The sequence below is a fragment of the Jaculus jaculus genome, chromosome 8 (assembly GCF_020740685.1).
Source record: "Jaculus jaculus isolate mJacJac1 chromosome 8, mJacJac1.mat.Y.cur, whole genome shotgun sequence".
Classification (NCBI taxonomy): Eukaryota; Metazoa; Chordata; class Mammalia; order Rodentia; family Dipodidae; genus Jaculus; species Jaculus jaculus.
Window position 1 is genome coordinate 12,800,220 of NC_059109.1, and position 130,867 is coordinate 12,931,086.

Consider the following 130,867-nt stretch of genomic DNA (forward strand, 5'->3'; position numbering starts at 1 on the left):
CACTTCATTTACCCCCTCCCTAAAGAAGGCTTCTGGGAGGAAGGGAAGGAAAGAGAGAGAGAGGGAGATAGTGTTGTCTGACACATTTGCATTCCGGCCTCCAGATTTACTTACCGCTCACAAGTACACTAACCCTTCCCCGAGTGTCTTGGATTTAAAGCAGCAGAGTCCATGGGCCTGTCTGGGGGGTCCCCCAACTGGTCTCAGTCTGGGAGCTGGGGGAGAGCGGATCCCTGAGCTGTCGCCCCTTCATCCCAACCCTAAGTGGCATTCTGATCTTCCCAGGTCCCCAGAGGCTTCCTCCACAGTCCTCCAAGGCCAGTGTGCACGTGCGCTCCCCAACCCCGCCCCCGGCCCGCGGGGGCCCTCCTCCGGCCCACGGCCCCTCCCACGAGCCCGCTCGCGCCTCCCCCCCCCCCCGCGAACGCTCCACGGCCCCGAGCGGCCAACGGGGCGGCACGGGCGCGCGATCGCCTTGGTGGGCCCCCGAGTGCCAGGCGGCGGAGACCGGGCAGCTCCGGCCCGGCGCGGGTGGCACTCTCCCGCCACGTGGCTCTGGCTCCCGCCCGGAGGTGAGGAGGTCCGGAGGTGGGGGCGGGGGGCGGGGGGCAGTGGCCCGCGGGCCTGGGAACTTCCGCCCCGCCCCCACCCCGCCCCCCCCACGGCCGGATGCCCGCGCGGGGCCGCAGCAGGTGCGCCGGGGGCGGGGCGAGCGGGGCGGGGGCGGGGCCTGCGCGGTTCTCACGCTGCTGCGGGCCGCGGGGGGCGGGGCCTGGGGGCGGGCCCGGGGAGGGGGCGGGGCGCGGGAATTGTTGGGATAAGGTTTATCAGTCCAAATTGTTATTTGTTTTTTTTTTATTTTTGGTTTTTCAAGCTAAAGTCTCACTCTAGTTCAGACTGACCTGGAATTCACTACGGAGTCTCAGGGTGGCCTCGAACTCACGGCGATCCTCCTACCTCTGACTCCTTGAGTGCTGGGATCAAAGGCGTGCGCCGCCACGCCCTGCGGACTTTATTCTTTTATTTGTTTATTTTTAATTTGCGAGGAGAGAGAGAGAGAGAGAGAGAGAGAAAAGGGGCCGACCAGAGCCTCTTGCTATTGCAAACCAGCTCCACATACATGTGCCATTCTGTGCATCTGGCTTTTAACATGTGTACTGGGGAATTGAACCCCCGTGCCTTCCCACTCAGAGACTTGCAGAGGGTAAAACAGGTATCTGAGACTTTAGGCTAGAGGGCCAGGCCCACGCTTACAGAACAGAGTTAATTCTTCCTGAACGTGACCTGGTGTACACACTGCTTACACTACCTTCAATTTTTATTTATTTATTTATTTTGTTTTTTCGAGGTAGGGTCTCATTCTGACTTAGGCTGACCTGGAATTCACTATGAAGTCTCAGGGTGGCCTTGAACTCATGGCGATCCTCCTACCTCTGCCTTCCGAGTCCAAGTGGTGGGATTAGAGGCCTGTGCTTTACTTGAGAAAGAGACAGTGAGGCACACCAAGGCCTCCTGTCGCTGAAAACAAACGCCAGATGCACATACCACTTTGTGCATCTGGCTTTATGTAGGTACTAGGGAATTGAACCTGGACCATCAAGTTTTGCAAGCAAGCACCTTTAACCACTGACTCATCTCTCCACCCCCAAATTACTCCTCCTCCTCCTTATTTTTATTTTTATTTATTTATGTTTTTTATTTTTGGTTTTTCTTGGTAAGGTCTCACTCTAGCTCAGGCTGACCTGGAATTTACTACATAGTCTCAAGGTGGCCTTGAACTCGTGGTAATTCTCCTACCTCGGCCTCCCGAGTGCTGTGATTAAAGGTGTGTGCCACTATGCCCAGCTTTTTTTTTTTTTTTTTTTTTTTTTTTGAGGTACTGTCTTGCTGTATCCCAGGCTGATTTGGAATTCACTAGACTCATGATGGACTTTTACTCTCGGTAATCCTCCTACCTCTGCCTCCTCCAAGTTCCTTTTGGTATGAGTTTTTTTTTTTTTGATGCTCCCATAAATTTAGCATGTCAGGCAAGTGCCTCACAGACACTTCCATCCCTGCCATAAGGACATGGAAATTTAATCACAAACAGGACACAACATGAGCCGTGTGTTGGTGACACTGCCCCTCTGAGGTACAAGAGAACGGCTCTTCCAACAAATGCAGATGGCCATGGCTAACAGCTGAGAAGGCCGAGAGAGAGAGAGAAAGAGAGAGAGAGAGATGTGTGTGTGGTGTGAAGCAAGCCTACCTCGTGCCAGGGAGAAAGAGGAGACGGGGCAGACCATGATCCTAAATGGGGTAGAGGATGTAGAGAAAAGCGGACATCCGTTGGACCAGCCCTCCCCAGCCTAGCCCTGGGATGGCGGCGTGAAGGGCTCTAGGGAAGGACAGAACCCTGAAATGGGGTAGCAGCTAAAGAGGAAGATCCAGTGGACTTGGCTAGAAAAAAATGTCCCGTCCCAGACCAGTGTGAGCCAGCTCTCCCAGGCCCGTCCAGCAGGGGGCCCTGACGCTAGCAACCACCTCTGACTAGGGAGGCCTCTGCTGCCTGGGGTTTGGGTGCTGGCTAGAGCCCAGCCAGGGAGCTAGCCAGATGGGCTGTTCTCCAATAATAACAGGCCTGGTTGTTGCTATCCGCTGAGCGGGCCAGGCCCCAGTGGGTGCCGGGAGAGGACCCAGCCGTTCCTAGTCTGGCCTGGACCCTCACCACTTTCCACTTCCAGCCCCCTTTGCACACAAAGCCTGCAACAGGCCCCCAGCTTGGACGGGCCTGGTGAATCTCTCCAACTGCCATGCCAGCCACCCCCACGGGGAGCCAAGGAAGAAGGGAGGGAAGGGAAGGACAGGAAGAAACAGGCTGGACAAACATGGGGGCGAGAGAATCCGGAGTTGTGGACAGACACAAAGCCACACTCAAAGGCATGGGGCAGTGCCTAGAAAAGTCACAGTTCAAACCCGGCTTCCTGCCCTCGGTTTGCTTAGCCCCCAGGAGGCTGGATACACACACCTTGGCTGGAATGGCTTGGGGACAGCCCACTGTCCTAAGAAGAGCGCCTCCCACTTTCCTCACCTATGATGATTAGTTCTGCTAATTGTTAATTAGTGGGCGTGGCTTCCCCCAGGGACCAGATGCTGGCGTAGCTGAGGATGAAGGGGCCTGAATGGTATTCCCCCCCTCCCCCAGGTAGGGTCTCACTCTAGCCTAGGCGGACCTGGCCTTCACTGTGTAGTATGTGTGTACGCGACCTCATATCGATCCTCCCACCTCTGCCTGGGACTAAAGACATGTGCCACCACGCCCAGCCCGAATGGGATTTTCTTTCCTCCGGACTCCTCCAGTCTCTGAGTCACCCACTAAACGCCACTGTAGGGGCAGCGAATGCCCTTTTTCTATTACCTTTGCCCTTCGCTGGAGGTAAGCCTCCGCCCCAGCATACCCCAGCCCCCTTTCGCCCCAGCCTGCGAAGGATGTGAGGCTCAGCAAGGCTTCTCGCCCTGGCGGATATCAACTCAGGGCCAGGACAATGGGATGTCGCCTTGGACCAGGGGATGATCCGGATGTAAAGCTCTTCCTGGCTCCCCCCTCCCCATTCTCAGGGTGAATAATATACAATACAAATACAAAGGGTGAGTAATAGTAAGGGGGACTTCAGGGCTGTACCACTACCCCCCACACCCACGCACCCCTTCATGGCAAAGAAAGCTGTGAGTGGGAGCTGGAGAGATGGTTTAGAGATTAAGGTGCTTGCCTGTGAAGCCTAAGGGCCCAGCTTCGATTTCCCAGGGCTCACATAAAGCGTCTGGAGTTGTTTTGCAGTGGCTAGAGGCCCTGGCGGGCCTATTCTCTTTCTCTTTATCTGCCTCTTTTTCGTATACTATTAAAAAAATAAATAAAGTTGTGTAGCCGTGTGTGGTGGCGCACGCCTTTAATCCCAACACTCGGGAGGCAGAGTTAGTAGGATCGCTGTGAGTTCGAGACCACCCTGAGACTACATAGTGAAATCCAGGTCAGCCTGGGCTAGAGTGAGACCCTACCTCAAAACAAACAAGCAAAAAAGAAGTTGTGAATGGTGTGTGTGTATGGGTTACTGTCTGTAACTCAGGAGTGGGGGAAAAAAAAAAAAACCTGTGATGGTCACAAGCGGGGGACAGATATCTCTACCTGAAGGGACAGGCAGGGTCAGAAAGGAAGAAGGCCGCATTTAGGATGCTTTACAGGAAAAAAAGGTGGGGTGTTCAGGGTGGCACGGGAGAGTTCGGGCAGGGATAAAGAACATCTGAGGTGGAGGATGGATGTCCAGGCCCGTGAGCAGAGGACTTGTGTGTTCTCGAGTTCTTCTGTTTGTTTGTTTGATTGATGTTTGGTTTTCCAGCTAGGGTCTCGCTCCAGCCGAGGCCGACCTGGAATTCACTATACAGTCTCAGGGTGGCCTCGAACTCACACTGATCCTCCCATGTCTGCCTCCCGAGTGCTGGGATTAAAGGCGTGCGCCCCCTACCCCAGCTGTGCCAGAGGCCTTCCCCCCCCCAACACCACCACCATGCCAAGGCACAACGTGCACTAGGTGGGTGCCCAGTTTGGGTCCGGACAGGGTTAGTTTAGCGATACTCAAAAGCGGGTCATAGAAGTCACCAAACCAGGAGGTCCTGGGCGCAAGATCGGGGGCGGGGGGGGGGGTCAGAAGTGTGTGTGTTGTGGGGAGCAGCCCATTGATTGCATCCAGAGCTAGCTGCCTGGGGTGCGGAGTGGGGTTGACGGCCGAGCGGGCCGGGCGGGGCGGGGCGGGGCCAGGGCGCGCGGCTAGGCTGCGGCCAGGCGCGGGTGGAGGCGGCGGGGGTGGAGGCGGCGGGCGCGGGCCGGGGAGGGCGGGCCCCGCGGAGGAGGGCGGGTTTGAAAGCGCCCCGGCGGGCGCGGGAAGCTGCTCCCGGCGAGCGAGCGAGCGAGCGAGCGAGCGCGCGCCGAGCTCCGCGCGGGAGGCGTCTCTCTCGGGCAGGTGCTCTCCCCACCCGGGGCCCAGGCTGGGGGACGTGCTCGGGGCGGGGGGCGCGGAGGGACGACCGGGAGGAGGAAGGGGGGGACGCCGTCCTGCCTGCCTCGAGCTCGGGAAGGCCGGGGCCGTGGCGTGCCGTGGCCGGGGACAGCGACTCCCGGTGGAGCCCACCCACCTCCCCCTCCGCGCGGCGCTGCACGTGGCGCGCACGGGGCCGGGGCGCCCCGGGGATCGATCCTGCGCCGGGGAGCTGCGGGCCGCCGCGCTGGCCGCCGCTGGGGGTGGGGTGGGGTGGGGTGGGGTCGGGGAGTGCACTGACCATCCCGATCGATGGCGAGTCTGTTAGGACAGCCGAGCGGGGGGGGGGGGGGGGTTGGGCGCAGGGGCAGGCGGATGGGAGTAGAGGGGAGCCGCCCCTTCACCTCCTGTACCGGCTCAGCTCGGGGCTCTGCTCTCTCCCTTTCCTGGGCGCGTCCTCCTTTACGCACCGAGAGAGTAAATGAGTGACAGACAGGTCCAGGACACACGCCCAGGCTCTTTCCAGGGAAGAGCAGCGGTGGCTGAAGGTTGCAGGTTCCACTCCCCCTCCTCACCCTTCACCCCAACTCAGAGGCCTCTTTCCAGCCCCATGCAGTTGGTTCGACTCCTCTACGTAGTAACCTCCACTTTCTCTTTGTCCCTTCCCAGCCCAGCGTTTGTGTGTGGGGGGGGGGTAAGAATAGTCTGGACTCCCCCCATCCCTCCCTCCATTTTTTCGAGGTAGGGTCTCACTTTAGTCCAGGCTGACCTGGAACTCACTCTGTAGTTCTAGGCTGGCCTCGAACTCACAGCCGTCCTTCTACCTCTGCCTCCCCGGTGCGCCGGGATTAAGGGGCCTGTGTCACCATGCCCGGCTCTGTTTTGTTTTTTTTTTCCACCGTTCGTTGACACTCTGTCCTCTCGCACAGACTAGCTGGGAAGCAGTCTTTATAGCTCCCTCCCCACCCCCAAGGAATTTAGAATAAGCAGTTACCTTGGGTTTGAATGCTGACTCCCCCCACTCACTGGCTCTGTGGCCTGTGCCCAGTGCCTCAACTTCTCTGAACGTCACCTGGCCATGTGTGTCTAGTGACAACCGTCTAGTACTGGGGTTATCTAGGGCAGGGGGTGGGGGGTTGTGGTAGGGGGCTCCTGCAGACAGAGAATGGAGATTTGATACAACACAAGGTATGTCTAGAAGTTAGAATACAGGAGAGGTGTTGAAAGCCTGGGCCAAGGAGGGTTCGGTTGGTGCCTGCTTTTAGAGCTGTATCTCTGCAGGCCAAGGCATGGCTGGAGCATGCCAGAGGCTCTGAGCTGGTGTCAGGTCCCTGGGGCGCTGCTGGGCAGGGATGGACAAGAATCAAGCACCTTAGGCTGGCAGGTGGAATGTTAGGATGTGGGCAGGAGCTGAGGACTGCCCATGGCTTTGACTGACACCCAGGAGTGGGGTGGGACTGCCAGCGGAGAGAGGGAGAGAGCAGGGAGCAGTGTGTGTGCATGGAGCGCAAAAATGATATTTCTCAGCGCTTGGGTGGCGGAGGTAGAGAAAACGCTGTGAGTTCGAGGCTGCCCTAAGACTACGTAGTGAATTCCGGGTTAGTCTGGACTAGAACAAGACCCTGTCTCAAAATAATAATAATAATAGTAGCAGCAGCCAGGTATGGTGGCACGCTTGCCTTTAATCCCAGCACTTGGGAGACAGAGGTAAGAGAATCTCTGTGAGTTCGAGGCCACCTTGAGACTACATAGTGAATTCCAGGTCAGCATGGGCTAAAGCAAGACCCAACCTCAAAACAACAACAGAAAAAAAAAAAATTCTCTAAGCCTAGGCCAGTTGTTTTTATTTAAAAAAAAAAAAAAAACATTTTATTTATTTGAGAAAGAGGCAGAATGAGACTGAGAAAATAAGCACTCCAGGGCCTCTAGCCACAGCAAGCAAACAACAGGTGCATGCACCACCTTGTGCAACTGCCTTACAGAGGTGCTGGGGAATCAAACCTGGGTCCTTGTTTTGGAAGGAAGGGGGCAGTTGAGGCTACCACCTGCTGGAGGCTATATTGAAGCGAAGCTCTGTGTGTGGGGGGCTCCCTGACTTTAGCAGAACTCCCTTGTACTCACACCACTAGAAAACAGCTATTGTTCATTCTCCTCAGGGCCTAGGACAGTGCCTGGCAGGCCTGCAGGGGTCCTCAACAAGTATCTTTTTTTTCTTCTCTTTAATTTAAATTTTTATTTTATTTATTTGAGAGAGAAAGAGGGAGGGAGAGAGAATGGGCACACCAGGGCCTCCAGCCACTGCCGACGAATTCCAGATGCACGTGCCACCCTGTGCATCTGGCTTATATGGATCCTGGGGAATTGAACCTGGGTCCTTTGGCTTTGCGGGCAAGCACTTTGACCTCTCGGGTCTCTCCAGCCCCTCGGCAAGTATCTCTTGAAAGGCCTTTTTGTGTCCCTTGGAGGCATGTGGGCTTGCCTCCCTCTTCCTTTCCTGCACTCCTGGGGTGGGCTAGGATTGTGCCTCACCCTTGGAGGGACTGCAGTTTAACCCTGGATGGGGTTGAAGGGAATTAGCTGGAGGGGTGGAGAAGCCATTGAGGGTCTCTGGGTGGCCAGCTATGACTGCTCCAGTGGGGCCGGGCTCTAGTCTGCACCTGAGATTTGACTTGCCCCAAGCCTAGCTCCCCTGATGAGACTCTCACTGTGTTATCTCCCCGCTACAGGGTGGTGCCTTATCTCCCCCAGCTTGTGCCTCCCTCCTTCCACCGCTGCTTGGCTTGCGGGGCTCCTCAGAATGGGGCCCTGTGAGGCCTGAGGGATTCTCCTGATAAGGCCCTGTGCCACCTTTTTCACTCTGGACCCTCACCCAGGACCCCGTGGACAAGGCCTGCTGCCTGAGCTAGGACTCCCCGCTAGGGGCTGCCCAGGGCCCCTCGGCTCGCACCCTCCTGCAGGTGACGGCGGCGAGCCTGTGCGTCCGGTGAGTGCTGGGACCAGGATCCCGAGCTGGGCCTACCTGAGTCCCTGTCCCCCCCTCCCCGTCCTCCCTTCAGAAAGGGGAAGAGGACAAGTGGTCTGGGACTGAGTCAGAGAGGAACCAAGCGGGGAGGGGGGGATGGGATGATCCTGGGGCGGGGTGGGGGTGGGGGGCAAAGGAGGGGCCCTAGCTAGGCCGTGAAAAAGGCTATATCCCCCACACCCATTATGAAATATTTTCCTGGAAAACTGGTTGGAACTAGGAAGCCTTTAGGCAGTGGTTGGGGGAAGAAGAAAAAAAAAAAAAAGCTTAGATGCTACCAGCAGAGAGCCTGGAATCCTGATTACCTTGAGGAGGGGGCCAGGCTCCCCCAAGTCCCCCCTACCCTCTCCTTGAATCTGGGGGTGTCAGGGAAGGCAGAGAGGTCAGGCTTTACAGAGGACCCTGGGAGGCCTGCCCTCCTGCGGATAGATCTGTTTTCTTCTTTGCTCCTTCCTCCTCTCCTCTGCTCCGTTCTCCTCCACTTGGCTTCCATCCTTCCTCCTGTCTCTCCTTCCCCTGTCATCACCGTCCCCTGACCTCTCTCTCTCATCGTCCCTGCCTTTCTTTGACTGTCTTTTCCTCGCCTCTCAATCCTGCTTCCTCCTCCATCTCTCCGGCTCCCCACCCTCCCATCTCCTAGCTTATAAACTGCTTCGGCGGCGGCTGGATAAAAATAGCGGTGGCCGTGGCCAGGCTGGGAGCCAGGTGGAGCCCAAGCTGGCAGACCAGGGTGACAGGAGTGGCCCTGCTGGGCCAAGTAGGGCCAGGTCGCGAGTGGTCCTGAAGGGCAGAGCCCAAGAGAAGCTCCCCCCCCAGGGCACCCCTTCCCTGGCCTGGCCCTGCCCCCACAAGTCTGAAGCAGCCCGGGGCAGGGTGTGGAAGCTGGGGAGCCCGCCACCGCCCGGGCCTCACACTGTCTCTGCCCCCAGCAAGCGCCAGAGGGAGGCAGCCGCCAGCCAGGCATGACCAAGGACACCGAGAACGCGGGCACCATGACAACCAGTCACCAGCCTCAGGACAGGTACTGGGAAGTGGGGTTATGGCCAGAGCAACTGGTCTGGGAACACCCCCTCACCCCCCTTGGGGGGGGGATGGATCTCCAGGGGCGGGGGTGTGGGTGGGTGCCCTGTTTGGCAGTGGGGGTGGCCACCGCCGCCTGGCCTCCTGGCCAGGTAGCTAGGGCTGAGTGAGGTCTGCGTTGGGGCAGGCGCACCCTTGGCTGGCTGCTGGCTGGGGTGTCTACAGGAAAAGGCAGGCTGAGTGGGCGACAGTCCCTCTGTGGCCGGTCAATATTTTCCCCTGTTGCTCTTCAGCTAGGCAGAACCTTCTTGCTCCTGCCGTGGCTGTGGGAGGAAGCTTGGGCAGCGTCCCTCATTCCACAGCACATCTGGCAGGACTGCCCAGTCCCTCGGGGCTGCTCTAAGGCCTCTGCCTCAGATGACCTCAGCCCATCTTACTCTTTTGGCCTGACCTTCCTCTCCCCCCTGCTGCTGCCACTGGAGCCTGTGGGCTACCTCGAGCTAGACCAGCAGTCCAAGTCAGAAATGTGTGCTTTGGTGGAAGAGGCTCTTTCAGCGAGTTCTCCTATGGGTCTGGGGCCTGCGAAAGTTAAAACCCATGCCAGCTTCCTCCGGGTTCGGGCTCTGTCTTTCCCTCTGCCTCAGGCCCCCTGCACCCCTCTCAGCTACCCCAGCCCACCTTGTTTTACCCTGCTTCCCTTCTGTGCCAAAGGCTATGGAACTAGGGTCCGTTGGGCTAGGGGAGTCCTGGGCACCTTAGCGTGACCCCCGTGAGGCTGTAAAATCCAGACATGAATGTCAGCTTGGCCAGGCTTGGTGGCATATGCCTTTCATCTCAGAGGTAGGAGGATCGCTGTGAGTTCGAGGCCACCCTGAGACTACATAGTGAATTCCAGGTCAGCCTGGGCTAGAGTGAGACCCTGCCTCTCGAAAAGCAAAACAAAAACAAAACAAAACAAAACAAAAAGAATAGTTTCACAGGCGAGGGGAGAAAATTGAAGTAAATACAGGGCCTCCTTTCCCTTCCCAGGCTATCTGGTGTCCCAGCCCAGCCCCTCTGCCTTTGGCAGTCTCTTAATTTTTGTTGTTGTTATGTTTATTTGTTTACTTGAGAGTGACAGACAGAGAAAGAGCCAGGTAGAGGGAGAGAGAATGGGCACGTCAGGGCCCCCTTGTGCATCTGGCTAATGTGGGTCCTGGGGAATCGAGCCTTGAACTGGGGTCCTTAGGCTTCACAGGCAAGCGTTTAACTGCTAAGCCATCTCTCCAGCCCTCTCTTTGGCAGTCTCTTGAAGCTCTGTCTCCTAGTTCTTCCTCCGTCATCCCTCTTTCCTGTGTGACCTTGCCTTGGAGTTTTGCCCTTCATCAAAGCCTCTGTACCAGGCCATTAGGGTCCTTTTTTTTTTAAAATTTATTTGAGAGGGAGGGAGAGAAAGAGGTAGATAAAGAGAATGGGCACACCAGGGCCTTCAGCCATTGCAAATGAACTTCCGATGCATGCACAACCTTGTGCATCTGGCTTATGTGGTTCCTGGGGAATAGAACCTGGGTCCTTTGACTTCAGACAAACGCCTTAACCGCTATGCCATCCCTCCAGCCCTTTTCCTAATTTTTTTTTTTTTTTAACCATTAGCATCTTGACTTTAGGGGAAAGTATACAAGGGATTTGGGTCTTGTGGTTATAGCGCAGACCTGCCCACTTGAGTCACCTCATCCAGGTTGTTCCACTGGAGGCCTCTGGTGGTCTAGACCCCTGATCCCTAGCCAGACAGACTTGTCTCATTGCCTTGGGCCTCATCCCCACCACCATCACTGTGAAGCGTGTGGGTGCTGGCTATGGGGAAAGTGTGACAGTCATCTGGTGACTTCAGTGGAAGGAGCCAGGGTCATTCAAGCTTTGCAGGCAAGGGCTACCTAGGGGACTCTGGCCTGACTAAAGCTGGGTGGCTTTTATTTACACTCAGACCCAGACGGCATCCACCAGCCCCGGACCTCCTGGCCTGCCCTAGCTACTAGCGTGCCCTACAAAGCTGGTTCCGTCTAGCCAGGAAATAAAAATCCACAGCTCCCTCCCAGTCTCCCCAGGCACACTGCCCCTGCCTGACTAGGTCCTGGATGGTCTGGGAGCTTCTTGACCTCAGAACCCTCTTCAGAGAACCACACAGTTCCTGCCCAGACTGCATAATCACTCCCAGCCTGCCTGGCAGGCTGGAAGATGCTCGGGTTTGCTCACACACCGCCCACCTCAGCCCTTGACCAGGAGTTCCAAAACCCAGCTCCGGATGTGTGGCTCACGCCGCCGCTTCCTACCCTGCTGAGTCCCCTGAAGGTCTGGGACGGAGAACAAAGGTCTTGTCAGCCATGCCATTACAGACCTGATACTGCGGTTGTCCCTGTTTTTACTTATTTATTTATCTTTGGTTTTTCTTTCTTCTTCTCAATTTTTATTAACATTTTCCATGATTATAAAAAGTATCCCATGGTAATACCCTTCCTCCTCCCCCCCACTTTCCCCTTTGAAGTTCCATTCTCCATCATATCCCCTCCCCCTCTCAATCAGTCTCTCTTTTATTTTGATGTCATGATCTTTTCCTCCTCTTATGATGGTCTTGTGTAGGTAGTGTCAGGCACTATGAGGTCATGGATATCCAGGCCATTTGGTGTCTGGAGGAGCACGTTATAAGGAGTCCTACCCTTCCTTTGGCTCTTACATTCCTTCTGCCACCTCTTCTGCATTAGACACTGAGCCTTAGAAGGTGTGATCGAGATGTTACTCAGTACTCCAGTCACTTCTTTCCAGCACTATACCTTCTGAGTCATCCCAAAGTCACTGCCATCTGAAAAGAGAAGATTCTCTACCCAAAGTGAGAGTAGTGTTAATATAAGGGTATTATAAATATTACGAGAAGTGCTTACTGGGCAGTTTGATATTATTTTTGGTTTTTCGAGGTAAGGTCTCACTTTAGCTCAGGCTGACCTGGAATTCACTATGTAGTCTCAGGGTGGCCTCAAACTCACAGCCATCTTCCTATCTCTGCCTCGCGAATGCTGGGATTAAAGATGTGCACCACCACGCCAAGCTTTTATTTTTAATGCTTTTTGTTTGTTTACTTATTTATTTGAGAGCAACAGAGAGAGAGAGAGAGAGAGAGAGAATGGGTGCGCCAGGGCCTCCAGCCACTGCAAAGGAACTCCAGATGCATGTGTACCCTTGTGCATCTGGCTAATGTGGGACCTGGGGAATCGAGCCTGTAACCGGGATCCTTTGGCTTCACAGGCAGGCACTTAACCGCTAGGCCATCTCTCCAGCCTCTTTTTCTTTTTCTTTATTTATTTTTTTTTTTTAAATGAGAGAAAGAGGCAGATAGAGAAGGGGTGTGCCAGGACCTCTAGCTTCTGTAAATGAACTCCAGACGCATGCGCCCCCTTGCTCAGCTTGCCTGGGTCCTCGAGAACGGAACTTGGGTCCTTTTGGCTTTGTAAGCAAGCAACTTCACCGCTAAGCCCTGTTCTCTTGACTCAGCTTGCGCCCCTATCCCAGGACCCCCGTACCTCCCCACATTCACCATGGAAGAACCTGTATACATGGATACCAACACAGTTGTCTTGGGACAGCCAGAGAGACGGGCAGAGGGAACATGAGCTGGTGGGTCACTCTGTCCCTCTCTCCTATCCAGATGCAGGGCTGTGTGGCTTATCTTCTTTATACTGGGTCTGGGGACACTGCTCCCCTGGAACTTTTTCATGACGGCTGGTCAGGTGAGGCTGGGTCGTGGCGAGGGAGCTGGGCTCCCGGGGGTGTGTCCCCTGAACTTTCAGAGCCTTGTTCCTGTGCTTCTGGCCACAGGGGCGGGCGAGAGCTTCCACCACTCCCCTCTGCAACCCTACAGTATTTCAAAACCCGCCTGGACCTGTCCCAGAATGTGTCCTTGGTCACTGGGGAACTGAGCAAGGACACGCAGGCCTCGCCCGGCCCTCCCGCACCCCCAGCAGAGAGGCATTCCCTCAGTGCCATCTTCAACAACGTGATGACCCTGTGTGCCATGTTGCCGCTGCTTGTTTTCACCTGCCTCAACTCCTTCCTGCACCAAAGGTAGAGTGCCCACCTCTACTGCCCAGTCCGGCCCTCACTGCCTCCTGCATCCCCCCCACACCCCCGTCCCCGGCCTGAGCCCCGGGCTCCCGTCCCGTCATTTCTCCTGCAGGATCCCCCAGTCAGTGCGCATCCTGGGCAGCTTGGTGGCCATCTTGCTGGTGTTCCTGGTCACCGCCGTCCTGGTGAAGGTGCAGGTGGACGCTCTGCCCTTCTTTGTCATCACCATGGTCAAGATTATGCTCATTAACTGTAAGCCAGGGTCGGGAAGGGTCGGATGTCACGGGTGGTTGGGACTCGGGCCTGAGCATCAGTGCGCTTGGGTTGGGAATGGTGCTGAGCGAAGGTCATTCAAAAATTAAGACTACAAGTTTGTTTGTTTGTTTGTTTGTTTTTCCTTTGGTTTTACGAGGTAGGGTCTCACTCTAGCCCAGGCTGACCTGGAATTCACTATGTAGTCTCAGGGTGGCCTTGAACTCACGGCGATCCTCCTACCTCTGCCTCCCCGAGTGCTGGGATTAAAGGCGTGCACCACTGTGCCCGGCTAGAAACCACAATGTCTCAGGGATCGCATCCCCCACCCCCCACCACCACCCTTCAGCGCCTCCCCTGGCTTTGTGCTGACATGCTGTCAAATCTGCCCCCTAGCGTTTGGTGCCATCCTGCAGGGCAGCCTGTTCGGTCTGGCTGGCCTCCTGCCAGCCTCGTACACGGCGCCCATCATGAGCGGCCAGGGCCTGGCCGGCTTCTTCGCCTCGCTGGCCATGATCTGCGCCATTGCCAGTGAGTCCCGCGGCCCGGTGAGGGGGCGGAGGGAGGGCGAGGGTCTGTGTAATCATGGCCGCGCGTGCCCTGCCCCAGGTGGCTCGGAGCTGTCGGAAAGCGCCTTTGGTTACTTCATCACGGCCTGTGTGGTCATCGTCGGGGCCATCTTGTGTTACCTGGCCCTGCCCCGGCTGGTGAGAAAATGGAAGGCGCTGGGGTTTGGAAGCTGGGAGAGGAGAGTCCAGGGTTCCAGGCCAAGGGTGGTCCTGGGGCGGCAACCCTTGGCAAGCAGGGATTCTGGACTTGCCACCGACCACACCACCCCGTCCCCCTTGCCGGACAGGAATTCTACCGCTACTACGCGCAGCTCAAGCTCGAGGGGCCTGCCGAGCAGGAGACCAAGTTGGATCTCATCAGCAAAGGTGTCGATTTCGGAAGGGGGGTGGGGAGGGCAGCATGCCAGACACAGACAAGCATGGGTACACTGTCATTACCTGGCAACCATGAACCTGCAGAGGACAGTGGCCAGGGGTGAGGGGGCCAATAGGAATAAGGGCTGAGATGAAACATGGCATGAACATACTGGGAAGCAGTTTCGGAATTGGGGCAGGGAGAAGCATGACCCGGTGTTCTCAGGGTTGGGCCCGGGGGGCTTGAATCTCAGATATTTGGAACGGAGGTCTGGGTGAGGTGTTAGGGTGTGACTGTGCACCACCCAGTGATGGGGGTTGTCCACCTGATGCTCTGTTCTTGTAACCTGAAGATCCTTCCACAAACTCTCCCCCACCAGGAGAGGAGCCAAGAGCAGGCAAAGAGGAATCTGGGGTGTCTGCCCCCAACTCTCAGCCCACCCCCAGAAGCCATTCTATCAAAGCCATCCTCAAGAATGTACGTGGAACAGGGGACCCCCTTCCCTCTTGCCCGCTTTCTCTCCTTTTGCTTTCTCTCCAGCACGCCACCCTTTCTGACCTGAAACTGGTTACTCTTGTCTTTTCTCTTGGGGCGGGGGTGTAAGAGAGTGTCTGTGTGAGTGTGTGTGTGTATGTGTGTGAGGAGAGAGTGTGTTTGAGAGTGTATGTGTGTGTGTCTGTGTGTGGAGATTGTGTGTATGTGAGAGAGAGTGAGAGATTGATTGTGAGAGAGTGTGTGTGCGTGTATGTGTGTGTGAGACAGAATGCGTGTGTGTGTCACATGTGGGAGTTCTTGGGTCTTTGGTGCACAGCCACCATGGACACCTAGAGGCCTGGGCGAATCCCTTTCCCCACTCTCCAGATCTCAGTCTTGGCTCTCTCCGTCTGCTTCATCTTTACCGTCACCATTGGATTGTTCCCTGCTGTGACTGCTGATGTCCAGTCCAGCATCATGGGTGCTGGCGTCTGGGGTAAGGCCACCATGGCTTTCTTGGCAGGGTGGGGGGGGGAGTCAGACAGGATCTGGAGCAGGGCTGGGAATGGGGTGCGGGGAGTTTGGGTTCCCAGCTGCCCATCTGGACTCTGTAGGCACAGTGAACTTCGGGGTACATGCCTGTGTGTGTCCCCTCATGATCTCTTCTAGGAAAGTATTTCATTCCTGTGTCCTGTTTCTTGGTTTTCAACATCTTTGACTGGCTGGGCCGGAGCCTCACGGCGTTCTTCATGTGGGTAAGTGGTGGAGGAAGGACTGCTGGTTCCTGTGGGATAGTGGCGTCCAGCCGACACCAGAAGAGGGAATCTAAGGAAGTACAGTAGAGGCTGGGAGGATGGCTTAGCGGTTAAGGCGTTTGCCTGCAAAGCCAAAGGACCTCAGTTCGGTTCCCCAGGACCCACACTAGCCAGATGCGCAAGGGAGCGCACTCATCTGGAGTTTTGCAGTGGCTGGAGGTCCTGGCACGCCCATCCTCTCTCTCTCTCTCTCTCTCTCTCTCTCTGTATCTGTCAAATAAGTAAATAAAAATAAAATATTTGGGCTGGAGAGATGGCTTAGCAGTTAAGCGCTTGCCTGTGAAGCCTAAGGACCCCGGTTCGGGGCTCGATTCCCCAGGACCCACATTAGCCAGATGCACAAGGGGGCGCACGCATCTGGAGTTCGTCTGCAGTGGCTGGAGGCCCTGGCGCGCCCATTCTCTCTCTTTCTCTCTCTGTCTGTTGCTCTCAAATAAATAAATAAATAAAAATTTAAAAATGAACAACAACAAAAAATATTTTAAAAAGAAGAAAGTACAGTGGGCCTGGGGGTGGGGGTCAGTGGTGGAGTGCTTGCAAGAAAACGATAAGTGAAGGACCGTGGTAAGGGGGCCATCTTTTTCAAACCTAGACCTAACTTATAGTTGTGTGCAACTTTGCACGCATGTGTGCGTGCATTCAGCCGCCCAGATCAAGATGTACAACATTCTGGTAACTGGGGCTGTAGCTCAGTTGGTGGAGTGCGTCCCTGGCGTGCATGAAGGAGGGTGGGGGGGGAGGGGCGGTTCAAGATCATCTTCAACCACACAGAAAATTCCAAGCTGGGCGTGGTGGCACACGCCTTTAATTCCCAGCACTTGGGAGGCAGAGGTAGAAGGATTGCTGTGAGTTTGAGGCCACCCTGAGAGTACAGAGTGAATTTCAGGTCAGCCTGAGCTAGAGTGGAACCCAACCTGGAAAAACAAAACAAAAAACAAAACAATCCATGCTACCACTGTGCACTATATATATATATATATATATATATATATATATATATATATAGTGTCTGGGCCTGTCCGGCTGAGGCTCTTGCTGGTTCCCGCAGCCTGATAAGGACAGCCGCTGGCTGCCAAGCCTGGTGGTGGCTCGCCTGGTGTTCGTGCCTCTGCTGCTGCTGTGCAACGTGCAGCCTCGCAGCTACCTGCCCGTGGTCTTTGAGCATGATGCCTGGTACATCCTTTTCATATCTACCTTTGCCTTCTCCAACGGCTACCTCGCCAGTCTCTGCATGTGCTACGGACCCAAGTGAGTGGGGCCTAGAGGGAACTTGGTGGCACGGGGCAGGTCGGGGGTGGGCAGGAGGGGAGGTCACGAAGGGATTTGGGAGAGGCCGGCTCAGCTTCCTGGTCTTGGGGCTGAGGGGGAGGCTGGTGGGGCCAGATGCCTAGGGCTGAGGAATGGAGGCCTTGAAGTGTCTGGACCTGCATAGGCGGAGCTGTGGGAGGACCTGCGGAGGACTGTCTTCGAATGGCCCCCGGACATACTTCTCCAAGAGGGAGAAGCAGGCAGGGGCTGGGAATGTGGTGGAGGCAGGCCGGGTTGTCCTCAGATCAGCCCACTCTCCTTCCCCTTCCGTAGGAAAGTAAAACCCATGGAGGCAGAGACGGCAGGAGCCGTCATGGCCTTCTTTCTGTGCCTGGGCCTGGCGCTGGGGGCCGTTTTCTCCTTCTTCTCCCGGAACATTGTGTGACCATCCAAGAGTACCGAAGGACCACACTGCCCTCCTCCTTCTGCCAGGGACGAGCAGGGGGCCTAGAGATTTGCTCTTGCCACCGACTTCTGCTTTTTTCCATGGGGGAGGGGGCTGGATGTTCAGGCCCCCCAAGAGGGATCCTCTGCAGATGGACTTGGACGCTGAAGGGTCAGCAATGGCAAGGGAATAATGGTCGCTGGTTGATGGGTCTCACTGATCTCTGTTTGAGCAGAGCATGAGAGACTCAAGTGAGTGTGTGTTATGTGTGTGTGTGTGTTTCGCGTCTGTCTGTCCCCGAGGTGGCTGGGGGCCAGGACTGACTTGTATCATGTGATCTGCTATTTCCTCTTCCTCCTCTGTTGGTCTCTTCCTCCTGTTCCCCGTGTCCCCACCCACCGCTCTTTGCCTTGTTTTTTATACTCGACAGAAACCAGGTGCCTTCAGGGGCTCTCTGATGAAATAAACTTAATATTTTTTCCCCTTTATGGCTCTGTGTCTGTAAAGGCTTAAAGTCTTAGAGAGGATGGTAGGCTGGCTGGCTGGGGATGAGCATGACCTTGCTGAGCACTGGCTATGGCCGGTTTGGCTCTAAGGAGATGGTGGAGCTGCTTGGCAGGAGAGGAGCTGTAGCGCCCCCTTCTGGGGTCACCAAGAAGGGACAGGCCTGGAGCCCAGATACCCAGACTGGCCCAAGCCTCCTGGCCTAGAAAAGCCAAGTTTTGCTTTTGTGTGTTTTCGTACTAGCGCAGGCTGACCTGGAATTCACTCTGTAGTCTCAGGTTGGCCACGAACTCACAGTGATCCTCTTACCTCTGCCTCCCAAGCGCTGGGATTAAAGGTGTGTGCCACCACACCTGGCAAAGCCATTTTTAAAATTTTATTGTACATATTAAACATTTTATTTATTTATTTGCAAGCAGAGAGAGAGAGAATGGGTGTGCCAGGGCCTCTTGCCACTGCAAACACAACTCTACACACATGCTCCCCCTTGTGCATCTTGCTTTACCTGGCTAGTGGGGAATTGAACCTGGACCATCAGCTTTGCAAACAAGGGCCTTTAACCACTGAGCCATCTGTCTATTTTATTTTCTATTTGTTTTGAGACATAGGTAAAGCTGGCCTCACACTCTCTACGCATGACCTTGAATTTCTAAATCACTCAGCCTCTGTCTCCCAAGGGCTAGGATTGCAGACAAGTACCACCATGCCTGGTTTTTACTGTACTAAGCGTCAAGCCCAGGGCTTGATGCACGTTGGGCAAGCACTGTATGGGCCAACCTACATCTCCAGCCCCTTGTTCTTCTATTTTATTATTATTATTTTGTTTTTTTGAGGTAGGGTCTCACTGTAGCCCAAGCTGACCTGGAATTCACTATGTAGTCTCAGGGTGGCCTTGAACTCACGGTGATCCTCCTACCTCTGCCTCCCAGGTGCTGGGATTAAAGGTGTGCGCCACCATGCCCGGCTCCCCTTGCGGGACTGGTGTGAGCTTTTCTCTTCATTATCCTTACTGCTGCCCTCTCCCCCACCTCCCCCACATACACAGTGTCCTCAGCTACCAGAATGAGCCTTGCCAGAGTGGCCAGCTCCGCCTCCAGCTCCTGGCCATACTCCCACATCCCTGGGCAGGAAGAGGCTGAGGCCCAAGGGTTCTCCCTTAACCTGGCACCCAGCCCTGACACCAAAGCCCAGCCTGCCAGACTTCCTGGAGAACAAGAGCTCTGTGTGTCTTCATGTGGGTGCCGGATCTTGCTTTCCTCCGGCCCAAGGGGAGGTGAGCTGGGATGGGACCATGATAGTGTCTTAATAGAAGGGGCATTCCCACTAGGACCCCAAGCCTACAAATGACTACCTGGATGGAGGTGAGGCAAGAGCTCTGGCTACAGCGTGTCTCATTCCCCAGCCTTTGAGCATGTGTCTTTGAAAGAACGGGGCGTCACCCAGCTCAGGCTGTTTGACCACCTGATATTGTTACACAGTTGACTTGGCTTAGGACTGTATTTTTCACAGGAACTTAATTAACTAATTAATTTTTTTTCTTTGTTTACTTTTTTTGAGGTAGGGTCTCGCTGTAGCCCAGGCTGACCTGGAATTCACTATGTAGTCTCAGGCTGGCCTCAAATTCACAGCGATCCTCTCACCTCAGCCTCTCAATTGCTGGAGTTCAAGGCATGTGTCACCACGCCTGGCTCCCTCTTTCTCACTACACACACACACGCATATAATTTATTTCAGAGGCAAGAGAAAGAGGCAGACAGAAAGTATGGCGCACTTGGGCCTCCCGTCACTGCAAACTGCAGACGCATGCACCACTTTGTGCATCTGGTTTTATATGGGCATTGGAGAATCAAAGCCAGGCTGTCAGACTTTACAACCAAGAATGTTTAACCACTAAGACATCTTTCCAGCCCCTGTAAGTCTCTATTAATGTGAAGCCCTATCATTTCACCCTGCTAACTCCTTGGGTGTTTTTGTTTTGTTTTCCATGGTAACGTCTCACTCTAGCCCAGGCTGACCTGGAATTCACTGTGTAGTCACAGGGTGGCCTTGAACTCATGGCAATCCTATCTCTGCCTCCCAAGTGCTGGGATTAAAGGCGTGCACCACCACACCCGGCTCAGTTTTCTTTTTTCTTTTTTGGTTTTTCGAGGTGGGAACTCGCTCTAGCCCAGGCTGACCTGGAATTCACTCTGTAGCCTCAGGGTGGCCTCAAACTCACAGCGATCCTCCTACCTCTGCCTCCCAAGTGCTGGGATTAAAGGCATGCGCCACCACGCCCGGCTCAGCTTCCTTCTTCATCAGTGGTAGCCCCTCACCCCAGAGACCCTGTATGCCATCTACCTCCTTTCTGGCCTATTAGAACGAGGCCCCAGGTTCTCTAGTCCATCCCATACATGGATGCAGAATAACCTGCAAAGCACTGTAGGAATGAGAGCGTGGCTACTGGCTTTATTGGAAGAATGCTTAAGGTATCAACATTTTACCATGAAAGATTGAAAAGACTGCTGGGCAGTGTGGCTTGGTGGCTACTGTAGTTACCTTTATGACAGACTATGTTTTAAAAATATATTTTATTTATTTTTGTGTGTGGTTTTTAAAAATATTTTTTATTTTTTATTTGTTTATTGGAGAGTGACAGAGAGAGAAAGAGGGGGAAAGAGAAAGAGAGAGAGGAAATGGATGCGCCAGGTCCTCCAGCCACTGCAAATGAACTCCAGATGTGTGCGCCCCCTTGTGCATCTGGCTAACGTGGGTCCTGGGGAATTGACCCTCAAACCGGGATCCCTAGGCTTCACAGGCAAGCGCTTAACCACTAAGCCATCTCTCCAGCCCGTGTGTGTGTGTGTGTGTGTGTGTGTGTGTGTGTGTGTGTGTGTGGTTTTTTTTGAGGTAAGGTCTCACTCTAGCCCAGGCTGACCTGGAGTTCACTCTGTAGTCTCAGGGTGGCCTCCAACTCACAGTGATCCTCCTACTTCTCTTTCCCAAGTTCTGGGATTAAAGGTGTGCACCACCACACCTGGCATTTTTTTTTTTCAATTACACTAAAAATGACTACGGTTTACTGTTTTGACCCATGGATTATTTACAAATGTGTTACTTCATTTCTGAGTATTTAGAAGATTTTCCTTGAATTTTTCTGTTGTAACAAGTTCCTGGCTGCATAAAGCCAGGTTACCTTTTCAGAGCCATGGATGTCAGTCAGTTATGGCAAGAGTAAATTTTATTTTATTTGTGAGAAAAGTCTTTTTTTTTTTTTTCCATTTGCAGCGGCAAGCGGCCATGACAGACTATTTTCAAGCAGAGAGAGAATGGGCACACCAGGGCCACCTCTCACTGCAAACTCCAGGTGCATGTGCCACTTTATGCAGCTAGTTTTACATGGGTCCTGGGGAATAAAACTTGGGTTGTTAGGTTTTGCAGGCAAGCGCCTTAACCACTGAGCCATCTCCATCCCATAGTTACCTTTTTCTTTCTATTTATTTGAGAGAGAGTGGGTGCACCAGGGCCTCCAGTTGCTGCAAATGAACTCCAGGTACATGCGCCACCTTGTGCATCTGGCTTACATGGGTCCTACGGAATTGAGCCTTGGTCCTTTAACTTTGCAGACAACCGCCTTAACCACTAAGCCATATCTCCAGTCCCATAGTTAACCTTTTCACTGGGACAAAACACCCAAGCAAAAGCAGCTGATGGGCCAAGTGTGGTGGCGCTCGCCTTTAATCCCAGCACTCGGGAGGCAGAGGTAGAACGATCATCGTGGGTTCAAGGCTACCCTGAGACTACATAGAATTCCAGGTCAGCCAGAGAGCTAGAGTGAGACCCGACCTCAGAAAAACAAACAAATGAGAAAAGCCCAGCTGAAGGGAGGAAAGGATTCATTTTGGCTTATAGTCTCAAGGGGAAGCTCCATGAAGGCAGGGCAAAGCATGGCATGAACAGAGGGTGGGCGTCACCTCTGCCACAGCAGGTGTAAAACAGTAGGAGAGTGAGCCCAACGCTAGCAAGGGGAAGCTGGCCATAACACCCCTAAGCTGGCCCCCAACAATACACCTCCAGCAAGGCTTGCACCTCCCAGATTGACATCAGCTGGAGACGAAGCGATCAAACACGTAAGTGTAGGAGGGACGTCTATTCAAACCACCACAACGGGGACGTGCCGGCCTGGGATGTGCGTGCATGAAGCCTCGTGGTCAGTCCCCAGCACCACGTAAGCCACGTGTCCTGCTGTGCACCTATAACCTGCACTTGCGGGGTGGAGGCAGTCGGGTCAGAAGTTCAAGGTCATGCTTAGCTACATAGTGAGTCTGCAGCCATGTTGGGCTACATGAGAGACCCCTTTTGGGGGGGCAGGGGAGTGGACTAAAAAGAGGGGCTTTTTTTACAGGGGGGGGTCTTGTCATGCAGCCTGATCTGCCCAGTATTCAAGTAGCTGAAATTGGCCTCAAACAGTAACTTGCTCACATGTGCCCAAGTTTTTGAATTATTGGCATACCAACACCAAATCAGTGTTTCTCATTTGATTATTTATTTGAGGCAGAGAGAAAGAACGAGACAGATAGAGAAAATGGGCACACCAGGGTCTTCAGCCACTGCAAACAAACTTCAGATGCATGCACCACCTTGTGCATCTGGCTTACATGGGTCCTGGGGAATTGAACCTGGTCCTTTGGCTTTGCATGCAAGTTCCTTAACCCCTAAGCCATCTCTCCAGCCCCTAAAATCAATTTTTTTTTTTTTTTTGAGGTAGGGTCTTCCCCTAGCTTAGGCTGACCTGGAATTCACTATGTAGTATCAGGTGGCGTTGAACTCATGGTGACCCTCCTACCTCTGCCTCCCAAGTGCTGGGACTAGAGGTGTGTGCCACCACACCCGGCTAAAATTAATATTTAAAAATATTTATTCCCAAGGAGAGAGAGAGAATGGGTGTGCCAGGGCCTGTAGCCATGGTACACAAACTCCAGAAGTATGCAACACTTTGCGCATCTGGCTCTATGTGAGTACTGGGGACTCGAACCTGAGTTGTTAGGCATTGCAAGCAAGGGCCTTAACCACTAAGCCATCTCTCCAGCCCCCAAAATCAGTATTTTTGTTTAGCAGTGACAGGTCCTCTCCTGGAACATGTTCCTAGTGCCTTGAGCATTTCCTGATGTTTCAGCCATAACCACCTTTTGCAACTCCTTCTCCTTCTGTACTCCAGATTCGTTTTTTTTCCAGGTAGGGTCTCACTCTAGCCCAAACGGACCTGGAATTCAATATGTAGTCTCAGGGTGTCAGGGTGGCCTTGAACTCATGGCGATCCTCCTACCTCTGCCTCCCGAGTGCTAGGATTAAAGGTGTGCTCCACCACGCCTGGCTTCCCAGAACTTTTTTATATTTTTATTTTTTATTTAAGAGATACAGAAAGAGAGAGGGAAGAAGAAAGATGGGCACACCAGGGCCTCTAGCCACTGCAAACGAACTCCAGACACCCAGCTTACGTGGGTACTGGGAAATTGAACCTGGGTCCTTAGGCTTGGCAGGCAACACCTTAACTGCTAAGCCATCTCTCCGGAACTTTTGTAATAAAACTTATCTTGAGCTGGGCATGGTGGCATATGCCTTTAATCCCAGCACTCAGGAGGCAGAGGTAGGAGGATTGCCTTGAGTTCTGGGCCACCCTGAAATTACATAGTGAATTCCAGGTCAGCCTGGGCTGGAGTGAACCCCTCCTTCAAAAAAGAACAAAAAAGAAAATTTGTCTTGCTCATGTCTGTCCAGCTATGGGACTGTCCTGCTAATGAGTTTTGTGTTTTACTCTTGCTTTCATTTGTCAAGCTGCGAGCGCCAAGCTCCCAGAGGTACTGTGAAAATGTTTGCTGGACAATGTATGCTTGTGTCTAGGTAACACTGGTACGTCTGTGCCATCTTGTTCCCTACTCCAGCTACTATGATGGTACTCATTGGCTGTGCCCTGCGATGTTAATTGGTTTCTCTCAAACCCAGCACTGACTAAATAGGGTAAAAGGCCCATTTAGGGTTCAGTCACTTTCTTCCTGTATCTATTTGTGATGGAGAAAATGTCTAGAATATATTTTTATCAAAAAGTCTTCTTAGGGCTGGAGAGATGGCTTAGCAGTTAAAAGACACTTGCCTGCGAAGCCTGGACCCAGGTTCAATTCCCCAGGACCCATGTAAGCCAGATTCACATGGTGGCACATGTGTCTGGAGTTCATTTGCGATGACTAGAGGCCCTGGAGCACCCATATTCTCTCTCTCTGCCTCTTCCTCTCTCAAATAAATAAATAAAAAATAAAATGTAACCTTGAGCCGGGCGTGATGGCACATGCCTTTAATCTCAGCACTCGGGAGGCAGAGGTAGGAGGATTGCTGTGAGTTCAAGGCCACCCTGAGACTACATAGTGAATTCCAGGTCAGCCTGAGCTAGAGTGAGACCCTACCTCAAAAAAAAAAAAAATGTATTCTAAAAAAAAAAATACTTAGAAAAATATTTTAAACCTGGCATGGTGGTGCACGCCTTTAATCCCAGTACTTGGGAGGCAGAGGTAGGGGGATCGCCGTGAGTTCAAGGCCACCCTGAGACTGCATAGTGAATTCCAGGTCAGCCTGGACTAGAGTGAAACCCTACCTCAAAAAAGCTAAATAAATAAAAATATTTAATTAATTTTTTAAAAGTCTTCTCATAAACACCAAAAACCTGGCAGTCTCCTACTCCAAAGGCAGTGTAGTGATTGTTTCTGACCATGGGTGGGCTCTCTGCAGACAACACCCACTTTGCTTGGCAATCATCAGGGCCCTGTACTGGTCATTAGATTTCTGCTTCCTATAGAGGGAGGCCTGAGCAAGAGATTGCCGGGTTAAACCCTGCACTTGGGAGGCAGAGGTAGGGGAATCACCTTGAGTGAGTTCGAGGACACCCTAAAACTACAAAGTGAATTCCAGGTCAGCCTGGGCAAGCTCAAGACCCTATCTTGAAAAAACAAACAACAAAAAAAAAAATGTTGGGACCTTAAACACACTTGGAAATCTAAGCTTCCCAGTAAAGGCATCGATCCTTGAAATGAAGCCTCGGATTGAACCTATGAATTGGACTGTTAACAGTTTATTCTTTAAGGAGAAATACAAAAGGATCCACCCCTGCTCCCTTCCCCACGCCTGGCTGTGTTGTCTCCGGAGCGCCCTCTTGTGGTTGAAAACTATCACTGCAGCAGGGCAAGCGGGAGACTGCGGGCTTTCTGTTTTTAGTGTCTACATTAGAAAACTTGGGAAATACATTCTGGCCACTTTTTTTTTTTTCAATATATATTTTGGCACAGAAAGGAAGAAATCTGAAGTCAGTTATAATAAAAAAAAGGTAGTGGGGTGATAGGAGAACTCCAATTCTTGAACTAAGCATGGTTCTCAGTTAAGTTGATAGTAATTCCAAAATGAATGTGAGCAGCAAAATGCAGAGTCACTTTAAAGAGACAGCTGTGCTGTGTGGCCAGTTGCCCATCTGCTGGCTGGCTCCAGCAGATCTGACAGGTCAGGTTGGCAGTGTCCATTCAGATCCTGTGTCTGGTTCCTGGGGCAGGTTGGCACTGAATGTGGAAAGGGGTGAACCCAGGTCCTACCATCATCGGCCCTGTCTCCTAGCCAGGCTCTTCGAACTCAGCAGCACCCACCGGTCTCCCGTGCCCGCGCTCTCAGCCCGCGCCTGCTCAGCCTTCCACAGCCTCTGTGGGTCTGTCACTCCCTCCAGAGGAGTCAGCTGCCATTATGGTTCCAGGCTGGGGGGTAAGCCCTAAGTGTGGGTCACCACGACTGGCTTCTGCCCGGTTCAGCTGCCTTCTCCCTGACCTTTCCTGGGGAGGGGGGACAGCCGGTTCAGATTGAGAGTCTCATAATGTCTTGGGTCTGCCACGTCTCAGCCGTTTGAACCTGATCCTGTCGCTCTTCCCTTGTGGTTCTGGATCCTTAAAGGGGGTTAGCAATATGAGTTTTATTTTGATTTTTAAAAAATATACTTTATTTATTTCACAGACAAAGATGCAGAGAGTGAGAAAGAGAGAGAGAGAGAGAGAGAGAGAATGAGCACGCCAGGGCCTCCAGCCACTGTGAGTGAACTCCAGATGCATGCACCCCTTGTGCATCTGGCTTACGTGGGTCCTGAATAATCAAACTGGGATCCTTTAGCTTTGCAGGCAAACGCCTTAACCGCTAAGCCATCTCTCCAGCCTTTTTTTTTTTTTAAATTTTATTTATTTATTTATTTGAGAGCAACAGACACAGAAAAACAGATAGAGGGAGAGAGAGAGAATGGGTGCGCCAGGGCTTCCAGCCTCTGCAAACGAACTCCAGACACGTGCGCCCCCTTGTGCATCTGGCTAACGTGGGACCTGGGGAACCAAGCCTCGAACCGGGGTCCTTAGGCTTCACAGGCAAGCGCTTAACCGCTAAGCCATCTCTCCAGCCCTTTTTTTTTTTTTTTTTTACTTTTTAAGGTAGGGTCTCACACTATCCCAGGCTGACCTGGAACACACTCTGTAGTCTCAGGCTGGCCTTGAACTCACAGTGAACCTCTGCCTCCTAAGTGTTGGGATTAGAGGACTACAGAGTGAGTTCCAGGTCAGCCTGGGTTAGAGTGACTATCTCAAGAAAAAGAAAGATGGGAGGGGGCTGGAGAGATGGATTAGCAGTTAAGGCACTTGCCTATAAAGCCAAAGGACCCAGGTTTGATTCCCCAGGACCCACATAAAGCCAGATGCACAAGGCGGTGCATGTGTCTGGAGTTTATTTGCAGCATCTGAAGGCCCTGGTGCATCCATTCTCTTTCTCTATCTACCTCTTTCTCTCAAACAAATAAATTAAAACAAAAAAAGATGGATGAGGCCAAGTCAAGGCTGTCGGGTGGATGAACATGGAGGACAAACATTTTGGGCTGGGCTAGTCACACTCCTTATGAGAAAGATTTTGGAAAGCCAACATGGAGTTACATGTGTAATAGTAGAGATTAATAGAGATGTTGGTTTACCCTTTGAGGATAACTTAGGTCACAATTTCTGTCCCTCTTGTCACCACACTGCCCTCTGATTTTGTTCTTGTGACTTTAGCCAGCAGCTTGATGCTCCTCTGCCTCAGGATGCGGGCGCACAGAGCACGGGGACCCCAGAGCAGCCCCTCCGCGAAGTCTCATCCCATCCTGAACTACGACCTCCCCATGGCTGTTTCCAGAAGCTCCTTGTCCCTGTCCAGAGCAGCACTTCGGTGGGGCTCACTGTATCGGGGTTACCCCCACGATGCTCTGCTCTCCGATGCTCTGCTCTCAGTCTCAGGGTGAAAGCTTACAGAGGGTGGAGACTCCCAAGAAGCAACCTCCACTCTGCATCCTCTTATCTCCCCCTGAAGCCCGGAGACCACGTGTGTCATTGTTTGCAGAGGTCACCTGCGATGTGGGGGAGGGGGCTCTGATGACTCTGCCCTCGCCTTCTCTCCTGAGTTGTCCCAGCTGCTCGGTAACAGATGGCCGTAGCAGCCAGGCATGGTGCGTGCACCTTTAATCCCAGGGAGGAAGAGGTAGGAGGATCGCTGTGAGTTTGAGGCCACTCTGAGACTACGTAGTGAATTCCAGGTCAGGCTGGGCTAGAGTGAAACCCTCCCTCAAATAACAAAACAAAGCCGGGTGTGGTGGTGCATGCCTTTAATCTCAGCACTTGAGAAGCAGAGGTAAGAGGATTGCCGTGAGTTCGAGGCCACCCTGAGACTCTGTAGTGCATTCCAGGTCAGCCTGGGCTAGAGAGAGACCCTATCTAGAAAAACAAAACAAAAAAAAGCTGGCAATAGCTGTTCAGTATATAGTTACTTTCAGTACAAAGGAATTTTGCCTTATGACAGTCATTCATTAGTTTTTGTGATTATAAGCTGTCAATAATATGTACATTTATTTATTTATTTATTTTGGTTTTTCGAGGTAGGGTCTCACTTTCGCTCAGGCTGACCTGGAATTCTCTATATAGTCTCAGGGTAGCCTCAAACTCACAGCAATTCTCCTACCTCTGCCTCCTGAGTGCTGGGATTAAAGGCATGCAATGGGTACATTTTTTAAGTTATTTATTTATTTAGTTGAGAGACAAACAGAAAGAGGCAGATAGAGATAGATAGAGAATGGGCGCGCCAGGGCCTCCAGCCACTGCAAGCGAACTCCAGACGTGTGCGCCCCCTTGTGCATCTGGCTAACCTGGGTCCTGGGGAATTGAGCCTCGAACCGGGGTCCTTAGGTTTCACAGGCAAGCACTTAATGGCTCAGCCATCTCTCCAGCCCAACGGATACATTTTTTTTTTAATATTATTTATTTATTTATTTGAGAGTAACAGACACAGAGAGAAAGACAGATAGAGGGAGAGAGAGAGAATGGGCGCGCCAGGGCTTCCAGCCACTGTAAACGAACTCCAGACGCATGCGCCCCCTTGTGCATCTGGCTAACGTGCGACCTGGGGAACCGAGCGTCGAACGGGGGTCCTTAGGCTTCACAGGCAAGCGCTTAACCGCTAAGCCATCTCTCCAGCCCTGGATACATTTTTAACATAAGAGAACATTTGGTTATACCAGTTTAGACACAGTGATGGTCTTGCTGGTCATTTCCATTGCTTGGCAGGAGGCTCTAATACTAACAGCTTCCCTGGTTTCCATTGCAACATGTTTTGTTGTTCAGTTGGCATCCTGGAGCTGGCCTAATTTTCTAACATCTGCTTCTACTTTAGCCCTACCCAGCTTCCCATTTGTAATCTGTCCTGTATATTTTCTTTCCTTAAAAAAATTTTTTACCTAGGGCTGGAGAGATGGCTTAGCGGTTCAGCGCTTGCCTGTGAAGCTTAAAGACCCTGGTTTGAGGCTCGGTTCCCCAGGACCCACGTTAGCCAGATGCACAAGGGGGCGCACGCGTCTGGAGTTCGTTTGCAGTGGCTGGTGGCGTGCCCATTCTCTCTGTATATATATCTGCCTCTTTCTTTCTCTGTCTGTCGCTCTCAAATAAATAAGTAAAACTAAACAAAAAATTTTAAAAATTACCTTTATTTATGAGAGGGAGAGAATGGGGTGTGCCAGGGCCTCCAGCCACTGCAAATGAACTCCAGACACATGTGCCACCTTGTGCATCTGGCTTACGTGGGTTCTGGGGAGTCAAGCCTGGGTCCTTAAGGTTTACAGACAAGCGTCTTAAACTGGTAAACCATTTCTCCAGCCCAGTTCTGTATATTTTCAATATGCCGCTTTATGTTTTTAGGGTTAGGACCAAGCTGGCTTCAAGCCTACTATGTAGCAGAGGATGACCTTGAACCTGTATCCTGCCTTCGCCTCCCAAATGCTGGGGTTACAGGTGTGGGCCGCCAGACCCAGTTTCCTCAGCTCTAGGACTCAGAGCTTTAGGCGTGGCTAGGCAGCGTCAGCTGAGCCACATCCCCAGCAAGCTACCTCCACCCCTGGCTTCTTTTCCCCCCAAGGTGGGGTATCACTGTAGCCCAGGATGACTTGGAACTTACACTGTAGTCCTAGGCTGGACTTGAACTCACAGTGATCCTCCTGCTTTGGCCTCCAGAGTGCTGGAATTAAAGGTATATGTCAGGCTGGATGTGGTGGTATACGCCTTTGATCCCGGCACTCGGGAGGCAGAGGTAGGAGGATCACCATGAGCTCGAGGCCACCTGAGACTGCATAGTGAATTCCAGGTCAGCCTGAGCTAGAGTGAGACCCTACCTCAAAAACAAAACAACAAAAAATTATTTATTTATTTGAGAGAGAAAGAGACACAGACACAGAGAGAGACAGAATGGGCATGCCAGGGCCTCCAGCCACTGCAAACAAACTCCGGATACATGTGCCACTTTCTGTATCTGGATTACGTGGATCATGGGGAATCAAACTGAGGTCCTTTGGCTTTGCAGGCAAACGCCTTAACTGTTAAGCCATCTCTCCAGCCCCCTTGGTTGTTGTTTTTAAGACAAGGTCTCATGCAGCTCATCCAGGCTGGCCTCAAACTTGCTTTATAGCTGAGCTGATCTTGAAATGATCCCTCTGCCTGGCTTCTACCTCCCAAGCACTGGGGTTACAGCTTAGTGAGACCCTACCTCAAGAAAACAAAAACAAACAAAATTAATTAATTAATTAATGGAAGGCTGGACAGGTAGGTTAGCTAAAGGTGTTTGCCTACAAAGCCTAAGGACCCAGCTTTAAAAAAATATTTGAGGGCTGGAGAGATGGCTTAGTGGTTAAGCGCTTGCCTGTGAAGCCTAAGAACCCCGGTTCGAGGCTCGGTTCCCCAGGACCCACGTTAGCCAGATGCACAAGGGGGCGCACACATCTGGAATTCGTCTGCAGTGGCTGGAAGCCCTGGCGCGCCTGTTCTCAATCTCTCTCTCTCTCTCTCTCTCTCTCTCTCTCCTCTCTCTGTCACTCTCAAATAAATAAATAAATAATGAACAAAAAAAATTTTAAAAAATTTGATTTATTTATATTGACAAAGAGAGTGAAACCATACCTCAAAAACAAAACAACAACAAAAAATTATTTGTTTATGTGAGAGAGAAAGAGGCAGACAGACATAGAGAGAGAAAGAATGGCTGCGCCAGGGCCTCCAGTCATTGTAAATGAACTCCAGACCTGTGCGCCCCCTTGTGCATCTGGCTAACACAGGTCCTGGGAAATCGAACCTGGGTCCTTTGGCTTTGCAGGCAAATGCCTTAACCCCTTAGCCATGCCTCCAGCCCCCAGCTTTGATTCCCCAGAATCCATATAAGTGGTGCATGTATCTGGAGTTTGTTTGCAATAGCTAGAGGCCCTGGAGTGCCCATTCTCTCTCATAAATTAAGAAAAAATAAAAATAAAAATCCAGATATAGTAACATACTCCTGTGATCCCAGTTCTGGATGGGGGGGGGGGGGTCAGGAAAATCGCTGAGGTTTGCTGGTCATCCAGTCTGACCAACAGTTTTCCTTCAGTTTCAGGTAGAAACAAGGCGTTAGACTCACAGCAATGCTTGTCTGGCTGAAGCAGTGATCTTCCTCAGCCTGCACACAGTGCATCACTACACATACTACTCACACATGCAAAAACAAAGTAGGGGGCTGGAGAGATGGCTTGGCGGTTAAGCAATTGCCTGTGAAGCCTTACGACCCCATTTCGAGGCTTGATTCCCCAGGACCCACGTTAGCCAGATGCACAAGGGGGCGCACGCGTCTGGAGTTCGTTTGCAGAGGCTGGAAGCCCTGGCGCGCCCATTCCCTCTCTCTCTCTCTCTCTCTGCCTCTTTCTCTCTGTGTCGCTCTCAAATAAATTAAAAAAAAAAAAAAAAAAAAAAAAAAGGCGCCGTGTGGATTCGGCGGAGGGTCGGCGCCGCCGCGGCGGGTTCCGGCAGGCAGTGGGCCATGGGCAGAGTGGGCTCGGGAGGCTCGGGAGGCCCGGTGTGGTCTCGCTCTAGCTCAGGCTGACCTGGAATTCATCTGTAGTCTCAGGGTGGCCTTGAACTCACAGCGATCCTCCTACCTCTGCCTCCCAAGTGGATTAAAGAATTAAGCGGAAGAGGAACATGTCCCTGTACGATGACCTGGGCGTGGAGACCAGCGACTCCAAGACGGAAGGCTGGTCGAAGAACTTCGAGCTCCTGCAGTCCCAGCTGCAGGTGAAGAAGGCGGCTCTCACCCAGGCCAAGAGCCAAAGGACAAAACAAAGTACAGTCCTTGCCCCAGTCATTGACCTAAAGCGAGGTGGCTCCTCAGATTGTGGACACACCCCCCACACACACACGTAGCAGCCGGGCTGAAGGACCCCGTTCCCAGCGGGTTTTCTGCAGGGGGAGTTCTGATTCCCTTAGCTGATGAGTATGATCCTATGCTTCCTAATGATTATGAGAAAGTAGTGAAGCGAACGAGAAGAGCGACAGAGGCAGCGGGAGCTGGAAAGGCAGAAGGAAATAGAAGAAAGGGAAAAGAGGCGTAAAGACAGGCATGAAGCTAGCGGATTTTCAAGGCGAGCAGACCCAGATTCTGATGAAGATGAAGATTACGAGAGAGAGAGAGAGATTGAGAGAGAGAGAGAGAAGGAAAAGAAGTATGGGAGGAGCTGCCATTGCCCCACCTACGTCTCTTGTAGAGAAAGACAAGGAGCTGCCCCGTGATTTCCCCTGTGAAGAAGACTCAAGACCTCGATCACAGTCTTCTAAAGCTGCTATTCCTCCGCCGGTATATGAGGAGCCTGATAGACCACGATCTCCAACTGGGCCCATCAACTCATTCCTGGCTAACATGGGCGGCACAGTAGCGCACAAGATCATGCAGAAAGACGGCTTCCGGGAAGGCCAGGGCCTGGGCAAGCACGAGCAAGGGTTGAGCACAGCTCTGTCGGTGGAGAAGACCAGCAAGCGGGGCGGCAAGATCATTGTGGGTGACGCCGCAGAGAAGGGCGAGTCTCAGGATGCATCCAAGAAGTCGGATTCAAATCCATTAACTGAAATACTGAAGTGTCCTACGAAAGTGGTCCTGCTAAGGAACATGGTTGGTGCTGGAGAGGTAGGTGAAGACTTGGAAGTTGAAACAAAGGAGGAATGTGAAAAATATGGCAAAGTTGGAAAATGTGTGATATTTGAAATTCCTGGCGCCCCTGATGATGAAGCAGTGCGGATATTTTTAGAATTTGAGAGAGTTGAGTCAGCAATTAAAGCTGTTGTTGATCTGAACGGGAGGTATTTTGGTGGACGGGTGGTAAAAGCATGTTTCTACAATTTGGATAAATTCAGGGTCTTGGATTTGGCAGAGCAAGTTTGATTTTAAGAACTAGAGCCATCTCCGATTCTCCTTAATGAACTGCACACTGAGCAATGACAGAGGCATCAGCCTTCCTGGCTGTTGGATACTGAGAGACTCTTGGATGGACTTTAAGATATATGTTGATTGATCCCTTTTTTGTTTTGTGGTTTTTTAAATATAGTATAAAAATCCTTTAAAAAATTTAAAAAAAAATTAGGAGTAAGCCAAGAGCTTGCCTTTAATCCCAGCAATAGAGAAGCAGAGGTAGAAGGATCACAGTGAGTTCGAAGCCAGCCTGGAGCTACAGAGTGAGTTACATGCAAATCATCTTGGGCTACAGCGAGACACTACCTTGAAAAACAAACCAAACAAATGAAGTAGAGGTAATTAAGATAAAGTTAAGCAGAAAAATTAGATAAAATTTAAATCTAAAACTCAGATGAATATAAATAAAGTACAGAAAATTATGGTGAAACTAGACGAGAAAAAAGACAGGACACAGGGCTAGAGAGAGATGGCTTAATGGTTAAGGCATATGCCCGCAAAGCCAAAGTACACAGGTTCAATCTCCCAGAACCCATGTTAGTCAAATGCACAAGGTGGCACATGCATCTGGAATTCGTTTGCAGTGGCTGGAGGCCCTGGCGTGCTCATTTTCTCTCTCCATTCTCTCTGTCAAATAAACAAATAATCAAAGTGACACAAACTGGGCTGGAGATATGGCTTAGCTATTAAGGCACTTGTCTGCAAAGCCAAAGGACCCAGGTTCAATTCCCCAGGACCCACGTAAGCCAGGTAAGGGGCACATGTGTCTGGAGTTCATTTGCAATGGCTGGAGGCCCTGGTGTGCCCATTCTCTATCTGCCTCTTTCTCTCTCTGTCTCTCAAATAAATAAGACAAAAAAATTAAAAAGCCATGAATGAAATATCTCTTCTTCTCTCTTTCTGCCTCTTTCTTTATTTCTCTGTGGTATGTAAATTATATTAAATTAAAAACTTATAATGCTAATTGCTGAATCATTTTTTTCTCTGTTTTATTTTTTTCTCCTCCTAAGGGATCCTTTGCATTACTATGGGGCCTTTTGTCACAGTATGGATGGAGAGATTATCCTGTGCATTGTATGTGCAAATTGTATGTGAAAAGCCTCATTCATATCAGGGTATATAAAAGGTTTCTGAGGGGCTGGGCTCGGCAGTTAAGTCTGTGAAGCCTAAGGACCCAGGTTTAATTCCCCAGAACCCACATAAGCCAGATGTACAAGGTGGCGCATGAGTCTGAAATTCATTTGCTGTGGCTAGAGGTGTGCCCATTTGCTTTCTCTCTGTCTCTTTCTCTCACTCACTCTTTCAAATAAATAACCTTTTTTAAAAAAAATTAAAAAGCTAGGCATGAGCTGGGCATGGAGGTACATGCCTTTAATCCCAGCACTTGGGAGGCAGAGGTAGGAGGGTCTCCATGAGTTTAAGACCACCCTGAGACTACAAAGTGAATTCCAGGTCAGCCTGGGCTAGTGCAAGACCCTACCTTGAAAAACAACACACACACACACAAAATTTAAGTAGTGTAGGGCTGGAAAGATGGCTTAGTGGCTAAGATGCTTGCCTACAAAGCCAAAGGACCCAGGTCAGATTCCCCAGGATCCACATAAAGCCAGATGCACACATTGGCACCTACATCTGAAGTTTGTTTGCAGTGGCTAGAGGTCTCGACGCACCCATTCTCTCCTCCCTCCCTCCCCCTCTTTGCTATCTATCTGCCTCTATCTCAAATAAATAAAAAATAAAATATTTTTTAAGTGGTACAAGCATCTAATGTTCATTTGCCAAGGCAAGAGAGCCTGGCACACTACCACACACGCAGAAAGGAAGGAAGGAAGGAAGGAAGGAAGGGAGGGAGGGAGGGAGGGAGGGAGGGAGGGAGGGAAGGAAGGAAGGAAGGAAGGAAGGAAGGAAGGAAGGAAGGAAGGAAGGAGAAAGAAAAAGAGTATTTACCACCACATGCATGATGTGTCCATACAAAGTTTCTACTTAATGAAAAAAAAAGTATTTAAAAGAGCTGGACATGTTTGCAAATGCCTGTAGTCCTAGTACGCAGGAGGCTGAACAGGAGTATTACTTCAAGTTTAAGATCAGCCTGGGTTGCAAAGTGTATTAGAGACGAGTTTATCTAAACATACACACAAAGATAACAATAAAGATAACCAAACACGCCTTTAATGCCAGCACTCGGGAGGCAGAGGTAGAGGACCACCGTGAGTTCAAGGCCACTCTGAAGCTATGTAGTGAATTTCAGGTCAGCCTGGGGCTAGAGTGAGATCCCACCTTGAAAAACCAAAAAGAAAGAAAGAAAACTAAATAGATAGTAAGAGGAAAGAATATGCCCATAACATTTCAGACATTCATTATTATATTATCAATTAATTTATTTTTTTGTTTGTTTTTGGAGGTAGGGTCCTGCTGTAGCCCACGCTGACCTGGAAATTCACTATGTTGTTCCAGACTGGCCTTGAACTCACAGCAATCCTCCTGCCTCTGTCTCCTGAATGCTGGCACTAAAGGCATGTGCCACCATGCTGAGCCCATGTTTCAGACTTTTAATGTTATTTTTAGTTATTTGTTTATTTGACAGAGAAAGGGAGAGAGAGAATGGGTACACCAGGGCCTCCAGGCATTGCAAATAAACTCCAGATGTGTGCTCCCCCTTGTGCATCTGGCTAACATGGGTCCTGGGGAATTGAACCCGGGTCCTTTGGTTTTGTAGGCAAATGCCTTAACAGCTAAGCCATCCCCCCAGCCCCCATATTTCAGACTTATTAAAGGGATGGGGGCATATCTCAGTGTAAAGTGCTTGTTCAGTATCTGAGAGGCCTTGGGTTCAAATCCACAGGACAGCTAAATAAATAAAATTTGGACTCCTTAGTTACACACACACACACACACACAATTTTTTTGCTGAATTCTGAAAAACATAAAAGGAATGGGTCATCTCAGTCTCATATTAGAATCTATTAATGAATTAACCATATATACAGGTTAAGGATATTAAAAAAAAGAGGGCTTATCTGGGCATGGTGGCACCTGCCACCTGCCTTTAATACCAGGATTTAGGAGGCAGAGGTAAGAGGATTGCCATGAGTTTGAGACCAGCCTGGGACTATAGAGTGAACTCTAGGTCAGCCTCAGCTAGAGTGATGAAACCCTACCTCAAAAAAAGGGGGGGGGGCTGGAGAGATGGCTCAGTGGGTAAAGTGCTGGCTTGCAAAGCCAAAGGACCCAGGTTCGATTCCCCACTACCCACGTAAGGCAGATGCACAAGGGGCACATGTGTCTGGAGTTCATTTGCAGTGGCTAGAGGCCCTGGAATGCCCATTCCCTGTCTTTCTCTCTCTCTCTCTCTCAAAAAAGACTTTTTTTTTTTAAATAAAAAACAAAAACAGAAAAAAAAAAAAAAAAGATAAAAACCATCTTGGAAGCCGGGTGTGGTGGCACACGCCTTTAATCCCAGCACTCGGGAGGCAGAGGTAGGAGGATCGCCATGAGTTCAAGGCCACCCTGAGATGACAGAGTTAATTCCAGGTCAGCCTGGACCAGAGTGAGACCTTACCTCGAAAAACAAAAAACAAAAAAAAAAAAAAAACTATCTTGGAAATAGGCTTTCACCCACTAAGAAGTGTAAAATGTAGTTTTTGCCCATAACCCTGAGAAAATAAACAGCAGGCTCAGCAGTTGCAGGTTGTGGCCTGTTGATACTTGCTTCAGTTGGCCACCCTCCCACAGCTCTGGGATCTGCTGAGGAGTAAGAGGCATTTTGGGAACAGTGATAGCTGGAAGTGCTGCTGGGAATAAGGCACCTGAGACTTAAGGGGACTTTGAGGTAATATTTAATGGCCTTCCTCATTCTTAAAATTCAGATTCAACGCCTTGAATCCCAGCACTCAGGAGGCAGAGGTAGGTGGATCACCGTGAGTTCCAGGTCACCCTAAAACTACCTATTGAGTTCCAGGTCAGCCCTGGCTAGAGCGAGACCCTACCTCGGAAAAAAAAAAAAAAAGAAAGAAAGAAAAAAAAGATTGAGATTCAGCGTGGAATTTGCATCCATTTGTAACCCAAGCCCTGCCTGCAGAGCCACTGTGGGCTCTGCTGCTTCTGGAAGGGGTTCCTGAGCTATGGTCCCTGTAACTTTCCTTGCTTTTCTCTCTTCTGGGAGGACACCTGTGTGCTGGCTAGTCATGGCCGTGAGCCTGTCTCTTTGCCCAAGCCGAGCAGGGTCTCTACTGCTTCCCCCACACCCTTGCCCTGCCTTGCCCTGTGTATGCATTTCTGTATCCCTAAGCAAAAATCACCGTTGAGGGCTGGAGAGATGGCTTAGGTGTCACGGCGCTTGCCTGCAAAGCCAACGGACCGAGGTTCAATTCCTCAAGACCCATGTAAACCTGATACACAGAATGGTGCCTGCATCTGGAGTTCATTTGCAGTGGCTAAAGGCCTTGGCACGTCCATTTTCTCTCTCTCTCTTTCTCTCAAATTTAAACAAACAAACAAAACACCAGTAGTTTGTTTATATATCGAATTATCACACTGAACTAGTCAATAAGTGCAGTTTCGGTGACTCATTCAAAAATAAAAATGCACTTTAAACCGGGCGTGGTGGCGCACGCCTTTAATCCCAGCACTGGGGAGGCAGAGGTAGGAGGATCATCGTGAGTTCAGGCCACCCTGAGACTCCATAGTGAATTCCAGGTCAGCCTGGGCCAGAGTGAGACTCTACCTCGAAACCCCACCCCCCAAAAGAATCACAGTTGGGGGCTAGGTAGTGTCAAGGAGCAGAAGGACAGAGTGGCTGGACAAAGGCAGTGAGACCTTCCTCAGAGAGGGAAACCGGTTGTTCTCTGGTGCCTGTGTGTGTGCATGTGTGTGTACACAGGCACACGTGTGCCTATGGAAGCAGGATAACCTTGGGTTCCTCTCAAACATTTCCCCCCTCTCCACACACGCCCTTGTTTCAGCCGAGGCTGGCCTCCTGGGCAGGTATCGCAAGCATGAGCCACTACAGGATAAAATGTACAGGCGGCCAATAATGGTGGCGCAGGCCTTTAATCTCAGCATCGGGGAGGCCAGGGTAGGAGGATTTCTGTGAGCTCAAGGTCAGCCTGAGACTACACACTGAATTCTACATCAGCCTGGGCTAGAGGGCTACCTGACCTTGAAAAACTTAAAAAAAAAAAAAAAATTATAGGATACCTGCCAGAGAGATGGCTCAGCAGTTAAGGCATTTGCCTGAGAAGTGTAACAACCCAAGTTCAGTTTCCTAGTACCGCAGTGCTGGAGACCTAGATGTTGTAAATAAATTAAAAAAATTTTTTTTTAATTTACAGGATAGGCCGGGCGTGGTGGTGCACACCTTTAATCCCAGCACTGGGGAGGAGGAGGTAGGAGGATCACCACGAGTTCGAGGCCACCCTGAGACTACATAGTGAATTCCAGGTCAGCCTGAGCTAAAATGAGACCCTACCTCAAAAATACATAAATAAATAAAAATAAAATAAAATTGACAGGGTAAATGGAATTTCTATATGGGTGTAAGATTTAAGATTTTTCTGGAATTCACTATGTAGTTTCAGGTTGGCAGTAAACTCAAGGCAATCCTCCTACCTCGGCCTCCTGAGTGCTGGGATTAAAGGCCTGCGCCACCATGCCCGACCCGGCCTATATATATATTTTTTTAAGATTTATTTATTTATTTATTTGATTATTTGAGAGTGACAGAGAGAGAAGGAGGCAGATAGTGAGTGAGAGAGAGAACGGGCGCGCCAGGGCTTCCAGCCTCTGCAAACGAACTCCAGACGCGTGCGCCCCCTTGTGCATCTGGCTAACGTGGGACCTGGGGAACCGAGCCTCGAACCGGGGTCCATAGGCTTCACAGGCAAGCGCTTAACCGCTATGCCATCTCTCCAGTCCCGGGCCTATATTTTTAAATTTATCGTTTGCAAGCAGTTGGGTGGGGTCGGGAGGCCCAAGTGCGCATGCCAGGGCCTCCTGCCACTGCAAATGAACTCCAGAGCCCCGAGTTGTTCTGTGCATCTGGCTTCATGTGAGTACCGGAATCACACCTGGGCTGCCAGGCTCGCAAGTGCGCGCCTTACCCACTGAATCTCTCTCTTCAGCCCTCTCTTCTTATTTTAATTACTGTGCCCCATGTTGGTCCGGAACATACGTCTCCCCTGTGCTGGAATTACAGGCATGTACCAGCACACTCTGTAAGCTTTTTCCAATTTAGAAATTTAGAATCATGCCTTTTAGGACCTCCTGGTCCTGACACTGCTGGGATCCAGCGGCGACCTCTCTTAGGAGTGACTCCCAGTTTGCTTTGGACTCGGGTGCAAGTCCCTGTTCGACTGACGGATGTTGCTCTGGACGACCCTTCCGGTTGTAAAATGTGCAGACTTCATTTTCACCATCTCAGAGACCAGTGAAAGGCTGTGAATGCTATTTGGGAACAACACATCCATCCCCCAGGGCCTGGTGCATGTCAGGCAAACACAAGAACGCCATCCCCAAGCTAAACGAATGCCCCGCCTTGGGAAAGGCTGGGCCTCTCTCTCTTTTTCTCTCTTATTTTTCGAGGTAGGGTTTCACTCTACCCAGACTGACCTGGAATTTACTATGTAGTTTCAGGGTGGCCTGGAATTCACAGAGATCCTCCTACCTCTCGAGTGCTGGGATTAAAAGCGTGCGCCACCACGCCAGGCTTCTTTTTAATATATTTTTTTATTTGCAAGCACAGACACATAGAAGGGAACCAGAGAAAACGAGTGTGCCAGGGCTTGTAGCTGGTGTAAATGAACTTGAGCTGTATGCGCCGCCACCTTGTGCATCTGTCTTTATATTGGCACTGGGGAATCGAATCGGGGTTCTTAGGCTTTGCAGGTAAGGGCCCTAACTGCTGAGTCACCGCTCCGGCCCCTGGGACTCTTAGTGACTGGAGGATGTGCCCGATGGATGCGCTCCTTATTTGAGAGTTTGATCAGGACCAACATCTTGGGATCCTCGTAGTGCTAAGTAGCTAATGTCTTGACATTTCTTCCTCCCACCTATAAGGCATCTCTCACACCGCAATGAAAGGCAGGATAAGAGAGATTGGGATAGTCACGAGTAGCGAAGTGCACAGCGGGGTCAAGAGGGCGAGGAGGCAATCTCTGTCTTTCACAATTCAACAACGAGAACGTGAAGGGGGTTGCTGCGGAGAAAGGTACCAATGGTGGCGGGAGGAACTCTCTCTCCAGCCACTCCAGGTGGGGCAGAGTGAGCCAGGACCGAGAAGCATTTACCTAACAGGAGTGGGCATGGCCAATCTCTCCGGGAGGAGCTATCTATCCATCCATCAAGTTGCCAGATCGGGCCAGAACAGCTTGCCAACTAGAGGGGCAGGCTAGGCACGGCGGGGCCAGCTCAATGGGTAGGCACAGCCTGGGGCTCTAGTGCCAAGGTTGAAAGGAAGCGAATTCTAGCACCCCGCCCCCCTCGACCGCCGTCTTCCCGGGGTCCTGTAAAGACGGGGACCTGCTCCATGTCCAAGCACCTACGAAGGGGGAGGGCGAGAAGAACGAAGGGAACCTGAAAAGCAGCTTGCTGGGCTCGGGAAGCCAAGGTGGAGTGACCTTAAGCACCGCGTACCGGGGCGGCCGCAGAGGCTGGGGGGGAGGGGGCGGGGGGGTCCCGCCCGGTGACATCTCCAGCCTCTTCGCAGAAAGGTACCCGCTGTCCCTGAGCTGTGACTGTCCCGGGTGGGGCGGGAGGCGGTCTGTCGCTCCCTCCTTCCCCGCCCCGCAGCACCCAAAAGGTCCTCCGGCCGCAGACCACAGCTCGCGGGGGCTGCCCATCCTCCGGGCCTGAGATCCGGGCAGAGCCAGGAGGTTGCAGAAAGACTCGGCCCCCGCCGCAGCGGGCGGGGTGGAGCCTCGAGGGATGGGGGGGGGGGAGAGGAGGCAGGGGCGGGGACCGCCGAGACTGGTCTGGAAACTGCTGGAAGTGCCGCAGCACCGCCGCGCCCGCTCCCTCCGCCGCACGACGGCAAAGAGTCCCCGGCCGGGCCGGGCCCCCGCCCCTCCTCCTCTTTCTCCCCCCACCCCCAGCAGGAGCGACGCCCCACGCCCAGATGCCCCCTGCTCGGGGAGGGTGGGGGTGGGGGGAGTTGCCGAAAGTTGTCCCGAAATCCTCCCGTCCTATTGTCTACCTGACCCTGGGGAAGCTAGGGCGTGGGAGAAGCTGCGCAATGGTTATCGCCGCCTCCACCCCTTTTCAGGTGTCCCCCGAGACCCGGCGTCTGGTGGCGCAGGGAGTGTGCGTGTGTGTGTGTGTGTGTGTCGGTGGGGGGGGAATGCACCCGCTTGTCGGTTTCTAGGGGAACCTGCCAGTCACGTTGCTTTATGTTGCATGAACCTGGTCCCTGATCTTGCAGAGGGTGAAGGGACGGCGGGGGCTGTGAAAGGGACTAGATAAGCGCTGGCCGGCGTGACACGGCATCTCTGCGACCCTGGCCGCCCCCCCCCCCCCCGCCCCGCGCGGCGAGCATGACGTCAGGGGGCGGGCCCCGGCGGCAGGTGCGGGGCTGGCCGCGCGTCCCTGCTTTAAGGCGGAGGGATCCGGGGAGGGCGCACGGGCGGTGCTGCGTCTTATATAGAGCGGCCGGGGGCGCGCAGGAGCTCTCTCGAGTCACCCCCGCGCGACGCGCTCCGGCTCCCCGTGCTCTGCCGTGCCGCAGCCCGTTTCCGTGCCCTGCAAGGTAAGGCCGCGTCCCGCCTCCCCCAGCTTGCGCGGCCCCTCGGCCTTTGTTCGCGCTCGGGGCCGGTCGCCGCGGGTCCCCCGGTGGCCCGAGGGGATGACGCTCGCGGTGTTGTGCTCGGGGCGGCGGCGGCGGCGGTTCCGTGGGTCCCCTGGGCTTCTGCTCGCTCGCTTCCCCGGCGCCCTAGCGCTCCGGGGCTCGTGGGCCTGGGTCGGTGGGCGAGGCGGGTGGCGGGGCTGGGGTTGGTGGGCCTGGGGCACGTGGTGGCCGCGCTGCCCGGGGCCGCTGCCATGTTTGCCCTCCTCACTTCCGGGCGTGGCGACAGGGGGCCGCGGGGCGGGGGGTGACTCAGCATGGCCGCGCTCGCCACCTGTCCTGTCGGGCGCGTGTCGCAAGCCTTGCTTTTGAGGTTGCTTTGTGTCGTCCTGCAGCGGGGGGAACACTTTGAGGATGGGCGATTTGCCCTTCTAGATCTTTCCTGCAGTCCTGGTGATGTAGGAGGAGGAAGGGGGGGTGGAAGGCAGATTCATGGGTCCCTCCCTCCCCCACATGTTCCCTCCCCGAGAGCTGGATTGTTCTGGAAGCTTCTGGAGCCCGGAGCCCCGCCCCAGTGCCCGGATGCTGGGGCGATGGGAGCGAGCACGCCGGCGCCCCCTCCTCGCGTGGCCCCTGCGGGCGCATGTCCGGCAGTGACTAGGGTCGGCAGGCGGTTTCGGCCACCATCTTACTTTTGAAGCCTTTGCTTCTCCTTCAAGTCTGCTCACGCGGGGAGCCTTTACCTCGTAGGCTGTTTGTAGTGATGTATTTTCCCTGTTGGACAGACAGCTACGCCATCGAGCGGATAGGGTCAGCTCACCCTGCTCCGCGGAGTAGCACGACTTTGATGTACTTTGAGATAACACGAAATCAGTGCTCTTTGTTAAAACTTCGTTAACCAAATGAGAGATGATTACAGTTCATGAATTTTACTCACTACCACATGTATACATGTGTGCTGTCGCCTCGGGTCTTTATGCCTGTTAACTTGGGCCATCGTTCCGAACTTTAGAAAAGGTATAAAGGTGTGGTATTGCTATTTACGTGTCTGAACTTAAAGCTAGTGTACCAAAAGATCTTTTCGTTCGGGTGGGAAATGTGGGTTCCTCCCAGTCCTACTTAATGTGTAGCTCCAGGTCTGTAAAGAATGGCGGGTTTATTCTCCTGTGAACTGCTGGAGACTCAACGCAGTTTGAACCAGATCTATGCTTAAGGTCTCACTTGATTGAAACAAGTGAGTTTTTGGGTTTCAAGGTGCTTTGGTGTTCCTTAATTATTGATCCTTTCATTTTAGATGCCTGAGGAAGTGCACCATGGAGAGGAGGAGGTGGAGACTTTTGCCTTTCAGGCAGAAATTGCCCAGCTCATGTCTCTCATCATCAACACTTTCTACTCTAACAAGGAAATTTTCCTTCGGGAGTTGATCTCCAATGCTTCTGATGTGAGTCCTGGTTTTTTTTCCAACATTCTAGAAGAAAATTAAGTGGTGGTTTGACATTTGGTGAGGTCTACCTAAGGGATCGCTTTCTTTACCAACAAATACAAATATATATTTTTATTTTTATTTTTATTTACTTGAGAAAGAATGGGCCCTCAGACCCACCAGCCACTGCAGATGAACTCAAGATGCATGTGCCACCCTGTGCACCTGGCATGGGTCTTGGGGAATCTAACCCCGAGGTCCTTTTGGCTTTGCAGGCAAACACCTTAGCTGCTATGTCATTTTTCCAGCCCCATATATTTTAAAGAGAGTAGAAAAGGGCCTGGGCAGGTGGCTGTGCAGTTAAAGGCGCTTGCAAAGTCTGTTCAACCTGGGTTCTGTTCTGCAGTGCCCATGTTAAGCTGGATGCAGAAGGTGGCGTGTGCATCTGCATGCAGCTTTGTACGCAGTGGCAGGGAGAACCCCGCACATCACCTCTGCTCTTAAGAGGCAGTTCAGAGAGCTGCCATGTTAAGTCAGGAGGGAATAGCCCTTGGGGGTGGTAGGGAAGGTCTCCCCCACTCTTGGTCCATACAGGCCAAGAGGGGGGAAGGTTACCAGAGCAGGAAGACTAGGAGGTTCAGGGGAGAGGAGCAGAAAGGGATAGGTCCTAAGAGTTATGTTCAAGTTATGTTCGTATTTATAGGCTTTGGACAAGATTCGTTATGAGAGCCTGACAGACCCTTCCAAGTTGGACAGCGGCAAAGAGCTGAAGATTGACATCATCCCCAACCCTCAAGAGCGAACCCTGACTTTGGTGGACACGGGCATTGGCATGACCAAGGCTGACCTCATAAATAATTTGGGAACCATCGCTAAGTCTGGCACTAAAGCCTTCATGGAGGCTCTCCAGGTGTGTGCACCCTTTTTTGTCTCAATGTCGTCTTGCTGTGTTTGGCTTGCTAATTTTTCAAAACTTGTATTTGACCTCTGAACATCCTTCGGCAGGCTGGTGCAGACATCTCCATGATTGGGCAGTTCGGCGTCGGATTTTACTCTGCCTACCTGGTGGCCGAGAAGGTGGTGGTGGTCACCAAGCACAACGACGACGAGCAGTACGCCTGGGAGTCGTCCGCCGGCGGCTCCTTCACCGTGCGGGCCGACCACGGTGAGCCGCTCCTGCCTCGGCCGCTCGGGGCAGCTTTGGGGAGGAGTAGGTCAGAGGCTTGGCTTGAGCATCTCATTTGTAAAGGAGTGTAACTTTGTGCCTGCCTGCGGCATCTGCAGGTGAGCCCATCGGCCGGGGCACCAAGGTGGTCCTCCACCTCAAAGAAGACCAGACCGAGTACCTGGAGGAGAGGCGCGTCAAGGAGGTGGTGAAGAAGCACTCGCAGTTCATCGGCTACCCCATCACCCTCTACGTGAGTACCGCCCAGTCCTCGCTCCCGCTCGCTCGGGGCCTCTGGCTCCGCGCTCTCCCAAGCTCACCACTACATTTGCTGTTTAGTTGGAGAAGGAACGAGAGAAGGAGATCAGCGACGACGAAGCAGAGGAAGAGAAAGGCGAGAAAGAGGAGGAAAACAAGGATGATGAGGAGAAGCCAAAGATTGAAGATGTGGGATCAGATGAGGAGGACGACACTGGTAAGGATAAGAAGAAGAAAACCAAGAAGATTAAGGAGAAATACATTGATCAGGAGGAACTGAACAAGACCAAGCCCATTTGGACCAGAAACCCTGATGACATCACTCAAGAAGAATATGGCGAGTTCTATAAGAGCCTCACCAATGACTGGGAAGACCACTTGGCAGTCAAGGTGAGAGGAACCTTCCTGTTGCCTGGCTGGCGCTGGTGGGTAGGGCTGGGTGTTAGCGGTCAGCAGACACGACTTGCCCAACTGGTCGTGATGAGAGTAGTCGAAGCTGTTGGTTGGATTCCTTTAACTGCCACAGTGACACTTCCTCCCCAGAGATTTCACCTTTTCTGAGTCAGCCAGGGTTCTGAGTCAAGGGACCGTTGCTCGTGTCATGAGTTCATGAAGATTGCCCACAGCTGCTAGGTTCCTAGAATTACTTGGCTGTTAAGAGCTGCCCGCCCCATAGTTCCCTGGGGAGGAGCGTTGTTAAGTGTCAGATGTCGGTGTTGGGCTTAGGCACTGAGCACTGACCCTATCTTGCTGTCCCCCAGCACTTCTCTGTAGAGGGCCAGCTGGAGTTCAGGGCGCTGCTGTTCATCCCGCGGCGGGCTCCCTTTGACCTCTTCGAGAACAAGAAGAAAAAGAACAACATCAAACTCTACGTGCGGCGAGTGTTCATCATGGACAGCTGTGACGAGCTGATCCCGGAGTATCTCAACTTCATCCGTGGTGTGGTTGATTCTGAGGACCTGCCTCTCAACATCTCCAGAGAAATGCTCCAGCAGAGCAAAATCTTGAAGGTCATCCGCAAAAACATTGTGAAGAAGTGCCTTGAGCTCTTCTCGGAGCTGGCAGAAGACAAAGAGAACTACAAGAAGTTCTATGAGGCCTTTTCTAAGAATCTAAAGGTAAGGAGAGGAGGATTTACTCCCTTGGCCACTCGGTGAGTGGGATTTGCTTTTTCAATTCAATTTTGGGTTTTTCCTCTTAAAGCTTGGAATCCACGAAGATTCCACTAACCGCCGCCGCCTTTCCGAGCTGCTGCGCTACCACACCTCCCAGTCTGGAGACGAGATGACGTCGCTGTCAGAGTACGTGTCTCGGATGAAGGAGACCCAGAAGTCCATCTATTACATCACTGGTGCGTTGACGCCTGTTGAGCTTCTAGTGTCTGGGGTGGAATGTGGCGGGGACTTGTAGACACACCAGGACAACTGGAACGGGCGGGACACAGCCTCTTGGCCCCTGGGTCTCACTGTGCGGGATCTTGCAGGTGAAAGCAAAGAGCAGGTGGCCAACTCGGCTTTCGTGGAGCGCGTGCGGAAGCGTGGCTTTGAGGTCGTGTACATGACTGAGCCCATTGACGAGTACTGCGTGCAGCAGCTCAAGGAGTTTGATGGGAAGAGCCTGGTCTCCGTGACCAAAGAGGGTCTGGAGCTACCAGAGGATGAGGAGGAGAAGAAGAAGATGGAAGAGAGCAAGGCCAAGTTTGAGAACCTGTGTAAGCTCATGAAGGAGATCTTGGACAAGAAGGTTGAGAAGGTGAGCAGTTTGGAGACTAGACCGCAGTGGTAACCTGGGCTACTACTTGGGTTGCGTAGGTGTAGTTAGGGACGTAATTTAAAGCCAGCCGCCTGACGGGCCTCTTCACTAGCAGCAGAGTGGGTTTTACTTAACTGCTTAGGGGAAAGTAGGAATTAAAATTTTTTACTCACTAGTCTTTTTCAAAGATGGATCTCTAGGCTGAGATGGAATTCACTATGTAGTCTCAGGCTGGCCTCAAACTCACAGCTCTGCCTCCCTAGTACTGAAACTAAAGGTGTGACCCACCATGCCCTGCCATGTACTTAATTTGAGAGGCAAATACAATGGCTGTGCCAGGGCTGCTTCTAGCCACTGCAAACAAAGTCCAGAGTGTGCGCTACTGTGTGTGCCTGTCTTGGTGCAGGTATGTGTGAGTCAAACCTGGGTCATTAGGCTTTGCATGTAAGTGTCACAACTGCTAACTCCTCTCTCCAGCCCTAAAATACTATTTTTAAAATGATCAGAAAATAAATAGGTCTTGCTGTCTGGCTTGGGCCAGCCACTGCCCTGGCTCCAGGAGTACAAACTTTTTTAACTGTCCACAGGTGACAATCTCCAATAGGCTCGTGTCTTCGCCCTGCTGCATTGTGACCAGCACCTACGGCTGGACAGCCAACATGGAGCGAATCATGAAGGCCCAGGCACTTCGTGACAACTCCACAATGGGCTACATGATGGCCAAAAAACACCTGGAGATCAACCCTGACCACCCCATCGTGGAGACCCTGCGGCAAAAAGCTGAGGCCGACAAGAACGACAAAGCCGTCAAGGACCTGGTAGTGCTGCTGTTTGAAACGGCTCTGCTCTCTTCCGGCTTCTCCCTGGAGGATCCCCAGACGCACTCCAACCGCATCTACCGCATGATCAAGCTAGGGTTAGGTAAGCCAGAGAGGTCTTGTTAGCTGTAGGCAGCTGCAGCTTGTGGCACTGCCAACTTGGGCAGACTTTGTATCATTGGTGCACATCTCTGTTCTCAGGCATTGATGAAGATGAGGCGGCCTCAGAGGAGCCCAGCGCTGCTGTTCCCGATGAGATCCCCCCGCTGGAGGGCGATGAGGACGCATCCCGCATGGAGGAAGTCGACTAGAGTCCCCGTGGGAACTCTGCCCTCTGTATAGTTGCCCGAGCTCCTGCGGTAACCGTGACTGGCCCTGCCCCACCTGGCTCCCACCGCTGCAGTCCAGTGGTCTTCTCTCCTGACCTGGTCTAGGCAGGAAGCCCCTCCCCCACCCGACGGCAAGGTTGGGTGTTGTGTATTGTGTTTTTGTTGTTTATTTTGTTCTGAAATTAAAGTATGCAAAATAAAGAAGATGCCGTTTTATACAGCTCTGCTGTCCTTGTAAAGTGGATGCTGGGCTTTGTCCCCAGGGCACCGGGTTTCTGGGCTACATAGCAAGCCGCCACTCAGTTGGCAGGAGTTGGGTGTTTCCCCCTTTCAGTCAGTCAAACAAAACACAGGACCAAGTCCACTGCAGCAATTTAATAAAAGCAAAAGTGACATTTCCAAAGTACCAAAACCTGCAAGTGGCTCCTGGAACAGAGCCTAGGGCCCTAGGAGCTTAGCAGCGGTGGTGTGCTGGGCACCACCCTCCCCTTGCATGGCACCATCAGGTAAGCAGCATGGAACCCGTAATAAAGCCTGCTGCTGTGCCCAGGAGTGTCTGGGGGTCTGAGGGGAGGGTAAGGGACAGGCTTGGGGTCAGAGCCCTGTAGAGTACCTCTTGCCTCCCAGTGTCGCCTTCCCCAGAAAGCTAGTAGAAGGCGGGAGTCTTAAGGCAAAAGGGAAGGCTGTCTCTGGGACTCCCTGCACCCCACTGACGGGGCCTAACACAGAAATCCCATGTTTCGCCCTTGAGCTCTGGGCCTCAGAAACGAACCCGGTGGTGAGAAGGTCCTGGTGCTTCACACCTTCTGCACGGGGGGCTCCATAGGCGCAGCCTTCTTTCCTCGCTGCTGCTTGAGCCGGCCCCTGGCATAGACTCTAAGCAGGAGAGCAGCAAAGACCACAGCCACCCCCAAGCCCCCCACCACAGTGACAGTGTGGCCGTAGAGGAGGCAGGACAGAAGGATGGCAATGGCCTGACGTAGGGTCATGATGATGGTGAAAACTGCAGCACCAAACTGCCCAATGGTGTAGAAGATGAAGAGCTGCCCACATGCAGAGCAGATGGACAGTAGCAGGGCGTGGGCAGCAAACTCGCTGTGCCGCCCCATGAACCGAGTACCCTCCAGGAGGGCCCCCTGCTCCAGCAGTGAGCCTACGGTGAAGAGGCAGGAGAAAAGATTAACCCCAAACATCATCTGCACTGATGACATCTTGTAGGAAAACAGGGCGTCCTGCCAGTTCGAGGTGAAGCTGTCAAAAGCAATGTAGCCTGCTAGCAGGATGAGGCCTGAGAGCGTGGTGGCTGGGGAGCTTCGGGGTTCAGGCCCGCTGGACAGGAGAAACATGCTGACCCCGACAGAGATGAGGCCAGCCGTCAGGTATTCCCAGTGTTCGTAGCTGCGCCGGGACACCAGCTTTCCCATCAGCATGACAGGGATCACCTTGGAAGCCTTGGCCAGCACTTGGGTGGGGAAGCTGACAAACTTGAGTGCTTCATATTGGCACCAGCTGCTGAGCACATTGGACAGGCTGGCAAAGGAGTACCGGTACATGGGCGCCCCATGGCGGGGCTGCTTGCAGAGGACGCAGTAGAGGCCAGCTACGATCAGCGCCAGCACGCGGTTCATTAGCACCAGGAACTGCGAGTCCGTGAAGCGCTCGCCTGGTGACGTGCCTGTGGCCCCATAGCTGCGCGTCATCACTCTCTCCTGAAGTATACCCCATGTCAGGTAGGACACCTGGGAGGGGAGGGTGGAGACAGGTGACAGGGAAGTCTTACCTTCCTTGTTCCTCAGATGACTGTACATTATTTCAAGGACAGCCTATGTGGCTTGCTTTCTCTCTAGACATTTCCTTCAAGCAATTTTACAATCTAGTGTGGTGGAAACCACCTAGCGCCTGCTTTAGGACTGCTCAGAACCTGCCTGTTCCCACAGTAGCTGGCTTCATCCCAAGTGTTCTATTTTCACTTTTTTCCTTTGTTTTTTCGAGGTAGGGTCTCATTCTAGTGTAGAGCTGACTTGGAATTCACTATGTCATCTCAGGGTGGTCTCCAACTCATGGCAGTCCTACCTCTGCCTCCTGAGTGCTGGGACTAAAGGCATGCGCCTCCACGCCCAGCCCAAGTGTGCTTTTTCAATCGATTCAGGGAGACAAGAAGTCTCAGAAAGGCCTGCAGTTCAACACTGTACTACGCAAGATGGATTAGTACGTACGTCAATGCCCTGTGGCCAGCATCTTAACACGTCTCTAACACACGTACTACTAAAATGGCTCCCCAAACTTTTTCAGGCTGGCCTTGAACTCACAATGTTCCTCCTACCTCTGCCTCCCTAGTGCTGGGATTAAAGATGTGCACCACCATTCCCAGTCCCAAAACCTTTTTTTTTTTTTTTTTTATCAGTATTGGGGATTTTGGGGATTGAATATAGAGCTATGTAAATACTATATCCACTGGGCTATATCCCATTTTTACTATTTATTTTGTTTTGTTTTTCAAGGTAGGGTCTTGCTCTAGCCCAGGCTGACCTGGAATTCACTCTGCAGTCGTCCCAGGCTGGCCTCAACCTCACAGTGATCCCCCTCCTGCCTCCTGAGCGCTGGGATTTAAAGGTGTGCACCACCGTGCCCGGCTGGCTTTACTTTTTATTTTGACACAGGGCTAGGACCACACTAAATTGCCCACCTAGGCAGGCTTTGAACTTTCAATCCTTCTGCCTCAACTGCCCAAGTAGCTTGGACAACATTCCTGTGTCACCATGCCATGCTTAAGCTAAACTTTCATCAGCACCGGGTCCCCCCCACCCCAGGTAAAGTCTTGCTGTAGCCCAGGCTCTCAGGGTGGCGAGCCACCTTCCTCTGCCTCCCAAGTGCTGGGATTAAAGGCGCGTGCCACCATGCCTGGTGGGTTTTTAAGTTATTACTGAGTAGCGCAAAGGGGAGTATGACAGAAGCATGAGAGAGATCACAGAAACGTGGGAAAGCAGCAGATGATCTTTTACAGCAGACACTCTTGAATAACAGTGTAGAGTTAGCTTTCAGGAGCGGTGTTAGACAAGGAAGGAGGAGCACAGGCACAGAAAACAGACCAAATCAGCAAATTTTGGAGTGGGCAGAATGAAAACATCGGTTTCAGCAAGTCCCTGCCCATCTGTACCCAACCCAGGTAGAGAAGCAGAGCCTGCCTACCTACCTGGAGCCCCGAGGCACAGAAGACCAGCTTCAAGGCCTGCCAAGAGGGGGTGGTCTCTGCTGTCTCTGTCCGAGGAGCCAGCGGAACCTCATCAGAGGCCTTGGGCTCACTGCCAAACACACAGGCTTTCACCAGAGGGAAGCAGAGACCCCTGCCTGAAGAAGGCATACAATGTCAAGCCCCACGTCTTTTTCCACAGAACCTGTCTTCCCCAGAGCAGCCAGTGTGTCCCAATGTCTGGTCCACCCTTCCCCCTTTTCAATTCCGCTTTGAATGTCGGCCAAACACCCGCAACCGCACCTAGATCGCTTCCCCGCCCTTTGGCCACATACCTGTTTCCAGGTAGTTCTTCCGTTTGAAGTACTGCACCAGGAGGTAGCCAGGTACCATAAAGCTGGCATAGCCAGCAGCGTTCACCAAGAAGCGCAAGAACCACAGCTGGGTCCATGATTCGGATCGGGCTTCGGGAGACTCCCCGCCTGCCCCCAGCGAGGGGAGCACAGCCAGTACCAGTAGTGTCCACCACCTGCTGGGGGGACAGCCGGAGCAAAGGTTAGGATGCAGCTCTTCGGTCCCCTCGGCCCTCCCGGAGATGACCACACTAGGGAAGTGCCCAGTCTCCTCCCAGCCCCCTCCGCTGCAGCCCAGCAGGACAGACAAAGAGCCTCTCTCTTTCTCGGGGGGTGCGAGCCAGGCGGGGCCTCCTCCGTTCCCCGGGGGCAGTCCCGCCTGTCCGGCCACACAGGTCCCTTTCTGTTCCCTCCGGCGCGCGGGGGAAGCTCAGGCCACAGACAGCACCCCCTTCCCCATCCCGAGCTCCAGAGCCTCCCCCACCCCAAGGGGCACAGGGCCACACGCCGCGCCCCGATCCCCGCCAGCTCCGGGCAGTGCCACGCGGGCTGGTCGCCGGGCACCGAGGACCCCCGATCCGGGGGTTTCCTCCCCCCGACCCCGAGCAGAGGTGGTCACATAGGCCGGGAGGGGGGCTCGGTCACGTGGGCCGCCGCCGCCCTAGCCCCCCACCTGGTGTCCATGGCCCGGCTGCGTGGGGCGGAGGGGGGCCCGGGGAATACGGGGTTCCCGGACCGCGCACTCCCTCCGCTCCCGCCGCCGCCTCCCCGACAGCCAACCAGCGAGAGGCTAGCGGAAGTGCCGCGCTCTTCCCGCCTCCCTCCCGGGCCGCGGCCCTCCGCCCGCCCGCCCGCCGCGCCCCACAGCGCCCCCGCGCGTCCCGGAGGCAGAAGCGGCTCGCTTCCCCAGGGCGGCGGCGGGGCTCCCGGCAGCGACACCCGGCCGTGGGCACCCATCGCTTCGCTGCCGGCCGGCATATAGGGGCGACCACTGACACCTTGTGGACTGGGCTTTTGAGTATTCGAGTCCCAAGCACTTCCCTTTGTGTAATTTCTATTTTCTTTCTCTTTCAAGTTTTTTTCAAGGTAGGGTCTCACTCTAGCTCAGGCCAACCTGGAATTCACTATGTAGTCCCAGGTAAGCCTCACACTTAACAGCGATCCTCCTACCTCTGCCTCCCCAGTGCTGGGATTGAAGGCTTGCGCCACCACGCCCAGCTTTTTTTTTTTTTTTTTTTTTTTTTTTAATATTTATCTGAAAGAGAGAAAATGAGTATGAGCGCACCAGGGCTCTTCCCTCTGCAAACTAACTCCTCTTTGTGCATCTGGCTTTACATGGGTACTGGGGAAGCAAACCCAAGTCATTAGGCTTTGCAAGCAAATACTTTTAACTGCTGAGCCATCTCTCCAGCCCTAGTTCTTCTGTTTTCTTTTTTTGGTTTTTCGAGGTAGGGTCTCACTCTAGCCCAGGCTAACGTGGAATGCACTCTGTACTCTCAGGGTGGCCTCAAACTCAGAGCAATCCTCCTATCCTCATCCTCCCCAGTGCTAGGATTAAAGGTGTGCGCCACCACGCCCAGCTTTTTTTGTTTTGTTTTAATGCGTGTCTTGGGGGTGGAGAATGCCACAGGGGAACTGAGCCTGGGCCAGTAGGTTTTGTAAACAAGCACTTTTAACCAATGAGCCATCTCCTCAGCCCTGTTCTCCCGTTTTCTGACAATGATGCCTCTTTCCAGTTTTGGCTGGGCCAGCAACTGTTTCCCTAGTACCTGTGACCTTAGTGGCTCTGCATGACCTGGCCTAAGACGTCTTTGCCCACTCACACATTCCCAGTAAGGCCCTGTTGGGCTTGCCCCCAATGCTCTGCCTCATTCTTTGCTCATCCCGTGTCCCAATTGAGAGGACACTTTCCTGAAGCTTCCCTAGGCCACCCAAAGAATGATCCTCCTCTCATTGCATTGTCTTCTCTCCACAGCACCCATCACAATTTGTAATGATATATTTGGATGGGTATGACTTTAATATGGCTGTCTCACAAGACACACTCCACGTAGTTTACAAATCTAAGCGCAGAGACCAGGTTGGTTTATCCCACGAGCCAGTAGAGGGCCCTCAATGTGTGGAATGGGAGGAAAAAAATGTTGAGTTGCAGCTCTCTTGTGGCCATACTCCTCAGGCCGGATGACTGGCTCCAGGGCCTATGTCTTCTCCTTCTTCCTCCCTTTTCATCCCTGGGTATTTCCACAGGAAAGATCAGGGTCTTGCGCTGGTCAAAACTGGGCCTGAGAACTCTCAGCTCCCCTACCCTGCTCAAGGGCCAATTTCCTTCTCTGTGCCTCCACCTCAGGGTCACAGAGCAGGCCTGCCTATCATATACTTCTAGACGGAAGCCTTTTTTTTGAGGCAAGGTCTCACGCTAGCTCAGGATGAACTGGAATTAATTCACTGTGTATTCTCAGGATGGCCTCGAACTCATGGTGATCTTCCTACCTCTGACTCAAGGGGAACATTCTTAACCGGTCTCTGCTGTAGTGTCATGTTACTAAAATGTCCCCTCCCAAAGAGGTTCTGTTCTAAGCCTTTTGTATGAAGTCTTTAGGCAAAAAAGTGTTTTTCCAGGGCTGACGGTGGTAGGCCTGTATGTCTATTAATACTCAGAAGGCTAAGACAGGAGGACCCCAGGTCCAAAGCCTGCCTCGGCTACAGAATAGTTCAAGGCCATCCCAGGCAACATGGTGGGATCTTATCACAATTTTTGTTTTGTTTTTTTGAGGTAGGGTCTCATTTTAGCCCAGACTGACTTGGAATTCACTGTGTAGTGTCAGGGTGGCCTCCAACTCATGGCGATCCTCCTACCTCTGCCTCCCGAGTGCTGGGATTAAAGGTGTGTGCCACCAGCGCCTGGCCTATCACATTTTTTTAAAAAGATCTCAATAGGAGAGTACTGTGCTAGCATGCCTGAGGCTCTAGGTGCAATCCTCAGTACCACCAAAATAGTAATAATAATAATAACCATAATGTCTTTGGTGGGACCCTCAGGGGCGGGCTTGCTCCTATTTCAGTCCTCCCAGCTGACAGCATCCCTAGTTTCCTGCTGGCTGGTAGTTTCAGCCCCTGACACCTTCAACAGAGGCAAACAGGCTTCACTCAGGATATCTTGGGCTTTGAGGCTCTTTCAAGAATCTCTGTCCAGTCCACCCTCTCAGCTCTTCCTTCCAGACTGGCTCTTCTCTCAGCTCAGGCTGTAGTGGTCTCAGGCACTCGCCTCAGCAGAAGGGAACATTGTTTGGGCCCAAAGTGCAGCAAGCAGCCGTGGCCCCAGCTTCCGGGTGGGGAGGGATAGACCCTTCAGAGCTCCAGATCCTGCGCTGGGTTCAATCCGCACACAACAGTGGCTTCCCAGAGATTTTCAGGTCATCAAAGGGCAAATAAGAAAGGAGCTGAGAGAGAGAGAGAGAGGGGGGGGGGGGGGAGAAACATGATAAGCACAAAAGAAAGGCAACAGGGACCAGGGAAACCTACTGGGAAACTCCCTTCCAGAGCTGATGAAAAACATCAACTTCCAAGCCCTAGCTGGTCTGGGTATGGGAGAAACCCAAGCACGTGGACAAGTTCTCGTTATCTAAAACAGAATATCGGAGCTAGGAAGGACCATGTTAGAGGTGACTGTACCCGTTTTTTGTTGCTGTTTGTGGGGTAGGGAAAGGTACTCAAAAACATTTTTTTCTTTTTGTTTATCAAGGTAGGATCTCGCTCTTACCCCAGGTGACCTGGAATTTATTATGTTGTCTCAGGGAGGCCTTGAACTCACAGAGATCCTCCTACCTCAGCCTCCAGAGTGCTGGGATTAAAGGTGTGCATCACCATGCCTGGCCATCATAAAACATTTTGAATATTTTAAACTAGGAAGAATTATACAGTAAATTTGAATTTCACTTCTCAAAAATAAGACTTGGAAACACCAGGTATATATTCTTACATTAGTATACGGCAAGCTTCTACAACTGAGTGGGGAATATGAGGCATAATTCTGGTTTTTCATAGGCCTCACGAGTATTCTTATGCCTGGCTAACTTCACTGAATCACCTTGTTGAAGTCCATGTTTGGGTCCCCTGGTCCTGACCAACTCAGGAAACAGGCTCAGAAACTGGTCCATGGAGTCACAGTTGGTCAGAGGTAGTCTTGGCTCTATTCCAGCCATTTTTTTTTTTTTGGCAGGGGGTATGTTGAGGCAAGATCTCATGTAGCTCAGGCTGGCCTTTAATTTGCTGTTTGGTCAAAGATGACCTTGAACCTCTCATCCTCCTGCCTCCGCCTCCTGAATTCTGGGATTACAGGCGTGTAGCACTGTGCCCTGTTTATTCAGTGCTAGGGGTCAAACTCAGGGCCTGTATATGCTGGGGAAGCACTCTACCAAGTGAGTTTCATCCCCAGCCTGACCACAGCACTACTGGCCCTGGCTCTTCTAGCTAATGGCAGTGCCTGTCTCTTCTGTGAATGTGGGAGGCCATGCAGAACTGAGCCCAGAACACACTTCTTACATCCTCAGCCAGGTCCTGGGGTGTCTCATCTTCTACATTCAACAGCAGGGAGTCGGCACCAGCCTCACAAAGAGTGGATGAGATGCTGCTGAGGCCACGGCCAGCTGCCAGGTGCAAGGGCGTGCACCCATTGAGCATGCGGGCATCTACCCGGGCACCAGCCTGGAGCAGGTACTGCACCAAGCTGCACTCCTGGGTTTCCACAGCCAGGTGCAATGCGGTCTTCCCACTGGTGCCCTCCTGGAGAGGAATAAGGATGTCAGCTTTGACCCAAGAGGGGGTGTCATGATGCACGACACTGGCAGGGGACCTTGGCTGGAGCCGGTGGGGCCTCACCTGTGTGTCGATGTCAGCTCCATTCTGAAGCAGCAGTTCTATGAGTGGCTGGTTCCTCTGCAGCGTGGCGATGTGGAGACAGGCCAGACCTGGAGGGGGGAGGGGGGACTGTCCATCAACGTCTACTGGTTCCCTGTCTCTTTCTTCAGGGACCTCCTACCTTTAAGTCCCAAGAGAGCCCTGCCCACTCAATGCCTCTAGTCACAGGACTATAAAAATATAACCCCTAAAACCCCCTCAAAAGTTTGAGGGGAAAGGAACTCAAAGTTTCCACCTTTTCAGTCATGCTATCGAAACTTTCATGCTTCAGAGGTCAGACTGCTGAGTGATGACCTTAAACACGCCCCCGATTCAGCACATATATGATCACTGCTCTCAACTTCAGGTTTTTGCCTCCTTCAAGTCCAGGTCAGGCTTCTGCAAGGAGCTGTCCAGGGATCCTTATGGTCCTAGTCTCTCCTAAAGGGCCATTTCCTCCTGTGTGCCCCATGGCTTTTTTCCTTCTTGCTATTTTGTTTTTGGTCTAAACCTCCTCCCTTTCTTTTTATTTTTTAAGTCATGTTATTATTATTTTTTAATAGATTTTATTTATTTATATGCAAGCACTGAGAGAGAGAGAGAAGACAGACAGAGACACAGAGAATGGACGTGCCAGGGCCTGTAGCCACTGCAAATGAACTCCAGATGCATGTGCCCTTTGTGCATCTGGCTTATGTGGGTCCTGGAGAATCGAACCTGGGTCCTTTGGCTTCACAGGCAAACGCCCTAACCGCTAAGCCATCTCTCCAGCCCCCTCCCTTTCTTTAGCAGACAATTAAGATTCAATTTTGCATCATTCACCTCCTTCAAACCTCTGCTCAAAGGTCCCTAACTCCATGAGACCTTCTCTGGCCACATCTGCCACTCCCCACATCCCGCTCCCTTGCCTCTGCTCCACTCTACCATAGCACTCACCTCCTTCCAACACACTACATGACTCACTGCATATTACTGTCTGCCTCAGTCTTTCTTGGTTTTGTTCACAGATGTAAGCAGCCCAGCTCCGACAATGTCTGGCACACAGAACACAGAAGGCCCTCAGTACTTTTCTTTTTTTTTTTTAATTATTTTTTATTTCTTTGAGAGTGACAGACAGAGAGAGAAAGAGGGAGAGAGAGAGAGAGAGAGAGGGAGAGGGAGACGGAGAGGGAGGGAGAGAGAATGGGTGCGCCAGGGCTTCCAGCCACTGCAAAGGAACTCCAGACGTGTGCGCCCCCTTGTGCATCTGGCTAACTTGGGTCCTGGGGAATTGAGCCTCGAACTGGGGTCCTTAGGCTTCACAGGCAAGCGCTTAACCACTAAGCCTTCTCTCCAGCCCCCCCTCAGTACTTTTCTGCTGAATATTCAAATGAATGAAGACATGTCACTGCTCCTAAGTAAAATATCTTTTTGTTGTTGTTTTCAAGGTAGGGTCTCACTGTAGCCCAGGATGACCCGGGATTCACTATGTAATCTCATGGTGGCCTTGAATTTGAAGAGATCTTCCTACTTCTGCCTCCCAAGAGCTGGGATTAAAGAGGCAAGCACCATCACACATGGCTTAAATAAAGTATCTAGGGCTGCAAAGCCAAAGGACCCAGGTTTGATTCACTAGTACCAGTGTAAAGCCAGATGCATGAGGGGGCACATGCTTCTGGGGTTCATTTGCAGTGACAAGAGGCCATGGCATGCCCTTTCTCTCTCTCACCTTTCTATGTCTCAAAATAAATAAATAAATAATATTTTTAACTTGGGGCTGGAGAGATGGCTTAGAGGGGGCACACATGCCTGCAGTTCATTTGCAGTGGCTGGAGGCCCTGGTGAGCCCATTCTGTCTCTCTGCCTCTTTCTTTGTCTGTCGGTCTCAAATAAATAAAAATAAACAAAAAAAATAAAATACTTAAAAAATAAAGTATCTTAAGGACAGGATTTGATCTCTGCTTGGACACAGCAAGCAGGCGCTGGGTAAATTCTGAATCAAAGTGTTCATTCACTTATTCCTTCATGCAGTGAAGACATACTGACTGCCCATGTACTCGGGGCTGGAGAAGTACCAATGGACAAGCTAGGAGCCTCTCCTCACTGAGACTGGCGTCCCTCCCTGTCTTCTATCTCCTCTTCATCCCATTAGGTCCCGGGCTGCCCGCACCTTGCCAGTTCTGCAGCTGGAGGTCCAGGGAGTGGGATGTCTCTCTGCCTGGCTCTGGCTGCTCCTCCAGCAGGCAGCGTGCACAGGCCAGATGCTGGCGCCGGCAGGCCACGTGTAGGGCCGTGTCTCCGTGCTGGTCCTGTAGAACTCGGCAGGCCCCTTTTAGCACCAGAGCTTGGACTGCATCGGGCTGGTCCAGGTGAACAGCCAGATGAAGTGCTGTCTGTAGGCACAAACAGAGGGTCACAGAGTCTGTCTCCTACCTCAGAGCAAACAGTGGGTGAGTGGCGGATGGGGGGGCAGTTACAAAGGCCACTAGCCCTGTGTTCCAAGGAATTACTGTCAAGCCCTTCCCTAAGTGACTTCCCACTAAATTAATGGAACCCCAATTCTGGAAGCAGAATGAGGAAAGTAGTTCCCTGATCCTCATCCCCTCCTTCTTTGGAGAAGGGAATGTGGGAACAGATGCTAATCACTAACCCTCTGGGGAGACCTGTGCTACTCTCAGGGATCAGAGACTCCAGGGCGGCCTCCCTGACATACCCTTTTTCTTTCTTCCCTTCCTTCCTTCTTCTTTTTTCTTTTTTGGCTTGTTAAGGTAGGATATCTCACTCTAGTCCAGGCTGACCTGAAATTCAGCCTGGCCTCGAACTCACAACAATCCTCTGCCTCCTGAGTGCTGGCCTTAAAGGCGTACGCTGCCACACCTGGCTGACATACCTTTAATGTTAATTTAGATGTCACTTTCTCTTTTTTTGGGGGGGGGTTTCAAGATAGGGTTCCACTGTAGCTCAGGCTGACCTGGAATTTACTATGTAATCTCAGGGTGGCCTCGAACTCACGGCGATCCTCCTACCTCTGCCTCCCAAATGCTGGGATTAGGGCGTGCGCCACCACGCCCGGCTAGATGTCACCTTTTGTACTAAGCCTTTCCTGCCTGCTCCACAAAGACACTGGACTCCACACAGCCTGGATGAGTCTTTACCACAACTCTTGTCATCATGCCGTGTAACGAACTGTTGCCAAGTTCTCCAGCCCAGGCTGTGAGTGCCTTGTGAGCAAAGGCTGGGTCTCACTCATCTCTGTGGTCATACCCTCTGGCCCTGCATCTGGCCGATGGCTTCCTAAGGGAGCAGCCCGTGGTGTGGCAGCTGGGGTTGGCTACCAGGGCACAGACAGGTAGGTATCTGGGCATAGCCTCCTCTCTCCACCCACCTGGTAAAGGTTGTTCTGAATGTCCAGGACTTCCTGGGGCAGCAACGCCAGGCAACTGAGAAGCACAGCCGGGGCTTCGTGAATCACTGCCAGGTGCAGCAGTCTGGAGCAGGAGAAGTCGGGGTCAAGACCCAGGCTGGGGGTGGGGTGGGAAACTGGGGTCTTAGGGTTAGAAGGGACCCATCAACTTCTTAACTAGCTATATACACAGGGAGGTAGATGCAGGAAGTTAAGAGTTTCAGGGGCTGGAGAGATGGTTCAGCAGTTAAAGGCACTTGCTTGCAAGGCCTGATACCCTGAGTTCAATTTCCCAGTACCCATGTAAAGCCAGATGCACAATGAGGCGCATGCATCTTGAATTCATTTGCAGTGGCAAGAGGCCCTGGTGTGCCCATTCTCATTCTCCCTTTCTCCTTGCAAATAAAAAATAAATAAAAATAAAAAGTCTGGACCAGGAAGTAAGGGGCTGGTATAGGAAGCCAGGATTCTGGAGGTGGGAGCTCCAAGTTCCCTTGGTTGGCCACGAAGAGGGCTCCAGGTGGGTGGGCATGTGGGTAGGGAGCTGACAGGACAAGGGCCTTCCTGTCCAGCCTGCCCACACCCAGCTCCCCTCTGGCCCCAGGGCCCTGCCAGGCCAGCTGCAGCTCAAGCCAAACTGAAAGTTGCTGGAGGAACACAGAGGGGCTTTCCAGGCCTGAGCTCCCCACCTCCCCACAACAAGGGAGGGCAGGAGGAGGCAGATGTGGGGTTCCCCCAGCAGCTCAATGCCACACATTCCAAAGGAGGGACACAAGAGAGGGAAGAGAACACAGAGACAGCGCAGCGTCTGTCCTGCGGTCCTTCCCAGGCATCAAGGAGCCATATTCCTCATATTCCTCGGATGGCATAGGCTGGAAGAGGCTGTCAGAGCCCTCTCCTGGGTGCAGCCCCGGGGGAGGAGGGGTTAATGCAGTGTACAAAAATGTGTTTTGATGGGGGGGGGTGGAAATGACAAGAATTATAACCTACAGGCAAAAGGGGCAGCTGGGAGGGGAAGTTTTGGTCTTGGGGTTTCCCCACATCAGGTGGGGAAAATGAAAGCAGGGGGTGGGGGGGTTGCTGGAGGGTCTAGGCTTGGACAGCTGCCTTGGGGCATTGGTAAGGGGGCAGCGTGGCTAAAGGCCCTGTTTGGACTGGGGAAGGGGCTGCTCAGACAGGAAGTGGGGTAGGCTTTGGCCTCAGGCGGGCTGCAGGAGAGGTTCAGGAGAGAGTGACAGGGAGGGAGGAACCTCTCTGGAAATCCCCTCAGCCAGGGCCCTGCTCTCTGGGTCACATTCCTGCAGCCACCTCCCTCTTTCCCTCACTCTCCCCTCCTCCCACTTCCTTTTCCCACTTCCATACTTTCCAAAGCCTGCCTTCTGCAGAGGAGGAAAGTGCCCTCTCCTTCTGGGGGACCTACTGGGGACTGGGGATTCCTCATGTTTCTCTCCTCCAGATGCACACAGCACCTGTTCTAGAGCAAACAGAGGCTGAGCTGAGTCTTAGAAGTCTTATCTTCTATTTTTATTTTTGGTTTTTCCAGGTTGGGTCAGGCTGATCTGGAATTCACTAGGAAGTCTCAAGATGGCCTCAAACTCATGGCGATCCTCCTATCTCTGCCTCCCGAGTGCAAGCCCTCCGATTAAAGGTGTGCGCCAACATGCCTGGCTTATCTTCCAACAGGAGAAGAAAGATATGGGGTTCCCTAGCAACTTAGATGTCACACAATGAAGACTGAAATAAGTGTTTTGTGGGGCCCCTAAAACCTTGGTGTTCTGAACTAGAGGTCTGAGATCCAGACACGCAGTACGAAAAACTTAGGGGCCTCTCCTCTCCCACGTCCTCAGTCCAGAGGCTATCTTTGTCACGGCCAGAAGCAGGGGTCCCTGCATCTCCACCAAGCAGGTCAGAACTGGCATTCTCTTTTCTCACCTACCCCTGCTCATGCCAGGATCTCTGACCTGGGACTCCAGCTGTCCCCTATCCTGTCTGTCATTTCCAAATCCCAGCCACTCCTTCCTCTGCCAGTGTCTTCTTCCTAGGACCAGTCCTCAACTGGCTAGTCCATCCCACACAACAGCCTCTTAGTTCAGCTACCCCCCCCCAGCCACTCCCCCCACTCCTCAACTCCACCTGAGCCAGAGGGAGGAAGAAAACACACACACACACACACACACACGCACACGAATAATCTGGGCCAGTGAGGAGGACTTGACTTGCAGGGCTCAGGAGGTGGAGGGTGCTGGGAAGTTCAACTCCAGCCATCACTTCCCCTCTCTTAAACAGAGGAGGAAGTAAGCTGGGCAGCCAGCTGCTTGTCTGTCTGCTAGGGCAAGAGTGCCCAGTCTAGACACCCTTCTTTGAGGCACCCCACGACCCCAAGCTTCCTGGGCTCAAATGGAACCTGTAACCAGGTGTGTCTTGGTTCTGAGGTCAGGAGCTGACATCTCAGATAATTGAGAAAACACGGATGCCCGATCCTCCAAGAAAAACAAAAACAAAAACTGGACTGGTCAGGGGAATTCTCTCTCCCCAGGGATGGGTTAGTGGTAGATTTCCATGGTGCTGTCTGGGGTTCCAGGTGCCTGAGGTAGGGCCCTCCCTGCTACCTCTGCTCAGACCCCAAAGAGAGAGTAGAAGGATGATGGCCGGTCCTTTGGACAGAGCTTGGAAGTGGGCTGAGAGTTTAGTCTGGAAGAGAGAGGGAGCGGGGACTGCCCCTTCCAGGGAGGATGCTTGGGGGGGGATCATCCCCCTTGGTGATTCTGGGTGATTCTGGCTAGTAGTAGCATCTAGGTAGGCCCAACCTGTCTTTTCTCAGCCTGGCCACTGACTCACGTGTCTCCATCCTCAGAGATGTAGGTGAGTGCTTCCAGTTGCTGAGGGCTCAGCGTCCCTGTGGGGGGCGGTGGGGTGTCCGGGTCCGGTTCCTTTGCTTCCTCTGGGCCCCCCAGCAAGGGCAAGTGCTCGGTGAGCGATGAGGAGCCATAGGTGGAGTCAGCCCTGTCCCCATCCGGGTCTTCCTTCTCCCCTGGCTCCTTGTAGGTCCCAGGAGGATGGGTCCAGCGCTGGGGGCCGCCGCCGTCCGAGGGCCCCGAGGCCGGAGCCGCGCTGGGCTCGGGTAGGGAGCGCAGAGAACGCAGCGATTCGATGCCGGAGTCACACTGGCTCTCGTCCGCCTCGTCCGGTCCCTTCCGCGCCTCCGACGACATGCCGCCGACGGTGCCAGCCCCGGGGCTGAGCGAGGGGGACGACGACGACGACGACGACGACGACGACGTCGACCCGGGTTCAAGCCGGACCCGATTCCGAGATGCGCCACCGCCGCCGCCGCGCGTTTTTCCGGCTGGTGCGTCCGCTTAGCCGAGCGGCCGATCGCAGGGACACGGGAGACCTCAGGAGGCCCGGGAGAGCCGGCCAGCCCGGCGGCCGCGGTTGCTCTCGGGTCAGCTGAGCCGCCCCCAGGCCGCGCCGCCCTCCCGCCCCGCCCCTCGGGCCCCGGGAGCCGCTGGCCCCGCCCACGCCCCGCCTCCGGCCCCGCCCACGAGAAGGCGCTTCCGCGCGAGGCCACGCCCCTCCGGAATCCCCCTCTACTGCTTGCTGCGTAGGCTTGACTCCGACTTCTTCTTGGTCGACTGTTTCGTTCATTCATGCGCTCACCCCTCACTCCTTCCTTTTCATTCATTTCGTCAATCCCGTGCGTTCCTTCTTTACTTCTGTGTCTCCATCCATTATTCATGTGATTGTTTAAAAGGTATTTTTATTGATTTTGTTTAAAAAGGTATTTGTATTGATTTTTCTGCACAAGCTGGGTGCCTTGTGGGGAAAGCCCCGTAGGTGGGGGGTGGGGTGGGGATGAGGAAGTTTTTGCCTCGTTTCTCTCATCTTTTCTCTCTTATCTTTTCTTTTTGTTTAAAAATATTTTAGTTTTATTTATTTATTTGACAGAGAAAGAGGGAGAGAGAGAGAGAGAGAATGGGCGAGCCAGGGCCTCCAGCCACTGCAAACGAACTCCAGACGCGTGCACCCCCTTGTGCAGCTGGCTAACGTGGGTCCTGGGGAATCGAACCTGGGTCCTTTGGCTTTGTAGGCAAATGCCTCAACCGCTAAGCCATCCCTTCAGCCTCCCCCCACCCTTTCTTTTTACTTTTTCGAGGAGGTAGTGTCTCACTCTAACCCCCAGGCTGACCTGCAATTCACTATGTAGTCTCAGGTTGGACTGGACCTCACAGCGATTCTCTTAAATGCGTGGGCCACCAGCCAGCCTAATTCTTGCCTTTTTATCCTTCCCTCTCAGTGCCCTGGAATATGGGTAGGAAAGGGACCACCCATTATCTGTAGAAGAATAGCTCTTGCCTGGAGTAGAGAGCCTCGCGTGTCAGAATTGGGCATGAGGATGTGTTTTGGAGAAGTGGGTTTTCCCACTCAGACTTGTCGAGCAAGCTGTGGTTGAGGCATTTCTTCTGCCTCGCAGGATGAAGCATTGGCTTTGGGTGGGTACAATATTTTGCTACCCCCAGTGGTCAGGGAAGGTTAGTTCCTCATGGTGGGACCAGGATGGGGACACTGTAGCTCTGAGACAGCTTTTCTTCCCTGTCCTGTCCTTGTTTTTCCTGGGCTTGGGGAGGGTGCGGGACATCACCACCCACAGGTGACCCCCGCGCTGGGCCTCATAGCTTTTTTTTTTTTATTTTTTTTTCCTCCTTGAGACTCCAAGTACCCTGGTGTACTTCAGACCAGCAATGCTCTTGGAAATTTATCCCCAGCCAAGGAAACAGTTAACTTTTTTATTTTCTCTGGCCATGGGACAGGAAGTTGGGGAGAGTGTAGATAGCTACTAGGCAGTTCTCCCCTGGCCTTTCACCTTGTTTTATTCACCCATTGGCAAACACATACGGGGCTTCCCCTATGTGCCTGATACTGGTCTTTGTGCTGACAGCAAAGCCAGTGATCACAGTAATAACCACAAGGAAGCACCACCACCAAAAAGAAAAAAAAAAGAAAAAGCCAAAGTTCCAGCCTTCTAGAAGTTTCCTGGCAATTACAATTCAGAATATTTGGACTGAGATAGGAGTGGGATGGGCTGGAGAGATTGCTTAGTGGTTAAGGCGCTTGCCTGCAAAGCCTAAGGATTGGAGTTCACTAGTAAATCCAGATGCACCAAGTGGCAAATGCGTCTGGAGTTCATTTGCGGTGCTTGGAGGCCCTGGCAGCGCCCATTCTGTCTCTTTTGTATCTTCCTCTGCTTGCAAATAAATAAATAAATATATATTTAAAATATAGGAGTGGGAACAGGGTATTGTGAGGCAGGGAGGGGTTATACTGTGAGGGAGAGAGTCCGTGAAGGTTCTGTCTAGCTGGAAATGGGAAGGGCAGGGAGAGGGTGGCAAGAGGGAAGAGCCACAAGGGGAAAACCCATGGAAATTGAAGCATCTCCTTCCCTTAGGGACGTTAGGAATATAGCTCAGTGGTTGAATGCTTGCTTAGCAAATGCAAGACTTTGAGTTTAATCACCACCAGCACTACAAAACAAACACCCCACCCAGCAAAAAAAAAAAAAAAAAGGTCAGATCAGTCAGGTTCAAAATCACACCATCAGCTGACTTAATCAAGAATCCACAGTCAGGGATGGGGAGATGGATTGGTGGAGGAAAAGTGCTTTCTGCTCAAACCAGAGTTCTATTCCCCAGACTCCACATAAAAAGCCGATTTCTGTAATCCATCACACTGACTTGGGGATGGGAGGCAGAGACAGGAGAACTTTCCAGAAGCTCAATGAGAATCCAGAGGGGAACCCTGCATCAAGTTAAGTGAATAGGCAAAAGGCAACCTGGCCAGGTGTGGTGGTGCACACCTTTAATCCCAGCACTTAGGAGGTGGCCTCGAACTCTTGGCAATCTTCCTACCTCTACCTCCCAAGTGCTGGGATTTAAGGCATGTGCCATGATGCATGGTCTTCATCTTCTTTCTTAAGAATGTTTTTGTTTATTTATTTGCAAGCAGAGAGAGAGAGGGAAAGGGGAAAAGTGGGTTCAGCCAGGCATAGCGGTGCACATCTTTAATCCCAGCACTTGGGAGGCAGAGGTAGGAGGAGCATCATGAGTTCGAGGCCACCATGAGACTACATAGTGAATTCCAGGTGAACCTGAGCTAGAGTGCGACCCTACCTTGAAAAAAATAACAAAAAGCAACCTGAAAGTTGTCCTCTGACCTCCAAAGTACACCATGGCACCCACCCACCCACACACGTATGCACACACACAAAATAAAGAAAAAACCGGGCGTGGTAGTGCATTCTTTTAACCCCAGTACTTAGGAGGCAGAGGTAGGAGGATCACTGTGAGTTTGGGGGGATCCTGGAGCTATAGTGTGATTCCCAGGTCACTCTGGGCTAGAGTGAGACCCTACCTCAAAAAAAGAAAAGAAAAAGAAAGAGCAGGGTATGGTGGCACATGCCTATAATCCCCACACGGGGGAGGCAGACGTCAGAATTGCCATGAACTCGAGGCCAGCCTAAGATGAATTCCAGGGGCACCTGTACCTTTTTCAGAGACAAAGATTCAGGAGGGTTTGGGAGCCACCATTCTAATTCACTCAGAGGCCAAATTGAGGATGACTCAACCCAGCTGCCAGGTACCTGGCCCTGGGCCCTGAGGTGTGTGGCAGCCCATTTCATGACCACATGAGGTCAGCATTGAGCCACCCACTATACCATCCCCGGGAGCCTGTACTTAGAAAAGGAGTCCTTCTGCTACTCCTGGAATGGGGTGAAGGAGCCCTTGGGGTTATGTGGAAGGGTGAACTGGGGACTTTGATTCAGGCTATGGGGTTGCTCCTCAGCAACAGTTCTCTCTCAGAGTGGGGACTCTCATGTCCCTGTAACTCAGCTGTCTTTTTTTCTGGTCTCCTTTGTGGTGTCCCTATTTCCCACCTCCGCCCACCCAAGCCAGGCTCATCTTCAGGGAAACAGGCCCAGTTTCCATGGTGACTGGCCCATCATCTGGCTCTTTCTTATTTTATTTATTTATTTGAGAGAGAGAAAAAAAGAGGCAGAGAGAGAGAGAGAGAGAAAATGGGTGTGCCAGGGTCTCTAGCCACTGCAAATGAACTCCAGATGCATGTGCCACCTTGTGCATCTGGCTCACATAGATACAGGGGAATCAAACCTGGGTCTGTAAGCTTCGCAGGCAAGCGTCTTAACTGCTAAGCCATCTCTCCAGCCCCTCAGCTAGCCCTTTCTACTGCCAGTTTCCTTTCACCCTTCCTCCTTCCTGAAGCTTCCAGGAAAGGGTGCTGTGTGTAAATGGAGAAGGTAGGAGGGATAGTCTTTTGTCTCCTGGGAGTTCTGGAGTGGGGTAAAGGGAGTTAAGTGGTTCCTCTTCCAAAGTCCCCCCACCCCCAGGATGGAGACAATGAGTGAGTGTTGCAGGGACTGTGATGAAATCCATTTAGTTTAGAAACCTATAGCTATTACTCTCTGCTGGGCAGACTGAACAAGGTGGGAAAGGCTGAACCCAGAATGAAGGACTAGACTGGGCTATGAAGCCCGTTTCTTACAATGGTAGGTGGGAACCGTTGGCACGAGACACCAAGAGAGTCCTTTAGTGCCATAGGTGGGAATGAGAAGTTCTGCCTTTTGGGGGACTATATCCCCTGCTTAGACAGGGAGAATGGTCTCACTGACCTGGTGGAGCTGCCTGAATATTCCAAAGCCTGAGAAGGAATGGGAAAATGGAGACAGGACCAGAGTAGAGGCGGAGGCTTACAACATCCTGGGAACCTCAGTGTGCTCAGATCCGATCCCCAAGCAGCAGATCCCAAGACTTTGCCTCAGGGTGCCTGCCTACTTCAAGTGGCCCCCACAGTCTTACTTATTTACATTTTTCAAGATAGGGTCCGCCTCTAACCCAAGCTGACCTGGAATTCACTATGTAGTAGTCTCTGGCTGGCCTCCTGAGTGCTGGGATTAAAGGTGTGCACCACCACACCTGGCTTTTTAAAATTTAATTAAATTAATTAATTTAATTTTTATTTGAGCTGGAGAGAGAGAGGGAGGGAGGGAGGGAGAGAATGGGCATGCTAGGGCCTCTAGCCACTGCAAACGAACTCCAGACTCATGTGCCGCTTTGTGCTTCTGGCTTACGTGGGACCTGGAGAATTGAACCTGGGTCCTTAGGCTTGTCAGGCAAGTGCCTTAATGGTTAAGCCATCTCCCCAGCCCCCCTTTATTTTTAATTTATTTATTTGTAAGCAGAGAGATAGAGAGAAGAGTCAGACAGAGAAGGGCACATGCCAGGGCCTCCAGCTGCTGCAAATGTACCACTTCGTGTGTCTGGTTTTACGTGGGCACTGGGGGATCAAACGCAGACATTAGGCTTTGCAGGCAAGTGCCAGTACAGCTGAACCAACCCTCTCTGCAGCCCCTGGCTTTTTTTAAATTTTATTTTTATTTTTTAGACATTGCTTCACTATGTAGTCCAGGTTGGCCTCAAATTAGCAATCCTCCTGCCTTGGCCTCCGGAGTGCTAAGATTACAGGTGTGTGCTATCATTCTCCATGAAAACAAAAAATTATTTATTTGAGAGAGAGAAGGAGAGAGAGAAAGAGGCAGAGAGACTGGGCACACCAGGGCCTCTAGCCGCACGTGCGGCCTTGTGAATATGGCTTACATGGGCACTAGGGAACCGAACCAGGGTCCTTAGCCTTCGCAGGCAAGCACCTTAACTACTAAGCCCTCCAGCCCTCCATGAAGTTTCGAATAGGAAAGATCTGAAATCTAGGACTATCCCTGTGGATACTGGAAGGTGATCCCAGTAGGTCATCCACTCTCTCTATCCCTTTTAATGCCTTGGATCCCTGTGGGTAAAAATAAAGAGAACAGTTACATGTCAAAGACCCTAGTGGTACACAGAAGAACCCCACAGTGATCATCATAGATTGATTATGTCTGGCCTTTATCACATCCGATCACGGTGATTGATTTGCATATCTTCCCCTTCCGTTAGACTGTCCTTTCTGAAGGTAGGGAATGTGTTCTTTATCTGTACCGGTCAAACAGTAGGTGCTTAATAATACTTGCTCACTGAGTGGATGTATGCATCCCGAAGTGCGCACGTGAATGAACGTGTGTTCCCTTCCTGTACGTCCCAGGAGATGCAGGGAAAAGCAGTGTGAGGGTGGGCTGCTCAGCCCGGCCTGTGATCTCTGCCTCCCATTCTCACAGACCACAGCCTTGCAGACTGGTCAACTTTCTCACTGCCCAGATGGGGAAATGAAAGGCCAGAAGAGGGGAAGGTACTTGCCCAAGGTCACACAACTCACGGATGGCAAAGCCAGAATTAAAGAGTTAGAACCCAGATGGAGGTCAGCTCCAGCCTGGAGCGGTGTTCACACTCGCTCTTCCTCGTCCCCCCCACCCCGGGGTGCTCTTCTAAGGGAGGAAGATGGTTGCACTGCCTCCTCTCTGCGAGCCCATTCTCGCCTCCAGCGTCATCCTCCTCCATTCCAGCCTATTCCAAACCTCTGGACTTGTGGCCCTCTGACCTATACCTTTTACCACGCTACCGGGAGCAGGAGTCCTAAGGGATTTGGCACCCTGGGGTGCTGAGATTCATTTTTCCTCTCCCCGCACCTCGGCCCCAGGAACTTGAGACATGCCGGTGGACCCCGACCGATGCTGAAGAGTTGCGGGCCGGAGGAGGTGCGGTGAGCAGCGTGCAAAGGGGGTGGGGAGCCCCTGTTGCTTCTTCCCCCCTTCTTAGGTGGTGGCGCTGGGGGGGGGGGCGGATGGTTTATTAAGTAGGCTGGGGGAAGGCGGAGTTTGGGGGGGCCGGGGGCGGGGCTCGGCGGCGCTGGGAGGAAGAGGGGGGGCGCGCTGGCTCCGGCTCGGGCTCAGACAAAAGGCGGCGGCGGGAGCGGGCGGGAGGCGGAGCGGCGCCGCGAGGGCCTCAAGGTGACACCCGCCCCCCGGCCCCGGCCCCCCCAGCCCGGCCCCTCCAGCCTGCCCCCCACCCCGACGCCCCTCCCCCCACCCCGTGCCCCGTCCGGGCCCCCTCCCCCCAGCGGGGGGGAGGTGGGGAGCAGTGAGGGCCCCGCCCCTCGCGCCCCCTCCCCAGGACCAGCGCAGGATGCCCCCGGCCCCTGGCAGCCCCCCGGGAGGTCCTGAGCTCGAGGCGCCCCCTCTACGCCATGTCCCCCCCTGGCTCGGCCGCGGGAGAGAGCGCCGGCGGCGGCGGCGGCGGAGGTGGCGGCCCCGGGGTCCCGGAGGAGCCCACGGCAGCGGCGGACGAGGGCCCCGCCCGAGAGGAGGTGAGAGCCGGCGGCCCCTTCCCCCCCAATCGTCGTCCCCCACCCCTTCCCCCCCGACCTTCCCCCCCCCCCCCGCTTCCCCGCCGGTTCCGCCGCAGCGCGGCCGGCGCCCTGCACCCCAAGCCGGTCGCCGCAGCCGCAGTCCCGGAGCCGCCGCCCCCACCTGGCGGCCGGAGCTGTCCGCCGTGGCGGGCAAGGGGCCGCGCTAGGGGCGGGGCTCGGGGGGGGTCCCGGGCAGGGGGAGGGGTTTTGGGCGGAGCCTCGCGGACCCCGGCCACCCCCCCTCCCCATGATGACACCGGGGCTAGGGGGCTAACCCTGAGGGGAGAGATGCTGAGCGACATCCTCCCACCTTGAAGGCCAGCAAGGGTGACTGGAGGGGCTCGGAGCCAAGAGGGTCCCTTGGGGGAAAGGCAGTGATTTGTCCCTAGCTCGGAAGGTCGGGGGGGGGGTACAGAGGCCAGCCTCTGGGGGTACTGGGCGTGTATGTGTTTGTGTGTGTGTGGGGGGGGTGCACGTCTCTCATCGTCCTTGCTGCTCAAGGAGGCCCTAAGCCGAAGAATTTTTCAGTATTTTGGCACTCAGCATTTCCCTAGCCCGGGGGGCTCCAATGCTAGTCTCAAACTGGAGACAAAGACTGAGGGGAGTCCCATAAGCCCTCCTCCCCCAGCCTCCCGTGCACACTTGGGCACACGCATGCACACTGCACTCGGACAGGAGCTCACGAGCTGGGGCGCTTTGGCAGGTAGAGCCCCTCTCACCTGTGGGCACGGACAAGCACACATCCAGGTGGCCAACCAAGTGCCCATATGCACACAGCTCCCAAGGACACAGCTACTCTCCTCTCCTTGTGGGCACGTTCGGCGTGCTGTTTCCTGTCCCACCTGTCCACAGGAAATCTAGGGTCTGTTGTCTGTTAGGGCGCCCTTCCTTGCCACCCCTTTCTCTGGCTGGCCTTTGGGTCAGGGGTGAGGAATTAAAGGGCCAATCAGGATCACAGCATGAGGGGGAAGGTGTGTGTGTGTGTGTGTGTGTGTGTGTGTGTGTAAAAAACTTAGGCTACCCCATAAACCCTCATACGTGGCTGTTGGGTGGCATCTAGGAGGCAAACACAAGGAGGCAAGGGCCCTGCCCACAGGAGCACTCAGTGTGGTTGGAAAACCAGACATGTAAACAACTCGGAATGTGCCAAGAGCTTTACAGACAGGTCCCGGGAGAGTATCGAAAATTATTTCCTCCTGACCAATGGCTGGGCTTCCAGTCTTCCAGTGTCGTCTTCCTTACCCCTAGGGTCTACCTACATGCCATCCTCTCCTCAGCCATATGCCTCTGCCCTTTTGAATACCTCCTCCTCCAGACTGCCTCGTGCTCAGGACCTCCAGCCCCTCCTTCCTATCCCAGAACAGAGGGGAGAACTGTGGGGGCCAGCAGCGAGACTCCCAGAACAGGGCATCAGGAGGAGGGGGGAGGAAGAGACTGGCCTGGGTTAAGCCCCTCCTGCAAAGGTGTATCCTCTGGGCCAAGGGCGTGGGGAGTGGTTTTTTTTTTTTTTTTTTTTTTTGTTTTTTTCTATAACCCAGGACTGAAAACATCTGCAGGGAGTCAGGGACCCCCACCTGTTATAAAGTTGGGAGGTGATGTCAGTGGATACCTCCTCCCTTTCCTGGGCCACTTGGAAGGGGTCTGGGCTGGGGACCTACCTTCGCTGATGCCTGTTTGTCTGTTGTCCCTTCTTTCCCATGCACATTTTCTCATTTCATTGCCATCTTTGTTGTTCGTCTTTTTGGATTCTTCCTGGGCGCCATCCTATCTGACGGTGGTTTTAATCGCTTTCTGCCTCACGCGGTGTCTCCCTGCACGTTCTCATATTGGCATTCTGGCTCTTTTGCATTGTCCTCGCGGCTCCATCTGGGTCACTTCTGTGTTTATCTCTTGTCCCTGCGCTCCCATCTCCGGCTTGTCTCTCCATATCCCTGTCTATCTTTGGTGCTGGCCCCTGTCCCTCCATCCCTGCATCCGTCTGTCTGTCCATCTCTGTGCTGGATCCTGCCACTCTGTCTCACTTCCTGCTCCTCTCCGCCCTCCCCTCCCCCCCACCCACCCATCTGAGCAGCAACGTCCCATCCAGCCCTCTTTCACCAAGTCCCTCTGCCGTGAGTCCCACTGGAAGTGCCTCCTGCTCTCGCTGCTCATGTACGGCTGCCTGGGGGCAGTGGCCTGGTGCCATGTCACCACAGTGACCCGCCTCACCTTCAGCAGCGCTTACCAGGGCAACAGCCTCATGTACCATGACAGCCCCTGCTCCAACGGCTATGTCTACATCCCTCTGGCCTTCCTGCTCATGTTGTATGCAGTGTACCTGGTGGAGTGTTGGCACTGCCAAGCCCGCCATGAGCTGCAGCACCGCGTGGACGTGAGCAGCGTGCGGGAGCGTGTGGGCCGCATGCAGCAGGCCACGCCCTGCATCTGGTGGAAAGCCATCAGTTACCACTATGTACGACGCACCCGACAGGTCACCCGCTACCGCAACGGAGATGCCTACACCACCACCCAGGTGAGAGGCTGGAGGGGAACGCAGGCTGTTCAAGACTTAGAAAGGTCGCCCGGACTGCCCTCCCTCTTCCTCCACGTGTAAGGGGCGCCCAAGGCAGCAGTGAGCTCCGGTGGGCACTCGGACATGGCTGCTGTAATATAGCAAATACTGACAGAGCCAGGCTCTAGGCATTTCACAGATCTGAAGTCAGTTATTAATTATTTATTTAGTTGACAGAGAAAGGGAGAAAGAGAGAGAGTGAATGGGCGCACCAGGGCTTCCAGCCTTTGCAAACGAACTCCAGAGGCGTGCGCCCCCTTGTGCATCTGGCTAACGTGGGTCCTGGGGAATAGATCCTGGGTCCTTTGGCTTTGCAGGCAAATGCCTTAACCGCTAAGCCATCCCTCTGGCCCTTAAATCAGTTATTTAACCCCTACAACCAGCCTATGGAGAAGGCATATATCCCCGTTTCAGAGAAGGAAACAGGCGTGGCGCTGATAAGTAATAAGGTAAAATAGCATGGGGAGGAGATGGGTCTCAAACCGGAGTGGCGCACTCCAGGGAAGTGCCTAATGGCTTCACGTGCTTAGTGTCACAATGTGTACTCGCTGTTCACTGAGGTGACTGGTACTGAGTGCTCTTTTCTAAAGGAAACCTCAGCTCAACTTGCCTGCGTCCTATGTGGCAGCGTTAGACTAAAGCCCAAGTCTCTGGACCCTAGTCCCAAGACTCCCAGAGGAGTTGGGGGTGGGAATGGGGGCAGGCTTGTAGAGCACCTGTTGGGCCATCAGTATCCCCAGGATTACATCCATTCAGTCCTGGAGAGGAGGAAGAGGGGAGGACATGTTCCCTCATGCAGTGACCTCTGTCTCAGGATGGGTCGTGAGGGACTGACAGCTAAGGCCAGAGGAAGGGACCATGGACAGAAGGGTTCTTCAGGGAGGGCGCACTTGTAAAAGTGAAGACAGGAGATCCTGTTTGTGGTGGCGAGGGCCAGCATGGGACAACATGAACAGTGACCAAAGGGATCACAGGCAGTTCATTGTCTGACCCCCCGCTCCTCCCAAAGGGAGCAAAGCTTATCCCAATGCACGCTGGAAGGGCTGGGTTTTCAGTTCTGTCCTCCTCTCTTAATTCACCATCACGCGAGGGCCTAAGTTACTCCTCTTACCAGGTAGGTTAGATCCTACCTGGCTCCAGCGGGGCCCCTGACACCGGCTGGGACAGGCTTAGGAACCCCAGCACAGAGACGGATGGACGGATGCAGTGATGGAGGGGCAACAGACAGGGATACGGAAAGACAAGCCCCGGAGATGAGAGCCAGGGACAAGACCAGCGATGGATGATGGCGTGTGGCAGTAGCCTCGCCACTCCAGCCTGTCTCCCCCGACCCCGCGCCCATCCTCCCCACGCTGCAGGTCTACCACGAGCGCGTCAACACCCACGTGGCCGAGGCCGAGTTCGACTACGCGCGCTGCGGCGTCCGGGACGTGTCCAAGGCGCTGGTGGGGCTGGAGGGCGCCCCGGCCACGCGGCTGCGCTTCACCAAGTGCTTCAGCTTCGCCAGCGTGGAGGCCGAGAACGCGTACCTGTGCCAGCGCGCGCGCTTCTTCGCCGAGAACGAGGGCCTGGACGACTACATGGAGGCGCGCGAGGGCATGCATCTCAAAAACGTGGACTTCCGCGAGTTCATGGTGGCCTTCCCGGACCCGACCAGGCCGCCGTGGTACGCCTGCTCGTCGGCCTTCTGGGCGGCGGCGCTGCTCACGCTGTCGTGGCCGCTGCGCGTGCTGGCCGAGTACCGCACGGCTTACGCGCACTACCACGTGGAGAAGCTCTTCGGCCTGGAGGGCCCGAGCTCGGCGAGCAGCGCCGCCGGCGGCCTGAGCCCCAGCGACGAGCTGCTGCCGCCGCTCACGCACCGCCTGCCGCGGGTCAACACGGTGGACAGCACGGAGCTCGAGTGGCACATCCGCTCCAACCAGCAGCTGGTGCCCAGCTACTCGGAGGCGGTGCTCATGGACCTGGCCGGGCTGAGCGCGCGCTGCGGCGGTGGCGGCGGCGGCGGGGCCGCGGGCGGCGGCTACGCGCCCACGTGTCGTTACGGCGGGGTGGGTGGTCCCGGTGCGGCGGGCGTGGCCCCGTACCGGCGCAGCTGCGAGCACTGCCAGCGCGCCGTCAGCAGCTCGTCCATCTTCTCGCGCAGCGCGCTCAGCATCTGCGCCAGCCCGCGGGCGGCTGCCGGGCCCGGCGGCGGCGGCGGCGGCGGCGCGGGTTGCGGTGGCAGCCGCTTCTCGCTCGGTCGCCTCTACGGTTCCCGGCGCAGCTGCCTGTGGCGCAGCCGGAGCGGCAGCGTCAACGAGGCGAGCTGTCCCACGGAGCAGACGAGGCTTTCGAGCCAGGCCAGCATGCGCGACGACGACGACGACGACGACGAGGACGAAGAGGAGGCCGGGCCGCCGCCGCCCTACCACGACGCCCTCTACTTCCCGGTCCTCATCGTCCATCGCCAGGAGGGATGTCTGGGCCACAGCCACCGACCGCTGCATCGCCACGGCTCCTGCGTGGAGACCTCACTGTGACCTCCGGTCCCCCGGGGAGGGGCCTGCCCCGCACTGCGCTGGGCTCCCTGCTGCGTGTGTGCAAGCAACGGGAGACGGGATGGTGGCTGAGGCTGGGCAGGGCACCCGGGAAGGGAGGAGGAGATCGCCCAGACGGACACCGGTGGGGCTGAGACCCGCTTTTCCCTTGTGCACAGGTGGAGAGGGTGCTAGGGTGTCGTGTCAGCTGCTCACTGAGAACCCCATTCACTGGGACCGAGCCTCACTCGAGTGTCTAGGGAAACACCATCTCCTCTGTGCACGCTCCAAGATGCCCTGCCCAGTCTTTTCACACGGTCTTCGGACTGTGATTTGGCAACTGTATTATGTGGCCTGTCTTGGGCCCGCCCCCCCCCTCCAAGGAAGCCGCCAGGGCAGTGCCGTGGGCAGCTGCAAAGGCCGCCGGAAGGGCACCGGGGCTTTCCCTGGCTTCACCCCAACTGGGGCCACGGTGGAGGGGCGATGGTTTGGAGGACAGCAGGGCCGGGCTTCCAAGCAGCTCCGGTGTTGGCTGGTCTCATGCTGGCACCAGGAGGCAGCTCCTACACCGGTCCTCGCAGGGTGGAAGTGTTCCGTCTTTTTCTTGGCGCTGGCCCCGCCGCTCGGGGTTTTCTCTCCTGCCACTCCCTCGTCTGTTGTTTATCTCGCCGCCGGCCGGGCTCCAGGGTCCCGTTCTGGAGGGACTGTTCGCCGCAAAGATGACGTCACTCGGCTTGTGCTCGCTGGCTCGGAAGAGCTGTCGCCAGGGTGCTGGGGGAGGGGTGTGGAGCCCTGGAGGGCGTGCCTCGATCCTTTCTGGAAGCTACCCAGTCTCCACCAGCAACCTCCACACCTAGGTTCTGGGCAGATGCCCGGGGTTAGGGAGGATGAGAGATGATCCCGGAGGCGTTCCTTAGAGCTGGCCAGGATGAGTGGCGAGAGCAGGTGACCCTTGGCCGGGAGAGTTCGGGAAGCACTTGGGAGAAAGAGCCGGAGGCCGGTGGCAGGTGGAATTAAAGGACCGTTGACCATGGTGATGTAGCAGGGCAGGTGTGCCTCCCCCAAGGCCCTTGGGAAGAAGTAGAGTATGTCCCTCACACATGCCTCTGTGCGACTGAATGTGTCACAAGCCCCACCTGGAGCTAGGTATTTGATTCCAGTGGCAGGAGTTCTAGAAATCTTGCTGGACCCCTCCATCTTCCTCTACCCCGTGAGCTGAAGACCTGCTGGGTGTCCAGGGTCTTCAGAGGGGCCTCATGCCATGCCCCCTGGGCGCCAGCTCCCGGGGTCCCCTTTCCACAAAGCTGACACCAACTTTTTGTCCCCTGCACTCGTCCCCCCCCCCCCCACTGTGGACTTCAGTGTGCATGTCTGTGTTCAGCCCCTAGCCTTCCCAGAGGCCCTGGCTAAAGTCCTCATAGCCCACTTAGTGCCCAGGGACTGAGCTCACATTCGTCCCCCGGCCCCGCGCTCCTGGGGTGCTTCTAGCTTTGCCTTCTGCCATCAGCTCTCACCTTCCTGGCCTGCCATCCCTCCCCCTCCCCTTCCTCTGGCCCTGCCAGGCCTGCACCTGCCCATGGGTGTGGCGCCCACCTATGCAACACCATCTCTGGCTCCACTTCCCTCCTTCCCAGGGGGACACTGGAAGCCCAGATTGTAGGGATACCATGGCCCCAGCACTCACTGGTGGTGTGGAGCTTTCTGATCACGTAGAGATGGCTTGGGGAAGGGACAGAGAGGGAGGGGTTTGGGCAGAGGGGAACCGCTGCCCACCAGGTCTTCCTGGGCATCCGTGTCCACTGGCCTGCCAGCACTGAACTCGCCAGGACCCTGAGTCTGTGCTCCATGGTGGCCAGAGCACCCTGTTTTCCCTGAAATGGACATCTGTGAGGTGCCAGTGCTGAGCTGTGGCCTCAGGCCCAGTTCTCGGTCAGCCGGTGTCTTGGTAGCCTGTTCTCCTTTGGGAACAGCTTGGCCACTTCATGGCTCCAAGGAGGGAAGGACATGACTCCCCTTCCATCACACTGGGTCCGGAGACACAGCTTGGCCTCGGATGAGGTGAGGGAGCCCCTGTTATTTATTTATTTATTTATTTATTTTTTTGCCTGTATTGACCATTTCTGCCTAGGTCTCACACAGACAGCCTCACCTCCCACACACGCACAGACTTAGAGAGCAAGCAATTCTTTGGTCTCTTTTTCTCGGTAACTTTATTGATTGCCAGGGAAAACGAAAACCAGAAAATTAATTAATCTCTAAAATTAAACTTTACACTGAATGTTCTTGTTTCTCTAATTAGAACCTCTGCTAGCAGTTGTGGCTACACACACACACACACACACACACACACACTCACACCTACGCATTTGCACTCCAGAACTGTCAGAGGGTGTCAGACACTGAAGACTCTTAAGTTGCCCGGACAGGCACACACATACAGTCGCTCTCGGGCCCCCTTTGGTGCTCCGCTCAGCGCCCGCTTGTTGCGAGGAGTCCCACTCCCTTGCAGAGCAGACATTCCTGGTCTGTGGTTGTAGACAGTGACCCTCCCTTTGGGGACATGGTTATGGTGTCTCTGAGCCACTTGGAATGGTGCGGGGGAGGGGGGTGCAGGGAGCTCAGTCAGATCCTCTCATAGATGCATAAGCTGATGTGATTTCTGTGGGCATATCCCTAGGGTGGGCAGCCACAGAGTGCCAGGAACTCATGGAGGGTAGTGGGGAGATGCCACAGGTCCTGAGGATAAGGGCTTCTGGGGTGTGCTGGGCCTGGCTGGGGAGAAGGCAGGTCTCTTGTCAATTGGGTGCATCACACTGTGGCCTTTTTGTCGTGGATTTCCAAGCGCAAAGATTGTACCCATCAAACTGGTGGATAATAAAAGTTGCGGATGACTCACTGACTTCCCTCCCTCCAGTGACACTTCTTGCCCATCATCCTCCTCCTCCCTTGAGAAGCTCTCTGAGGTGCGTGGATGGCACAGGTGGTGCCATGCTTCCCTGGCACCTCCAAGGGAGGCCGCTGTGAGCCTCTCTCTCACCTTTTCCCTTCCTGGCTTGAGGGTTGGGAATCAGGAGATGGTGTCGCCTAGATCCCATAAATAGTCAAAGTATGGACACGCATGTGCAGGGAGAGGGAGAAGCTAGAGATCTGCCGTGGGGTGGGGGAGACAGAGGCCAAAGGTCAAGGATCTCTGCCTGGTGGGGAGGAGACAGAGGGTGAGGTGAGTCAGAGTGGGGGCTGGCCCTCCTAAGAGAGTCTGGCCAGGTATAATCCTGGGGCCTCTTGCCGTCTGTTTCTAGAGGTCTGTCATTTGTGGGAGTATAGTAATACCCTTTTCTGGGTCCAGGAGTTAAGTCCTCACTTTGTGCCCTTTCTTCCGTGCCTGATGTCTTCAAGTGTGCTGCCCTCATCGCTCCAAAGAGATCTGAGGTTCTCTCCTCCACCCCCCCCCCCCCCGATTTCAAGGAACCATGGCATTGGACAGCAGAAGTCATTACAAGGTTACGAAATAAGGCAGTGACCCAAGTCAGGACACAGCCTAGCCCTGCCCCCCCCCACGCCCCGGATCTTATCTCACAGAATTCTGGGGGCCCTTGGCATTGATGAATGACACGAAGTGGCCTGGATTTAGGACTCGCTGGCGGGCGGCCTCTCGGTTGGCATGCAGGGCCTGGTTGATGAGGTACTCGCTCTCCTGGGCGACATCTGACAGACGCAAGTCAAACTCCAGGAGGGTCTTGTTGTCTGATATGCCTTCCAGGAGCTGCTTCCCGCCGTCCTGGGGAGGGACATGGTGGAGGCGTCATTTCCGTCACTACCCAGGGCTGCGCACTGACACATTCCCACACAGGTGTGCCAAGCCTTTTGCCAAGCCAGACTGAAACCTTCCTGAGCAGCACACGGACACAGTGCATGTCTTTGGGACCCCAGCGGTTTGAGGACATGGGGTTCTGGTAATGGTGTGACTCCATTCCTCTGCTTCGCTCTCGGGGACACGAAAGAAGTGTGCCTAGTGCCATGGGAGGGAGACTTTGGAGGGGATGAAAAGAAGACATAAGAAATGGTGCCGGGTGTAGGGCATGGTGGCACGTGCCTGTCATCCCAGCACGTGGCAGGAGGATCAGGTATTCAAGGTCATCCTTGACTACACAGGGATTTTGAGGCCAGCAGGCTATATGAGACTATTTTGACCCCCCCCCCCAAAAAGACAGAGGGCTGTGGAAGGATGGAGAGAGAGAGAGAGAAGCTTCCTTTTTCTGCCTCTGGGCATGTCTCCCTGTGAGACACCAGACTGTAGTTGCTATGAGGCTGGGCGTGGGGCAGAGCAAAGCAGGTTACGCTCCTAGGTCTATGGCTTTGTGAAATACTGAATGTTCTAGAATTTACAGTCAAAAGAATTCCTTTGGAGACAGCATAGTGCACATGGTGTGTGTGTTTGACAGAGTGTGTGTGGGAGTGAGAGAGAGCGAGGAAGTATAATGAGAGGTTGACAGGTTAGGTGCCTAACAAGCACACGGGGTCTCCCCCATAATCTGCCCATCTCTACCCCCAGATCTAAGATGAAACAATTTCATGTTGTGAAGGCAATTTAACGGGTCACAGAAGTGCAGGGTTGTGTGTGTGTGTCCTGTTTTGTTTTTAATTTTTATTTATTTATTTATTTGAGAGAGACAAAGAAAGAATCAGGTTGAGACAGAATGGGTCTTTAGCCACTGCAAACAAACTGCAGATGCATGTGCCACCATGTGCATCTGGCTTACGTGGATTCTGGGGAATCTAAGTGGGCTCCTTTGTCTTTGCAGGCAAGTATCTTAACTGCTAAGCCATGTCTCCAGCCCCACTTTTTTTTTTTTTGGTTTTTCAAGGTAGGGTCTCACTCAAGCCCAGGCTGACCTGGAACTCACTCTGTAGTCTCAGGCTGGCTTTGAACTTATGGCAATCCTCCTCGCTGTATCTCCTGAGTGCTGGGATTTTAAAGTCATGTGCTACTATACCTGGCCCGTGTTTTAGCTTAATTTATTCTTTTATTGTAATTTTTGGTTTTTTGAGGCAGAGTCTCACTCTAACTCAGGCTGACCTGGGATTCACTATGTAATCTCAGAGTGGCCTCGTACTCACAGTGATTCTTCTACCTCTGCCTCCTGAGTGCTGGGATTCAAGGTGCTCACCATCACGCCTGGCTTATTATTATTTTTTTTAAAATGAAATTAAGAGTAGAACTTCAAGGAAAATATCAGCAAAAGTGAGTTCAAGGATATTACATTTGTACACATGCCCACTAACTTGTCGCATTTCTTCCTCCAGACCTTGGTCAAGAAAGTTAAGAAGGAGCGGGCGTGGTGGTGCACGTCTTTAATCCCAGCACTCAGGAGGCAGAGGTAGGAGGATCGCTGTGAGTTCGAGGCTACCCTGAGACTACACAGTGAGTTCCAGGTCAGCCTGGGCTAGAGCAAGACTCTACCTCAAAAACCTAAAAACAAAACAAAACAAACAAGCAAACAAAAACCCCAAAGCAACAATAACAACAACAAAAGGTTAAGAAAGGCTATCTGTTACGGAGGAGCGCTGGTTGGAATGGGGGTGTAGTGGGAGGTACTGGGTTTGATCCCCCAACTCTACCAAATTAAAAAGAAAATAAGCCTTGGGGCTGGGGAGAGAGCTCAGCAGTTAAGGCACTTTTGCCTTACCCTAATGACCTGGGTTCAATTCATCACCCACATAAAGACAGATACACAAAACAGTACATGCTTGCAAATAAATAATAAAAGCCTTAAACCAGGCCAGGCAGCATTGTGCATTCTGTAATCCCAACACTTGGGAGATGTAACCTGGGGTACATGAAGACCTGTCTCAAAAAACAAAAGGGGCTGGAGCGATGGTTTAGTGGTTGAGGCACTTGCCTGTGAAGCCTAAGGACCCAGGCTCAATTCCCCAGTACCCACATAAAATGGGATGCACAAAGTGGTGCATATGTCTAGAGTTTGTTTGCAATGCTTGGAGGCCCTGGTTTGCCCATTCTCTCTCTCTCTAATATATATATTATTTTAAAAAGGACTGGGTGTGGTGGCATATACCTTTTTTTAAAAAATTTTTTAATTTTTTTTTAATTTATTTGAGAGCGACAGACACAGAGAGAAAGACAGATAGAGGTAGAGAGAGAGAATGGGCGCGCCAGGGCTTCCAGCCTCTGCAAACGAACTCCAGACGCGTGCGCCCCCTTGTGCATCTGGCTAACGTGGGACCTGGGGGACTGAGCCTCGAACCAGGGTCCTTAGGCTTCACAGGCAAGCGCTTAACCGCTAAGCCATCTCTCCAGCCCAAGGCATATACCTTTTAATTCCAGCACTCAGGAGGTAGAGGTAGGAGGATTGCAGTGAGTTTGAGGCCACTCTGAGACTACATAATGAATTCCAGGTCAGCCTGGGCTAGAGAGAGACCTTACCTTGAACCCTCCACCCTCCCCAACAAAAAAGCTTCTATGGGGCTAGAGAAATGGCTCTGCATTTAAGACGCTTGCCTGCACCTGCAAAGCCTAATGACCTGGGTTCAATTTCCCAGTTCCCATATAAAGCCTGATGGAAAAAGTGGCTCCCAAAATGTCTGGAGTTCATTTGTAGCAGCTAGAGGTCCTGGTGTGACAATCCATTCTTTCTCTCTCTCTCTCTGCTTTTAAATAAATAAAAAAATAAAAAAAGGAAAGAGGAGGGCTGGAGAGATGACTTAGTGGTTAAGGCACTTGCGGGTAAAGCCAAAGAGCCCGGGTTCAATTCCACAAGACCCACGTAAGCCAGATGCACAAGGTGGCGCATACATCTGGAGTTAGTTTGCAGTGGCTGGAGGCCCTGGCGTGCCCATTCTCTCTCTCCCCCTGCCTCTTTCTCTCTCAAATAAGTAAAAATGAAAAAGAAAAGAAGGAAAGAGGATGGACGGGGGGGGGGGGGGGGGGGGGAGGGGTGGTGGTGGTGTGTGTTTCACAAATTAGCAGAGCAGTATGCATCCTCCACGCCGTGTGTGTAGCTCGCCAAGTGTGCTTTCACACGTTTCCTCCGAGTGTTAGGGCTTTGGGAGCCGCTCCCACAGGTTTGCCCCAGAAGCCATGACTCACCAGCCCGATGTGGTTGCAGGACAGGTTGATGCTGGTGAGCGTGGTGTTGACCGAGAGCACTTGCGACAGGAGCGTGGCTGTGGGCTCGGAGAGCTCGTTGCCGCCCAGGTGCAACGTGGTGAGGCACTTGTTGGTCTGCAGGGCGTGGGCAAGGGCCTGGCCGCCCTCATCCTCAATGCAGTTGAGGCGGAGGTTGAGGGAAACGAGGCAGGTGTTGTGTTCCAGGGCGTGAGCCAGCGCCTGCGCGCCCGGAGCGCGCACCTGGTTGTTGGCCAGGTTGAGGATGCGCAGGCGGCTGTGGCTCAGCAGCTTGGCGGCCCCTCGCGCTCCGCGGTCCCCGATGAAGTTGTTTGACAGGTCCAGCTCCTCCAGGGCGGGGTGGTCCAGTAGGCTTCGGATTAGGATGCGGGCTTTCTCATCACCTACCTTGCTTCGGGTCAGCCTGAAGATCTGCGGAGAGGTTACAGAGAGGTCTGCAGCACCTGCCAGCCAGACGTGACCTGCTTGACTGCCTCGTGCTGGTGAAGACGGGAGCCCCGAGGAGGAGGCCTGAGGCTCTGCTCACCGGGCGTGGGCCACCTGGCTTGCTAATGGGGCGGGCAGAATTGGTGACAGGTTAGGTAGGTGGAAAGTTGAGTGATGACCATCTGCAGGAGGGACAGTGCTAAAATTTTTCATGACCAGTGTGACTAATCCTCAGCATCCTGGTCAAAGTGCACAGAGCTGTCTCCATGTGGCAGGCAGAAAAAGGAGACCTTGCACTGGAGAGATGGCTCAGCGGTTACAGGCGCTTGCTTGCAAGTCTTGACAGCCTGGATTCAATTCTCCAGTACCCACATAAAGCCAAATGCACAAAGTAGTGGTGCATTGTCTGGAGTTTGTTTGCAGTGGCAAAAGGCCCTGGAATACCCATTCTCATTCATTCTCTCTTTCCCTCCCTCTCCCTCCTCCCCTCCTTCTCTCTGCTTGCAAAAAAAAAAATACATACATACATACATACATATATACATATATATGTATATATATGGAAGACTGCCTGGGTGTGGTGGCACACGCCTTTAATCCCAGCCCTCAGGAGGCCAACGTAGGAGGATCGCTGTGAGTTCGAGGCCAGCCTGAGACTACATAGTGAATTCCAGGTCAGCTTGGGCTAGAGCAAGACCCTACCTTAATAAAAAGAAAAAAGACCTAAAGCAGCTTTTCTCTCAGCTTAATTGTTAATTAATTAATTATTATTATTATTACTATTTTGAGGTAGGGTCTTGCTCTAGCCCAGGCTGACCTGGAATTCACTATGTAGTCTCAGGGTGGCCTTGAACTCATGGTGATCCTCCTACCTCTGCCTCCCGAGTGCTGTGAGTAAAGGTGTGTGCCATGATGCAGGGCCTTTTAAATGGATTTAGAATACCATGGAGAAACATCTTGGCATGTCTCTGAGGGTGTGTCCAAGAGGATTATCTGAATGTGGGTGACAACCATTCCATGGGATATAGTCCTGGATTCACAAAAAATAAATAAATAAATAAAAGGAAAAAGTAGAGGCTGGAGAGATGGCTTAGTGATTAAGGTACTTGACTGCAAAGCCCAACAACCCAGGTTCAATTCCGCAGTATGCATGTAAAACCAGATGTACAAAGTAGCACATTATCTGGAGAGTTTGATTATAGCAGCTGGGGACCCTGGCACACCCAAATCTGTCTCTCCCTCTGTATCTTTCTGCTTGTAAGTAAATATATATATTTATTTAAAGCTGGGCATGGTATTGCACACCTTTAATCCCACCACTCGGGAGGCAAAGGTAGGAGGATCACTATGAGTTTGAGGCCACCCTGAGAATGCAGAGTGAATTCCAGGTCAGCCTGGGCTAGAGTGAGACCCTACCTCAAAAATAAAACACACACACAGACGGGAGGAGGCTGGGCTTGGTGACATAGTCCTTTAATCCCAGCACTTGGGAGGCTAAGGTAGGAGGATTGCTGTGAGTTCAAGGCCACTGTGAGACCATGTAGTGAATTACAGGGCGCCAGACTATAGTGAGATCCCATCTTGAGAAAGAAAAAAAAAAAAAGAAAACAAGAAAAAAGAAAGGAGAAAGGAGAAAGCAAGCTGAAATGAAAACCAACAATCTGCTTCCTGACTACGGACACCGTATGACCAGCCGCCTCCTGCTCCCACTGCCACATTGGACTGCACCTTCAGACAGTGAGAAAAACGCTTCATGGCTTAACTCGCTTTTGCCAGGTGTTTTGTCACAGCAATGAGAAACATAATGCATAAAACAGCTGTGCAGGCAGGTTTGCAGTCCAGGCCTGTAGGGTGCCCTCACTGTACGGTATTCAGCTAGCTGAGGGCCACCACAACAAGGAAGGGAACTCTTGCTTATCTATTTGTTTTTAGATATGATTTATTTAATTGCAAGGAAAGAAAGAGACAGGAAGTGAATGGGTGCACCAGGACCTCTAGCCACTGCAAACGAACTGCCGATGCGTGTGCCACTATTTTTTTTTTTTTTTTTTTTTGCATCTGCTTTTACATGGGGACTGGGGATCTCAAACCGGTGTCATTAAGACTCTGCGGGCAAGTGTCTTAACCGCGAAGCCATCTCTCCAGCCCCTCTTATGAATTTATTTATTTATTTGGATTTGAACTTCAGGCATGGCATATGCAATAATACACTGCTGAGCAACACGCCAAGCCCCAAGACAGGAACTCTCTGGAAGAGGTTGTCTGGGTAAGATCCAGGGAGGAAGTGGGGGGAGGGAGAGAAGCAGGAAACATGGGAGGAAGGGATAAAAGAAAGGGGTGGGAGCTGGATGTGTGTCACATAACTGTAACCCAGCACATGGGAGCCTGAGGCAAGATGATTGCCGGAGGGGATAAAGGCCAGCCTGGGCTGTATGATGAGATCGTGTCTCAAGAAACAAGACAGGGCTGGAGAGATGGCACACTGGCAAAGGCATTTGCCTGCAAGGCCTAACGACCCAGGTTCAATTCCCCAGTACCTACATAAAAGCCAGATGCACAGTGATGCATGCATCTAGAGTTTGCTTGCAGCGGCTGGAGGCCCTGGCGTGCCCATTTTATCTCTCTATTTCTCTCTGATTGCAAATAAATAAATGAAAATGTTTACAAAGAACCAAAAGGGGGGGGGCTGAAGAGATGGCTTACTGGTTAAGGTGATTGCCTGCAAAGTCAAAGTATCCAGGCTCCACTCCCCAGGACCCACCTAAGCCAGGTACACAAGGAGGCACATGCACCTGGAGTACGTTTGCAGTGGTTGGAGGCCCTGGGGTGCCAATTCTCTTTATCTGCCTCTTTCTCTCTCTCTCTCTCTCTCTGTCTCAAAAAAATAAAATAAAATATTTTTTTAAAAACCCAAAAAAAGGGGGCTGGGTGTGGTCGTGCACACCTTTAATCCCAGCACTTGGGAGGCAGAGGTAGGAGGATCGCCATGAGTTCGAGGCCACCCTGAGACTCCATAGTGAATTCCAAGTCAGCCTGGGCTAGACCTTACCTTGAAAAACCAAAATAAATAAACAGATAAATAAATAAATAAAACCAAGGAGTGGGGCTATCATATGAATATTTTATGAGACTGACGCACTGCCTACTGCGCTAAGGAGGCAGATTCATATGAATATTTTAGATGGAAGTCTCTCCTTCCTTGTCGTCTTGCTCCCTTGAGCATGCCCAGTGGATGGTCTCTCCCTTTCTCCCTCAGTCTTCTTCCTGAACAGCCCTCTTAGGCAAGTTCAAGTTCCAACTCTGGATCCACCCAACTCTCTTTGATATAAGGTTCTGCCATATAGCCCAGCTTGCCCTCGAACTCCCCACGCCCCTGCCTCAGTTTTCACGTTTCCAGGATCACAGGTTTGTACCACCTCACTCAGCTCAGTTTGGTCTTTTTTTCTTTTGACTTGTATATGAGTGTGGTATGCATGCGTGTGCGCATGTTCCTGTGTATGTGGAGGCGATGCACATGTGGGTGTGCTCATGCAACTGTGTGCATGTGGAGATAGAGGTCCACATCAGGTCCACATCCTCGCTCTTTATCTTACTGCTTGAGACAGGGTCTCCCACTGGAACCTAGAACTCACTGATTTGCTAGACTGGAGCTAGCTAACAAGTCCCAGGGATTCACCTCTGAACCTGACTCCCCAGCACTGAGGTTACAGGCATGCACCATCACACCCAGTTTTTAAAAATTATTTACTTATTAATATTTTATTTTTATTTATTTGACAGTGAAAGAGGTAGAGAGAGAGAGAGAGAGAGAGGAGAGATAATGGGTGCACCAGGACCTCCAGCCACTGCAAATGAACAGACACGTGCGCCGCTTTGTGCATCTGACTAATGTGGGTCCTGGGAATCAAACCTGGATCCTTTGGCTTTGCAGGCCAACACCTTAACTGCTAAGCCATCCCTCCAGCCCTATTTTTTTTTTGTTGTTGTTGTTGTTTGGTTTTGTTTTTTGAGGTAGGGTCTCACTCTCTAGCCTAGGCTGACCTGGAATTCACTATGTAGTCTCAAGGTGGCCTCGAGTTTACAGCAATCCTTCTACCTCTGCCTCCCAGTGCTGGGAATAAAGTCATGCGCCACCATGTCTGGCCTTCTATTTTGACTTTTTTATTTATTTGAAAGAGAGGGAGTGTGGGGGAGAAAGGAAAAGAATGGGTTCACCAGGACCTCTAGCTACTGCAAACTCCAGACACATGAGTCACTTTGTGCGTCACGTGAGTGATGGGGAATTAAATCTGGGTTCTAAGGCTCCACAGTCAAGCGTCTGAACTACGGAGTCATCTTTCTAGCTCTGCAACTCAGTTTTTTACATGGGCATGGGGGATCTGAATTCAGGACCCCCATGCTTACATGACAAATACTTTACCCATTGAGGCCATCTCCCCAGGACCCAGCCTCTGTTTTTTTTTTTTAATTATTTATTTATTTATTTGAAAGCGACAGACACAGAGAGAAAGACAGATAGAGGGAGAGAGAGAGAATGGGCGCGCCAGGGCTTCCAGCCTCTGCAAACGAACTCCAGACGCGTGCGCCCCCTTGTGCATCTGGCTAACGTGGGACCTGGGGAACCGAGCCTCGAACCGGGATCCTTAGGCTTCACAGGCAAGTGCTTAACCGCTAAGCCATCTCTCCAGCCCCAGCCTCTGTTTTTTGAATGCTTGTGACCAAGCATATAGAAAATGTTACTGGACCTACAATGCTGTGTGCCATATCCAACATTATTTCTTTTTTTTCTTTTTCATTTATTTATTTGAGAGAGAGAAGCAGAGAGAGAGAGAGAGGGAGGGAGGAAGAGAGAGAGAGAGAGAGAGAGAGAGAGAGAGAGAGAGAGAGAGAATAGGTGCACCAGGCCCTCCAGCCACTGCAAATGAACTCCAGACACATGTGCCACCTTGTGCATCCGGCTTATGTGGGTACAGGGGAGTCGAACCTGGGTCCTTCGGCTTTGTGGCAAGTGCCATCTTTCCAGCCCCGCCAACAGTATTTCTCCGGACAACAAGCTCTCTCATAGTCTGTTGCTGTTTCCAGCTTCCTCACACTTTAGTGGCCTCTTGACAGAGCTCCTTTCCGGCTGGAGGGCCACTGCATGGCCCTTCTGTTGTCCTGATACCTGTTCGGATCCCTCCCTGCTGCCCCATCTCCCTGCCTGGCCTCGGCCCAGCAGCCCTGACCCACAGGCCTCTCCCCTGCAGTCAACAAACACCTTTCCCATGAGCGCCTGGAGCCTTGAGTCAGGGCTTGAAACACGTACAGATTTCTTCTTCAGGAAACCCGGAAGCCCTCACCCATCCCACCTCACAGTCAAGTTCCCGATGGAACGGATCACAGCATCACAGCCGCCCTCTTCCTCACCTCCCACTCTCCCCAGAACCACAGCTGCCCGGCGCCTGGGCGCCTGCTCCTGGCACCTGCCGAAGTTCCTCCTCGGCAACTAAGGTTGCCAAGTCAGTCCTGGGCTCCTCTCCTTGAAACACACCCCTCCCTGGGCTCCGTGACACAGTGCCATGTCCCCTCCCCTCTCCCTTGCTTTCCTGGCAAGCTCACCTCCTCTCCCCGCCCCCCACCCCAACACCACGTGCCAGGCTGCTTCTTGCCTCCTTTTTGGCTCTGCCTTGCAAGACTGCATCCGCCCTCGGTGACACACGCAGGCGTCCGGGTTTCCCCGCAGACCTCTCCCCACCCCCAGCAGCTGAGCCCCCTCCCCCGACCCCCCGCAATAAGGAGAGGGACCAGGCGCATGTTTCAATCCACTACTGGGAGTCAGCTGCGTCCAACTGGAACCCGCCCTCTGCCTTCACAGCGGTCCTCCTGCCGGGTCCCCTGTCTCCACCAAGGTCTCCTGCAGCATCCGCTCTCACACACAGCGAGCCTTGACCCCTCCAGCTGGTTCAGACCAGCCAGGCCATCCTTCTGGCTGCCTATCTCCCTGCGCTCTCTGCCTCACCCACCTCTGCAGACGTGATGTAGTTCCAGTCACCCTCACTTTTGGGTTTTTTTTTTTTTTTTTTTCGAGGTACGACCTCACTCAAGCCCGCCTGAGCTGGAATTCACTATGGAGTCTCCGGGTGGCCTTGAACTCACGGCGATCCTCCTACCTCTGCCTCCCGAGTGCTGGGATTAGAGGTGTGCATCACCACGTCAGGCCACCCTCACCTTTTTTAAAAAAATATTTTTTGTTCATTTTTATTTATTTATTTGAGAGTGACAGAGAGAGAGAGAGACAGAATGGGCGCGCCAGGGCCTCCAGCCACTGCAAACAAACTCCAGATGTGTGTGCCCCCTTGTGCATCTGGCTAACGTGGGACCTGGGGAATCGGGCCTCGAACCGGGGTCCTTAGGCTTCACAGGCAAGCGCTTAACTGCTAAGCCATCTCTCCAGCCCCACCCTCACTTTTTATCTGTGCTGGCCAGTGGTCACCTAGGTGACAGAGCATGTCACACTGTGGCTCTGCTCAGGCCTCTCTCCTGCACAAGTACAACCCAATACTAGTGCTCCCCCTTTTTTCTTTAAAATTTTTTTTGAGGCAAGCCCAACAGACTGAGCTTTTTTTTTAAAAAAGTATTACTTATTTATTTATTTATTTAAGAGAGAGAAAGAGGCGGGGGGGGGGGTGGAGAGGATGGGTGCACCAGGTCCTCCAGCCACTGCAAATGCGCCCCTTTGTGCATCTGGCTTATGTGGGTCCTGGAAAATTGGACCAGGATCCTCTGGCTTTGAAGGCAAACAAACACCTTAACTGCTAAGCCATCTCTCCAGCCCATGTCTGGCCTTTTTTTATGTGAGAGAGAAAGAGACAGAGAGAGAGAGAGAGAGAGAGAGAGAGAGAGGGAGGGAGGGAGGGAGGGAGGGAGGGAGAGAGAGAGAGAAAATGAGAATTGGTGCACCAGGGCCTCCAGCCACTGTAATTAAACTCCAGATGCTTGCGCCATCTTGTGCACATATGTGACCTTGCATGTGTGACCTTGCATGTGTGACCTTGTGCATCTGGCTTATGTGGGACATGGAAAGTCAAATATGGGTCCTTAGACTTTGCAGGCAAGCACCTTAGCTGCTAAGCCATCTCTTCAGCCCCCCATTATGAGGTAGGGTCTTACACTAGCCCAGGCTGACCTGGAATTCACTATGTAGTTTCAGGGTGGCCTCGAACTCATGCACTACCTTTCCCTCTGGAGTGCTAGGATTAACGGCATGCACCATCACACCCAGCTTAGTGCCTTCCTTTTGCTTCACACTTGGCTGGTGCTGTGGTTTGGCTGGGGTTGAATTCCCAGAGATTCATGTTCTGGAAGCTTGCTCCCCTGTGCGGAGATGCTGGGGGATGGTGGAGCCTTTAAGAGGCGGAGACTGGCAGAACGCAGCCAGGGACACTGCTTCTGGAAGAGATTAATATAGCTCTCTTGGGACCTCAGCTCCTCCGAGTGTGACTTGTTGTGAAGCAAGGTCACCCCATGTGTTCACCCTCTTCCACACTTCCTTTCCCCTTCTGTTTTTCTGCCACAAGGCAGAAGGAAAACAAGTGACTGGCACTGTGCTGTATGGACACTTCAGTCACCAGAATTTGAGCCAAATATATCTTATTAAAAAAAAATTCTTGAGGAAGTGTCTTATTCTAGCCCAGTCTGACCTAGAATTCACTGTGTAGTTTCAGGATGGCCTTGAATTCATGGCAGTCCTACCACTATTTCCCAAGTGCTGGGATTAAAGGTGTGTACCACCATGTCCAGCTCTTCTCTCTCTCTCTCTCTCTCTCTTTCTTTTTTTTAGACAGAGTCTTACTCTAGCCCAGGCTGTCCCTGGAATTCACTCTGTAGTCCAGGTTGGAACTCAGGCTGACCTGGATTTCACTATTCTCAGGGTGGCCTCGAGTTCATGGCAATCCTCCTACCTCTGCCTCCCAAATACTGGGATTAAAGGCATGTGCCACCACACCCAACTTGCATCATTTTGTTTGTTTATTTGTTTTTCCTGTTTTTTTTTTTTTTTTGGTGTTTCGAGGTAAGGTCTCACTCTAGTCTTGGCTGACCTTGAATTCACTATGTGGTTTCAGGGTGGCCTCAAACTCATGGCAATCCACCTACCTCTGCCTCCTGAGTGCTGGGATTAAAGGCATGCGCCACCACACCCGGCTTTTTTTTTTTTTTTTTTTTTTTTTTGAGGTAGGGTTTTCTCTAGCCCTGGCTGACCTGGAATTCACTATGTAGTCTCAGGGTGGCCTGGAACTCACAGTGATCCTCCCTTCTGGGTACTGGGATTAAAGGTGTGCGCCACCATGCCTGGCCCAAATATGCATCTTAAAATTTTTTTTTATTGGGCTGGAGAGATGGCTTAGCGGTTAAGGCACTTGCCTGCGAAGCCTAAGGACCCATGTCTGATCTCCAGATTCCACGTAAGCCAGAAGCACAAAAGTGACGCAAGTACAAGGTCACACATGCACACTAGGTGGTGCAAGCATCTGGAGTTCACTTGTAGTGGCTGAGACCCTGGCATGCCAATTCTCTCTCTCTGTCTCTCTCTCACACACACTTCTCTCTAAATATATATTTATATATATTATATAAAATATATAACATTTTTGTATATACATTATATATTTATATAAATATATGTATTTGAAAGCGGAGAGATGAGAAACAGACAGAGAGAATGGGTGTACCAGAGTCTCCTGCCACTGAAAATAAACTCCAGACACATGTACTACTTTGTGCATCTGGCTTTATATGGGTACTGGAGAATCAAACCCCAGTGGTTAGGCTTTTCAGACAAGTGCCTGAACTGTTTAACCATCTTTCCAGACCCTAAATTTTTATTTATTTACTTACTAGCAGAGAGAAAGGCCTCTTTCTGCTGTAAATAAACTCCAGATTCATGCTCTACTTTGTGCATCTGGCTTTATTTACATGAGCACTGGGGAATCGAACTCAGGCTGTCAGACTTTCCAAGTAATTACCATTAACTACTGATCCATCCCCCAACCCTAATCTCTATCTCTCTCTCTGTCTTCTTTGGATTTTTTCCAGGCTGGCCTGGAACTCACTCCGTAGTCCCAGTTTGGCCTTAAATTCACAGGGCTCCTCCTACCTACACATCCTGAGTGCTGGGATTACAGGCTCCTGCCACCAAGCCTGGCTGCTAATCTCTTTTTCAAAAATTATCTACTTAGTTATATGTGTGTGTATGTACGTATATGGGTGTGCCAGGGCCTCTTGCCATTGCACATGTGCACTGGACATTTGCCCCACTTTTTGCATCCAGCTTATATGGGTGGCTGGGGAATTGAACCCTTGGCCAGCACGCTTTGCAAGCAAGTGCCTTTAATCACTGAGTCATCTTCCCAGCCCCCTTTTATAATGTCTTAGAAGTTTGGTTTTTTTTTTTTTTTTTTTTTTTTGTCTTTCAAGGTAGGGTCTCACTCTAGCCCAGGCTGACCTGGAATTCACTATGTAGTCTTGAGGCTGCCTCAAACTCATGGTGCTCTTCCTAGCAGTGCCTCCCAAGTGCTGGGATTAAAGACATGTACCACCACTCCCAGCTCTTAGTTTTGTTTTGTTTTTCTTAATTTATTAGCAGGGTGTGGTCAGGAGGCAGAGTTAGGAGGATTGCTGTGAGTTTGAGGTCAGCCTGGAACTATAGAGTGAGCCATCAAGGAAATGCAAATTGAAACTACTTTGTGATTCCATCTCACTCCTGTCAGAATGGCTATCATAAAAAAAAAAAAAAAAGACAATAAATGTTGGCAGGTATATGGAAAAAGAGGAACCCTTCTACACTGTTGGTGGAAATGTAATTTGGTACAGCCATTGTGGAAATCAGTGTAGAGGTTCCTGAGACAGCTAAAAATAGATTTAGCAGCCGGGTGTGGTGGCACTCGGGAGCCAGAGGTATGAGAGGCCATGAGTTCAAGGCCAGCCTGAGACTACATAGTGAATTCCATGTCAGCTTGTATTACAGTGAGACTCTACCTCGAAAAACCAAAACAAGCAAACAAATAAGTAACAATAACAACAACTAAACAACAAGTACCACTAAAGCAGGATACCAGGTGAAGCCTACATTCTAGCTAGACACACATATCCCATGAGCTCTGTGGGATACATATCTAAAAATTAAATTTAAAAAAATGAACAAAAAATATTAGAAAAACAGGGCTGGAGAGATGGCTTAGCGGTTAAGCACTTGCCTGTGAAGCCTAAGGACCCCGGTTTGAGGCTCGTTTCCCCAGGACCCACGTTAGCCAGATGCACAAGGGGGCGCACGCATCTGGAGTTCGTTTGCAGTGGCTGGAAGCCCTGGCGCACTCATTCCCTCTCTATCTGTCTCTTTCTCTCCCTCTCTCTGTGTCATTTTCAAATAAATAAATGAATAAAAATTAGTTATTTACATGATATTCAAAATTTTTAATTTTTTTGTTTTTTATTTATTTATTTGAGAGCGACAGACAGAGAGAGAAAGAGGCAGATAGATAGATAGAGAATGGGCATGTCAGGGCCTCTAGCCACTACAAAGGATCTCCAGACGCGTGCACCCTTTGTGCATCTGGCTGACATGGGTCCTGGGGAATCAAGCCTCGAACCAAGGTCCTTAGGCCTGACAGGCAAGCGCTTAACCGCTAAGCCATCTCTCCAGCCCATGATATTCAAATTTAACTGTCTCAGCATGTGTGAGGCCCTGGGTTCAATCTCTAGCATTAAAAAAACAAAGCCCCACTTGGGAGGCAGAGGTAGGAAGATCACTGTTAGTTTGAGACCACCCTGAGATTACATAGTGAATTCCAGGTCAGCCTGAGCTAGAGTGAGACCTTACCTCGGAAAACCAAACACCATCCAACCAAACACACAAACAAAAGCACAACTAATGCAGGATGCCAGGTTAAGTTTAAGTTCTAGATAGACAAGCATGTCCCGCGGAATATTTGGGGTATAGAGCTAAAAATGATCTGTTATTTATCTGAACTCCAGCTTTCGCTGGCTGTCCTGTGTTTCTATTTGTGAAATGTGGCATTGGAAGCCCAGCTGCAATTCTGCAGCGATGTGATTGCTCATTAGTGCCTTTCATCCCGGCAGGCTGCTGGCTCTAGAGGGCACCAACGGAGTGGGTTCGCGGGCGGCTGTGTCTTCAGCACCTGGGACAGCGCTTGGCACGCGTGCCTCTCTTCCCGTGAATGTTTGGCTGGTGAACTGAGGACACAGCGCCTGGCTCATCTCTACTCTCAGAACCAAGTGGCTTGCTGTGACAGGGTGCATAGAAAACACTCATGCTGGGGCTTGAGAGATGGCTTAGCGGTTAAGGCACTGGCCTACAAGGCCTAAGGACCCAGGTTCAATTCCCCAGAACCCACGTAAGCCAGAGGCACATATGGTGGCACATGAGTCTGGAGTTCATTTGCAGTGGCTGTAGGCCCTGGCACACCCATTCTCTCCCCACCACTCTCAAATAAATAGATCAAAACAGAAAACACTCGTGCTCACCCTCAGACTACATAGTGATTTCCAGGTCCTCCTGGGCTAGAGTGAGACCCTACATGGAAAAACCAAAAAAGCAAAATAAAAAGAGAGAGAGAGAGAGAAAAAAAAAAAGAAACCATTCATTCATGCTGGGGCTGGGAGTTAAGTCCTATGCTTTGGAGGCATGAGACTGTGTGTTCAGTCCCCAAAACCAAAATAACAAGACACCCCCAAACCAGGGGCTGAGGGGGTGGCTCACTGGGTAAAGTACGTGGTGCACAACCGAATTGTGGGTGCCTGAGTCTGAGTCCCAGGAACCCACGTGGAGCTTTGCAAACGCTGTGGGAATGGGATGAAAGATGCTGGGGCTGGAGAGAAGGCTCAGTGGCTGAGCTGCTTGCCTGCAAAGCCTAACGACCCTGGAAACCACCTAAAGCCAGCGGCACAAAGTAGCGCATGTGTCTGGAGTTCATTTGCAGTGAGTGGAGGCCCTGATGTGCCCATTTTCTGTCTATCTCTCTATATATACCTTTGTGCTTTAAAATAAATAATAAACAAATAAATTTTAAAAAGCCCTGAAAGATGCTACCTCAAAGCAAAGTAGGAGAGGATTTGCACATAATGTTGTCCTCTGACTTCCACCTGGGAGGCTCAGCATTGACATGCCCGCATTCACATACATCATATGCCCTCCTTCCCCCCCCAAAAAACAACTCAGACCAGAAGCTGGCCCTCCCCCAGAAGGCAATGAGAAATAGAGTCAAGGGCTGGGAAGATGGCTTAGCAGTTAAGGCATTTGCCTGCAATGCTAAAGGACCTAGGTTCGATTCCCCCAGGACCCATGTAAACCAGATGCACAAGGTGGCGCATGCGTCTGGCGTTCGTTTTGCAGCTGCTGGAAGCCCTGGCACGCCCATTCTCTCTCTCTCTCTCTGCCTCTTTCCCGCTCTCAAATAAACAAATAAAATATTAAAAATATAAAACAAAACAAAAACAGGGCTGTAGAGATAGATGGCTTAGTGGTTAAGGCACTTGCCTGCAAAGCCAAAGGACCCAGGTTCAATTCCCCAGGACCCATGTAAACCAGATGCACAAAGTGGCGCATGCGTCTGGAGTTCATTTGCAGCGGCTGGAGGCTCTGGTGCACCCACTCTCTCTCTCTCTCTCAAATAAATGAATAAAATAAAATTAAGTCAAAAAATAGAGTTAGGGGGCTGGAGAGATGACTTAGCGGTTAAACGCTTGCCTGTGAAGCCTAAGGACCCCGGTTCGAGGCTGCATTCCCCAGGACCCACGTTAGCCAGATGCACAAAGGGGCCCACGCATCTGGAGTTCCTTTGCAGCCGCTGGAGGTCCTGGCGTGCCCATTCTCTCTCTCTGCCTCTTTATCTGTCACTCTAAAATAAATAAATTAAATCAAACAAAAAATTAAGAAAAAATAGAGTCAGGGATGAACTAAGGGTGCACAGTACCTTGAGCGTGTGGCATGCCTTGATGGTGGCCGCCAGAGACTGGCAGTCGCGGAAGGTGAAGAGGAAGAGGTTCCATTCGAAGTTCATACCACAGTCTTTGACACCATAGGCCAGGTCCAGCTCTTCCAGGTGGCTTAGGCCGGCCACCAGGTCCCCCAGCTGGTAGTGGTCCTGGGTGGGCCCGTCTCCTTCTCCCTCGCTGCCGGAGTCAGACTGGTCCCCAGGCTGGGATGTAGTTGGCAGCTGCACCGGCGGGAGGAACTGATCCACCTGGATCCTGCGCACGTACCTTTTGCAGAGGGGCACCAGGCTGAGGATCACGCTGGGGTCCGTGGTGCCCGGGATAAAGAGCTTCAGCAAGTTCTCTAGGTGCCTCTCAAAGAACATGCGCTTCCAGCTGCCGCCGTACCTGGTCACGTGGCACACAGGCCAGCGCTGCGCGCAGCACCGGCGCCAGTAGCTCTCATCATCAATCAGGTTGGCCGTCACGGTCAGCGGAAGGTCCGGGGACAGGTGGCTCAGGACCTTCTGCTGGTGCGCCGGGAGCAGCTGATTCAGGATAGGGTTGTCTTTGAGGGCAGGGGTAGGAAAAGAGTGGTCAGTGACAATGACATGGCATTGTGCCCTGGGCTGGGCTTGTCTGTGGACAACGAGGAAAGGGGAGAGCTTTTTCTTTTTCAAGGTAGGGTCCAGCGCAGGCTGACCTGGAGCTCACTGTGTAGTCTCAGGGTGGCCTCAAACTCACAGGGATCCTCCTACCTCTGCCTCCAGAGTGCTGGGATTAAAGGCATGAACCATCACACCTGGCCAAGACCCTTTTAAAAAAATGTTTATTTATTTATTCATTTATTTATTTGAGAGAGAAAGAGAAAGAGCAGGTAGAGAGAGAAAAATGGTTGCAGCAGGGCTTCTAGCCACTGCAAATGAACTACAGACACATAAGTTACCTTGTGCATCTGGTTTACATGGGTACTGTGGAATTGAACCTGGGTCTGTAGGTTTAGATAAGTGCCTTAACCACTGTACCATCTCTGAAGCCTGGAATACCTATTTTTATTTTTATTTTTCTTTTCTTTTCTTTTCTTTTTTTTTTTTTTTTTTTTTTTTTTGGTTTCTTGAGGTAGGGTCTCACTCTAGCCCAGGCAGATCTGGAATTCACTATGTAGTCTCTGGCCTCAAACTCACTCTTCCTACCTCTGCCTCCAGAGTGCTGGGATTAAAGGCATGTGCCACCAGGCCCGGTGGAAGGCCCTTTTTAACCGTCAGGAGCCACACTCTGAGTGAAGAGCCTCTGCTCTCAGGCTCCAGGGAAGGGGCGGGGACGTGGCTCTTGTGGTTCTGCAGCTGGGCATTCCACAGGCCACACCTGGCTGCAGGCAGCCCCACACTGAGGAAAGACTTGTAGAATTCTCAAGTCTGGCCCTCAGTTATCACCTGTTCTGATGGAGGAGACAGCCCCTGACTTCTGAAGCTCCTGGTCTGACTGGTTTCCTTCTTTTCAGAAGGAATAGGTTTGTTTGAACACCTACTATATGCTAGATTTGCCCCGTGGAGGAAATGGGCCCCGACTCTCTTGAAGCTCACATTCAGCTGGAAGGGACATAACAGCAAGTGAGGAGATCTGCTAATCAGCTGGCCTTGTCCTCAGTGAGCCCTTGAACTTACCAAGATCAAGTAGCACAGGCTGCCTACTCATGTGTGTGTGTGTGTGTGTGTGTGTGTGAGAGAGAGAGAGAGAGAGAGAGAGAGAGAGAGAGAGAGAGAGAATTGGCATGCCAAGGCCTCCATCCACTGTGACTGAACTCTGGATGTGTGTGACATTTTGTGCACATGTGCAACCTTGCACATTTGTGTCACTTTGTGTATCTGGCTGATGTGGGATTTGGAGAGTTGAACATGGGTCCTCAGGCTTCGCAGGCAAGTGCCTTAACTGCTAACTCATCTCTCCAGCCCTCATCTTCCTTTTCCTTCTTTCTTTTCTTTCTCTCTCTCTTTTTTCTTTCCCCTTCCTTCCCTCCTTCCTTCCTCTTTTTTTTTTTTTTTTTGAGGTAGGGTCTCACTCTAGCTCAGGCTGACCTGGAATTCACTATGTAGTCTCAGGGTGGCCTCGAACTCATGGCAATCCTCCTACCTCTGCCTCCCAAGTGCTGAGCTTAAAGGCGTGTGCCATGACGCCTGGCCTTCATCTTCTTTCTTAAAAATGTTTTTGTTTATTTATTTGCAAGCAGAGAGAGAGAGAGGGAAAGAGAAAGAGTGGGTGCAGCAAGGCATGGTGGCACACACCTTTAATCCAAGCACTTGGGAGGCTGAAGTAGGAGGATCACTGTAAGTTTGAGGCCACCATGAAACTACGTAGTGAATTCCAGGTTACCCTGGGCTAGAGCTAGACCCTACCTTGAAAAAAAAAATCAAACAAACAAACAGATAAATAAATAAATATAGTGGGTGCACTAGGGCCTCTAGCTTCTGCAAATGAGCTCCAGATGCGTGCACCACTTTGCGCATCTGGCTTTACTTGGGTACAAGGGAATCAAACCTGGGCTGTCAGGCTTTGTAAGCAAGCACTTTTAACTTCTGTGCCATCTGTCCAGCCTGTGGCTACTCATCTCTGGCAAGGACTGGTGTTCACCAAGCACAGAGAACAGAAGAAAGTAGGAATCCTTTTGTGACATACATGGAAGACTCCATCAGAATGGGTTGAGGGAGGGGGAAGTAGATGTGGCTTAGGGGAGACCGGCTGGAGACAGTGGACAAGACAGGGAAAGGACATAGGCATGGTGGGTGCAGTGTGGGTGGGCAGCTGCGTAGGAGGTCTGGAGACACAGTGGGCGCTGACTGCGTGTGGTGAGGAAGGCAGCTCCAGACCCAGCGGTCCGTCCTGGACAAGTCCCCCAAAGCTGCCTCCCCCAGAGCCGACAGACTCACTTTGGAAGTTCTTAACGATGTGCTGTATGCAGAGTTCTGTGAGGAGGGGCACAATGGCCAGCGACCACTCGGCGTCCTCCGCAATGATCCGGCGCATGCGACGGACAGGTGGGACCTTGGTCTTTGTGGAGGCTTGACCCGGGGCTGGGGGAGACTTGGGGTACTGGAGTCCTGTGTTTGAGCCCTGGCCTGGGGTGGTCAGATGGCCCTGGCTGACCGAGGACTGGCTGGTGGTCGGCGCTGTGGGTGGCTCCTGCATGCTGGGGGCCGGCAGTACTGGGGCAGGAAGCCCCTGGGGGACTTTGTGACAGGAAGCTTCTCAGAATGGCAGGTCCTTGATGCAGGCAGGGGCCTGGAGCAAGAGGAAGATCAGAAGTGAGATTCTGGAGGACCTCAGTGGCCAAGAGCGGTGCTGAGGATGGAACCCAGGACGTCGTGCCTGCGAGGCAAGCACTGTACCAGCTGAGGTACATCTGCTCTGCTGAATTTTCTAGCACCTACTTTACTATTATTATTTATTTATTTGAGAGAGAGAGAAAGAGGCAGAGTGAAAGAGAGAATGGGCACGCCAGGGCCTCCAGCCACTGTAAACAAACTCCCGATGCATGCGCCCCCTTGTGCATCTGGCTTACGTGGGTCCTGGGGGAATCAAATTAGGGTTCTTAGGCTTTGCAGGCAAACACCTTAACCACTATGCATTTCCCCAGCCCTAGTACCTATTTAAAAAATTATTTACTTATTTATATTTATTTATTTGACAGAGAAAGAGGGAGAGCAGGAAAAAAATAATGGGTGCTCCAGGGCCTCCAGCCACTGCAAAGGAACTCCAGACACCTGCGCCCCCTTGTGCATCTGGCTAATGTGGGTCTCGGGGAATTGAACCAAGGTCCTTTGGCTCTGCAGGCAAACACCTTAGCCACTAAGCCATCCCTCCAGCCCCCTAGCACCTACTTAAAACAAAATACTTTATTTATGTAAGAAAGAGAGAGAGGAAGAAGCCGGGTGTGGTGGCACATGCCCTTAATCCCAGCACTTGGGAAGGAGAGGTTGGAGGATTACCATGAGTTCAAGGCCACCCTGAGACAACATAGTGAATTCCAGCTCAGCCTGAGCTACAGTGAAACCCTACCTCAGAAAAGAGAGAGAGAGAGAGAGAGAGAGAGAGAGAGAGAGAGCGTGAGAAGAGAAGGAATGAGAGGAGGAGAGAAGAGAGAGATGGAGGGAGAGAAAATGGGCACACTGGGGTCTCTAGCCACTGCAAGCAAACTCCAGACACATCTTGTGCATCTGGCATTATGTGGGTACTGGGGTATCAGACCCGGGTCCTTAGGCTTTACAGGCAAGCATCTTAACCACTGAACCATCTCTTCAGCCCTCTCACACCTACTTTTTTTAAAAATTTATTTTGAGAGAGACAGAGAGGGGCCAGATAAGAACGGGCACGTCAGCGCCTCTACGCACTACGCCACTGCAGATGAACTCCAGATGCATGTGCCACCTTGTGCATCTGGCTTATGGGGGTAATGGGGCATCAAACCCAGGTCCTTAGGTTTCTCAAGCAAGCACCTTAACCAGTAAGCCATCTCTCCAGCCCCTAGCACCTACTTTTTTTAAAAATTTATTTATTTATTTATTTGAGAGTGACAGACACAGAGAGAAAGGCAGATAGAGGGAGAGAGAGAGAATGGGCGCGCCAGGGCTTCCAGCCTCTGCAAACGAACTCCAGACGCGTGCGCCCCCTTGTGCATCTGGCTAACGTGGGACCTGGGGAACCGAGCCTCGAACCAGGGTCCTTAGGCTTCACAGGTGAGCGCTTAACCGCTAAGCCACCTCTCCAGCCCCCTAGCACCTACTTTTAAAGAGTAAATAGGGCTGGGGGCGAGGTTCAGTTGTGGGACTCTTGTCTAGTATCTCTAACATTAATTTTTTTTAAAAGCATGCAGAAAAATCCAGGTAAAATTAATTTTGTACTTAACCCAGTATGTCCAAAATATTGTCATTTCAATGTGTAATATGTACCAAGGTTGTTTAATGGGATATATGGGCATATATGTATTCATATCGAGTCTGAGCCTGTGATCTCTGTTTTAGGGCGGTGAAGCTGAGAGGAAAAGAAGGGACAGAGACGTAACCTTTGTGGGGTGCCAGCCCGGCTCTGAGCCCCTTCCCTTGCTCACCCAGCCTCCCTCCCGTCGCTCCAGTCTGTCTCCCCTTATCCAAGGCGGCGGCAGTGGCAAGCAAGCGTGGGAGGCACGAAGGCAGCTAAATTTGGGTTTGAAGACAGAAGACGGGACTCTGGGAGAGTGAGCCCATGGAAACTATAGCCCCCGGGTATAGGAGGCCTGCTGGAGTCCTGCTGGCAAAACGGGCTGGCGAATGGGCTTCTGATGTGGCTGGGGCAGGTCCACTGGTGTGGGGGGGCATACTTGAAAGTGGCCTGTGGGGAGGAACACTTTGTTCCAGCAGAGGTGTCCTTGGCAGAGGGAGGGACCAGATGGCGTTCCCTCGCCCGGCAGAAGGAAAAGCCTGGCTGGGGCTGAGGGGCAGCATGGGGAGGATATTTATGTATTGCCACACCCCGTGTGAGTCCAGTGCAAGTTTTCCAAATGTGTCCAGCTTCCCTGAGGGCCCCTCAGAGGGCGGAGCATAAGGGCGTGCCACTTAGGGGCACCGGCTGGCTGGATTTGCATTGCTGGCTTTGCCTGGGGTTATGTGCTGTGTGACTTTGACCGACTGCGTAACCTGTCTGAACTTCCTATTTCCTCATCTGTGAAATGGAATGGTAATGTCTTTCTCTGCTAATATCGTGGAGAGTCCAGAGACAATGCTTCGTACTGATGACATCTGAAGATTGCTGGAGGGCTGTGGAGGCTCGATGCACCTTTATAGAGGGCGGGGGACATATTCTGGTGACTTGCTACTTGAATGCTAAAAGGTGTCTTTATTTATTTATTTATTTTATGAGAGATAGCTATAGAGAGAGAAAGAGAGAGAATTGGTGCACCAGGGCCTACAGCCACTGCAATTGAACTCCAGACACTTATGCCACCTTGTGTGTTTGGCTTATGTGAGACCTGGGGAATCGAACATGGGTTCTTAGGCTTCATAGGAAAGTGCCTTAATGGCTAAGCTAACAGGTGTCTTCAAATGAGAACAAGGTTTGTGAAAGCCATTTCTACTTCCCCAGGTGAAAGGCTGGTAGGGGGTGAGGTACAGGTGCACAATGGGCAGAGGCAGTAATGGGGGTTCACTCCAGCCCCGTTCATGTTTTCAAAATCTATTCTTGGGCTGGAGAGATTGCTGTCAGTGGTTAAGGTGCTTGCCTGCAAAGCCTAACGACCCAGGTTTGATTCCCCAGTACCCGTGTAAAGCCAGGTACACAGTGGCACATGCATCTGGATTTCATCTGCAGTGGCCGGAGGCCCTGCTGTGTCCTGAGTGCTGAGGATTAAAGGCGTGTGCCACCACGCCCAGCTCAAAATCTGTTTGAGGGCTGGGGATGTGGTGCTATTGGCAGATTGCTTGCCTGGTGTGCATGAAACCCTGTGTTCCCTCCCCAGCACCACATCAAACTAGGTGTGGTGGCCCATATTTATAATCCCAGCAGTTGGAAGGTAGAGACAAAAGGATCTGAAGTTTAAGATCATCCTCAGATACACAACTAATTTGGAGCCCACCTGGACCTGAGACCCTGTTGGAAGACTGATAAGGCATCAAAGTATATTTAAAAGGATCATGAGGGGGGGGGTTGGAGAGATGGCTCAGCTGTCAAGCCACTTACCTGCAAAGCCTAAGGACTGGGCCAGCATCCATATAAAGCCAGATGCACAAGGTGGTGCATGTGTCTGGAGTTTGTTTGCAGTGGCTAGAGGCCCTGGCATGCCCATTCTCCCTCTTCCTCTCTCTCACTCTTTCTCATAACTAAATAAAATAAATAAATAAAAGGATCATGAACAAAACAAACTCTTTGCTCTCCTGTTGCTCATGTTGTAAAGGGCACATGAGGGATGGCTTCCCCATACTCCACCGGCTGACCTCTCTCTGGTCCCTGCCCTTGGTCACCACCTCCAGGCTGTCCTGCCTCTCTGATCATTCTTTTGTTGTTTATTTTTATTTACTTGAGACCGTCAGAGAGAGAAAGAGGTGGGGGGGGAGAAAGAATGGGCGCGCCAGGGCCTACAGCTACTGTAAACGAACTCCAGATGCGTGCGCCCCCTTGTGCATCTGGCTGACTGGGACCTGGGGAACCGAGCCTCGAACCAGGGTCCTTAGGCTTCGCAGGCAGGCGCTTAACCGCTAAGCCATCTCTCCAGCCCATGATCATGGTATGGCAGGCTTCCTGGCCCTCGGTCCACCCCCCTATTATCTCCATCTCGCTCCTCTTATACCATCTCTTGCCTCCCTGCTGGAACCAGAAGTGGAGTGGCGAGCTCTCCCGGGGTCCCGCTTGTGTCCAGGGAGCCCAGCCCGCTGCCTGCCTTTCCCCAGGGCCGCCTCAGCGCAGGGCTTTCCAGTCTGCTGCGATGGTGCCGCTTTGGCTGCTCCGCCGGGGGTCCCTGGTCTTTCGCGGGCCAGCCTCACGCAGGCCCCGTGGCAGGCGTCGCGGGCAACCCTTCCGTGGGGCATCTCTGCCATGAACTGCGCTCTCAGTTCCTCAGAGCACAGGGTCCTCCCTTCAGGACGGAGGGTCTCTGACATAAAACCTGCCCTGCCCCTGGGACACTTCCTGCTAGTTCATCCAGGCCGTTCCCTTGGCCTGGAAAGCTCTTCCCGCCACCCCTGCATGGGAATGGGGCAGTCAGCGGTCCACCAGCGGGGTTCAAGCCCCGCTTCCTCACCTCCTAACCCGTGCCCTTCAGAACCTGGGTCACATTTGCCCAGCTTGTCCCCAAATCAACAGCAGATGGAGCTCATTTTTGTGTGCAACTCTTAGCCCAGTGCCAGGCCTGCCTTAGGTAGCTGTTTTGGGGGCTGCCCCACTCCCTTCTAATAATAGATTCTAAGTGATAGCCTATTGGCTACAGTGGTTGGTTTGGGGTGTTGATGCCAGCCAATCAGAGAACTTCTCTGGATTTGTCCAAATGGAGACAGAGGAAAGGAAGGAAGGACAGATGCATGTCCTTGAAGGAGTGGCCACTGCTGCCGGGGGTCCATGCCCTAACATACACGGGTCTGTCTGCAAGCAGCATGAGGTGAAACTGGAGGGGACACGCAGCCGTGACAGACAGGTGACAGCATCCTGATATCCCAAACATGTCCTTGGATCCTGAGGCCCCGGAGGAGGCTGCCTGCCAGCACTTCAGGAGGTCCTGCTGCTCAGGCCTCACCTGCAGCCTCCTACCGTGTGTGTGTGTGTGTGTGTGTGTGTGTGTGTGTGTGTGTGTGTTCCCTTCCCTTTCTCTTTCTCTCCCTTCCCCCTCCCCTCCCCTCCCTCCTCCTCCCTTCCCTCTCTCCTCTCTCCCTCTCTTTCCCTCCTTCCTTCCTTTCTCTTTCTCCCTTCCTTCCTTCCTCCCTCCTTTCTTTCTTCCCTCCTTCTCTCTCTCTCTCTCTCTTTCTTTCTTTCTTTCTCTCTGCTCCTTAAAGGGTCCTGAGTATTGTGCAGGGCTCACAGTTTGTTGAATAAAATCAAGGGGAAACCCGCAGGTCGGTAGATAAAATGGTGTGACGGTAGCTGAGAAGGGCCAAAGGCCCCAGACTCTCCTGGCTGCACTGTGTGTACAGGTTTCAGTCCTTGTCCCATCACGGGACAGTGCCAGCAACCAAGAACCGTCCATAGCTTTGGAACTGTTCTCGCCTTTCATAGCAATAAAGGCAGAGCTGCTTCCTTTTCCCTACTTTTCAGATGAGAAATGATGACCACAGAGCCGCTGGCTCAGGAGCACGTGGGAGGGCAGCATGATGTAGATGTCACACGCGCTATGCATAACAAGCACACGTACACTGTGCATCCCAGCGTGGATGAGTTTCAGATTGTAAAGAGCACAGTTAGGAAGAGGGCAGGGGACTGTCCGACTCGGAGGGGCAAGGGCAGGGGCTAGAGGAGACGGGGAGGCAGGAGACCTGCCACAGACACCTACCTTACAGGCAGGCCTTACTCTGACCTGGTCACTGTAGCCAGGCAGCGATTGAGGGTGGCAGTGAGTGGCATCATCTTTCCGGAGAGCCTGCAGGGAAACAGACACATCCGTTAGTTGGGGGCTTGGGAAGGCAGTCCCCCAGAAGTTGACAGAGAGGAACTGCTTCAGGAACCTCGTTTCCCTGGGGAGCCTGAGAGACAGTGAGTGAATCGCAGTCCAAGACTGCAAGGTATGGGCTGGAGGGATGGCTTAGCGGTTAAGGCGTTTGCCTGCAAAGCCAAAGGACCCAGGTTCGATTCCCCAGGACCCACGTTAGCACAAGGTCGCACATGCATCTGGAGTTTGTTTGCAGTGGCTAGAGGCCCTGATGTGCTCACTCTTTCTCTATTTCTCGCTCCCTCTTTCTCTATGTCAAATAAATAAATAAAAAATATATATATTTAAAAAGACTGCAGGTATGTTCAGGATTCCAGACTAGTCTCCAAGACAGCAACCTCTGACATTCCAGAGAAGTTAGGGTCTCCAGTGGTGACTGACTTTCATGCTGCTATGTGGTATCTCCATCTAAGGGCACTCCCTGACTTTGGGGTGGGGAGAGTAGGAGGCTGGAACACTCACGAGTGCACTTCCGTCTTGGGACCTTCTTCACAGCCCCGTGGGCTTCATGTGGTTGTGTCTCCAGCGCCAAGCGTAGCCAACTAGGGCTACTCTGCCCAGGGAAAGCCACCTTCCTCCCCAGGCCCAGCTCCACATCCTTGGGAGCAGTGCAGACGGCCAGCATTCACACCAGGTCCACGACTCCAAGGGTTAGCAAGGGGTTAAAGGTCTGTGGAGGCCAGTGTGCCTCCCAGAACTTCCTCCCACTCGTGAGCTTTCTTTTCACCAGTGTGAAGCCCAGGGTTACTCTACTTTTGGGACTGACCTACAGATCCCGAAGGCCCCCCACCCCAATGCCATACTAGGACACCAGAACATTCCAAAGGCTGAACCATTGTCTCCAGCCTTTGACTTAGCACCTCATGGGTTCTCAAGAACGCTAGAGTTGGGGCTGGAGAGTTGGCTTAGTGGTTAAGACACTTGCCTGCAAAGCCTAAGGACTCATAATCGACTTTCCGGGTCCCACGTAAGCCAGACACGTAGTGATGCAAGCATGCAAGGTCGCACATGCACACAAGGGGGCGCACTCATTTGGAGTTCGATTGCAGTGGCAGGAGGTCCTGGTACACCGATTCTCTCTCTTTCCCATTAAAAAAAAAAAAGTGCCGGGCGCGGTGGTGCACGCTTTTAATTCCAGCACCCTGGAGGCAGAGGTAGGAGGATCGCTGTGAGTTCTAGGCCACCCTAAGACTACATAGTGAATTCCAGGTCAGCCTGGGCTACAGTGAGACCCTATCTTGAAAAAAAAAAAAAAAAAGGCAGGGCTGGAGAGATGGCTTAGTGGTTAAGGCATTTGCCTGCAAAGCCAAAGAATCCCAGTTTGATTCTCCAGGACCCACGTAAGCCAGATGCACAAGGGGGCGCACGCATTTGGAGTTCACTTGCAGTGGCTGGAGGCCCTGGCACACCCATTCTCTATCTCTCCCTCCCTCCTGCTTTCTCTCTAAAATAAATAAATAAATAAAATATGTTAAAATACTTTTTAAGGGCTGGAGAGATGGCTTAGCGGTTAAGCGCTTGCCTGTGAAGCCTAAGGATCCCGGTTCAAGGCTCGGTTCCCCAGGTCCCACGTTAGCCAGATGCACAAGGGGGCGCACGCGTCTGGAGTTCGTTTGCAGAGGCTGGAAGCCCTGGCACGCCCATTCTCTCTCTCTCCCTCTATCTGTCTTTCTCTCTGTGTCTGTCGCTCTCAAATAAATAAATAAATAAATTTTTTTTAAAAAAAATACTTTTTAATATTTTATTCTTATTTATTTATTTGACAGAGAAAAACAGAGAGAGAGAATAGGTGTGCCAGGCCCCCCAGCCACTGCAAGTGAACTCCAGATGCGTGATGCGCCCCCTTGTGCATCTGGCTAATGTGAGTCATGGGCAATCGAACCTGGGTCCTTTGGCTTTACAGGCAAGTGCCTTAACCACTAAGCCATCTCTCCAGCCCTTAAAATATTTTTTTTAAGGCAGTCTTTCGGGCTTGCCTCAAAAATAAAATGAACGCTAGAGTTGTGTTCTCTCTTTAAAATTTTATTTATTTATTTTTCTGAGAGAGAGAGAAAGAACCAAATAGAGAGAGATTGAGAATGAATGGGTGTGCCAGGGCTTCCAGCTGCTGCAAACAAACTCCAGACACATGTACCACCTTGTGCACCTGGCTTTTGTGGGTCCTGGGGAATCGAACCTGGGTCCTTTGGCTGTGCAGGCAAGTGCCCTAAGCCATCTCTCCAGCCCTGTTTATTTTATTTTTAAAAATTATTTATTTATTTGATAGCCGGGCATGGTGGCACACGCCTTTAATCCCAGCACTCGGGAGGCGAGTTAGGAGAATCGCTGTGAGTTCAAGGCCACCCTGAGACTACATAGTTAATTTGAAGACAGTCTGAGCTAGAGTGAAACCCTACCTCGAAAAACCAAAAAAGTAAATAAATAAATAAATAATTTATTTGAGACACAGTGAAAAAAAAACAAAACAGCAGGTGTGAGGTGGTGGTGAGGGGAGAGAATAGGCCCGGCAAGATCTCTAAAAAATATATATTTTTGTTCATTTATTATTTATTTATTTGAGAGCGACAGACACAGAGAGAAAGATAGATAGAGGGAGAGAGAGAATGGGTGCGCCAGGGCCTCCAGCCACTGCAAACGAACTCCAGACACGTGCGCCCCCTTGTGCATCTGGCTAACGTGGGACCTGGGGAACCGAGCCTCGAACCGGGGTCCTTAGGCTTCACAGGCAAGCGCTTAACCGCTAAGCTATCTCTCCAGCCCCCGGCAGGATCTCTAACCATTGAAAAGGCACTCCAGATGCATGCACCGCTTCATGCATCTGGCTTACGTGTGTACTGGGCAATTGAACCTGGGTCCTTAGGCTTTACAGGCAAGCGCCTTAATCGCTAAGCCATCTCTCCAGGGCCCCCCCTTTTTTTTTCTACTTTTGGGAAATTCCCAGTTTCTGGAACCACAAAAAGAGATCCTAAGAAAGCTTTGTGGGAGCCCAGGCTTGGCCTCTGGTGCAGAGAGCCAGCGTCTTCATAACCTCTGGGCTGGCCCCTCCCAGCTCCAGGGCACTTAAGTCGGCTGGCCGGAAAGGGATCCCAGCTGTGGCTCCCCACCCCTGGGCCTGCCTTCCTTCCCTCAGACACCCCAGCAGGGAAGCTCAGTTGCAAAGGCCAGCAGGATCCTCCTCCCTTCTCCCACCTAGGGTGAGGAGGCTCTGGCTTCTCCTAGGTAACCACGGGGCTCAGTGAGGTGGGAGGCCTGAGGGAGGGGGTGGAAGCTTCTAGACCTGCCCCACTGCACCCTCCCCTCCCCCACAGCTGACGGTGGGGGACTGGCCTTTCCAGCTCCTGACCTCACCACTTCTCTCTTTCCTTGAACCTCAGCACCGGATACTGGCTGGGCTGGAGGGAAGGGGGACTGGGGGGGGTCCTCACCTCCAGTGGACGGTGATGAGCTGGGGGAGGGCTCGGGTAGGTACCGCAGCTCCCCTCCCATCGGAAACGCGGAGCCAGGGCGATGCCCGCCCGCGGGCTGTTGATGGTGAGCTTAGGGGTCTGTGATCAGAGCTAGCGGAGGAGCTGATCAGGGAGACTAGGGTGTCATGTCCCCCTTCTTGGAGGTGGCCTCCCCTGCTCCCGGTTGGTCGTTAGGGACGCTCGCGTCGCCAGGGGGCGGCCCGAGAGCCTGCCCTGGGCGGTCCGTGGCCTCCAAGGTGCGCGCGGGACCCCGGAGCCCTCTGCGTGGGTGCTGGGAGCGCCGGCCTTGGGCAGCGGATGGCGTGTTCAGGAATGGGTGGGCTTCCGTGGGGAGAGAGGATACCCCTGTGTGGCCATGGCTAGGGACGAGAGAACCGCCCAACAGAAGCTCTTCCTCCAGGCACTTAGCTTCACGGAAGCTCCCCTTAGGGTTATTGGAGATCCCAGGCTCTTTGCGGGAGGGTCTTGTCCACCTCTCCCAGAGCTTCCAAGGCTAGAAGCAGTTAGTATGTGGGCCTCCACAGGGCTTTTCCACCCAGCCCCAAACTGCCAGGTCTGGTACCTCGGACCCTGTGCCTTGTGGTCAACACCATGGAATGGTCTACTGCCAACTACAGTTTCTGTTCGGGCCCAGGTCTCACCTGTGACTCACGCACAAATTACCACAACTTAATCAAAACGAGACTCCTTGCAATGTGCCAGGCAGGCCCATTCTCTTCTCATTGTCTTTTTGGTTTAAAATTTTTATTTATTTGCAAGGCAGGGGGGAGAGGGAGAAAATGGGCACATCAGGGCCTCAAGCCACTGCAAATGAACTCCAGATACATGAGCCACTTTGTGCATTTGGCCTTACACGGGTACTAGGGAATGAAAACTGGGTCTTTAGGCTTTACAGGCACGTGCCATAGCTAAGCCATCTCTCCAGACCTAATTATCTTTGTCTCTGTGTGTGTGTGCGCATGTGTGGTATTGGGGGAAACAGTCACATGTATCCCAGGTTGGCCTCAAATTTACTACATTGAGGATAGCCATGACCTTCTTTTTTTTTTTTTTTCCTGAGGTAGAGTTTCACTCTAGCCCAGGTTCCCCTGGAATTCACTATGGAGTCTCAGGGTGGCCTCGAACTCACGGCAATCCTCCTACCTCTGCCTCCTGAGTGCTGGGATCAAAGGCATGCGCCACCACTCCTGTCCTACCTTGAACTTCGGATCCCCTGCCTACATCTCCCAAATGCTAAGGCTGTAGGTGCACCACTGCATCTGGTGCTGGGATCAGTCCAGAGCCCCATGCATGCTAGGCAAGCACTCTACCGACTGAGCTGCGGCCCCAGCCCTGCTCCCCCATACAGCCTCAGAACCTGGTAGCCAGGGAGCCTTGACCTTGAAGAGGATAGCCCCTGAACTCCAGTGCCTGGCTGCAGCTGAGTGGCTTTTTGTTTTTCAAATAATTTTTATTTATGAGGCTGGGCATGGTGGCACACGCCTTTAATCCCTGCACTTGGGAAAAAGCGGTAGGGGGATTGCCGTGAGTTCGAGACCACCCTGAGACTACATAGTGGATTCCAGGTCAGCCTGGGCTTGAGTGAGATACCACCTCAAAAAACCAAAAACATAAGTCTATCAGGGGAGGGGGAGACGTTGTTCAGTGGTGTAGCCCCTGTAAGGCGGCCGTGTTCTCATAAATATCCACCACCCACGCTCATGTGGTAACCCGAACTAAACTCAGTGGGTCACACACAGAAAGACAGCCAAGTAGACTTGAGAAGGAATTCAGAAATAAGGGGGACAAGAGAAGGTAAGAGGGGGTAAACGTGTCATCAAAATACACTACACACATTTATAAATTTGTCTTAATAAATAAAATCTACCAATCTGAGCCCTGTGACCTCTGACTCTATCACTTACCACTGTTCCAGCTCATGGGGAGCACCCCTTACATGGGCCTGGGCGTTCCCTCAGCCTCACTTTTCCCTCAGATTTCATCAAGGATCACAGTGACTCTAACTTCCCAGCTTACCTGCCATCTCACAGCAAGACAGTGGTGACACCCCCGCCCTTCTGAGCCCCAACTTTTTATTTTATTTTTTTATTTTTCAAGGTAGGCTCTCCCACTAGCCCAGGCTGACCTGGAATTCACTATGTAGTCTCAGGCTGGTCTTGAACTCACGGCAATCCCCCTACCTCTGCCTCCCAAGAGCTGGGATTAAAGGAGTGCGCCACCATGCCTGGTTCTTATTTATTTATTTATTTATTTACCTTTTCCCTTGGTTTTTCAAGGTAAGGTCTCACTCTGGTCCAAGCTGATCTGGAACTCTCTTATGTAGTCTCAGGGTGGCCTCGAACTCACAGTGATCCTCCTACCTCTGCCTCCCGAGTGCTGGGATTAAAGACGTGCGCCACCACGCCCAGCTTATTTTGGTTTTTGAGGTAGGGTCTCACTCTAGCCCAGGCTGACCTAGAATTCACTATGGAGTCTCAGGGTGGCCTTGAACTCACAGCAATCCTCCTACCTCTGTCTCCCAAGAGCTGGGATTAAAGGTGTGTGCCACCACGCCCGGCTTCCTATTTCTCTTTCATTCTGCCTGACACTCATCTCTCTGTTGCCCAATTCCCCTCTGGATGCAAGTGCCCCACGGGCAGAAATGTCTGCTTGTCACGTCTCAGCAACTGCTGCTCAGTGTATGAAGAATCAGCTGAGCCTTAATGCAAACCAATCACCGTTCATGAAACAAGAGACCCCAGGAGGGCCAGCTGCTGCCATGGGTTTCACATGAAAATTGTGAGTCTTCAGGAAGGCACCATGGTGACAGAGGAGTGCTCAGCACTGAAACATCTCTATCACACCTTCCTAGGCTCAGACTCCATTGCAGAAGAGGTGGTGGAAAGAATGTAAGAGCCAAAGGAAGAATAGGACTCCTTACAATGTGCTCCTCCAGACACAAAATGGCCTGGATATCCATGACCTCACAGTGCCTGACACTACCTACACAAGACCCTCATAATAGGAAGAAAAGATCATGACATCAAAATAAAAGAGACTGAGAGGCGGAGAGGATATGATGGAGAATAGTTTCAAAGGGGAAAGTGGGGGGAAGGAGGGAATTTCCATGGGCTATTGTTTACAATTGTGGAAGTTGTCAATAAAAAAATAAAATGAGCCGGGTGTGGTGGCGCACACCTTTAATCCCAGCACTTGGGAGGCAGAGGTAGGAGGATTGCCGTGAGTTCAAGGCCACCCTGAGATGACAGAGTTAATTCCAGGTCAGCCTGGACCAGAGTGAGACCCTACTTCGAAAAACGAAAACAAAAACAAACAAAAAAAAAAAGAAATGAAAATTTGGAGTCTTGGTATGTGGTGGACCCTTCATGGATGCCTGGCCATGCCCAGCATGCAGAACCCATCTGGGCACTCTGGTCATGGGATGGGCCAGATTGGGATCCTGGGTGCCTTTCCACCAGACTAGTGATAAGGGCGCCCATGCCATGCTGAGTTTGGGAAAGGCCACTCTTTCTTTTTTGGCAAGGTCTCACGGAGGCCAGGCTGCCCTTTAACTCCTATGGAGTTGCACATGACCTTGAACTTCTGTTCCTCTGGCCTTCACCTACCTGGGCTGGGATTACAGGCTCATGTCACCACACCTGGTTTATTAGGTACCCAGGGCTTGGGGCATGCTAGGCATTCGACCCGCTGAGCGACATTCCCGGGTTATTTTCAGCAGAGAAACCCTGCAGCGCATCTGTCCTCTGGGAAGTGCTTGGTCCTGGGCTATCCCAGTAGCCTGTCTTCACATTTGGGGGGGGTCTTGCTCGGTCCACTTCTGCTTGCCCTCGTCCATGCCTCCCTGTGCCCCCGGGTCCTCTGCTCCAGGCCCCCTCAGGGTGCTGGGTGCATGACTTTTGTTCACATGTATCCCAGGTGGGCCGGGGTCAGAGCTGGTTGAGGGCATACGCTCGAGCTCTCCTGAGGGCAGCCTCCAGGTCAGCAGTACTTCCAGTGCCCTGGGCTACTACCTGGGAGCCCCAGGCCTTGCCCCCCATAGGGCTGCACACAGCCAGTGCCCAGGCCTCGGCGGTGAAGGCAGGCGTGGCACCCTGCAGAGAGTACACACAGGGGAAGCCGTGCTGAGTGACCCTGGCTGCTAACGTCCACCTAGGGGACCCCTGGGAGTGCAGTAACCAGCAATGAGCACCCAGGCACAGTGGGCACAGCTGGTGACGGAAAAGGGCTGGATCAGGTATGTGTGGTGGGCTGATGAGCAGCCGGGACTTGTCTGCAAGGGATGGGAGGCCTGGAGGCGGGGAACTAGGAAATCCCACAGGGCCTTAGGGTGTGGGGGGAGGCTGCCTTTGGGGACAAGGTGATTGCTCTATTCTTGGCATTTTTCACCCCCTCCCTGCCTTGCTCCCCTGAGGAATAAAATGGGTGGAACCAGAGACCTGGGCAGAGGTTTGCTGGGGCGGGTGTAGCCCCGGTCCCTCACCTGGGCCACCTGGCAGGCACACAGCACGCTGCCGGAGGGCTGGGGGCTGAGCAGGAGCACAGAGGAGCTGGGGGACAGCTCGCACAGCCTCCGGACCACCTTGACCAGCACCTGCGCGAGAAGACACCACGGTGACCCAAGGCTGCCGGGATACCTGGGACCCCTCAGCGGGGATCTGGCCCTCCGCAGGCCTGGGCAGCACTCACCGAGAGGGACTCGGCGGGGACGGTGTCCACTATCAGAGGCTGCTTCTCGTGCCGCCTCAGCAGCTCGTGGGACTTCTCCGCAGCCTGCGGGGCAGGAAAGACAGCAGAGGACTCAGGCCGCAGGCCTGCTGTCTCGGGCTCCATCTGTGCTCTGCACCATCTCCTCTCTCTCTTCTCTTCTCTTTCTTTCTTTCTTTTTTTTTTCTTTCTCACTCTATCCCAGGCTGACCTGGAATTCACTATGGAGTCTCAGGGTGGCCTTGAACTCACGGTGATCCTCCTACCTCTGCCTCCCGAGTGCTGGGATTAAAGGTGTGCGCCATCATACCCAGTGAATCTCTCTCTCTTTCTCTTTTGGTTTTTCGAGGTAAGGTCTATTCTTTAATATCAGGGCTCCAGACCTCTACAAAGGCCTGTGAAGGTAAGAGGAAGGCCAGAGCACAGGTGCACAGGGAGGACTATAGTTAAGGAGCACTCAGGGCCGAACAGCACACATCAGGTCAGGCCGCCACCTAGCGGGATGAGCTGGAGGAGACGCACTGCCTGGCAGAAGCAGGGAACGAACAGCCTGGCGGCAGGTGAGGGCGAGAAGCGGCCACTGTCCCTCACTCCTACCCACTTGTCCCAGGGTGGGCGCTGCGGTGCCCGAGAGTACCTGGGTGCGCCTCTCACCTGGCCCTTCTCCAGCTTCCGGATGGCAGTGTTGGCACGGCGCTGAAGTGTCTTCAGTGTGCTCTGCAGCTCCCGCCGCTGCCACTGGGGCATCACAGCAGTGTCGATGACCTGTGTGTGGCAGAGTAGTGTGTCACCCTTCCCGCGGGCCGCAGCCTCGGAGGGGGACTGACAGGGTCAGGAGACACCACACCCCCTCTACAGGCGGCTGAATGAGCGGGAAGGCTGGGGAGACCCAAGGGGCCCAGGGGGGTATGGGGAAGGGACAAAGTCGGCAGACGGCAGCGGGTAGCTCTGTGACACAGGGATGGCCCTGACCTCGGTGAGTCGTCCTATGTCCTTGGAGAGCCGCTGCGCTTCTGCCAGGTCCTGGCTGCCCCGAGTCAGCCGCTCTTTGGCAGCTTTCACATCCTGGGCCAGGCTCTGGCCCACCTCTCGGGCCTGCGGAAAGGAACAGTGCAGGGAGGGCCGCCGGGTCTACACTCATGACAGCGTTTTACAACTCACTGCTGCTAATCAGTGGGACCAAAGCAGAAATAGTTACCGGGGACTGGAGAGATGCCTTAGCGGTTAAGGCGTTTGCTTGTGAAGCCTAAGGACCCAGTTTTGATTCCCCAGGACCCATGTAAGCCAGATGCACAAGGTGGCACATGCGTCTGGAGTCTGTTTGCTGTGGCTGGAGGCCCCAGTGTGCCCATTCTATCTGCTTCTCTCTCCCACTCCCTCCAACAAATAAATAAATAAGCTGGGTGTGGTGGCGCACGCCTTTAATCCCAGCACTCGGGAGGCACAGGTAGGAGGATTACTGTTAAGTTTGAGGTCACCCTGAAACTACATAGTGAATTTCAGGTCAGCCTGGGCTAGAGTGAAACCCTACTTTGAAAAACCAAAAAAAGAAAAGAAAAATATTTACCAGGAGAGAACAATGAAGACCCCAGCACAAAATTAACCACTGCCAGGTGCTGGCAGTGGCTAGTGCCCGTCAGAGCACAGGCTCTCCCTGTGAGCATCCCGGGACCTGAACCCCGGCTGCGTGTCCCCTGACTCGTCCACACCTAGAAGCTTTCAGGGCCTCTGGCGTGCTGACCTGCTGGGCCTGCTCCCCAGTGACGGCCAGCAGGCGGGTGGTACCCTTGGCCAGCTGCCGCTCTCCGACGATCACCAGGTCTCCTATGGCTCCTGTGCGCAGCAGGTGCCTGTGGGGCGGAAGAGCTGCTGAGAGTCGGCGGGTGGTGGTGATGGGGGGTCGGGGAGAAGTCTGAGCCCCAAACCAAGGGCCGGTGGCTGCCAAGACCAAAAGGAGGAGGGAGATCCAGGGTCTGGGGACAGGGTGGCGGTGGGGGGGGGGGGGTGACTCACGTCCCGCAGCAGAGTTCCACGGAGGTCTGCAGCGCAGCCTGGGAGGCTGGCGCCAGGGCCTGGGCCACGGGCACCCCCACTGACACCACCCGCACGGGGTCTGGGTACACCTGAGGGCAAGGGAGACACGTTAGCTGCCCGTGAAGGGCAGGGAAGGGCTCCTGCGCATGCCTGAAGGGCATCTCTGCGTTGTTACCAAGAGGGCCACCCAACTCACCTCGTCCAGACAGCGCAGTCCAGGGACGTGGGCAGTGAGTGCCAGGGGTACCTCCTCCGTGAACACAGCCTCATTTTTCCTCACAACCTCCTGCACAGAGCTCTCCACCATCTGCAGCTGCTCTGAGGTCAGTGCAGCCTGGGGCGAAATGGACACGGCAGTTGCGTCAGCCCCGTGCCGGTGGGAGACGCAGTGTGGTGCGGCGGCCGGCCACGGAGCGATGCTGGAGCGGCAGTTCCTTAGAAAGCCACCTGAGAAGCCGGGCGTGGTGGGCATGCCTTCAATCCCAGCACTCGGGAGACAGAGGTAGGAGGAGGGCTGTGAGTTCGAGGCCACCCTGAGACTACAGAGTGAATTCTGGGTCAGCCTGAGCTACAGTGAGACCCTGGGGGGGGGGGCGGGGGAAGGGGAAGGGGGAAGAAAAGAAAAGAAAGCAAGCTACCTGAGAAGACTGGGGATACAGCTCAGCTGAGAGAGTGCTTTCTTTCTTTCTTTCTTTTTTTAAATTTAATTTGTTTGCATGTAGAGATAGATAGAAGAGAGAGAGACATAGGCAATAGGCACACCAGGGCCTCCAACCACTGCAAACGAACTTCAGATGCATGTGCCATCCTGTGTATCTGGCTTTGCGAAGGTACTGGGGAATGGAACCTGGGTTGTTAGGCGCTGCAGGCAAGCGCCTTAACCACTAAGCCATCTCTCTAGCACCTAGAGTACTGTTTTAGCACGCATAAAGTATGCACCATGAGCCCTGGCTCTGATCCCCAGCACTGGATAAAGCAGGTGTGGTGGTGGTGCCTACAATCCCTGCACTTGGGAAGGGGAGGCAGGAGGATCGGAAGCTCAAAGTCAACCTCTGCTACACAGCGAGTTTGAGGCCAGCCTCACTGCACTAGACCCTGTCTCAAAAAATAAAATAAAATAAAATAAAATAAAATAAAATAAAATAAAATAAAATAAAATAAAATAAAATAAAATAAAATAAAAGGCATCTGGGAGCTAAGCCTGTGTAACCCGCAGACCTTTCACTAAGCAACAAAAGTTGACAGAAACACACACACTCTCTCTCTGTCATCAGGAGCAGCCAATGGGAGAGGAACACAGTTCAGGGGCTGTTGGAGCCAGGATCAGCAGGGAGGGATCAGAGACAGCACTTCCTGGAGGAAGGACTGAGCAGAAGTGCTCAGGGGAGGGAGACAGGGTGGCAGAGGAAGGGGCAGTCAGTCTGGGCAAGCACGGCTTGAGTGTCAGCACTAATGGATGTGGGTGTTTGGGGGTGAAGGTAGTATCACAGTGAGCAAGGTCCTACTGTCCAGCCTGGCCCCTCACTGGCAGGAGCTGAGGGGAGGAGACTTGCTGAGATCCCCAAGTGGTGGTTCTGGCCCGCAGCCCAGTTCCTGCGACTGGTAACCCCCTCAACACCAGCCTGCCTGTCTGGGAGCATGTGGCCACTCCCAGAGCCCATTTCTCTGCGCTGGACTCACCTGGGTAGCCACATCAAAGCGCAGTCGCTCGGGGTTGAGGTAGGATCCCCTTTGCTCGGTGCCGGGGCCCAGAGTCTGCCGCAGCGCCCAGTTCAGCAGATGGGCGGCCGTGTGCTTCTCCATGCAGCCCAGACGCCAGGCCTGGAACACTTTTGTCACCCGCGGTTCTGGGGGGCGGGGAGGATGGGGTTGGGAAGGGGAAGGACTGCAGGATGTCCAGAGTGGGAGCATACCTTATCCACATGCAGCTGCAACTGGTCCCCCACCCGAAGCTGCTCGGGGGCCATCACTTCATGCAGGATGAAACCTCCACAGACCTGAGCCCTGGCCACAGGAAACAGCACGTCCTGGGGGAGGAAAAGGCCATGGCGCCACAGTGAATGCCTATAGCTGTTGTCTCCCTCCTCACCCACCCAGGCTCAAGCCAGCTCTCCACATACGTCAGTCTGGGGAGGGGCATACTTACCGGCTGCCCTGCTCGTACCAAGTAGCCACGGTCTGAGGCCTGACCCCCCTGTTCAGCATAGAAGCTGGTCCTGTCCAAGAGGAGGCCACAGCGTTGTCCTGCCTCCACGGAGGCTACAGCTGTCCCGTCCTCTGAATAAAGCTGTAACACCTGGGCCTCACAGAGGCTAAACTCTGCCGGGGGCACAAGGATTATCAGTGCTAGGCAGCGTCTGGGGATGCTCCATGAAGGTCGGGGATTTAAGGCAGAAGGCTGGGGTCAGGGTGGGCAGGGAGTGCTTCCAGACAGGTGGAACGGCGACACCTGCTGGCCACTGTGGGGAATGCAGGAGACGGGAGGCCACCATCTCCTTCCCCGTCAAGGGCAAGGGCGCTTGTGCTCTCACCATAATCCCCGCTGGGATGCAGACAGTAGTTGTACTTAGGGGTGTCATCAGTTGGGGGTACCCCTCGGCGCCGGAGCTCCCCCAGCGCATGCACGTCGAGGCGCAGTCTCTGCTCCTGAACTGGCTCGGCATGCTGGGCTCGGTGCTACAGAGCAGGTGAGTGTGGGGTGAGATGGGCACACAGAGCATGCCACGCCTGACCCACAGAGCGCTCTCTCGCTGTGCAATACGACCTCCGAACGTCCCGGGCTGCTTAGAGACCTGTCCTGAGCAGGCAGGTGAACCAGCCATCATAGGCTTCGCGGGGCCAGGCCTGCCGGCCCACTGCCACCGGGGGTGTCTCCAGTCTAGGACGTTGGCCTGAGGATGAGGGCACCGACCCCTCCTCAGCCCCGGCCTCCTGCGGAGCTGCAGCTCGTGAAACAGAAGCTCAGAGCTAGGGAATGGGGCGTCCCCAGCCTGCCTACCTGGGCCTCCTCCTGGGCTAGCCGCTCCAGTCCTGCAGTGTCCAGCCGTACCCCTTCCTCCTTCAGCATCAACTCCACCAGATCCAGGGGGAGCCCCAGGTTCCCAGACAGTGACAGCGACCAAGCCACTTCCGCTGTGAGGAAGGACAACGCGTTTAGGAGAGGAGAGGCAGGTCACAGGAAGGGGGAAAACAAAACAAAACAAAAAAACAAAAAAAAACAACAAAAAAAAACCCCAAAAAAACGAGGAAGAAGTAGGGCCGGGCTTTTCCACCCCCACAGAAGCCACCAGGTCCTAAGCACAAGTGTCCCCTCTCCATACCGGGTACTTTCAGGTGAGGGGCCACTTTCAGTTTCAGAGCCAGGAGGAATAAATAGCCCAGTATATTGCCCAGGTACAGGCGTTTCAAGGCTCTCAGGGTAAGCATGAAGCGGACCATGGAAGGCAGGGACAAAAGATGGGGCTGGAGAGAGAGGCAGGGCAGTGGTCTGGTCGGATGCTGGAAGGAACGCTGGGCAGAAGCGGGAGATGGGTGTTAGGTCCAGAGCTTCCACCTCAGTCTGTAAGCCCTTCTTCTTTTTCATTAGATATTTTATTCATTTATTTGAGAGAGAATGGGTGCACCAGGGCCTTCAGCCACTGCAAATGAATTCCAGACGCCTGCGCCCCCTTGTGCATCTGGCTAACGTGGGTCCTGGGAAATCAAACCTGGGTCCTTTGGCTTTGCAGGCAAACTCTTTAACTGCTGAGCAATCACTCCAGCTCCCTCATTGTAATCACTTCTTTTTTTAAAAAAATATTTTTAATTTTTATTTGTTTAATAGAGAAAAAGAGGGAGGCAGAGAGAGAGAGAGAGAGAGAATGGGTGCGCCAGGGCCTCCAGCCACTGCAAATGAATTCCAGACGCCTGCGCCCCCTTGTGCATCTGGCTAACGTGGGTCCTGGGGAATCAAACCTGGGTCCTTTGGCTTTGCAGGCAAGCACCTTAACTGCTAAGCTGTCCCTCCAGCCCTGTAAGCACTTCTTGAGTCGGCCAGACACCCTGCTCACCAGGAAATAAATCCGAAGGCCCCAGGCGCCTGAGCGTGCGATCGATGATGCGCCGTCCCCGCTGTAGGGAGGCCAGGAAGGCAGCCTCATCCTCAGACACGAGGCTGGTTATCTGGACGGGGCAGGGCGGGCGTAAAGCTCTTGCCTTGGCGGAGGGCTTCTCTTCACCACTACCCCCAGCCCTACTCCCCTACCGGCTTGGGTACCTGGGCTGAGTGTTTCTGCAGTTCTGGATAAGCTGCTCCCTAGGGAAGGTGGAGAGGAAAGAAGGTGTGGTGGGCAAAGTGCCCAGCCTGGTGTGGAGGGACGCCTGCCCTAGAGGCCCAGTGACAGTGCAGGGTTGGGGTGGGGCTCAGCTGGGAACCTGGTTTCCCAGGGGGCAGGATGGCCTCAGGGAATGGACGGGAGAGGACCCCGGGCTGCTCCCTCCTCCTCCTCCCCGAGAGTAAGTCCAGCTCTCTTGGCCTTGGGGTGCTGGGGTGGCCATTCCGGCTGGGGCACTGTCAGGGACGAGTGGCAGCTCCCAAGGACCCAGGGAGGCCAGGGCGAGGGAGGAAGCTGTGTCCTTACCAAGGACTCTACCACCACTGGCACCAGGCTGCCAAGGAAGCCAGGTGGCGCCCTCAGGATCTCCATGGAGAAGCGCACAGCTCGGCGTAGAATCTGACGGAGGACCAGCCTAGAGGGGTCAGAGCCCGGCTGTGAAGCCCCTGACTATCTGATGAATGGGGGTGCCTTCCTTGGTCCTCTTGGGCTCCCACCCTGATCTGCCTCTCCATGTCCCTCCCCCTGCAACACCGGAAGTCCCTGGCCCTCCCTGGGGTCCCTCCACACTCACGGGGCACCTGTCATTCCGGGGGAAATGCCATCAGCGATGCAGACGCAGAGCGTGCGGATGTGATCGGCTACCACGCGGTAGGCTGTGTCTACGCGTCCTGCATCTGCTGCCCCTACCCGGCCAGAGTAAGGGGGTGCCCCACAGCCCTGGAAAGCGGGGGAGGAGGAGACAGGCTGTGGGTCTCACCTGACCTGGTCCCTAGCAGATGCACCTTTCCCAGCCCTAAAGCTGGCCACGTTCAGAACGGCCTTCTGGGGATGCCGGTGGAGGCACGGGAGCCCATCCCGGCCCTCACAGGCTGGTGCTCTGCGCTGACCTGGCTCATATCGGTGACTGTGCATTGAGTTTCCATTACCAGAACATGCACATCCTTGAAGGACACGCCACCCACTGCAAAAGCAGCCCCTCCAGAGAGTGTGTGGGGGTGAAGCTTGTTATCTTTGTCTTGCAAGAAGAGGAGGGGGATAGAGAGATGGATTAGCGGTTAAGGCACTTGCCTGCAAAGCCTAAAGACTCATGTTTGACTCTCCAGGTCCCACGTAAGCCGGACACACAAAGTGATGCAAGGTCACATGTGCACAAGGGGGTGTGTGCATACATCTGGAGTTTGATTACAGTGGCTGGAGGCCCTGGCATGCCATTTCTCTCCCTACCTCTCACTGCTGCTCTCTTACATTAAAAAAAAGGGGGGGGGGGAGCTGGAGAGATGGCTTAGTGGTTAAGGCACTTGCCTGAAAAGCTGAAGGACCTAGGTTCAATTCCCCAGGACCCACATAGGCCACATGCACAAAGTGGCACATGTGTCTGGAGTTTTGTTTGCAGCAGCTGGAGACCCTGGCATACTCAATCTCTATCTGCCTCTCTTTCTCTCTCAAATAAATAAAAATAAAAAAGGAGAGCTGGGAAGATGGATTAGCATTTAAGACACTTGCCTGCAAAGCCAAAGGACCTAGGTCGATTCACATAAAGCCAGATGCACAGGGTGGCACATGGGTCTAGAGTTTGTTTGCGGTGGCTAGAGGCACTGGAGCACCCATTCTCTCTCTTGATCACTCTCAAATAAATAAATAAAATATAATAAAAAAAAAAAACAAGAAGAGAGCCAGGTGTGGTGGCGCACGCCTTTAATCCCAGCACTTGGGAGGCAGAGGTAGGAGGATCGCCGTGAGTTCGAGGCCACCCTGAGCCTACAGAGTTAATTTCAGGTCAGCCTGGACCAGAGTGAGACCCTACCTCAAAAATTAAAAAAAGAAAAGAAGAGGAGGAAAGCAAGACCACCCAGCTCCTCAGGAGCAGACATAACACGAGAGCCAGGGTGGTCTGACTCCAATACTCTGCACTCCCCGCCTGCCCCCGCCAGTCCTCCTGGAGACGGAACGGGCCACGCCGCCACGCATGTCAGCGCTGGATCTGCCCAGTCCACAGATCTGCTCTGACCCAGGCTTGGGACATGTCCCCATGCCCTGTCATTCTCTGGGCTGCACAGGTCAGTCCCTGCAGCCTACTGCTCACCTCTGTGAGCGCTCTCAAGTCTAGCGGTGACCAGGCCACTGTCACCACCTCAGCCGTGACCTTGTCTCTGGTCTGGACCGCTAAGTGCCCGTCAGCAGCTTTCTGGTCTCCACTGTGGTCTTCCCTCAGTTCACCCTCCACACGGAGGTCTCGCAGGTCCTGCCTTGTCCCTGCAAAGCCCTTGTCACCATGCAGCTCCCTCTCTGACTTCAGGCCCCACAAGATGTGACCCCTGTCTTCCTCCCCGTGGCAGGTTGCTGGAAGAAGTACCCCTTCTTTGAGCACAGGCCACTCTGTGACATGACTCTACAACTGTTTTCCATCGAGCCTCAATTTCCCGCAAGCCTGGGGCTGGTCTGAGCATGCTTGTAATCTTGGCACTCAGGACATGGAGGCAGGAGGATCAGGGGTTCAAGGCCATCCTCAAGTATGTAGTAAGTTTGAGGATAGCCTAAACTACATGAGACTGTGCCTGGGGTGGGAGGACTTGTATATGGGATGGGGAAAATATATGGGAAAAGCATACACAGAAAAAAGGAATAAAGGGGAACTGGCCGTGGTGGCGCATGCCTTTAATCTCAGCACGCAGGAGGCAGAGGTAGGAGGATGGCTGTGAGTTCGAGGCCACCCTGAGACTACATAGTGAATTCCAGGTCAGCCTGAGCTAGCGTGAGACCCTACCTCGAAAAACCAAAATTTGAAAAAATAAAAAGAGGGCTGGAGAGATGGCTTAGGAATTAAGGCACTTGCATGTAAAGCCTTAAGGACCCAGGTTTGATTCCCTAGAACTCACATAAGCCAGATGCACATGCATCTAGAGTTCATTTGCACCATTCTCTGTGCCTCTCTCTCTGCTTCTCTCTCTCTCTAATAAATAAATAAATAAATAATAAATTTCTGAAAAATGAAAAGAATAGCTGGGGGCTAGAGAGATGACTTAGCGGTTAAGTGCTTGCCTATGAAGCCTAAGGACCCTGATTTGAGGCTCAGTTCCCGAGGACCCACGTTAGCCAGATGCACAAGGGGGCGCACACATCTGGAATTCATTTGCAGTGGCTGGAGGCCCTGGTGTGCCCATTCTCTGTCTCTCTTTCTCTCTCTATCTGCCTTTCTCTGTCTGTCTCTCTCAAATAAATAAATAAAAATAAAAATAAAAAAAAAAAAGAATAGCTGGGCATGGTGGCACACACCTTTAATCCTAGCACTCGGGAGGCAGAGGTAGGAACATTGCTGTGAGTCTGAGGTTGCCCTAAGACTACAAAGTGAATTCCAGATCAGCCTGGATCAGAGTGAAACCCTACTTTGAAAAACGCCCCCTCCCCCAATAAAAATAAAAGAAAGGAAGGAAGGAAGAAAGGAAGGAAGGAAGGAAGGAGGAGAATACGGGCTAAGGACACAGCTGAGCCGACACTCCTGCTCTTCTTGGAACCTTGGTGAGCTGTTTTGGTGACAAGGCTGTAGTAGTTTCATGGACAGTGTCAGACACCCCCACTGCCCCAAACTAACAGCCAGCTAACCCCAAGAACTAAAGCTGGCGAGCTCATATAAGACCAAAAGAACGGTGGCCTACGAGACGGCCTTGGTCTCAGCTGAGCTGCGTCCCTGCGCTCCTGTCTCGCACAGCAACGCTGTCTGGCATAGAACATCTCCTGGCGTTCTATGACAGCTGCCTGGATGACCTTTTGCCCTTCCTGAAAAACAAGAAATCCTAAGAGGCCACAGGAAGTGGAAGAAGACCTCCCTCCCCCCAGGCCTGGGGTCTCCTGTGTTTCTTGCTGGCTGAGAGTCAAGAACTTGCAAGCAACTGACACAGTCAATTTACAAAAGAAATTTCTTTAAATTAGTCAGCTCGTGAATTTTCTATTTTTTGTTTTTTTGAGGTAGGGTCTCATTCTGGTCCAGACTGACCTTGGAATTAACTATGTAGTCTCAGGGTGGCCTCGAACTCACGGCAATCCTCCTACCTCTGCCTCGCAAGTGCTGGGATTAAAGGCGTGCGCCATCACACCCGGCTTAGTTTGTGATTTTTAACTCTTCTTAATCTTTTTTTTTTTGTTGAGTTTTTCAAGATTAGGATCTTGCTGTAGCCCAGGCTGACCTGGGATTCACTATGTAGCCTCAGGGTGGCCTCGAACTCACTGCGATCCTCCTGCTTCTGCCTCCCGAGTGCTGTGATTGCATCACCATACCTGGCTTTTGACCTACAGGTTTTTTTTTTTTCCTGCAGTGTAGTCAAGGATTGGGCTTTACCAGTGCTGAGCATGCTCACTTGGAGCTGCTGACCCGGGCACGTGTCACACCTTTCCTACCCCGGTGCCTGGAACACGCTTCCTAAGGCGACTCTTCCGTAAGGTTTCAGGTCAAAGGCCATCTCTCTGATGACCCTTCTCTGCACACCCGGTCCAAGGCTGCTCTGTTCTCCCTGCCTCTGCCCACTGTGACGCTGAGGGCCTGCTTTCAAGCCGTGAGCAATGCCCTTGTTCCTTCATTCACTGACCACATTCCGTTTCCATCCTCTTGCACTCAGTGTGATGGATCCAACACACTGTTTTCAAATCGGTGACTTAGGAGCAACACCAGGTTAACAGTGAATCTTGGCCTCATGCTTGATGCCCCAGGATTTTGGCTGGTTACTGTCTCATGTGCAAGGAATGCTTTGAGTCCTCAAGAAACAGGAGCAGGGCTGGAGCGATGGCTTAGCAGTTAAGGCACTTGTCTGCAGAGTGTATGGACCCAGGTTCAATTCCCCAGTACCCAACATAAAGACAGGCGCACAAAGTGGCACATGCATCTGGAGTTCCTTTGCAGTGGCTAGAGGTCCTGGCATGCCCATTTATTTTCTCTTTCTCCCTCCCTCTCTTCTGCTTGCAAAAAACTAAAAGAAAGAAAGGAAGAAAGAAAGGAAGGAAGGAAGAGGAAGAGGAGCAGTGTGTTGGTGATACGCAGAGGCTGGCTCACCTGCTGTATGGCACTGAGCAGTGGGGAGAAGAGGTCAGTGTCGTAGGTGGAGTGTTTGCCCTGTAGCACAGCCACCAGCCTTTCCAGGCCCATTCCCGTGTCCACATGCCATTGGGGCAGCGGCTGCAGGCTTCCGTCCGCCTCTCTGACCAGAGAAGGTATACAAGATGAGATCGATTAAAAATTGCAGGTGTGACACTCCATGGGAGGGAATACATGCCCGATACTCATGAGCCCTAGGGGTGTAACGTCTGCTGCTGCCTGGCTAAATGTATATACTATGCTCATCAAACTGCTCAGTAAGCACTTCTCTTAATGTTCATAACCTTTTATTAATGCTACTCTCACTTTTGGTAGAGAATCTTCTCTTTTCAGATGGCAGTGACCTTGGGATGACTCAGAAGGCATCATGGTATTGGAAAGAAGTGACCGTACTGCTCAGTACTGCAATACCTCTATCACACCTTCCAAGACTCAGGGTCCATTGCTGAAGAGGTGGTGGAAAGAAGGTAAGAGCCAAAGGAAGGGTAGGACTCCTTACAACGTGCTCCTCCAGGCATAAAATGGCCTGGATATCCATGACCTCACAGTGCCTGACACTACCTATGTAAGACCCTCATACTAGGAGGAAAAGATCATGACATTAAAATAAAAGAGAGGGCTGGAGAGATGGCTTAGCGGTTAAACGCTTGCCTGTGAAGCCTAAGGACCCCGGTTCGAGGCTCAGTTCCCCAGGTCCCACGTTAGCCAGATGCACAAGGGGGCGCACGCGTCTGGAGTTCGTTTGCAGAGGCTGGAAGCCCTGGCGCGCCCATTCTCTCTCTCCCTCTATCTGTCCTTCTCTCTGTGTCTGTCACTCTCAAATAAATAAATAAATAAAAATTAAAAAAAAATAAAAGAGAGACAGATTAAGATGGGGAGGGGTTATGATGGAGAATGGAGTTTCAAATGGGAAAGTGGTGGGGGGGAGGGAGGGTATTACCATGGGATATTTTTTATAATCATGGAATTTGTTAATAAAAATTTGAAATAAAAGAAAAAAAATAATAATAGAAACTGTGAGAGCTTCCTAAAAAAAAAATTGCAGGTGTGAGGCAGGTGCCCAAGCTCAAGAAAAGAATGAGGAGGGGCTCAGGATTCGAGACTGGGAGAGACTAGAGGGCAGTGCCCCGGGCTCTTCTCCATCCAACCACAGATAATGAAGGCCTTGGGTCCCGACATTTCTCTCACCCATGCCTGGGCCCTTGTTGGGCTGAGACATATCTACTGGGACAGAATTCTTTGCCCTTAGACAGAGCCTTGTCAAGGTTAGAAGAAAGTTGAGCTCATCAAGTTCACTTCCGTCCTATAGGGGGCCAGAGAGCAGCAGCAGCGATCGGGGACACAGATGGGATTAAATCAGTGCTCTCTGGAAAGTGTGTGAATGTGTCCAGCATCCCAGGCCACCTTTTTCCCTTCCAGCCAGAAGCTGTCCTGCTTCGGCCTCCATTACCTGTTGTGTTGCATGAAGACCAGATTCCAAAGCTCCACCAGCTGGGGGGCTCCCGCCCCACCAGCCAGGTCATAGTGGATCTCGGTACAGGGCCCACAAGGGCCAGTGTCACCCATCTCCCAGAAGTTCTCTTGTGGTCCAAAGGCAAGCACACGGCTGGCAGGGACCCTGCAGGAGAAAGCCAGGTGAGTGTGGAAGATGGACAGATTCAGAAGCTGAGACCTTCTCTGCCAGCCCAGACAGACGGGGCACAGGGGGTGACCCACAGTCTTCTGGGACAGCTTGAAGTCCCACTGGCAGCGGTGGGTGGGAGGGGCATGCTGACTTACCCCAAGCTAAGCCAAATGTCTCTGCTCTCCAGGTCTGGATCCAGCCCCGTCTTGGGGTCACCACCAAAGTAGGAGACCCACAGCCTGTCCTTAGGGATCCTGTAGACCTGAGTCAGTAGTTCCCAGGCCATGCTGCAAGCCTCCTCCTGCAGCAGAAACCAGTGTGGGGATGGAGAAGGTGGCGGCCAGAGGCAGACCCCACTCATGTACCAGCAAGGCCACAAGGAGCTCATGAGCCCAAGTTACAGCCATTCCCACGGTCAGGTCCATTTCTGCCCTTTTTTCTTTTCTTGCCTGAAGCACATCCTTACTCTAACGTCCCAGAACCAGCTTACGTCTTCTGTGGACTCCTCCAGCCACCATGGCCTTGTTTGGCTGGGGTAGGGAGGGGGGCAGACCTTTAACTCTAGTGAGCACCTCTGCCTTGCTGTCTGGTCACTTACTCATAGAACTTTGGACATAGTCCCTGCCTGCAAGGGACTTATCCAATCAGAAAAGAGAGGAATACTTCCTTTGTACATCTTTTTTATTTTTTTCAGAGTTCTATTTTTCTTTCTTTCTTTTTTTGAGGTAGGGTGTCACTCTAGCACAGGCTGACCTGAAACTCATTCCATCCTCCTACCTCTGCCTCCTGAGTGCTGGGATTAAAGGCGTGCACCACTATGGCCTGCTTCCTTTGTACATCTTTAGCAAAGGAGGTAGAGACTGGACTGGCTTTGAATCCCTTTCTTGGCTGCTGACTCTTTTTATTATTTGCTTATTTGAAAGAGAGACAGAGAGGGAGAATGGGCACACCAGGGCTTCTAGTCACTGCAAACAAACTCCAGACACAAGCACCACCTTGTACATCTGGCTTTATGTGGGTCTGGGGGAATCAAACTTGGGATCTTTGGCTTTGCAGGAGAGTGCCTTAACCACTAAGCCATCTCTCCAGCCCTGATCACTGACAGTTAACTCCGGAGCTCTCAGGACACTCACCTTAAAATATTCACCCCCAAAGGCCCAATTGCCAAGCATCTCAAAGAAGGTATGATGGGAGAGGTCCTGACCCACATCCTCCAGGTCATTGTGGCGCCCTCCAGCCCTCACGCACTTCTGGCTGTTGGCCACCCGACGGAAGCTTGCCATCTCACTTCGTGGGTCCACGGTGCCCAGGAAGATGGGCTTGAACTAGAAGCACATAAACCCAGGCAGAAATAGCTGTTGAGACTGAAGGGTGACTGTGACCCTGACAGCTTACTTTTTGCAGAGACAGAGAGAACAGGTGTGCCAGGGCCTCTAGCCACCACACATGAACTCCAGATGCATGCACCTGGGCTTTACGTGGGTACTGGGGAATCAAATCCTGGTCGTTAGGCTTTGCAGGCAAGCGCCTTAACTGCTGAGCCCATCTGTCCAGCCCAACCCTGAGAGTTTAATGTGGTCTTAACATAAGGATATCCTGGAAGCCCAGGCAGCCACCTCTGGTGTATGAGAGGCAGAGACGGGGGTGAATAAATCCCAACCAGAGATTTCCTCCTAATAAGAATGGAAATAATAAACCTTAAATGTAAGAACAGTAAAACAGAAACTGACTACAATGCCCAAAGACTAGAGCTCTTTACTAGCACAAAGCAGGCGTTCAATAACCATCTACTTAACAGATGAACATCTCTTCATTGAAATAGTCTTCTTGGGATGGAGAAATGGCTTAACCTGTAAGGCACTTGCCTGCAAAGCCAAAGGATCCAGGTTCAGTTCCCCAATACCCTCGTAAGCCAGATGCACGAAGTGGCGCATGTGTCTGGAGTTCGCTTCCAGCAGCTTGAGGCCCTGATGTGCCTATTCTCTCTCTCTCTACCTGCCTCTTTCTATGTCTATTAAATAAATATTTTTAAAAAATGGTCTTCTTCAGGTCTTGCCCAACTGCACTCTACATCTACTATCCTGGGACCATAAACTCAATTGCTTTTCTGTCTTCTTTTCAAAAAGGTCTCCTTCTAGCCCAGGTTGACCTGGAATTCACTATGTAGTCTCAGGGTAGTCACCCAAATGCAGGGATTAAAGGTGTGCACCACCACACCTGGGCCCTTTTTCCTTTATTTTTTGGTGTGTGTGGGGGGGAGAGGTAGGGTCTCACTGTTGCCCAGGCTGTCCTAGAATTCACTATGTAGACTCAGGCTGCCCTCGAATTTGCAGCAATCCTCCTATTTCTTCCTCCCAAGTGCTGTGATTAAAGCGCTGCTTTTCTTTTTATGTGTGTGCGTAAGTATGAGTGTCCACGTGTGTGCGGTAGCCCGTGCAGGCCAAGGGGTTGCCATCGGATGTCTTCCTCCATGGATCCCTCACATCTAAAAAATCAAACCTAGAAGGCTGGGCGTGGTGGCACACGATTGCCTTTAATCGCCATGAGTTCGAGGCCACCCTGAGATTCCAGGTCAGCCTGAGCTAGGGTGAGACCCTACCTCAAAAGAGAAAGAAAGAAAGAAAGAAGGAAAGAAAAGAAAGGAAAAGAAAAGAAGAGAAGAGAAGAGAAAAGAAAAGAAAAGAAAAGAAAAGAAAAGAAAAGAAAAGAAAAGAAAAGAAAAGAAAAGAAAAGAAAAGAAAAGAAAAGAAAAGAAAAGAAATCAAACCTAGAACTCTCCGGGTCAAGCCTTGTGGCCAATTTCTCCCTTGGCCCCACCACCACGCACCACCCTCCATCCGCAAAGCGATAAGCTCCGCCCCTCGCTTCTTTCACCCAATCCGGGGGCGCCTTTCTAGGAACGCCTCACAAGCCACGCCCCCACCTGGTTCATGCCGGCGTTGACGAAGAGCAGACTGGGGTCGCCGCGGGGCCTCACGGAAGCGGAGGGCACGAGCCGGTGGCCATGGCGATCCCGGAAGAAGCTCAGGAAGGCGTCTCTCACAGCCGATCCGCGGGCTGGAGGGGGCTCGGTTGACAGCGGCTGCCGGCTGGGCCCCGGCCATGGAGACGACCTTCGAATGGCCCGCCGCAGCCGCGCCGCTGCAGCTGCCACCGACGCCGCCATCTTTCTTCCGGGCAGCGGCTTCTCCGCTCCTGTGGAGCGATCGGAAAAGAAGCCGAGTGTCTCCTACTGCGCCCCCTGGCGAGTGGAGGACTGCTCTGCTTCTAAGGTGGAAGTGATGGGAAAGACGGCGCCACCTGCTGGAGGGAGCGTCACAGTGCTTTGCACTTAGTAGTGCCTTCATTCATTTAGCAATAAATAGATATTCCAGGAGAGCTGCGTGTGCACTAATCATTCTTCTATACTAGCCGGGTGTAGGGGCGCCTGGCTTTAATCCCACCACTCGGGAGGCTCAGGTAGGAGGATCCCCATGAATCTGAGGTGTGGATTCAATTCTCTGTGTGTTTTGCATCATGTAAGTTTTTTTTTTTTTTTTTTAGGTAGGGTTTCACTTTAGTCCAGGCTGATCTGGAATTCGCTATGTAGTCTCAGCGTGGCCTCTAACTCACGTGATCCTCCTACCTCTGCCTCCCGAGTGCTGGGATTAAAGGCGTGCACCACCAATGCCCTGCTCTCTTGTGAGTTTAAAAAAAGATTCATTTAAAAGAAAGAAAAAAATACTTTATTTGCAAGCAGACAGAGACAGAGAGACAGTCGCTGCAAACGAACTCCACCTGATGTTGCACCACTTGTGCATGTGCATCTGCCTTTATGTGGGTCATTAGGTTTTGGAGGCAACTACCTTAATGGCTAAGCCATCTTTCCAGCCCCCTATCTTTTGTGTGTGTGTGTGTGTGTGTGTGTGTGTGTTTTAAGGCTGACCGAAGAACATTCTTCCAAAAGGTGGTCAACAAATTCTGTAGTGTGAAATGAATCTTCCTAGTTCCCCTCACGCATGGCTTTGGATATAGCCACTTTGTCCTTAGGGACTGAAGTCGGCTTCCTGAAGCAGGAGTGTGGCAGGCACACGGAAGCCAAAGGCATCTGCTCCATTATTAATTGCTAAATAACATTTGGCCTCTTAATTTACCCTGGTAACAGAGCATTCAGGACGCCAGGTCAGGTCAGGGTGAAAGCTGCAGATTCCTCTGTTAAGCCTTCCCATCTCCTCTTATGTGCTTTACTTTAGGGTAAGCGACTCCTGCACCATCTCCCCCTTTCTTCAGGCAGAGAGAGAGAGGGGGGGGGGAGGGAGGGAGGGAGGGAGAGAGAGAGAGAGAGTGATAGAGATAGATATAAAGGAGACAGACAGAGAATGGGCACACCAGGGCCTCCAGACACTACAAACGAACTCCAGACACATGCACCGCCTTGGACATCTGGCTTACTTGTGTTCCGGGAAATCAAACCTTGCTCATTAGGCTGTGCGAGCAAGTTCCTTAACCGCTAAGCCATCTCTCCAGCCCTGCTGTCCTAATGCTTAGACGTCCCTAAATTCTGTTCTTTCTGCTGGAAGCAGTGCCTCGTTGAGTCTTCAGAAGGAATTGTGGGGAGGGAATGGCGAGTCAGAGATGGCAACTTAAGTTAAGTCTTTCCTGAGGTACTGCCCCACATTCCCAGGACTCCCATCTTGAAGCTGCTCTGCCTGCCCTACTGCCGCCTTCCCACAGCAGGGGTCCCAATCAGGACGGAGAATGGGGTGTGGCATGTGCTTCTCTATGCAGTCCAGAAGCCAGGCCACAGCGTTGTCCTGCCTCCACAGAGGATACAGCTGTCCCGTCCACTGAAAAAAGTCATAACTCCTGAACCCTCAAGAGGCTAAATTCTGCCAGGCAGCACAAGGGTTATCAGTGCTAGGTAGGGACGTGCCATGTAGGTCTGGGGTTTAAGGCCGAAGGCTGGGGTCAAGGTGGGCGGGGAGTGCTTCCAGACAGGTGGAACGGCGACACCTGCTGGCCACTGTGGGGAATGCAGGAGACGGGAGGCCACCATCTCCTTCCCGGTCAAGGGCAAGGGCGCTTGTGCTCTCTCTCACCATAATACCGGCTGGGATGCAGGCAGTAGTACTCAAGGGTGTCATCAGTTGGGGGTACCCCTCGTCTCCCCCAGCGCATGGACGTCGAGGCTCAGTGTTCTTGGGCCGAGTTTCTGAAGTCCCCAGGGCTGGTGGAGAGTACAAACAGTCCCCCCTACATGGAGGGCCTCCTGCCTAGGTGATTGACAGGCCGATGTGGATTAATTTAAGGGAGGGGACAAGGGTATCTTTGTTCTTTACAAGAAAGCCTCAGCTAGATAGCCATCTTCTATTCTCCCAGTCTCTTGGCAGTTGGAAATGTCAGGTCTCCACCCTGGGCCACACATAGGACTCAGAACTCATTCTTTTTTTTATTTTTATTTATTCGAGAGTGACAGACACAGAGAGAAAGGCAGATAGAGAGAATGGGCATACCAGGGCCTCCAGCCACTGCAAATGAACTCCAGACGCGTGCGCCCCCTTGTGCATCTGGCTAACGCGGGTC

At 52.7% G+C, this 130,867-nt stretch overlaps 7 protein-coding genes and 1 pseudogene across 11 annotated transcripts; 4 read left to right on the forward strand and 4 right to left on the reverse strand.

Moving 5' to 3' along the window:
- The first annotated feature begins 4,935 nt into the window (after positions 1–4,935).
- Slc29a1 (solute carrier family 29 member 1 (Augustine blood group)) lies at positions 4,936–17,789 on the forward strand. 2 transcript variants are annotated; one of them, XM_045157672.1, is made up of 14 exons: positions 4,936–4,994; positions 7,883–7,992; positions 8,961–9,052; positions 12,728–12,809; positions 12,941–13,143; positions 13,256–13,395; positions 13,792–13,926; positions 14,005–14,102; positions 14,252–14,330; positions 14,699–14,796; positions 15,181–15,289; positions 15,463–15,548; positions 16,657–16,856; positions 17,190–17,789. In XM_045157672.1, exons 3-14 carry the CDS (start codon positions 8,994–8,996, stop codon positions 17,299–17,301), a joined length of 1,401 nt encoding a protein of 466 aa, XP_045013607.1. In that variant the 5' UTR covers positions 4,936–4,994; positions 7,883–7,992; positions 8,961–8,993; the 3' UTR covers positions 17,302–17,789. The 2 variants fall into 2 exon arrangements, with proteins under 2 accessions (XP_045013607.1, XP_045013606.1); XM_045157671.1 differs by having other exon boundaries at positions 4,976–4,994; positions 7,736–7,992.
- Positions 17,790–31,229: 13,440 nt separating this feature from the next.
- LOC123462920 lies at positions 31,230–32,729 on the forward strand (annotated as a pseudogene).
- An 8,479-nt stretch (positions 32,730–41,208) lies between these two features.
- Hsp90ab1 (heat shock protein 90 alpha family class B member 1) lies at positions 41,209–47,360 on the forward strand. Its single transcript, XM_004649451.3, has 11 exons — positions 41,209–41,359; positions 42,690–42,836; positions 43,522–43,728; positions 43,824–43,983; positions 44,103–44,236; positions 44,323–44,631; positions 45,003–45,359; positions 45,445–45,592; positions 45,725–45,993; positions 46,581–46,914; positions 47,013–47,360. Exons 2-11 carry the CDS (start codon positions 42,690–42,692, stop codon positions 47,120–47,122), a joined length of 2,175 nt encoding a protein of 724 aa, XP_004649508.1. The 5' UTR covers positions 41,209–41,359; the 3' UTR covers positions 47,123–47,360.
- A 140-nt stretch (positions 47,361–47,500) lies between these two features.
- Slc35b2 (solute carrier family 35 member B2) lies at positions 47,501–51,476 on the reverse strand. Of its 3 annotated transcripts, none has more exons than XM_045155901.1 (4): positions 51,357–51,476; positions 50,666–50,862; positions 50,334–50,488; positions 47,501–48,879 (listed from the first exon to the last, which is right to left on the reverse strand). In XM_045155901.1, the coding sequence occupies exons 1-4, from the start codon at positions 51,365–51,367 to the stop codon at positions 47,938–47,940; spliced, it is 1,305 nt and encodes a 434-aa protein (XP_045011836.1). In that variant the 5' UTR covers positions 51,368–51,476; the 3' UTR covers positions 47,501–47,937. The 3 variants fall into 3 exon arrangements, with proteins under 3 accessions (XP_045011836.1, XP_004649507.2, XP_012803250.1); XM_004649450.2 differs by having other exon boundaries at positions 50,666–50,859; positions 51,357–51,474; XM_012947796.2 differs by lacking the exons at positions 50,334–50,488; positions 51,357–51,476 and having other exon boundaries at positions 50,666–50,859.
- A 1,204-nt stretch (positions 51,477–52,680) lies between these two features.
- On the reverse strand, positions 52,681–62,332 carry Nfkbie (NFKB inhibitor epsilon). 2 transcript variants are annotated; one of them, XM_045155932.1, is made up of 6 exons: positions 61,800–62,332; positions 58,944–59,046; positions 57,729–57,951; positions 55,562–55,650; positions 55,219–55,465; positions 52,681–54,123 (listed from the first exon to the last, which is right to left on the reverse strand). In XM_045155932.1, exons 1-6 carry the CDS (start codon positions 62,171–62,173, stop codon positions 54,101–54,103), a joined length of 1,059 nt encoding a protein of 352 aa, XP_045011867.1. In that variant the 5' UTR covers positions 62,174–62,332; the 3' UTR covers positions 52,681–54,100. The 2 variants fall into 2 exon arrangements, with proteins under 2 accessions (XP_045011867.1, XP_004649788.1); XM_004649731.2 differs by having other exon boundaries at positions 55,226–55,465; positions 61,800–62,331.
- Positions 62,333–69,134: 6,802 nt separating this feature from the next.
- On the forward strand, positions 69,135–77,280 carry Tmem151b (transmembrane protein 151B). The gene is made up of 3 exons (XM_045155931.1): positions 69,135–69,269; positions 71,383–71,823; positions 73,221–77,280. The coding sequence occupies exons 1-3, from the start codon at positions 69,150–69,152 to the stop codon at positions 74,382–74,384; spliced, it is 1,725 nt and encodes a 574-aa protein (XP_045011866.1). The 5' UTR covers positions 69,135–69,149; the 3' UTR covers positions 74,385–77,280.
- Positions 74,920–107,685, reverse strand: Tcte1 (t-complex-associated-testis-expressed 1). The gene is made up of 7 exons (XM_004649729.3): positions 107,503–107,685; positions 103,922–104,008; positions 97,845–98,196; positions 94,920–95,488; positions 81,487–81,936; positions 77,959–78,159; positions 74,920–75,138 (listed from the first exon to the last, which is right to left on the reverse strand). Exons 3-7 carry the CDS (start codon positions 98,101–98,103, stop codon positions 74,920–74,922), a joined length of 1,698 nt encoding a protein of 565 aa, XP_004649786.3. The 5' UTR covers positions 98,104–98,196; positions 103,922–104,008; positions 107,503–107,685.
- Positions 107,686–110,841: 3,156 nt separating this feature from the next.
- Aars2 (alanyl-tRNA synthetase 2, mitochondrial) lies at positions 110,842–128,474 on the reverse strand. The gene is made up of 22 exons (XM_045157757.1): positions 128,229–128,474; positions 126,439–126,630; positions 125,461–125,606; positions 125,132–125,299; positions 123,640–123,784; positions 119,170–119,315; positions 118,902–119,010; positions 118,538–118,576; positions 118,332–118,443; positions 117,281–117,414; positions 116,814–116,958; positions 116,429–116,601; positions 116,196–116,309; positions 115,963–116,103; positions 114,479–114,616; positions 114,262–114,371; positions 113,990–114,098; positions 113,221–113,343; positions 112,903–113,013; positions 112,231–112,314; positions 112,025–112,135; positions 110,842–111,635 (listed from the first exon to the last, which is right to left on the reverse strand). Exons 1-22 carry the CDS (start codon positions 128,469–128,471, stop codon positions 111,471–111,473), a joined length of 2,958 nt encoding a protein of 985 aa, XP_045013692.1. The 5' UTR covers positions 128,472–128,474; the 3' UTR covers positions 110,842–111,470.
- Between the last annotated feature and the right edge of the window lie 2,393 nt (positions 128,475–130,867).

Bases quoted from the DNA above. Each gene is read 5' to 3' on its own strand.
- Hsp90ab1 (XM_004649451.3), top strand. From the start codon at position 42,690: ATGCCTGAGGAAGTGCACCATGGAGAGGAGGAGGTGGAGACTTTTGCC. The intron at 43,729-43,823 runs GTGTGTGCACCC...ATCCTTCGGCAG, and splicing joins CCTTCATGGAGGCTCTCCAG to GCTGGTGCAGACATCTCCAT. The intron at 44,237-44,322 runs GTGAGTACCGCC...TTTGCTGTTTAG, and splicing joins GCTACCCCATCACCCTCTAC to TTGGAGAAGGAACGAGAGAA.
- Slc35b2 (XM_045155901.1), bottom strand. The intron at 50,489-50,665 runs GTATGTGGCCAA...TGCCTTCTTCAG, and splicing joins GAAGAACTACCTGGAAACAG to GCAGGGGTCTCTGCTTCCCT. The intron at 48,880-50,333 runs GTAGGTAGGCAG...CTCCCCTCCCAG, and splicing joins TCTGTGCCTCGGGGCTCCAG to GTGTCCTACCTGACATGGGG.
- Nfkbie (XM_004649731.2), bottom strand. From the start codon at position 62,173: ATGTCGTCGGAGGCGCGGAAGGGACCGGACGAGGCGGACGAGAGCCAG. The intron at 55,651-57,728 runs GTGCGGGCAGCC...TCCCCCCTCCAG, and splicing joins CCAGCTGCAGAACTGGCAAG to GTCTGGCCTGTCTCCACATC. The intron at 54,124-55,225 runs GTAAGAAGTGTG...TCTCTCTCTCAG, and splicing joins CCCAGGACCTGGCTGAGGAT to CTCCTTTCTTATTTGCCCTT.
- Aars2 (XM_045157757.1), bottom strand. From the start codon at position 128,471: ATGGCGGCGTCGGTGGCAGCTGCAGCGGCGCGGCTGCGGCGGGCCATT. The intron at 117,415-118,331 runs GTGAGCAGGGTG...CCTTCCTCACAG, and splicing joins GCCTTCGGATTTATTTCCTG to CGGAAGTGGCTTGGTCGCTG. The intron at 116,959-117,280 runs GTAGGCAGGCTG...CCTGCTCTGTAG, and splicing joins TAGCCCAGGAGGAGGCCCAG to CACCGAGCCCAGCATGCCGA.
- Slc29a1 (XM_045157672.1), top strand. From the start codon at position 8,994: ATGACCAAGGACACCGAGAACGCGGGCACCATGACAACCAGTCACCAG. The intron at 12,810-12,940 runs GTGAGGCTGGGT...GCAACCCTACAG, and splicing joins TTTTCATGACGGCTGGTCAG to TATTTCAAAACCCGCCTGGA. The intron at 14,797-15,180 runs GTACGTGGAACA...CCCACTCTCCAG, and splicing joins TCAAAGCCATCCTCAAGAAT to ATCTCAGTCTTGGCTCTCTC.
- Tmem151b (XM_045155931.1), top strand. From the start codon at position 69,150: ATGTCCCCCCCTGGCTCGGCCGCGGGAGAGAGCGCCGGCGGCGGCGGC. The intron at 69,270-71,382 runs GTGAGAGCCGGC...CCATCTGAGCAG, and splicing joins AGGGCCCCGCCCGAGAGGAG to CAACGTCCCATCCAGCCCTC. The intron at 71,824-73,220 runs GTGAGAGGCTGG...CCCACGCTGCAG, and splicing joins ATGCCTACACCACCACCCAG to GTCTACCACGAGCGCGTCAA.
- Tcte1 (XM_004649729.3), bottom strand. From the start codon at position 98,103: ATGCAGGAGCCACCCACAGCGCCGACCACCAGCCAGTCCTCGGTCAGC. The intron at 95,489-97,844 runs GTGAGTCTGTCG...CTGCCCTCAAAG, and splicing joins CATCGTTAAGAACTTCCAAA to ACAACCCTATCCTGAATCAG. The intron at 78,160-81,486 runs GTGAGTCATGGC...GTCCCTCCCCAG, and splicing joins CCTGCAACCACATCGGGCTG to GACGGCGGGAAGCAGCTCCT.